Genomic DNA, 141690 nt, shown 5'->3' with positions numbered 1-141690 from the left:
TAGCTCGGTCCTAGCACCCATCAATAAGTGTCTTCCATCATCTGCGTGCAAAGCATACACACTTCCGAGAGTCGAGCTTATGGACTGTCCCTCCCACATCCTGCCTGCAGGTACACTGCGCTCCTAACAGGCCTAGCCCCGATGCGTGCCTGAAGTGTTGTGAAAGGTAAGTGGAAAGTCCCGGCCCACCAGACTAGTGCATCCAAGCTCAATCTAGCGGTTTCCTAGTATTTCCTGTGTGAGCCAGGTGCTACATCCTAAGTGCCATACGAGAGAAGCTAGCTGGACGTCTAGTCCCAAGGCAAACTACTTCTGAGAGTTGAGCTCACCCTCAGTCCCTCACAGTTGCACACTGCCTGCAGAATGAGTTTCGAACAGCAGCACCACAGCCGTTTCTCAGAGGCTTGTGAGACACAAGTGGAATCAGCAGACCTGGAGGGTGTCTCCAGCTGCAGTGGAGTGGTATTCTGGGTACCTCCTGGCTGAGAGTACTGCTACCTTCTCAGTGCCCTAAGAACGCAGCTAGTTGAAAGCGGGGCTGTAGGCATGCTTCCGTGTGCGAGCTGAGGTCAGGGCAGGACCTTCCCGCACCCTGCCTGGAGACATAGGTCCCAGCATCCTTTTGCAAGGCGTCGGAAGAGGTTGTGTGAAAAGCATATGGAAGTGATAGGACTCTGCTCAAGTGAATTTGAGTCCAATACAGACATTGCAAACGTCCTTGTTCAATGAGAGTGTAGCTCGGTCCTAGCACCCATCAATAAGTGTCTTCCATCATCTGCGTGCAAAGCATACACACTTCCGAGAGTCGAGCTTATGGACTGTCCCTCCCACATCCTGCCTGCAGGTACACTGCGCTCCTAACAGGCCTAGCCCCGATGCGTGCCTGAAGTGTTGTGAAAGGTAAGTGGAAAGTCCCGGCCCACCAGACTAGTGCATCCAAGCTCAATCTAGCGGTTTCCTAGTATTTCCTGTGTGAGCCAGGTGCTACATCCTAAGTGCCATACGAGAGAAGCTAGCTGAACGCCTTGTCCAAAAGCAACTTACTTCGGAGAGGTGACCTCACCCTCAGTCCCTCACAGTTGCACACTGCCTGCAGAAAGAGTTTCGAACATCTGCACCAGAGCAGTTTGTCAGAGGCTTGTGAGACGCAAGTGGAATAAGCCGACCTGGAGGGTGTCTCCAGCTGCAGTGGAGTGGTATTCTGGGTACCTCCTGGCTTAGAGTACTGCTACGTTCTCAGTGCCCTAAGAACGCAGCTAGTTGAAAGCGGGGCTGTAGGCATGCTTCCGTGTGCGAGCTGAGGTCAGGGCAGGACCTTCCCGCACCCTGCCTGGAGACATAGGTCCCAGCATCCTTTTGCAAGGCGTCGGAAGAGGTTGTGTGAAAAGCATGTGGAAGTGACAGGATTCTCCTCAAGTGTATCTGATCTCAATACAGACATTGCAAACGTCCTTGTTCAATGAGAGTGTAGCTCGGTCCTAGCACCCACCAATAAGTGTCTTCCAGACATCTGGCTGCAAAGCATACACACTTCCGAGAGTCGAGCTTATGCACTGTCCCTCCCACATCCTGCCTGCAGGTACACCGCGCTCCTACCAGGCCTAGCCCCGATGCGTGACTGAAGTGTTGGGAGAGGTAAGTGGAAAGTCCCGGCCCACAAGACTAGTGCATCCAAGCTCAATCTAGCGGTTTCCTAGTATTTCCTGTGTGAGCCAGGTGCTACATCCTAAGTGCCATACGAGAGAAGGTAGCTGGACGTCTAGTCCCAAGGCAAACTACTTCTGAGAGTTGAGCTCACCCTCAGTCCCTCACAGTTGCACACTGCCTGCAGATTGAGTTTCGAACAGCAGCACCACAGCCGTTTCTCAGAGGCTTGTGAGACACAAGTGGAATCAGCAGACCTGGAGGGTGTCTCCAGCTGCAGTGGAGTGGTATTCTGGGTACCTCCTGGCTGAGAGTACTGCTACGTTCTCAGTGCCCTAAGAACGCAGCTAGTTGAAAGCGGGGCTGTAGGCATGCTTCCGTGTGCGAGCTGAGGTCAGGGCAGGACCTTCCCGCACCCTGCCTGGAGACATAGGTCCCAGCATCCTTTTGCAAGGCGTCGGAAGAGGTTGTGTGAAAAGCATATGGAAGTGATAGGACTCTGCTCAAGTGAATTTGAGTCCAATACAGACATTGCAAACGTCCTTGTTCAATGAGAGTGTAGCTCGGTCCTAGCACCCATCAATAAGTGTCTTCCATCATCTGCGTGCAAAGCATACACACTTCCGAGAGTCGAGCTTATGGACTGTCCCTCCCACATCCTGCCTGCAGGTACACTGCGCTCCTAACAGGCCTAGCCCCGATGCGTGCCTGAAGTGTTGTGAAAGGTAAGTGGAAAGTCCCGGCCCACCAGACTAGTGCATCCAAGCTCAATCTAGCGGTTTCCTAGTATTTCCTGTTTGAGCCAGGTGCTACATCCTAAGTGCCATACGAGAGAAGCTAGCTGAACGCCTTGTCCAAAAGCAACTTACTTCGGAGAGGTGACCTCACCCTCAGTCCCTCACAGTTGCCCACTGCCTGCAGAAAGAGTTTCGAACATCTGCACCAGAGCAGTTTGTCAGAGGCTTGTGAGACGCAAGTGGAATAAGCCGACCTGGAGGGTGTCTCCAGCTGCAGTGGAGTGGTATTCTGGGTACCTCCTGGCTGAGAGTACTGCTACGTTCTCAGTGCCCTAAGAACGCAGCTAGTTGAAAGCGGGGCTGTAGGCATGCTTCCGTGTGCTAGCTGAGGTCAGGGCAGGACCTTCCCGCATCCTGCCTGGAGACATAGGTCCCAGCATCCTTTTGCAAGGCGTCGGAAGAGGTTGTGTGAAAAGCATGTGGAAGTGACAGGATTCTCCTCAAGTGTATCTGATCTCAATACAGACATTGCAAACATCCTTGTTCAATGAGAGTGTAGCTCGGTCCTAGCACCCACCAATAAGTGTCTTCCAGACATCTGGCTGCAAAGCATACACACTTCCGAGAGTCGAGCTTATGCACTGTCCCTCCCACATCCTGCCTGCAGGTACACCGCGCTCCTACCAGGCCTAGCCCCGATGCGTGACTGAAGTGTTGGGAGAGGTAAGTGGAAAGTCCCGGCCCACAAGACTAGGGCATCCAAGCTCAATCTAGCGGTTTCCTAGTATTTCCTGTGTGAGCCAGGTGCTACATCCTAAGTGCCATACGAGAGAAGCTAGCTGGACGTCTAGTCCCAAGGCAAATTACTTCTGAGAGTTGAGCTAACCCTCAGTCCCTCACAGTTGCACACTGCCTGCAGAATGAGTTTCGAACAGCAGCACCACAGCCGTTTCTCAGAGGCTTGTGAGACACAAGTGGAATCAGCAGACCTGGAGGGTGTCTCCAGCTGCAGTGGAGTGGTATTCTGGGTACCTCCTGGCTGAGAGTACTGCTACCTTCTCAGTGCCCTAAGAACGCAGCTAGTTGAAAGCGGGGCTGTAGGCATGCTTCCGTGTGCGAGCTGAGGTCAGGGCAGGACCTTCCCGCACCCTGCCTGGAGACATAGGTCCCAGCATCCTTTTGCAAGGCGTCGGAAGAGGTTGTGTGAAAAGCATATGGAAGTGATAGGACTCTGCTCAAGTGAATTTGAGTCCAATACAGACATTGCAAACGTCCTTGTTCAATGAGAGTGTAGCTCGGTCCTAGCACCCATCAATAAGTGTCTTCCATCATCTGCGTGCAAAGCATACACACTTCCGAGAGTCGAGCTTATGGACTGTCCCTCCCACATCCTGCCTGCAGGTACACTGCGCTCCTAACAGGCCTAGCCCCGATGCGTGCCTGAAGTGTTGTGAAAGGTAAGTGGAAAGTCCCGGCCCACCAGACTAGTGCATCCAAGCTCAATCTAGCGGTTTCCTAGTATTTCCTGTGTGAGCCAGGTGCTACATCCTAAGTGCCATACGAGAGAAGCTAGCTGGACGTCTAGTCCCAAGGCAAACTACTTCTGAGAGTTGAGCTCACCCTCAGTCCCTCACAGTTGCACACTGCCTGCAGAATGAGTTTCGAACAGCAGCACCACAGCCGTTTCTCAGAGGCTTGTGAGACACAAGTGGAATCAGCAGACCTGGAGGGTGTCTCCAGCTGCAGTGGAGTGGTATTCTGGGTACCTCCTGGCTGAGAGTACTGCTACCTTCGCAGTGCCCTAAGAACGCAGATAGTTGAAAGCGGGGCTGTAGGCATGCTTCCGTGTGCGAGCTGAGGTCAGGGCAGGACCTTCCCGCACCCTGCCTGGTGACATAGGTCCCAGCATCCCTTTGCAAGGCGTCGGAAGAGGTTTGTGAAAAGCATATGGAAGTGATAGGACTCTGCTCAAGTGAACTTGAGTCCAATACAGACATTGCAAACGTCCTTGTTCAATGAGAGTGTAGCTCGGTCCTAGCACCCATCAATAAGTGTCTTCCATCATCTGCGTGCAAAGCATACACACTTCCGAGAGTCGAGCTTATGGACTGTCCCTCCCACATCCTGCCTGCAGGTACACTGCGCTCCTAACAGGCCTAGCCCCGATGCGTGCCTGAAGTGTTGTGAAAGGTAAGTGGAAAGTCCCGGCCCACCAGACTAGTGCATCCAAGCTCAATCTAGCGGTTTCCTAGTATTTCCTGTGTGAGCCAGGTGCTACATCCTAAGTGCCATACGAGAGAAGCTAGCTGAACGCCTTGTCCAAAAGCAACTTACTTCGGAGAGGTGACCTCACCCTCAGTCCCTCACAGTTGCACACTGCCTGCAGAAAGAGTTTCGAACATCTGCACCAGAGCAGTTTGTCAGAGGCTTGTGAGACGCAAGTGGAATAAGCCGACCTGGAGGGTGTCTCCAGCTGCAGGGGAGTGGTATTCTGGGTACCTCCTGGCTTAGAGTACTGCTACGTTCTCAGTGCCCTAAGAACGCAGCTAGTTGAAAGCGGGGCTGTAGGCATGCTTCCGTGTGCGAGCTGAGGTCAGGGCAGGACCTTCCCGCACCCTGCCTGGAGACATAGGTCCCAGCATCCTTTTGCAAGGCGTCGGAAGAGGTTGTGTGAAAAGCATGCGGAAGTGACAGGATTCTCCTCAAGTGTATCTGATCTCAATACAGACATTGCAAACGTCCTTGTACAATGAGAGTGTAGCTCGGTCCTAGCACCCACCAATAAGTGTCTTCCAGACATCTGGCTGCAAAGCATACACACTTCCGAGAGTCGAGCTTATGCACTGTCCCTCCCACATCCTGCCTGCAAGTACACCGCGCTCCTAACAGGCCTAGCCCCGATGCGTGACTGAAGTGTTGGGAGAGGTAAGTGGAAAGTCCCGGCCCACAAGACTAGTGCATCCAAGCTCAATCTAGCGGTTTCCTAGTATTTCCTGTGTGAGCCAGGTGCTACATCCTAAGTGCCATACGAGAGAAGCTAGCTGGACGTCTAGTCCCAAGGCAAACTACTTCTGAGAGTTGAGCTCACCCTCAGTCCCTCACAGTTGCACACTGCCTGCAGAAAGAGTTTCGAACATCTGCACCAGAGCAGTTTCTCAGAGGCTTGTGAGACACAAGTGGAATCAGCAGACCTGGAGGGTGTCTCCAGCTGCAGTGGAGTGGTATTCTGGGTACCTCCTGGCTGAGAGTACTGCTACCTTCTCAGTGCCCTAAGAACGCAGCTAGTTGAAAGCGGGGCTGTAGGCATGCTTCCGTGTGCGAGCTGAGGTCAGGGCAGGACCTTCCCGCACCCTGCCTGGAGACATAGGTCCCAGCATCCTTTTGCAAGGCGTCGGAAGAGGTTGTGTGAAAAGCATGCGGAAGTGACAGGATTCTCCTCAAGTGTATCTGATCTCAATACAGACATTGCAAACGTCCTTGTTCAATGAGAGTGTAGCTCGGTCCTAGCACCCACCAATAAGTGTCTTCCAGACATCTGGCTGCAAAGCATACACACTTCCGAGAGTCGAGCTTATGCACTGTCCCTCCCACATCCTGCCTGCAGGTACACTGCGCTCCTAACAGGCCTAGCCCCGATGCGTGACTGAAGTGTTGGGAGAGGTAAGTGGAAAGTCCCGGCCCACAAGACTAGTGCATCCAAGCTCAATCTAGCGGTTTCCTAGTATTTCCTGTGTGAGCCAGGTGCTACATCCTAAGTGCCATACGAGAGAAGCTAGCTGGACGTCTAGTCCCAAGGCAAACTACTTCTGAGAGTTGAGCTCACCCTCAGTCCCTCACAGTTGCACACTGCCTGCAGAATGAGTTTCGAACAGCAGCACCACAGCCGTTTCTCAGAGGCTTGTGAGACACAAGTGGAATCAGCAGACCTGGAGGGTGTCTCCAGCTGCAGTGGAGTGGTATTCTGGGTACCTCCTGGCTGAGAGTACTGCTACCTTCTCAGTGCCCTAAGAACGCAGCTAGTTGAAAGCGGGGCTGTAGGCATGCTTCCGGGTGCGAGCTGAGGTCAGGGCAGGACCTTCCCGCACCCTGCCTGGTGACATAGGTCCCAGCATCCCTTTGCAAGGCGTCGGAAGAGGTTTGTGAAAAGCATATGGAAGTGATAGGACTCTGCTCAAGTGAACTTGAGTCCAATACAGACATTGCAAACGTCCTTGTTCAATGAGAGTGTAGCTCGGTCCTAGCACCCATCAATAAGTGTCTTCCATCATCTGCGTGCAAAGCATACACACTTCCGAGAGTCGAGCTTATGGACTGTCCCTCCCACATCCTGCCTGCAGGTACACTGCGCTCCTAACAGGCCTAGCCCCGATGCGTGCCTGAAGTGTTGTGAAAGGTAAGTGGAAAGTCCCGGCCCACCAGACTAGTGCATCCAAGCTCAATCTAGCGGTTTCCTAGTATTTCCTGTGTGAGCCAGGTGCTACATCCTAAGTGCCATACGAGAGAAGCTAGCTGAACGCCTTGTCCAAAAGCAACTTACTTCGGAGAGGTGACCTCACCCTCAGTCCCTCACAGTTGCACACTGCCTGCAGAAAGAGTTTCGAACATCTGCACCAGAGCAGTTTGTCAGAGGCTTGTGAGACGCAAGTGGAATAAGCCGACCTGGAGGGTGTCTCCAGCTGCAGGGGAGTGGTATTCTGGGTACCTCCTGGCTTAGAGTACTGCTACGTTCTCAGTGCCCTAGGAACGCAGCTAGTTGAAAGCGGGGCTGTAGGCATGCTTCCGTGTGCGAGCTGAGGTCAGGGCAGGACCTTCCCGCACCCTGCCTGGAGACATAGGTCCCAGCATCCTTTTGCAAGGCGTCGGAAGAGGTTGTGTGAAAAGCATGCGGAAGTGACAGGATTCTCCTCAAGTGTATCTGATCTCAATACAGACATTGCAAACGTCCTTGTACAATGAGAGTGTAGCTCAGTCCTAGCACCCACCAATAAGTGTCTTCCAGACATCTGGCTGCAAAGCATACACACTTCCGAGAGTCGAGCTTATGCACTGTCCCTCCCACATCCTGCCTGCAAGTACACCGCGCTCCTAACAGGCCTAGCCCCGATGCGTGACTGAAGTGTTGGGAGAGGTAAGTGGAAAGTCCCGGCCCACAAGACTAGTGCATCCAAGCTCAATCTAGCGGTTTCCTAGTATTTCCTGTGTGAGCCAGGTGCTACATCCTAAGTGCCATACGAGAGAAGCTAGCTGGACGTCTAGTCCCAAGGCAAACTACTTCTGAGAGTTGAGCTCACCCTCAGTCCCTCACAGTTGCACACTGCCTGCAGAATGAGTTTCGAACAGCAGCACCACAGCCGTTTCTCAGAGGCTTGTGAGACACAAGTGGAATCAGCAGACCTGGAGGGTGTCTCCAGCTGCAGTGGAGTGGTATTCTGGGTACCTCCTGGCTGAGAGTACTGCTACCTTCTCAGTGCCCTAAGAACGCAGCTAGTTGAAAGCGGGGCTGTAGGCATGCTTCCCTGTCCGAGCTGAGGTGAGGGCAGGACCCACCCGCATCCTAACTGCTCCTTGCGATAGATCACAGCATCCTTATTTTAGGCGCCGGAAGGGGTTGTGTGAAAAGCATGTGGAAGTGACAGGATTCTCCTCAACTGTATCTCATCTCAATACACACAATGCAGACGTCCTTGTCCAATGAATGTGTAGCTCGGTGCTAGCTTCCATCAATAAGTGTCTGGCAGGCATCTGCCTGCAAAGCCTACACCCTTCTGAGAGTTGAGCTTATGGCCTATCGCTCCCACATCCTGATGCCTGTACGGTTCGCTTGCACAGCATTTCGTTCTACGCGGGACACTAGCAGACAGAGAACCGAGTGACTGGCTTGTCAATTTCGCGCCTAGCACACAGCTGCCTCCAAGGCATGCACACTCCTTTGGGTTGAACTTATGGCTTCAACCTCCCACATGCTGACCGCCTGTACCCTTTGCAGTCAAGGGATTTCGTTGGACACGGGATTCAAGCTTTGTGAGAGGCAAGTGTCAGCTCAATCCAGTGACTTCTGACGACTTCCTCCCTCAGATGGGTGGTACATATTAACTTCCAACCCTGAGTACCTAGTTGCAAGCTCTCTCTCAGGGGAACTTCCTTCTGTGTGATGAGCTGACTTGCTGTCCTTCCCAGTTCCACACTGCCTGCACATGGAGTTACGAACATCCTCACTAGACATGTTTGTCAGAAGCTCATGGGACTCAAGGGGCAAGCTGCAGGCCTCAATGGTGCTGTCACTCGGTGCAGTAGAGCAGTATAAACGCAACGTCCTGACTTCCAGTGCTGCTGCGTTCTCACGGCCATAAGAACGCAGCTAGTGGAAAGCTGCATTCGGGGCATGCTACCTTTGGAGAGTTGAGCTCAACGAAGGATCCTCCCGCCTCGGGTACCCCTGTGGGTGAGCTGCCAAAATCCTCATGTCAGGTGCAGACAGGTGGTGAGAAATGCGTGTGGAAGCGTCAGGCCTGTCCTCACGGCAATGTGAGTTGAATACAGCGATTGCCAACGTCCTTGTTCAATGAGAGTGTAGCTAGGTTCTAACTCCCCTGTATGAGTGCGGAGCAGACATCTGCCCCCTAGCCATACACGCTCCTGAGAGTTGAGCTTATGGCCTGTCCCTCCCACATCCTGCCTGCAGGTACACCGCGCTCCTACCAGGCCTAGCCCCGATGCGTGACTGAAGTGTTGGGAGAGGTAAGTGGAAAGTCCCGGCCCACAAGACTAGTGCATCCAAGCTCAATCTAGCGGTTTCCTAGTATTTCCTGTGTGAGCCAGGTGCTACATCCTAAGTGCCATACGAGAGAAGCTAGCTGGACGTCTAGTCCCAAGGCAAACTACTTCTGAGAGTTGAGCTCACCCTCAGTCCCTCACAGTTGCACACTGCCTGCAGATTGAGTTTCGAACAGCAGCACCACAGCCGTTTCTCAGAGGCTTGTGAGACACAAGTGGAATCAGCAGACCTGGAGGGTGTCTCCAGCTGCAGTGGAGTGGTATTCTGGGTACCTCCTGGCTGAGAGTACTGCTACCTTCTCAGTGCCCTAAGAACGCAGCTAGTTGAAAGCGGGGCTGTAGGCATGCTTCCGTGTGCGAGCTGAGGTCAGGGCAGGACCTTCCCGCACCCTGCCTGGTGACATAGGTCCCAGCATCCTTTTGCAAGGCGTCGGAAGAGGTTTGTGAAAAGCATATGGAAGTGATAGGACTCTGCTCAAGTGAATTTGAGTCCAATACAGACATTGCAAACGTCCTTGTTCAATGAGAGTGTAGCTCGGTCCTAGCACACATCAATAAGTGTCTTCCATCATCTGCGTGCAAAGCATACACACTTCCGAGAGTCGAGCTTATGGACTGTCCCTCCCACATCCTGCCTGCAGGTACACTGCGCTCCTAACAGGCCTAGCCCCGATGCGTGCCTGAAGTGTTTTGAAAGGTAAGTGGAAAGTCCCGGCCCACCAGACTAGTGCATCCAAGCTCAATCTAGCGGTTTCCTAGTATTTCCTGTGTGAGCCAGGTGCTACATCCAAAGTGCCATACGAGAGAAGCTAGCTGAACGCCTTGTCCAAAAGCAACTTACTTCGGAGAGGTGACCTCACCCTCAGTCCCTCACAGTTGCACACTGCCTGCAGAAAGAGTTTCGAACATCTGCACCAGAGCAGTTTGTCAGAGGCTTGTGAGACGCAAGTGGAATAAGCCGACCTGGAGGGTGTCTCCAGCTGCAGTGGAGTGGTATTCTGGGTACCTCCTGGCTGAGAGTACTGCTACGTTCTCAGTGCCCTAAGAACGCAGCTAGTTGAAAGCGGGGCTGTAGGCATGCTTCCGTGTGCGAGCTGAGGTCAGGGCAGGACCTTCCCGCACCCTGCCTGGAGACATAGGTCCCAGCATCCTTTTGCAAGGCGTCGGAAGAGGTTGTGTGAAAAGCATGTGGAGGTGACAGGATTCTCCTCAAGTGTTTCTGATCTCAATACAGACATTGCAAACGTCCTTGTTCAATGAGAGTGTATCTCGGTCCTAGCACCCACCAATAAGTGTCTTCCAGACATCTGGCTGCAAAGCATACACACTTCCGAGAGTCGAGCTTATGCACTGTCCCTCCCACATCCTGCCTGCAGGTACACCGCGCTCCTACCAGGCCTAGCCCCGATGCGTGACTGAAGTGTTGGGAGAGGTAAGTGGAAAGTCCCGGCCCACAAGACTAGTGCATCCAAGCTCAATCTAGCGGTTTCCTAGTATTTCCTGTGTGAGCCAGGTGCTACATCCTAAGTGCCATACGAGAGAAGGTAGCTGGACGTCTAGTCCCAAGGCAAACTACTTCTGAGAGTTGAGCTCACCCTCAGTCCCTCACAGTTGCACACTGCCTGCAGATTGAGTTTCGAACAGCAGCACCACAGCCGTTTCTCAGAGGCTTGTGAGACACAAGTGGAATCAGCAGACCTGGAGGGTGTCTCCAGCTGCAGTGGAGTGGTATTCTGGGTACCTCCTGGCTGAGAGTACTGCTACGTTCTCAGTGCCCTAAGAACGCAGCTAGTTGAAAGCGGGGCTGTAGGCATGCTTCCGTGTGCGAGCTGAGGTCAGGGCAGGACCTTCCCGCACCCTGCCTGGAGACATAGGTCCCAGCATCCTTTTGCAAGGCGTCGGAAGAGGTTGTGTGAAAAGCATGCGGAAGTGACAGGATTCTTCTCAAGTGTATCTGACCTCAATACAGACATTGCAAACGACCTTGTTCAATGAGAGTGTAGCTCGGTCCTAGCACCCACCAATAAGTGTCTTCCAGACATCTGGCTGCAAAGCATACACACTTCCGAGAGTCGAGCTTATGCACTGTCCCTCCCACATCCTGCCTGCAGGTACACCGCGCTCCTACCAGGCCTAGCCCCGATGCGTGACTGAAGTGTTGGGAGAGGTAAGTGGAAAGTCCCGGCCCACAAGACTAGTGCATCCAAGCTCAATCTAGCGGTTTCCTAGTATTTCCTGTGTGAGCCAGGTGCTACATCCTAAGTGCCATACGAGAGAAGCTAGCTGGACGTCTAGTCCCAAGGCAAACTACTTCTGAGAGATGAGCTCACCCTCAGTCCCTCACAGTTGCACACTGCCTGCAGAATGAGTTTCGAACAGCAGCACCACAGCCGTTTCTCAGAGGCTTGTGAGACACAAGTGGAATCAGCAGACCTGGAGGGTGTCTCCAGCTGCAGTGGAGTGGTATTCTGGGTACCTCCTGGCTGAGAGTACTGCTACCTTCTCAGTGCCCTAAGAACGCAGCTAGTTGAAAGCGGGGCTGTAGGCATGCTTCCGTGTGCGAGCTGAGGTCAGGGCAGGACCTTCCCGCACCCTGCCTGGAGACATAGGTCCCAGCATCCTTTTGCAAGGCGTCGGAAGAGGTTGTGTGAAAAGCATGCGGAAGTGACAGGATTCTCCTCAAGTGTATCTGATCTCAATACAGACATTGCAAACGTCCTTGTTCAATGAGAGTGTAGCTCGGTCCTAGCACCCACCAATAAGTGTCTTCCAGACATCTGGCTGCAAAGCATACACACTTCCGAGAGTCGAGCTTATGCACTGTCCCTCCCACATCCTGCCTGCAGGTACACTGCGCTCCTAACAGGCCTAGCCCCGATGCGTGACTGAAGTGTTGGGAGAGGTAAGTGGAAAGTCCCGGCCCACAAGACTAGTGCATCCAAGCTCAATCTAGCGGTTTCCTAGTATTTCCTGTGTGAGCCAGGTGCTACATCCTAAGTGCCATACGAGAGAAGCTAGCTGGACGTCTAGTCCCAAGGCAAACTACTTCTGAGAGTTGAGCTCACCCTCAGTCCCTCACAGTTGCACACTGCCTGCAGATTGAGTTTCGAACAGCAGCACCACAGCCGTTTCTCAGAGGCTTGTGAGACACAAGTGGAATCAGCAGACCTGGAGGGTGTCTCCAGCTGTAGTGTAAGTGGTATTCTGGGTACCTCCTGGCTGAGAGTACTGCTACGTTCTCAGTGCCCTAAGAACGCAGCTAGTTGAAAGCGGGGCTGTAGGCATGCTTCCGTGTGCGAGCTGAGGTCAGGGCAGGACCTTCCCGCACCCTGCCTGGAGACATAGGTCCCAGCATCCTTTTGCAAGGCGTCGGAAGAGGTTGTGTGAAAAGCATATGGAAGTGATAGGACTCTGCTCAAGTGAATTTGAGTCCAATACAGACATTGCAAACGTCCTTGTTCAATGAGAGTGTAGCTCGGTCCTAGCACCCATCAATAAGTGTCTTCCATCATCTGCGTGCAAAGCATACACACTTCCGAGAGTCGAGCTTATGGACTGTCCCTCCCACATCCTGCCTGCAGGTACACTGCGCTCCTAACAGGCCTAGCCCCGATGCGTGCCTGAAGTGTTGTGAAAGGTAAGTGGAAAGTCCCGGCCCACCAGACTAGTGCATCCAAGCTCAATCTAGCGGTTTCCTAGTATTTCCTGTGTGAGCCAGGTGCTACATCCTAAGTGCCATACGAGAGAAGCTAGCTGAACGCCTTGTCCAAAAGCAACTTACTTCGGAGAGGTGACCTCACCCTCAGTCCCTCACAGTTGCCCACTGCCTGCAGAAAGAGTTTCGAACATCTGCACCAGAGCAGTTTGTCAGAGGCTTGTGAGACGCAAGTGGAATAAGCCGACCTGGAGGGTGTCTCCAGCTGCAGTGGAGTGGTATTCTGGGTACCTCCTGGCTTAGAGTACTGCTACGTTCTCAGTGCCCTAAGAACGCAGCTAGTTGAAAGCGGGGCTGTAGGCATGCTTCCGTGTGCGAGCTGAGGTCAGGGCAGGACCTTCCCGCACCCTGCCTGGAGACATAGGTCCCAGCATCCTTTTGCAAGGCGTCGGAAGAGGTTGTGTGAAAACCATGTGGAAGTGACAGGATTCTCCTCAAGTGTATCTGATCTCAATACAGACATTGCAAACGTCCTTGTTCAATGAGAGTGTAGCTCGGTCCTAGCACCCACCAATAAGTGTCTTCCAGACATCTGGCTGCAAAGCATACACACTTCCGAGAGTCGAGCTTATGCACTGTCCCTCCCACATCCTGCCTGCAGGTACACCGCGCTCCTACCAGGCCTAGCCCCGATGCGTGACTGAAGTGTTGGGAGAGGTAAGTGGAAAGTCCCGGCCCACAAGACTAGGGCATCCAAGCTCAATCTAGCGGTTTCCTAGTATTTCCTGTGTGAGCCAGGTGCTACATCCTAAGTGCCATACGAGAGAAGCTAGCTGGACGTCTAGTCCCAAGGCAAATTACTTCTGAGAGTTGAGCTAACCCTCAGTCGCTCACAGTTGCACACTGCCTGCAGAATGAGTTTCGAACAGCAGCACCACAGCCGTTTCTCAGAGGCTTGTGAGACACAAGTGGAATCAGCAGACCTGGAGGGTGTCTCCAGCTGCAGTGGAGTGGTATTCTGGGTACCTCCTGGCTGAGAGTACTGCTACCTTCTCAGTGCCCTAAGAACGCAGCTAGTTGAAAGCGGGGCTGTAGGCATGCTTCCGTGTGCGAGCTGAGGTCAGGGCAGGACCTTCCCGCACCCTGCCTGGAGACATAGGTCCCAGCATCCTTTTGCAAGGCGTCGGAAGAGGTTGTGTGAAAAGCATATGGAAGTGATAGGACTCTGCTCAAGTGAATTTGAGTCCAATACAGACATTGCAAACGTCCTTGTTCAATGAGAGTGTAGCTCGGTCCTAGCACCCGTCAATAAGTGTCTTCCATCATCTGCGTTCAAAGCATACACACTTCCGAGAGTCGAGCTTATGGACTGTCCCTCCCACATCCTGCCTGCAGGTACACTGCGCTCCTAACAGGCCTAGCCCCGATGCGTGCCTGAAGTGTTGTGAAAGGTAAGTGGAAAGTCCCGGCCCACCAGACTAGTGCAGCCAAGCTCAATCTAGCGGTTTCCTAGTATTTCCTGTGTGAGCCAGGTGCTACATCCTAAGTGCCATACGAGAGAAGCTAGCTGAACGCCTTGTCCAAAAGCAACTTACTTCGGAGAGGTGACCTCACCCTCAGTCCCTCACAGTTGCCCACTGCCTGCAGAAAGAGTTTCGAACATCTGCACCAGAGCAGTTTGTCAGAGGCTTGTGAGACGCAAGTGGAATAAGCCGACCTGGAGGGTGTCTCCAGCTGCAGTGGAGTGGTATTCTGGGTACCTCCTGGCTGAGAGTACTGCTACCTTCTCAGTGCCCTAAGAACGCAGCTAGTTGAAAGCGGGGCTGTAGGCATGCTTCCGTGTGCGAGCTGAGGTCAGGGCAGGACCTTCCCGCACCCTGCCTGGAGACATAGGTCCCAGCATCCTTTTGCAAGGCGTCGGAAGAGGTTGTGTGAAAAGCATGTGGAAGTGACAGGATTCTTCTCAAGTGTATCTGATCTCAATACAGACATTGCAAACGACCTTGTTCAATGAGAGTGTAGCTCGGTCCTAGCACCCACCAATAAGTGTCTTCCAGACATCTGGCTGCAAAGCATACACACTTCCGAGAGTCGAGCTTATGCACTGTCCCTCCCACATCCTGCCTGCAGGTACACCGCGCTCCTACCAGGCCTAGCCCCGATGCGTGACTGAAGTGTTGGGAGAGGTAAGTGGAAAGTCCCGGCCCACAAGACTAGTGCATCCAAGCTCAATCTAGCGGTTTCCTAGTATTTCCTGTGTGAGCCAGGTGCTACATCCTAAGTGCCATACGAGAGAAGCTAGCTGGACGTCTAGTCCCAAGGCAAACTACTTCTGAGAGTTGAGCTCACCCTCAGTCCCTCACAGTTGCACACTGCCTGCAGATTGAGTTTCGAACAGCAGCACCACAGCCGTTTCTCAGAGGCTTGTGAGACACAAGTGGAATCAGCAGACCTGGAGGGTGTCTCCAGCTGCAGTGGAGTGGTATTCTGGGTACCTCCTGGCTGAGAGTACTGCTACGTTCTCAGTGCCCTAAGAACGCAGCTAGTTGAAAGCGGGGCTGTAGGCATGCTTCCGTGTGCGAGCTGAGGTCAGGGCAGGACCTTCCCGCACCCTGCCTGGAGACATAGGTCCCAGCATCCTTTTGCAAGGCGTCGGAAGAGGTTGTGTGAAAAGCATATGGAAGTGATAGGACTCTGCTCAAGTGAATTTGAGTCCAATACAGACATTGCAAACGTCCTTGTTCAATGAGAGTGTAGCTCGGTCCTAGCACCCATCAATAAGTGTCTTCCATCATCTGCGTGCAAAGCATACACACTTCCGAGAGTCGAGCTTATGGACTGTCCCTCCCACATCCTGCCTGCAGGTACACTGCGCTCCTAACAGGCCTAGCCCCGATGCGTGCCTGAAGTGTTGTGAAAGGTAAGTGGAAAGTCCCGGCCCACCAGACTAGTGCATCCAAGCTCAATCTAGCGGTTTCCTAGTATTTCCTGTTTGAGCCAGGTGCTACATCCTAAGTGCCATACGAGAGAAGCTAGCTGAACGCCTTGTCCAAAAGCAACTTACTTCGGAGAGGTGACCTCACCCTCAGTCCCTCACAGTTGCCCACTGCCTGCAGAAAGAGTTTCGAACATCTGCACCAGAGCAGTTTGTCAGAGGCTTGTGAGACGCAAGTGGAATAAGCCGACCTGGAGGGTGTCTCCAGCTGCAGTGGAGTGGTATTCTGGGTACCTCCTGGCTGAGAGTACTGCTACGTTCTCAGTGCCCTAAGAACGCAGCTAGTTGAAAGCGGGGCTGTAGGCATGCTTCCGTGTGCGAGCTGAGGTCAGGGCAGGACCTTCCCGCACCCTGCCTGGAGACATAGGTCCCAGCATCCTTTTGCAAGGCGTCGGAAGAGGTTGTGTGAAAAGCATGCGGAAGTGACAGGATTCTCCTCAAGTGTATCTGATCTCAATACAGACATTGCAAACGTCCTTGTTCAATGAGAGTGTAGCTCGGTCCTAGCACCCACCAATAAGTGTCTTCCAGACATCTGGCTGCAAAGCATACACACTTCCGAGAGTCGAGCTTATGCACTGTCCCTACCACATCCTGCCTGCAGGTACACCGCGCTCCTAACAGGCCTAGCCCCGATGCGTGACTGAAGTGTTGGGAGAGGTAAGTGGAAATTCCCGGCCCACAAGACTAGGGCATCCAAGCTCAATCTAGCGGTTTCCTAGTATTTCCTGTGTGAGCCAGGTGCTACATCCTAAGTGCCATACGAGAGAAGCTAGCTGAACGCCTTGTCCAAAAGCAACTTACTTCGGAGAGGTGACTTCACCCTCAGTCCCTCACAGTTGCACACTGCCTGCAGAAAGAGTTTCGAACATCTGCACCAGAGCAGTTTGTCAGAGGCTTGTGAGACGCAAGTGGAATAAGCCGACCTGGAGGGTGTCTCCAGCTGCAGTGGAGTGGTATTCTGGGTACCTCCTGGCTTAGAGTACTGCTACGTTCTCAGTGCCCTAAGAACGCAGCTAGTTGAAAGCGGGGCTGTAGGCATGCTTCCGTGTGCTAGCTGAGGTCAGGGCAGGACCTTCCCGCATCCTGCCTGGAGACATAGGTCCCAGCATCCTTTTGCAAGGCGTCGGAAGAGGTTGTGTGAAAAGCATGTGGAAGTGACAGGATTCTCCTCAAGTGTATCTGATCTCAATACAGACATTGCAAACATCCTTGTTCAATGAGAGTGTAGCTCGGTCCTAGCACCCACCAATAAGTGTCTTCCAGACATCTGGCTGCAAAGCATACACACTTCCGAGAGTCGAGCTTATGCACTGTCCCTCCCACATCCTGCCTGCAGGTACACCGCCCTCCTACCAGGCCTAGCCCCGATGCGTGACTGAAGTGTTGGGAGAGGTAAGTGGAAAGTCCCGGCCCACAAGACTAGGGCATCCAAGCTCAATCTAGCGGTTTCCTAGTATTTCCTGTGTGAGCCAGGTGCTACATCCTAAGTGCCATACGAGAGAAGCTAGCTGGACGTCTAGTTCCAAGGCAAATTACTTCTGAGAGTTGAGCTAACCCTCAGTCCCTCACAGTTGCACACTGCCTGCAGAATGAGTTTCGAACAGCAGCACCACAGCCGTTTCTCAGAGGCTTGTGAGACACAAGTGGAATCAGCAGACCTGGAGGGTGTCTCCAGCTGCAGTGGAGTGGTATTCTGGGTACCTCCCGGCTGAGAGTACTGCTACCTTCTCAGTGCCCTAAGAACGCAGCTAGTTGAAAGCGGGGCTGTAGGCATGCTTCCGTGTGCGAGCTGAGGTCAGGGCAGGACCTTCCCGCACCCTGCCTGGAGACATAGGTCCCAGCATCCTTTTGCAAGGCGTCGGAAGAGGTTGTGTGAAAAGCATATGGAAGTGATAGGACTCTGCTCAAGTGAATTTGAGTCCAATACAGACATTGCAAACGTCCTTGTTCAATGAGAGTGTAGCTCGGTCCTAGCACCCATCAATAAGTGTCTTCCATCATCTGCGTGCAAAGCATACACACTTCCGAGAGTCGAGCTTATGGACTGTCCCTCCCACATCCTGCCTGCAGGTACACTGCGCTCCTAACAGGCCTAGCCCCGATGCGTGCCTGAAGTGTTGTGAAAGGTAAGTGGAAAGTCCCGGCCCACCAGACTAGTGCATCCAAGCTCAATCTAGCGGTTTCCTAGTATTTCCTGTTTGAGCCAGGTGCTACATCCTAAGTGCCATACGAGAGAAGCTAGCTGAACGCCTTGTCCAAAAGCAACTTACTTCGGAGAGGTGACCTCACCCTCAGTCCCTCACAGTTGCCCACTGCCTGCAGAAAGAGTTTCGAACATCTGCACCAGAGCAGTTTGTCAGAGGCTTGTGAGACGCAAGTGGAATAAGCCGACCTGGAGGGTGTCTCCAGCTGCAGTGGAGTGGTATTCTGGGTACCTCCTGGCTGAGAGTACTGCTACGTTCTCAGTGCCCTAAGAACGCAGCTAGTTGAAAGCGGGGCTGTAGGCATGCTTCCGTGTGCGAGCTGAGGTCAGGGCAGGACCTTCCCGCACCCTGCCTGGAGACATAGGTCCCAGCATCCTTTTGCAAGGCGTCGGAAGAGGTTGTGTGAAAAGCATGCGGAAGTGACAGGATTCTCCTCAAGTGTATCTGATCTCAATACAGACATTGCAAACGTCCTTGTTCAATGAGAGTGTAGCTCGGTCCTAGCACCCACCAATAAGTGTCTTCCAGACATCTGGCTGCAAAGCATACACACTTCCGAGAGTCGAGCTTATGCACTGTCCCTACCACATCCTGCCTGCAGGTACACCGCGCTCCTAACAGGCCTAGCCCCGATGCGTGACTGAAGTGTTGGGAGAGGTAAGTGGAAATTCCCGGCCCACAAGACTAGGGCATCCAAGCTCAATCTAGCGGTTTCCTAGTATTTCCTGTGTGAGCCAGGTGCTACATCCTAAGTGCCATACGAGAGAAGCTAGCTGAACGCCTTGTCCAAAAGCAACTTACTTCGGAGAGGTGACTTCACCCTCAGTCCCTCACAGTTGCACACTGCCTGCAGAAAGAGTTTCGAACATCTGCACCAGAGCAGTTTGTCAGAGGCTTGTGAGACGCAAGTGGAATAAGCCGACCTGGAGGGTGTCTCCAGCTGCAGTGGAGTGGTATTCTGGGTACCTCCTGGCTTAGAGTACTGCTACGTTCTCAGTGCCCTAAGAACGCAGCTAGTTGAAAGCGGGGCTGTAGGCATGCTTCCGTGTGCTAGCTGAGGTCAGGGCAGGACCTTCCCGCATCCTGCCTGGAGACATAGGTCCCAGCATCCTTTTGCAAGGCGTCGGAAGAGGTTGTGTGAAAAGCATGTGGAAGTGACAGGATTCTCCTCAAGTGTATCTGATCTCAATACAGACATTGCAAACATCCTTGTTCAATGAGAGTGTAGCTCGGTCCTAGCACCCACCAATAAGTGTCTTCCAGACATCTGGCTGCAAAGCATACACACTTCCGAGAGTCGAGCTTATGCACTGTCCCTCCCACATCCTGCCTGCAGGTACACCGCCCTCCTACCAGGCCTAGCCCCGATGCGTGACTGAAGTGTTGGGAGAGGTAAGTGGAAAGTCCCGGCCCACAAGACTAGGGCATCCAAGCTCAATCTAGCGGTTTCCTAGTATTTCCTGTGTGAGCCAGGTGCTACATCCTAAGTGCCATACGAGAGAAGCTAGCTGGACGTCTAGTTCCAAGGCAAATTACTTCTGAGAGTTGAGCTAACCCTCAGTCCCTCACAGTTGCACACTGCCTGCAGAATGAGTTTCGAACAGCAGCACCACAGCCGTTTCTCAGAGGCTTGTGAGACACAAGTGGAATCAGCAGACCTGGAGGGTGTCTCCAGCTGCAGTGGAGTGGTATTCTGGGTACCTCCCGGCTGAGAGTACTGCTACCTTCTCAGTGCCCTAAGAACGCAGCTAGTTGAAAGCGGGGCTGTAGGCATGCTTCCGTGTGCGAGCTGAGGTCAGGGCAGGACCTTCCCGCACCCTGCCTGGAGACATAGGTCCCAGCATCCTTTTGCAAGGCGTCGGAAGAGGTTGTGTGAAAAGCATATGGAAGTGATAGGACTCTGCTCAAGTGAATTTGAGTCCAATACAGACATTGCAAACGTCCTTGTTCAATGAGAGTGTAGCTCGGTCCTAGCACCCATCAATAAGTGTCTTCCATCATCTGCGTGCAAAGCATACACACTTCCGAGAGTCGAGCTTATGGACTGTCCCTCCCACATCCTGCCTGCAGGTACACTGCGCTCCTAACAGGCCTAGCCCCGATGCGTGCCTGAAGTGTTGTGAAAGGTAAGTGGAAAGTCCCGGCCCACCAGACTAGTGCATCCAAGCTCAATCTAGCGGTTTCCTAGTATTTCCTGTGTGAGCCAGGTGCTACATCCTAAGTGCCATACGAGAGAAGCTAGCTGAACGCCTTGTCCAAAAGCAACTTACTTCGGAGAGGTGACTTCACCCTCAGTCCCTCACAGTTGCACACTGCCTGCAGAAAGAGTTTCGAACATCTGCACCAGAGCAGTTTGTCAGAGGCTTGTGAGACGCAAGTGGAATAAGCCGACCTGGAGGGTGTCTCCAGCTGCAGTGGAGTGGTATTCTGGGTACCTCCTGGCTTAGAGTACTGCTACGTTCTCAGTGCCCTAAGAACGCAGCTAGTTGAAAGCGGGGCTGTAGGCATGCTTCCGTGTGCTAGCTGAGGTCAGGGCAGGACCTTCCCGCATCCTGCCTGGAGACATAGGTCCCAGCATCCTTTTGCAAGGCGTCGGAAGAGGTTGTGTGAAAAGCATGTGGAAGTGACAGGATTCTCCTCAAGTGTATCTGATCTCAATACAGACATTGCAAACATCCTTGTTCAATGAGAGTGTAGCTCGGTCCTAGCACCCACCAATAAGTGTCTTCCAGACATCTGGCTGCAAAGCATACACACTTCCGAGAGTCGAGCTTATGCACTGTCCCTCCCACATCCTGCCTGCAGGTACACCGCCCTCCTACCAGGCCTAGCCCCGATGCGTGACTGAAGTGTTGGGAGAGGTAAGTGGAAAGTCCCGGCCCACAAGACTAGGGCATCCAAGCTCAATCTAGCGGTTTCCTAGTATTTCCTGTGTGAGCCAGGTGCTACATCCTAAGTGCCATACGAGAGAAGCTAGCTGGACGTCTAGTTCCAAGGCAAATTACTTCTGAGAGTTGAGCTAACCCTCAGTCCCTCACAGTTGCACACTGCCTGCAGAATGAGTTTCGAACAGCAGCACCACAGCCGTTTCTCAGAGGCTTGTGAGACACAAGTGGAATCAGCAGACCTGGAGGGTGTCTCCAGCTGCAGTGGAGTGGTATTCTGGGTACCTCCCGGCTGAGAGTACTGCTACCTTCTCAGTGCCCTAAGAACGCAGCTAGTTGAAAGCGGGGCTGTAGGCATGCTTCCGTGTGCGAGCTGAGGTCAGGGCAGGACCTTCCCGCACCCTGCCTGGAGACATAGGTCCCAGCATCCTTTTGCAAGGCGTCGGAAGAGGTTGTGTGAAAAGCATATGGAAGTGATAGGACTCTGCTCAAGTGAATTTGAGTCCAATACAGACATTGCAAACGTCCTTGTTCAATGAGAGTGTAGCTCGGTCCTAGCACCCATCAATAAGTGTCTTCCATCATCTGCGTGCAAAGCATACACACTTCCGAGAGTCGAGCTTATGGACTGTCCCTCCCACATCCTGCCTGCAGGTACACTGCGCTCCTAACAGGCCTAGCCCCGATGCGTGCCTGAAGTGTTGTGAAAGGTAAGTGGAAAGTCCCGGCCCACCAGACTAGTGCATCCAAGCTCAATCTAGCGGTTTCCTAGTATTTCCTGTGTGAGCCAGGTGCTACATCCTAAGTGCCATACGAGAGAAGCTAGCTGAACGCCTTGTCCAAAAGCAACTTACTTCGGAGAGGTGACCTCACCCTCAGTCCCTCACAGTTGCCCACTGCCTGCAGAAAGAGTTTCGAACATCTGCACCAGAGCAGTTTGTCAGAGGCTTGTGAGACGCAAGTGGAATAAGCCGACCTGGAGGGTGTCTCCAGCTGCAGTGGAGTGGTATTCTGGGTACCTCCTGGCTTAGAGTACTGCTACGTTCTCAGTGCCCTAAGAACGCAGCTAGTTGAAAGCGGGGCTGTAGGCATGCTTCCGTGTGCGAGCTGAGGTCAGGGCAGGACCTTCCCGCACCCTGCCTGGAGACATAGGTCCCAGCATCCTTTTGCAAGGCGTCGGAAGAGGTTGTGTGAAAAGCATGTGGAAGTGACAGGATTCTCCTCAAGTGTATCTGATCTCAATACAGACATTGCAATCGTCCTTGTTCAATGAGAGTGTAGCTCGGTCCTAGCACCCACCAATAAGTGTCTTCCAGACATCTGGCTGCAAAGCATACACACTTCCGAGAGTCGAGCTTATGCACTGTCCCTCCCACATCCTGCCTGCAGGTACACCGCGCTCCTACCAGGCCTAGCCCCGATGCGTGACTGAAGTGTTGGGAGAGGTAAGTGGAAAGTCCCGGCCCACAAGACTAGTGCATCCAAGCTCAATCTAGCGGTTTCCTAGTATTTCCTGTGTGAGCCAGGTGCTACATCCTAAGTGCCATACGAGAGAAGCTAGCTGGACGTCTAGTCCCAAGGCAAATTACTTCTGAGAGTTGAGCTAACCCTCAGTCCCTCACAGTTGCACACTGCCTGCAGAATGAGTTTCGAACAGCAGCACCACAGCCGTTTCTCAGAGGCTTGTGAGACACAAGTGGAATCAGCAGACCTGGAGGGTGTCTCCAGCTGCAGTGGAGTGGTATTCTGGGTACCTCCTGGCTGAGAGTACTGCTACCTTCTCAGTGCCCTAAGAACGCAGCTAGTTGAAAGCGGGGCTGTAGGCATGCTTCCGTGTGCGAGCTGAGGTCAGGGCAGGACCTTCCCGCACCCTGCCTGGTGACATAGGTCCCAGCATCCTTTTGCAAGGCGTCGGAAGAGGTTTGTGAAAAGCATATGGAAGTGATAGGACTCTGCTCAAGTGAATTTGAGTCCAATACAGACATTGCAAACGTCCTTGTTCAATGAGAGTGTAGCTCGGTCCTAGCACACATCAATAAGTGTCTTCCATCATCTGCGTGCAAAGCATACACACTTCCGAGAGTCGAGCTTATGGACTGTCCCTCCCACATCCTGCCTGCAGGTACACTGCGCTCCTAACAGGCCTAGCCCCGATGCGTGCCTGAAGTGTTTTGAAAGGTAAGTGGAAAGTCCCGGCCCACCAGACTAGTGCATCCAAGCTCAATCTAGCGGTTTCCTAGTATTTCCTGTGTGAGCCAGGTGCTACATCCAAAGTGCCATACGAGAGAAGCTAGCTGAACGCCTTGTCCAAAAGCAACTTACTTCGGAGAGGTGACCTCACCCTCAGTCCCTCACAGTTGCACACTGCCTGCAGAAAGAGTTTCGAACATCTGCACCAGAGCAGTTTGTCAGAGGCTTGTGAGACGCAAGTGGAATAAGCCGACCTGGAGGGTGTCTCCAGCTGCAGTGGAGTGGTATTCTGGGTACCTCCTGGCTTAGAGTACTGCTACGTTCTCAGTGCCCTAAGAACGCAGCTAGTTGAAAGCGGGGCTGTAGGCATGCTTCCGTGTGCGAGCTGAGGTCAGGGCAGGACCTTCCCGCACCCTGCCTGGAGACATAGGTCCCAGCATCCTTTTGCAAGGCGTCGGAAGAGGTTGTGTGAAAAGCATGTGGAAGTGACAGGATTCTCCTCAAGTGTATCTGATCTCAATACAGACATTGCAAACGTCCTTGTTCAATGAGAGTGTAGCTCGGTCCTAGCACCCACCAATAAGTGTCTTCCAGACATCTGGCTGCAAAGCAAACACACTTCCGAGAGTCGAGCTTATGCACTGTCCCTCCCACATCCTGCCTGCAGGTACACCGCGCTCCTACCAGGCCTAGCCCCGATGCGTGACTGAAGTGTTGGGAGAGGTAAGTGGAAAGTCCCGGCCCACAAGACTAGTGCATCCAAGCTCAATCTAGCGGTTTCCTAGTATTTCCTGTGTGAGCCAGGTGCTACATCCTAAGTGCCATACGAGAGAAGCTAGCTGGACGTCTAGTCCCAAAGCAAACTACTTCTGAGAGTTGAGCTCACCCTCAGTCCCTCACAGTTGCACACTGCCTGCAGAATGAGTTTCGAACAGCAGCACCACAGCCGTTTCTCAGAGGCTTGTGAGACACAAGTGGAATCAGCAGACCTGGAGGGTGTCTCCAGCTGCAGTGGAGTGGTATTCTGGGTACCTCCTGGCTGAGAGTACTGCTACCTTCTCAGTGCCCTAAGAACGCAGCTAGTTGAAAGCGGGGCTGTAGGCATGCTTCCGTGTGCGAGCTGAGGTCAGGGCAGGACCTTCCCGCACCCTGCCTGGAGACATAGGTCCCAGCATCCTTTTGCAAGGCGTCGGAAGAGGTTGTGTGAAAAGCATGCGGAAGTGACAGGATTCTCCTCAAGTGTATCTGATCTCAATACAGACATTGCAAACGTCCTTGTTCAATGAGAGTGTAGCTCGGTCCTAGCACCCACCAATAAGTGTCTTCCAGACATCTGGCTGCAAAGCATACACACTTCCGAGAGTCGAGCTTATGCACTGTCCCACCCACATCCTGCCTGCAGGTACACTGCGCTCCTAACAGGCCTAGCCCCGATGCGTGACTGAAGTGTTGGGAGAGGTAAGTGGAAAGTCCCGGCCCACAAGACTAGTGCATCCAAGCTCAATCTAGCGGTTTCCTAGTATTTCCTGTGTGAGCCAGGTGCTACATCCTAAGTGCCATACGAGAGAAGCTAGCTGGACGTCTAGTCCCAAGGCAAACTACTTCTGAGAGTTGCGCTCACCCTCAGTCCCTCACAGTTGCACACTGCCTGCAGAATGAGTTTCGAACAGCAGCACCACAGCGGTTTCTCAGAGGCTTGTGAGACACAAGTGGAATCAGCAGACCTGGAGGGTGTCTCCAGCTGCAGTGGAGTGGTATTCTGGGTACCTCCTGGCTGAGAGTACTGCTACCTTCTCAGTGCCCTAAGAACGCAGATAGTTGAAAGCGGGGCTGTAGGCATGCTTCCGTGTGCGAGCTGAGGTCAGGGCAGGACCTTCCCGCACCCTGCCTGGTGACATAGGTCCCAGCATCCCTTTGCAAGGCGTCGGAAGAGGTTTGTGAAAAGCATATGGAAGTGATAGGACTCTGCTCAAGTGAACTTGAGTCCAATACAGACATTGCAAACGTCCTTGTTCAATGAGAGTGTAGCTCCGTCCTAGCACCCATCAATAAGTGTCTTCCATCATCTGCGTGCAAAGCATACACACTTCCGAGAGTCGAGCTTATGGACTGTCCCTCCCACATCCTGCCTGCAGGTACACTGCGCTCCTAACAGGCCTAGCCCCGATGCGTGCCTGAAGTGTTGTGAAAGGTAAGTGGAAAGTCCCGGCCCACCAGACTAGTGCATCCAAGCTCAATCTAGCGGTTTCCTAGTATTTCCTGTGTGAGCCAGGTGCTACATCCTAAGTGCCATACGAGAGAAGCTAGCTGAACGCCTTGTCCAAAAGCAACTTACTTCGGAGAGGTGACCTCACCCTCAGTCCCTCACAGTTGCACACTGCCTGCAGAAAGAGTTTCGAACATCTGCACCAGAGCAGTTTGTCAGAGGCTTGTGAGACGCAAGTGGAATAAGCCGACCTGGAGGGTGTCTCCAGCTGCAGGGGAGTGGTATTCTGGGTACCTCCTGGCTTAGAGTACTGCTACGTTCTCAGTGCCCTAAGAACGCAGCTAGTTGAAAGCGGGGCTGTAGGCATGCTTCCGTGTGAGAGCTGAGGTCAGGGCAGGACCTTCCCGCACCCTGCCTGGAGACATAGGTCCCAGCATCCTTTTGCAAGGCGTCGGAAGAGGTTGTGTGAAAAGCATGCGGAAGTGACAGGATTCTCCTCAAGTGTATCTGATCTCAATACAGACATTGCAAACGTCCTTGTACAATGAGAGTGTAGCTCGGTCCTAGCACCCACCAATAAGTGTCTTCCAGACATCTGGCTGCAAAGCATACACACTTCCGAGAGTCGAGCTTATGCACTGTCCCTCCCACATCCTGCCTGCAAGTACACCGCGCTCCTAACAGGCCTAGCCCCGATGCGTGACTGAAGTGTTGGGAGAGGTAAGTGGAAAGTCCCGGCCCACAAGACTAGTGCATCCAAGCTCAATCTAGCGGTTTCCTAGTATTTCCTGTGTGAGCCAGGTGCTACATCCTAAGTGCCATACGAGAGAAGCTAGCTGGACGTCTAGTCCCAAGGCAAACTACTTCTGAGAGTTGAGCTCACCCTCAGTCCCTCACAGTTGCACACTGCCTGCAGAATGAGTTTCGAACAGCAGCACCACAGCCGTTTCTCAGAGGCTTGTGAGACACAAGTGGAATCAGCAGACCTGGAGGGTGTCTCCAGCTGCAGTGGAGTGGTATTCTGGGTACCTCCTGGCTGAGAGTACTGCTACCTTCTCAGTGCCCTAAGAACGCAGCTAGTTGAAAGCGGGGCTGTAGGCATGCTTCCGTGTGCGAGCTGAGGTCAGGGCAGGACCTTCCCGCACCCTGCCTGGAGACATAGGTCCCAGCATCCTTTTGCAAGGCGTCGGAAGAGGTTGTGTGAAAAGCATGCGGAAGTGACAGGATTCTCCTCAAGTGTATCTGATCTCAATACAGACATTGCAAACGTCCTTGTTCAATGAGAGTGTAGCTCGGTCCTAGCACCCACCAATAAGTGTCTTCCAGACATCTGGCTGCAAAGCATACACACTTCCGAGAGTCGAGCTTATGCACTGTCCCTCCCACATCCTGCCTGCAGGTACACTGCGCTCCTAACAGGCCTAGCCCCGATGCGTGACTGAAGTGTTGGGAGAGGTAAGTGGAAAGTCCCGGCCCACAAGACTAGTGCATCCAAGCTCAATCTAGCGGTTTCCTAGTATTTCCTGTGTGAGCCAGGTGCTACATCCTAAGTGCCATACGAGAGAAGCTAGCTGGACGTCTAGTCCCAAGGCAAACTACTTCTGAGAGTTGAGCTCACCCTCAGTCCCTCACAGTTGCACACTGCCTGCAGAATGAGTTTCGAACAGCAGCACCACAGCCGTTTCTCAGAGGCTTGTGAGACACAAGTGGAATCAGCAGACCTGGAGGGTGTCTCCAGCTGCAGTGGAGTGGTATTCTGGGTACCTCCTGGCTGAGAGTACTGCTACCTTCTCAGTGCCCTAAGAACGCAGCTAGTTGAAAGCGGGGCTGTAGGCATGCTTCCGTGTGCGAGCTGAGGTCAGGGCAGGACCTTCCCGCACCCTGCCTGGTGACATAGGTCCCAGCATCCCTTTGCAAGGCGTCGGAAGAGGTTTGTGAAAAGCATATGGAAGTGATAGGACTCTGCTCAAGTGAACTTGAGTCCAATACAGACATTGCAAACGTCCTTGTTCAATGAGAGTGTAGCTCGGTCCTAGCACCCATCAATAAGTGTCTTCCATCATCTGCGTGCAAAGCATACACACTTCCGAGAGTCGAGCTTATGGACTGTCCCTCCCACATCCTGCCTGCAGGTACACTGCGCTCCTAACAGGCCTAGCCCCGATGCGTGCCTGAAGTGTTGTGAAAGGTAAGTGGAAAGTCCCGGCCCACCAGACTAGTGCATCCAAGCTCAATCTAGCGGTTTCCTAGTATTTCCTGTGTGAGCCAGGTGCTACATCCTAAGTGCCATACGAGAGAAGCTAGCTGAACGCCTTGTCCAAAAGCAACTTACTTCGGAGAGGTGACCTCACCCTCAGTCCCTCACAGTTGCACACTGCCTGCAGAAAGAGTTTCGAACATCTGCACCAGAGCAGTTTGTCAGAGGCTTGTGAGACGCAAGTGGAATAAGCCGACCTGGAGGGTGTCTCCAGCTGCAGGGGAGTGGTATTCTGGGTACCTCCTGGCTTAGAGTACTGCTACGTTCTCAGTGCCCTAGGAACGCAGCTAGTTGAAAGCGGGGCTGTAGGCATGCTTCCGTGTGCGAGCTGAGGTCAGGGCAGGACCTTCCCGCACCCTGCCTGGAGACATAGGTCCCAGCATCCTTTTGCAAGGCGTCGGAAGAGGTTGTGTGAAAAGCATGTGGAAGTGACAGGATTCTCCTCAAGTGTATCTGATCTCAATACAGACATTGCAAACGTCCTTGTACAATGAGAGTGTAGCTCGGTCCTAGCACCCACCAATAAGTGTCTTCCAGACATCTGGCTGCAAAGCATACACACTTCCGAGAGTCGAGCTTATGCACTGTCCCTCCCACATCCTGCCTGCAAGTACACCGCGCTCCTAACAGGCCTAGCCCCGATGCGTGACTGAAGTGTTGGGAGAGGTAAGTGGAAAGTCCCGGCCCACAAGACTAGTGCATCCAAGCTCAATCTAGCGGTTTCCTAGTATTTCCTGTGTGAGCCAGGTGCTACATCCTAAGTGCCATACGAGAGAAACTAGCTGGACGTCTAGTCCCAAGGCAAACTACTTCTGAGAGTTGAGCTCACCCTCAGTCCCTCACAGTTGCACACTGCCTGCAGAATGAGTTTCGAACAGCAGCACCACAGCCGTTTCTCAGAGGCTTGTGAGACACAAGTGGAATCAGCAGACCTGGAGGGTGTCTCCAGCTGCAGTGGAGTGGTATTCTGGGTACCTCCTGGCTGAGAGTACTGCTACCTTCTCAGTGCCCTAAGAACGCAGCTAGTTGAAAGCGGGGCTGTAGGCTTGCTTCCCTGTCCGAGCTGAGGTGAGGGCAGGACCCACCCGCATCCTAACTGCTCCTTGCGATAGATCACAGCATCCTTATTTTAGGCGCCGGAAGGGGTTGTGTGAAAAGCATGTGGAAGTGACAGGATTCTCCTCAACTGTATCTCATCTCAATACAGACATTGCAGACGTCCTTGTCCAATGAATGTGTAGCTCGGTGCTAGCTTCCATCAATAAGTGTCTGGCAGGCATCTGCCTGCAAAGCCTACACCCTTCTGAGAGTTGAGCTTATGGCCTATCGCTCCCACATCCTGATGCCTGTACGGTTCGCTTGCACAGCATTTCGTTCTACGCGGGACACTAGCAGACAGAGAACCGAGTGACTGGCTTGTCAATTTCGCGCCTAGCACACAGCTGCCTCCAAGGCATGCACACTCCTTTGGGTTGAACTTATGGCTTCAACCTCCCACATGCTGACCGCCTGTACCCTTTGCAGTCAAGGGATTTCGTTGGACACGGGATTCAAGCTTTGTGAGAGGCAAGTGTCAGCTCAATCCAGTGACTTCTGACGACTTCCTCCCTCAGATGGGTGGTACATATTAACTTCCAACCCTGAGTACCTAGTTGCAAGCTCTCTCTCAGGGGAACTTCCTTCTGTGTGATGAGCTGACTTGCTGTCCTTCCCAGTTCCACACTGCCTGCACATGGAGTTACGAACATCCTCACTAGACATGTTTGTCAGAAGCTCATGGGACTCAAGGGGCAAGCTGCAGGCCTCAATGGTGCTGTCACTCGGTGCAGTAGAGCAGTATAAACGCAACGTCCTGACTTCCAGTGCTGCTGCGTTCTCACGGCCATAAGAACGCAGCTAGTGGAAAGCTGCATTCGGGGCATGCTACCTTTGGAGAGTTGAGCTCAACGAAGGATCCTCCCGCCTCGGGTACCCCTGTGGGTGAGCTGCCAAAATCCTCATGTCAGGTGCAGACAGGTGGTGAGAAATGCGTGTGGAAGCGTCAGGCCTGTCCTCACGGCAATGTGAGTTGAATACAGCGATTGCCAACGTCCTTGTTCAATGAGAGTGTAGCTAGGTTCTAACTCCCCTGTATGAGTGCGGAGCAGACATCTGCCCCCTAGCCATACACGCTCCTGAGAGTTGAGCTTATGGCCTGTCCCTCCCACATCCTGCCTGCAGGTACACCGCGCTCCTACCAGGCCTAGCCCCGATGCGTGACTGAAGTGTTGGGAGAGGTAAGTGGAAAGTCCCGGCCCACAAGACTAGTGCATCCAAGCTCAATCTAGCGGTTTCCTAGTATTTCCTGTGTGAGCCAGGTGCTACATCCTAAGTGCCATACGAGAGAAGCTAGCTGGACGTCTAGTCCCAAGGCAAACTACTTCTGAGAGTTGAGCTCACCCTCAGTCCCTCACAGTTGCACACTGCCTGCAGATTGAGTTTCGAACAGCAGCACCACAGCCGTTTCTCAGAGGCTTGTGAGACACAAGTGGAATCAGCAGACCTGGAGGGTGTCTCCAGCTGCAGTGGAGTGGTATTCTGGGTACCTCCTGGCTGAGAGTACTGCTACCTTCTCAGTGCCCTAAGAACGCAGCTAGTTGAAAGCGGGGCTGTAGGCATGCTTCCGTGTGCGAGCTGAGGTCAGGGCAGGACCTTCCCGCACCCTGCCTGGTGACATAGGTCCCAGCATCCTTTTGCAAGGCGTCGGAAGAGGTTTGTGAAAAGCATATGGAAGTGATAGGACTCTGCTCAAGTGAATTTGAGTCCAATACAGACATTGCAAACGTCCTTGTTCAATGAGAGTGTAGCTCGGTCCTAGCACACATCAATAAGTGTCTTCCATCATCTGCGTGCAAAGCATACACACTTCCGAGAGTCGAGCTTATGGACTGTCCCTCCCACATCCTGCCTGCAGGTACACTGCGCTCCTAACAGGCCTAGCCCCGATGCGTGCCTGAAGTGTTTTGAAAGGTAAGTGGAAAGTCCCGGCCCACCAGACTAGTGCATCCAAGCTCAATCTAGCGGTTTCCTAGTATTTCCTGTGTGAGCCAGGTGCTACATCCAAAGTGCCATACGAGAGAAGCTAGCTGAACGCCTTGTCCAAAAGCAACTTACTTCGGAGAGGTGACCTCACCCTCAGTCCCTCACAGTTGCACACTGCCTGCAGAAAGAGTTTCGAACATCTGCACCAGAGCAGTTTGTCAGAGGCTTGTGAGACGCAAGTGGAATAAGCCGACCTGGAGGGTGTCTCCAGCTGCAGTGGAGTGGTATTCTGGGTACCTCCTGGCTGAGAGTACTGCTACGTTCTCAGTGCCCTAAGAACGCAGCTAGTTGAAAGCGGGGCTGTAGGCATGCTTCCGTGTGCGAGCTGAGGTCAGGGCAGGACCTTCCCGCACCCTGCCTGGAGACATAGGTCCCAGCATCCTTTTGCAAGGCGTCGGAAGAGGTTGTGTGAAAAGCATGTGGAGGTGACAGGATTCTCCTCAAGTGTATCTGATCTCAATACAGACATTGCAAACGTCCTTGTTCAATGAGAGTGTATCTCGGTCCTAGCACCCACCAATAAGTGTCTTCCAGACATCTGGCTGCAAAGCATACACACTTCCGAGAGTCGAGCTTATGCACTGTCCCTCCCACATCCTGCCTGCAGGTACACCGCGCTCCTACCAGGCCTAGCCCCGATGCGTGACTGAAGTGTTGGGAGAGGTAAGTGGAAAGTCCCGGCCCACAAGACTAGTGCATCCAAGCTCAATCTAGCGGTTTCCTAGTATTTCCTGTGTGAGCCAGGTGCTACATCCTAAGTGCCATACGAGAGAAGGTAGCTGGACGTCTAGTCCCAAGGCAAACTACTTCTGAGAGTTGAGCTCACCCTCAGTCCCTCACAGTTGCACACTGCCTGCAGATTGAGTTTCGAACAGCAGCACCACAGCCGTTTCTCAGAGGCTTGTGAGACACAAGTGGAATCAGCAGACCTGGAGGGTGTCTCCAGCTGCAGTGGAGTGGTATTCTGGGTACCTCCTGGCTGAGAGTACTGCTACCTTCTCAGTGCCCTAAGAACGCAGATAGTTGAAAGCGGGGCTGTAGGCATGCTTCCGTGTGCGAGCTGAGGTCAGGGCAGGACCTTCCCGCACCCTGCCTGGAGACATAGGTCCCAGCATCCTTTTGCAAGGCGTCGGAAGAGGTTGTGTGAAAAGCATATGGAAGTGATAGGACTCTGCTCAAGTGAATTTGAGTCCAATACAGACATTGCAAACGTCCTTGTTCAATGAGAGTGTAGCTCGGTCCTAGCACCCATCAATAAGTGTCTTCCATCATCTGCGTGCAAAGCATACACACTTCCGAGAGTCGAGCTTATGGACTGTCCCTCCCACATCCTGCCTGCAGGTACACTGCGCTCCTAACAGGCCTAGCCCCGATGCGTGCCTGAAGTGTTGTGAAAGGTAAGTGGAAAGTCCCGGCCCACCAGACTAGTGCATCCAAGCTCAATCTAGCGGTTTCCTAGTATTTCCTGTTTGAGCCAGGTGCTACATCCTAAGTGCCATACGAGAGAAGCTAGCTGAACGCCTTGTCCAAAAGCAACTTACTTCGGAGAGGGGACCTCACCCTCAGTCTCTCACAGTTGCCCACTGCCTGCAGAAAGAGTTTCGAACATCTGCACCAGAGCAGTTTGTCAGAGGCTTGTGAGACGCAAGTGGAATAAGCCGACCTGGAGGGTGTCTCCAGCTGCAGTGGAGTGGTATTCTGGGTACCTCCTGGCTGAGAGTACTGCTACGTTCTCAGTGCCCTAAGAACGCAGCTAGTTGAAAGCGGGGCTGTAGGCATGCTTCCGTGTGCGAGCTGAGGTCAGGGCAGGACCTTCCCGCACCCTGCCTGGAGACATAGGTCCCAGCATCCTTTTGCAAGGCGTCGGAAGAGGTTGTGTGAAAAGCATGCGGAAGTGACAGGATTCTTCTCAAGTGTATCTGACCTCAATACAGACATTGCAAACGACCTTGTTCAATGAGAGTGTAGCTCGGTCCTAGCACCCACCAATAAGTGTCTTCCAGACATCTGGCTGCAAAGCATACACACTTCCGAGAGTCGAGCTTATGCACTGTCCCTCCCACATCCTGCCTGCAGGTACACCGCGCTCCTACCAGGCCTAGCCCCGATGCGTGACTGAAGTGTTGGGAGAGGTAAGTGGAAAGTCCCGGCCCACAAGACTAGTGCATCCAAGCTCAATCTAGCGGTTTCCTAGTATTTCCTGTGTGAGCCAGGTGCTACATCCTAAGTGCCATACGAGAGAAGCTAGCTGGACGTCTAGTCCCAAGGCAAACTACTTCTGAGAGTTGAGCTCACCCTCAGTCCCTCACAGTTGCACACTGCCTGCAGAATGAGTTTCGAACAGCAGCACCACAGCCGTTTCTCAGAGGCTTGTGAGACACAAGTGGAATCAGCAGACCTGGAGGGTGTCTCCAGCTGCAGTGGAGTGGTATTCTGGGTACCTCCTGGCTGAGAGTACTGCTACCTTCTCAGTGCCCTAAGAACGCAGCTAGTTGAAAGCGGGGCTGTAGGCATGCTTCCGTGTGCGAGCTGAGGTCAGGGCAGGACCTTCCCGCACCCTGCCTGGAGACATAGGTCCCAGCATCCTTTTGCAAGGCGTCGGAAGAGGTTGTGTGAAAAGCATGCGGAAGTGACAGGATTCTCCTCAAGTGTATCTGATCTCAATACAGACATTGCAAACGTCCTTGTTCAATGAGAGTGTAGCTCGGTCCTAGCACCCACCAATAAGTGTCTTCCAGACATCTGGCTGCAAAGCATACACACTTCCGAGAGTCGAGCTTATGCACTGTCCCTCCCACATCCTGCCTGCAGGTACACTGCGCTCCTAACAGGCCTAGCCCCGATGCGTGACTGAAGTGTTGGGAGAGGTAAGTGGAAAGTCCCGGCCCACAAGACTAGTGCATCCAAGCTCAATCTAGCGGTTTCCTAGTATTTCCTGTGTGAGCCAGGTGCTACATCCTAAGTGCCATACGAGAGAAGCTAGCTGGACGTCTAGTCCCAAGGCAAACTACTTCTGAGAGTTGAGCTCACCCTCAGTCCCTCACAGTTGCACACTGCCTGCAGAATGAGTTTCGAACAGCAGCACCACAGCCGTTTCTCAGAGGCTTGTGAGACACAAGTGGAATCAGCAGACCTGGAGGGTGTCTCCAGCTGCAGTGGAGTGGTATTCTGGGTACCTCCTGGCTGAGAGTACTGCTACCTTCTCAGTGCCCTAAGAACGCAGCTAGTTGAAAGCGGGGCTGTAGGCATGCTTCCGTGTGCGAGCTGAGGTCAGGGCAGGACCTTCCCGCACCCTGCCTGGTGACATAGGTCCCAGCATCCCTTTGCAAGGCGTCGGAAGAGGTTTGTGAAAAGCATATGGAAGTGATAGGACTCTGCTCAAGTGAACTTGAGTCCAATACAGACATTGCAAACGTCCTTGTTCAATGAGAGTGTTGCTCGGTCCTAGCACCCATCAATAAGTGTCTTCCATCATCTGCGTGCAAAGCATACACACTTCCGAGAGTCGAGCTTATGGACTGTCCCTCCCACATCCTGCCTGCAGGTACACTGCGCTCCTAACAGGCCTAGCCCCGATGCGTGCCTGAAGTGTTGTGAAAGGTAAGTGGAAAGTCCCGGCCCACCAGACTAGTGCATCCAAGCTCAATCTAGCGGTTTCCTAGTATTTCCTGTGTGAGCCAGGTGCTACATCCTAAGTGCCATACGAGAGAAGCTAGCTGAACGCCTTGTCCAAAAGCAACTTACTTCGGAGAGGTGACCTCACCCTCAGTCCCTCACAGTTGCACACTGCCTGCAGAAAGAGTTTCGAACATCTGCACCAGAGCAGTTTGTCAGAGGCTTGTGAGACGCAAGTGGAATAAGCCGACCTGGAGGGTGTCTCCAGCTGCAGGGGAGTGGTATTCTGGGTACCTCCTGGCTTAGAGTACTGCTACGTTCTCAGTGCCCTAGGAACGCAGCTAGTTGAAAGCGGGGCTGTAGGCATGCTTCCGTGTGCGAGCTGAGGTCAGGGCAGGACCTTCCCGCACCCTGCCTGGAGACATAGGTCCCAGCATCCTTTTGCAAGGCGTCGGAAGAGGTTGTGTGAAAAGCATGTGGAAGTGACAGGATTCTCCTCAAGTGTATCTGATCTCAATACAGACATTGCAAACGTCCTTGTACAATGAGAGTGTAGCTCGGTCCTAGCACCCACCAATAAGTGTCTTCCAGACATCTGGCTGCAAAGCATACACACTTCCGAGAGTCGAGCTTATGCACTGTCCCTCCCACATCCTGCCTGCAAGTACACCGCGCTCCTAACAGGCCTAGCCCCGATGCGTGACTGAAGTGTTGGGAGAGGTAAGTGGAAAGTCCCGGCCCACAAGACTAGTGCATCCAAGCTCAATCTAGCGGTTTCCTAGTATTTCCTGTGTGAGCCAGGTGCTACATCCTAAGTGCCATACGAGAGAAGCTAGCTGGACGTCTAGTCCCAAGGCAAACTACTTCTGAGAGTTGAGCTCACCCTCAGTCCCTCACAGTTGCACACTGCCTGCAGAATGAGTTTCGAACAGCAGCACCACAGCCGTTTCTCAGAGGCTTGTGAGACACAAGTGGAATCAGCAGACCTGGAGGGTGTCTCCAGCTGCAGTGGAGTGGTATTCTGGGTACCTCCTGGCTGAGAGTACTGCTACCTTCTCAGTGCCCTAAGAACGCAGCTAGTTGAAAGCGGGGCTGTAGGCTTGCTTCCCTGTCCGAGCTGAGGTGAGGGCAGGACCCACCCGCATCCTAACTGCTCCTTGCGATAGATCACAGCATCCTTATTTTAGGCGCCGGAAGGGGTTGTGTGAAAAGCATGTGGAAGTGACAGGATTCTCCTCAACTGTATCTCATCTCAATACAGACATTGCAGACGTCCTTGTCCAATGAATGTGTAGCTCGGTGCTAGCTTCCATCAATAAGTGTCTGGCAGGCATCTGCCTGCAAAGCCTACACCCTTCTGAGAGTTGAGCTTATGGCCTATCGCTCCCACATCCTGATGCCTGTACGGTTCGCTTGCACAGCATTTCGTTCTACGCGGGACACTAGCAGACAGAGAACCGAGTGACTGGCTTGTCAATTTCGCGCCTAGCACACAGCTGCCTCCAAGGCATGCACACTCCTTTGGGTTGAACTTATGGCTTCAACCTCCCACATGCTGACCGCCTGTACCCTTTGCAGTCAAGGGATTTCGTTGGACACGGGATTCAAGCTTTGTGAGAGGCAAGTGTCAGCTCAATCCAGTGACTTCTGACGACTTCCTCCCTCAGATGGGTGGTACATATTAACTTCCAACCCTGAGTACCTAGTTGCAAGCTCTCTCTCAGGGGAACTTCCTTCTGTGTGATGAGCTGACTTGCTGTCCTTCCCAGTTCCACACTGCCTGCACATGGAGTTACGAACATCCTCACTAGACATGTTTGTCAGAAGCTCATGGGACTCAAGGGGCAAGCTGCAGGCCTCAATGGTGCTGTCACTCGGTGCAGTAGAGCAGTATAAACGCAACGTCCTGACTTCCAGTGCTGCTGCGTTCTCACGGCCATAAGAACGCAGCTAGTGGAAAGCTGCATTCGGGGCATGCTACCTTTGGAGAGTTGAGCTCAACGAAGGATCCTCCCGCCTCGGGTACCCCTGTGGGTGAGCTGCCAAAATCCTCATGTCAGGTGCAGACAGGTGGTGAGAAATGCGTGTGGAAGCGTCAGGCCTGTCCTCACGGCAATGTGAGTTGAATACAGCGATTGCCAACGTCCTTGTTCAATGAGAGTGTAGCTAGGTTCTAACTCCCCTGTATGAGTGCGGAGCAGACATCTGCCCCCTAGCCATACACGCTCCTGAGAGTTGAGCTTATGGCCTGTCCCTCCCACATCCTGCCTGCAGGTACACCGCGCTCCTACCAGGCCTAGCCCCGATGCGTGACTGAAGTGTTGGGAGAGGTAAGTGGAAAGTCCCGGCCCACAAGACTAGTGCATCCAAGCTCAATCTAGCGGTTTCCTAGTATTTCCTGTGTGAGCCAGGTGCTACATCCTAAGTGCCATACGAGAGAAGCTAGCTGGACGTCTAGTCCCAAGGCAAACTACTTCTGAGAGTTGAGCTCACCCTCAGTCCCTCACAGTTGCACACTGCCTGCAGATTGAGTTTCGAACAGCAGCACCACAGCCGTTTCTCAGAGGCTTGTGAGACACAAGTGGAATCAGCAGACCTGGAGGGTGTCTCCAGCTGCAGTGGAGTGGTATTCTGGGTACCTCCTGGCTGAGAGTACTGCTACCTTCTCAGTGCCCTAAGAACGCAGCTAGTTGAAAGCGGGGCTGTAGGCATGCTTCCGTGTGCGAGCTGAGGTCAGGGCAGGACCTTCCCGCACCCTGCCTGGTGACATAGGTCCCAGCATCCTTTTGCAAGGCGTCGGAAGAGGTTTGTGAAAAGCATATGGAAGTGATAGGACTCTGCTCAAGTGAATTTGAGTCCAATACAGACATTGCAAACGTCCTTGTTCAATGAGAGTGTAGCTCGGTCCTAGCACACATCAATAAGTGTCTTCCATCATCTGCGTGCAAAGCATACACACTTCCGAGAGTCGAGCTTATGGACTGTCCCTCCCACATCCTGCCTGCAGGTACACTGCGCTCCTAACAGGCCTAGCCCCGATGCGTGCCTGAAGTGTTGTGAAAGGTAAGTGGAAAGTCCCGGCCCACCAGACTAGTGCATCCAAGCTCAATCTAGCGGTTTCCTAGTATTTCCTGTGTGAGCCAGGTGCTACATCCAAAGTGCCATTCGAGAGAAGCTAGCTGAACGCCTTGTCCAAAAGCAACTTACTTCGGAGAGGTGACCTCACCCTCAGTCCCTCACAGTTGCACACTGCCTGCAGAAAGAGTTTCGAACATCTGCACCAGAGCAGTTTGTCAGAGGCTTGTGAGACGCAAGTGGAATAAGCCGACCTGGAGGGTGTCTCCAGCTGCAGTGGAGTGGTATTCTGGGTACCTCCTGGCTGAGAGTACTGCTACGTTCTCAGTGCCCTAAGAACGCAGCTAGTTGAAAGCGGGGCTGTAGGCATGCTTCCGTGTGCGAGCTGAGGTCAGGGCAGGACCTTCCCGCACCCTGCCTGGAGACATAGGTCCCAGCATCCTTTTGCAAGGCGTCGGAAGAGGTTGTGTGAAAAGCATGTGGAGGTGACAGGATTCTCCTCAAGTGTATCTGATCTCAATACAGACATTGCAAACGTCCTTGTTCAATGAGAGTGTATCTCGGTCCTAGCACCCACCAATAAGTGTCTTCCAGACATCTGGCTGCAAAGCATACACACTTCCGAGAGTCGAGCTTATGCACTGTCCCTCCCACATCCTGCCTGCAGGTACACCGCGCTCCTACCAGGCCTAGCCCCGATGCGTGACTGAAGTGTTGGGAGAGGTAAGTGGAAAGTCCCGGCCCACAAGACTAGTGCATCCAAGCTCAATCTAGCGGTTTCCTAGTATTTCCTGTGTGAGCCAGGTGCTACATCCTAAGTGCCATACGAGAGAAGGTAGCTGGACGTCTAGTCCCAAGGCAAACTACTTCTGAGAGTTGAGCTCACCCTCAGTCCCTCACAGTTGCACACTGCCTGCAGATTGAGTTTCGAACAGCAGCACCACAGCCGTTTCTCAGAGGCTTGTGAGACACAAGTGGAATCAGCAGACCTGGAGGGTGTCTCCAGCTGCAGTGGAGTGGTATTCTGGGTACCTCCTGGCTGAGAGTACTGCTACGTTCTCAGTGCCCTAAGAACGCAGCTAGTTGAAAGCGGGGCTGTAGGCATGCTTCCGTGTGCGAGCTGAGGTCAGGGCAGGACCTTCCCGCACCCTGCCTGGAGACATAGGTCCCAGCATCCTTTTGCAAGGCGTCGGAAGAGGTTGTGTGAAAAGCATATGGAAGTGATAGGACTCTGCTCAAGTGAATTTGAGTCCAATACAGACATTGCAAACGTCCTTGTTCAATGAGAGTGTAGCTCGGTCCTAGCACCCATCAATAAGTGTCTTCCATCATCTGCGTGCAAAGCATACACACTTCCGAGAGTCGAGCTTATGGACTGTCCCTCCCACATCCTGCCTGCAGGTACACTGCGCTCCTAACAGGCCTAGCCCCGATGCGTGCCTGAAGTGTTGTGAAAGGTAAGTGGAAAGTCCCGGCCCACCAGACTAGTGCATCCAAGCTCAATCTAGCGGTTTCCTAGTATTTCCTGTTTGAGCCAGGTGCTACATCCTAAGTGCCATACGAGAGAAGCTAGCTGAACGCCTTGTCCAAAAGCAACTTATTTCGGAGAGGGGACCTCACCCTCAGTCTCTCACAGTTGCCCACTGCCTGCAGAAAGAGTTTCGAACATCTGCACCAGAGCAGTTTGTCAGAGGCTTGTGAGACGCAAGTGGAATAAGCCGACCTGGAGGGTGTCTCCAGCTGCAGTGGAGTGGTATTCTGGGTACCTCCTGGCTGAGAGTACTGCTACCTTCTCAGTGCCCTAAGAACGCAGCTAGTTGAAAGCGGGGCTGTAGGCATGCTTCCGTGTGCGAGCTGAGGTCAGGGCAGGACCTTCCCGCACCCTGCCTGGAGACATAGGTCCCAGCATCCTTTTGCAAGGCGTCGGAAGAGGTTGTGTGATAAGCATGCGGAAGTGACAGGATTCTTCTCAAGTGTATCTGACCTCAATACAGACATTGCAAACGACCTTGTTCAATGAGAGTGTAGCTCGGTCCTAGCACCCACCAATAAGTGTCTTCCAGACATCTGGCTGCAAAGCATACACACTTCCGAGAGTCGAGCTTATGCACTGTCCCTCCCACATCCTGCCTGCAGGTACACCGCGCTCCTACCAGGCCTAGCCCCGATGCGTGACTGAAGTGTTGGGAGAGGTAAGTGGAAAGTCCCGGCCCACAAGACTAGTGCATCCAAGCTCAATCTAGCGGTTTCCTAGTATTTCCTGTGTGAGCCAGGTGCTACATCCTAAGTGCCATACGAGAGAAGCTAGCTGGACGTCTAGTCCCAAGGCAAACTACTTCTGAGAGTTGAGCTCACCCTCAGTCCCTCACAGTTGCACACTGCCTGCAGAATGAGTTTCGAACAGCAGCACCACAGCCGTTTCTCAGAGGCTTGTGAGACACAAGTGGAATCAGCAGACCTGGAGGGTGTCTCCAGCTGCAGTGGAGTGGTATTCTGGGTACCTCCTGGCTGAGAGTACTGCTACCTTCTCAGTGCCCTAAGAACGCAGCTAGTTGAAAGCGGGGCTGTAGGCATGCTTCCGTGTGCGAGCTGAGGTCAGGGCAGGACCTTCCCGCACCCTGCCTGGAGACATAGGTCCCAGCATCCTTTTGCAAGGCGTCGGAAGAGGTTGTGTGAAAAGCATGCGGAAGTGACAGGATTCTCCTCAAGTGTATCTGATCTCAATACAGAAATTGCAAACGTCCTTGTACAATGAGAGTGTAGCTCGGTCCTAGCACCCACCAATAAGTGTCTTCCAGACATCTGGCTGCAAAGCATACACACTTCCGAGAGTCGAGCTTATGCACTGTCCCTCCCACATCCTGCCTGCAAGTACACCGCGCTCCTAACAGGCCTAGCCCCGATGCGTGACTGAAGTGTTGGGAGAGGTAAGTGGAAAGTCCCGGCCCACCAGACTAGTGCATCCAAGCTCAATCTAGCGGTTTCCTAGTATTTCCTGTGTGAGCCAGGTGCTACATCCTAAGTGCCATACGAGAGAAGCTAGCTGAACGCCTTGTCCGAAAGCAACTTACTTCGGAGAGGTGACCTCACCCTCAGTCCCTCACAGTTGCACACTGCCTGCAGAAAGAGTTTCGAACATCTGCACCAGAGCAGTTTGTCAGAGGCTTGTGAGACGCAAGTGGAATAAGCCGACCTGGAGGGTGTCTCCAGCTGCAGGGGAGTGGTATTCTGGGTACCTCCTGGCTTAGAGTACTGCTACGTTCTCAGTGCCCTAAGAACGCAGCTAGTTGAAAGCGGGGCTGTAGGCATGCTTCCGTGTGCGAGCTGAGGTCAGGGCAGGACCTTCCCGCACCCTGCCTGGAGACATAGGTCCCAGCATCCTTTTGCAAGGCGTCGGAAGAGGTTGTGTGAAAAGCATGCGGAAGTGACAGGATTCTCCTCAAGTGTATCTGATCTCAATACAGACATTGCAAACGTCCTTGTACAATGAGAGTGTAGCTCGGTCCTAGCACCCACCAATAAGTGTCTTCCAGACATCTGGCTGCAAAGCATACACACTTCCGAGAGTCGAGCTTATGCACTGTCCCTCCCACATCCTGCCTGCAAGTACACCGCGCTCCTAACAGGCCTAGCCCCGATGCGTGACTGAAGTGTTGGGAGAGGTAAGTGGAAAGTCCCGGCCCACAAGACTAGTGCATCCAAGCTCAATCTAGCGGTTTCCTAGTATTTCCTGTGTGAGCCAGGTGCTACATCCTAAGTGCCATACGAGAGAAGCTAGCTGGACGTCTAGTCCCAAGGCAAACTACTTCTGAGAGTTGAGCTCACCCTCAGTCCCTCACAGTTGCACACTGCCTGCAGAATGAGTTTCGAACAGCAGCACCACAGCCGTTTCTCAGAGGCTTGTGAGACACAAGTGGAATCAGCAGACCTGGAGGGTGTCTCCAGCTGCAGTGGAGTGGTATTCTGGGTACCTCCTGGCTGAGAGTACTGCTACCTTCTCAGTGCCCTAAGAACGCAGCTAGTTGAAAGCGGGGCTGTAGGCATGCTTCCCTGTCCGAGCTGAGGTGAGGGCAGGACCCACCCGCATCCTAACTGCTCCTTGCGATAGATCACAGCATCCTTATTTTAGGCGCCGGAAGGGGTTGTGTGAAAAGCATGTGGAAGTGACAGGATTCTCCTCAACTGTATCTCATCTCAATACAGACATTGCAGACGTCCTTGTCCAATGAATGTGTAGCTCGGTGCTAGCTTCCATCAATAAGTGTCTGGCAGGCATCTGCCTGCAAAGCCTACACCCTTCTGAGAGTTGAGCTTATGGCCTATCGCTCCCACATCCTGATGCCTGTACGGTTCGCTTGCACAGCATTTCGTTCTACGCGGGACACTAGCAGACAGAGAACCGAGTGACTGGCTTGTCAATTTCGCGCCTAGCACACAGCTGCCTCCAAGGCATGCACACTCCTTTGGGTTGAACTTATGGCTTCAACCTCCCACATGCTGACCGCCTGTACCCTTTGCAGTCAAGGGATTTCGTTGGACACGGGATTCAAGCTTTGTGAGAGGCAAGTGTCAGCTCAATCCAGTGACTTCTGACGACTTCCTCCCTCAGATGGGTGGTACATATTAACTTCCAACCCTGAGTACCTAGTTGCAAGCTCTCTCTCAGGGGAACTTCCTTCTGTGTGATGAGCTGACTTGCTGTCCTTCCCAGTTCCACACTGCCTGCACATGGAGTTACGAACATCCTCACTAGACATGTTTGTCAGAAGCTCATGGGACTCAAGGGGCAAGCTGCAGGCCTCAATGGTGCTGTCACTCGGTGCAGTAGAGCAGTATAAACGCAACGTCCTGACTTCCAGGGCTGCTGCGTTCTCACGGCCATAAGAACGCAGCTAGTGGAAAGCTGCATTCGGGGCATGCTACCTTTGGAGAGTTGAGCTCAACGAAGGATCCTCCCGCCTCGGGTACCCCTGTGGGTGAGCTGCCAAAATCCTCATGTCAGGTGCAGACAGGTGGTGAGAAATGCGTGTGGAAGCGTCAGGCCTGTCCTCACGGCAATGTGAGTTGAATACAGCGATTGCCAACGTCCTTGTTCAATGAGAGTGTAGCTAGGTTCTAACTCCCCTGTATGAGTGCGGAGCAGACATCTGCCCCCTAGCCATACACGCTCCTGAGAGTTGAGCTTATGGCCTGTCCCTCCCACATCCTGCCTGCAGGTACACCGCGCTCCTACCAGGCCTAGCCCCGATGCGTGACTGAAGTGTTGGGAGAGGTAAGTGGAAAGTCCCGGCCCACAAGACTAGTGCATCCAAGCTCAATCTAGCGGTTTCCTAGTATTTCCTGTGTGAGCCAGGTGCTACATCCTAAGTGCCATACGAGAGAAGCTAGCTGGACGTCTAGTCCCAAGGCAAACTACTTCTGAGAGTTGAGCTCACCCTCAGTCCCTCACAGTTGCACACTGCCTGCAGATTGAGTTTCGAACAGCAGCACCACAGCCGTTTCTCAGAGGCTTGTGAGACACAAGTGGAATCAGCAGACCTGGAGGGTGTCTCCAGCTGCAGTGGAGTGGTATTCTGGGTACCTCCTGGCTGAGAGTACTGCTACCTTCTCAGTGCCCTAAGAACGCAGCTAGTTGAAAGCGGGGCTGTAGGCATGCTTCCGTGTGCGAGCTGAGGTCAGGGCAGGACCTTCCCGCACCCTGCCTGGTGACATAGGTCCCAGCATCCTTTTGCAAGGCGTCGGAAGAGGTTTGTGAAAAGCATATGGAAGTGATAGGACTCTGCTCAAGTGAATTTGAGTCCAATACAGACATTGCAAACGTCCTTGTTCAATGAGAGTGTAGCTCGGTCCTAGCACACATCAATAAGTGTCTTCCATCATCTGCGTGCAAAGCATACACACTTCCGAGAGTCGAGCTTATGGACTGTCCCTCCCACATCCTGCCTGCAGGTACACTGCGCTCCTAACAGGCCTAGCCCCGATGCGTGCCTGAAGTGTTTTGAAAGGTAAGTGGAAAGTCCCGGCCCACCAGACTAGTGCATCCAAGCTCAATCTAGCGGTTTCCTAGTATTTCCTGTGTGAGCCAGGTGCTACATCCAAAGTGCCATACGAGAGAAGCTAGCTGAACGCCTTGTCCAAAAGCAACTTACTTCGGAGAGGTGACCTCACCCTCAGTCCCTCACAGTTGCACACTGCCTGCAGAAAGAGTTTCGAACATCTGCACCAGAGCAGTTTGTCAGAGGCTTGTGAGACGCAAGTGGAATAAGCCGACCTGGAGGGTGTCTCCAGCTGCAGTGGAGTGGTATTCTGGGTACCTCCTGGCTGAGAGTACTGCTACGTTCTCAGTGCCCTAAGAACGCAGCTAGTTGAAAGCGGGGCTGTAGGCATGCTTCCGTGTGCGAGCTGAGGTCAGGGCAGGACCTTCCCGCACCCTGCCTGGAGACATAGGTCCCAGCATCCTTTTGCAAGGCGTCGGAAGAGGTTGTGTGAAAAGCATGTGGAGGTGACAGGATTCTCCTCAAGTGTATCTGATCTCAATACAGACATTGCAAACGTCCTTGTTCAATGAGAGTGTATCTCGGTCCTAGCACCCACCAATAAGTGTCTTCCAGACATCTGGCTGCAAAGCATACACACTTCCGAGAGTCGAGCTTATGCACTGTCCCTCCCACATCCTGCCTGCAGGTACACCGCGCTCCTACCAGGCCTAGCCCCGATGCGTGACTGAAGTGTTGGGAGAGGTAAGTGGAAAGTCCCGGCCCACAAGACTAGTGCATCCAAGCTCAATCTAGCGGTTTCCTAGTATTTCCTGTGTGAGCCAGGTGCTACATCCTAAGTGCCATACGAGAGAAGGTAGCTGGACGTCTAGTCCCAAGGCAAACTACTTCTGAGAGTTGAGCTCACCCTCAGTCCCTCACAGTTGCACACTGCCTGCAGATTGAGTTTCGAACAGCAGCACCACAGCCGTTTCTCAGAGGCTTGTGAGACACAAGTGGAATCAGCAGACCTGGAGGGTGTCTCCAGCTGCAGTGGAGTGGTATTCTGGGTACCTCCTGGCTGAGAGTACTGCTACGTTCTCAGTGCCCTAAGAACGCAGCTAGTTGAAAGCGGGGCTGTAGGCATGCTTCCGTGTGCGAGCTGAGGTCAGGGCAGGACCTTCCCGCACCCTGCCTGGAGACATAGGTCCCAGCATCCTTTTGCAAGGCGTCGGAAGAGGTTGTGTGAAAAGCATATGGAAGTGATAGGACTCTGCTCAAGTGAATTTGAGTCCAATACAGACATTGCAAACGTCCTTGTTCAATGAGAGTGTAGCTCGGTCCTAGCACCCATCAATAAGTGTCTTCCATCATCTGCGTGCAAAGCATACACACTTCCGAGAGTCGAGCTTATGGACTGTCCCTCCCACATCCTGCCTGCAGGTACACTGCGCTCCTAACAGGCCTAGCCCCGATGCGTGCCTGAAGTGTTGTGAAAGGTAAGTGGAAAGTCCCGGCCCACCAGACTAGTGCATCCAAGCTCAATCTAGCGGTTTCCTAGTATTTCCTGTTTGAGCCAGGTGCTACATCCTAAGTGCCATACGAGAGAAGCTAGCTGAACGCCTTGTCCAAAAGCAACTTACTTCGGAGAGGGGACCTCACCCTCAGTCTCTCACAGTTGCCCACTGCCTGCAGAAAGAGTTTCGAACATCTGCACCAGAGCAGTTTGTCAGAGGCTTGTGAGACGCAAGTGGAATAAGCCGACCTGGAGGGTGTCTCCAGCTGCAGTGGAGTGGTATTCTGGGTACCTCCTGGCTGAGAGTACTGCTACGTTCTCAGTGCCCTAAGAACGCAGCTAGTTGAAAGCGGGGCTGTAGGCATGCTTCCGTGTGCGAGCTGAGGTCAGGGCAGGACCTTCCCGCACCCTGCCTGGAGACATAGGTCCCAGCATCCTTTTGCAAGGCGTCGGAAGAGGTTGTGTGAAAAGCATGCGGAAGTGACAGGATTCTTCTCAAGTGTATCTGACCTCAATACAGACATTGCAAACGACCTTGTTCAATGAGAGTGTAGCTCGGTCCTAGCACCCACCAATAAGTGTCTTCCAGACATCTGGCTGCAAAGCATACACACTTCCGAGAGTCGAGCTTATGCACTGTCCCTCCCACATCCTGCCTGCAGGTACACCGCGCTCCTACCAGGCCTAGCCCCGATGCGTGACTGAAGTGTTGGGAGAGGTAAGTGGAAAGTCCCGGCCCACAAGACTAGTGCATCCAAGCTCAATCTAGCGGTTTCCTAGTATTTCCTGTGTGAGCCAGGTGCTACATCCTAAGTGCCATACGAGAGAAGCTAGCTGGACGTCTAGTCCCAAGGCAAACTACTTCTGAGAGTTGAGCTCACCCTCAGTCCCTCACAGTTGCACACTGCCTGCAGAATGAGTTTCGAACAGCAGCACCACAGCCGTTTCTCAGAGGCTTGTGAGACACAAGTGGAATCAGCAGACCTGGAGGGTGTCTCCAGCTGCAGTGGAGTGGTATTCTGGGTACCTCCTGGCTGAGAGTACTGCTACCTTCTCAGTGCCCTAAGAACGCAGCTAGTTGAAAGCGGGGCTGTAGGCATGCTTCCGTGTGCGAGCTGAGGTCAGGGCAGGACCTTCCCGCACCCTGCCTGGAGACATAGGTCCCAGCATCCTTTTGCAAGGCGTCGGAAGAGGTTGTGTGAAAAGCATGCGGAAGTGACAGGATTCTCCTCAAGTGTATCTGATCTCAATACAGACATTGCAAACGTCCTTGTTCAATGAGAGTGTAGCTCGGTCCTAGCACCCACCAATAAGTGTCTTCCAGACATCTGGCTGCAAAGCATACACACTTCCGAGAGTCGAGCTTATGCACTGTCCCTCCCACATCCTGCCTGCAGGTACACTGCGCTCCTAACAGGCCTAGCCCCGATGCGTGACTGAAGTGTTGGGAGAGGTAAGTGGAAAGTCCCGGCCCACAAGACTAGTGCATCCAAGCTCAATCTAGCGGTTTCCTAGTATTTCCTGTGTGAGCCAGGTGCTACATCCTAAGTGCCATACGAGAGAAGCTAGCTGGACGTCTAGTCCCAAGGCAAACTACTTCTGAGAGTTGAGCTCACCCTCAGTCCCTCACAGTTGCACACTGCCTGCAGAATGAGTTTCGAACAGCAGCACCACAGCCGTTTCTCAGAGGCTTGTGAGACACAAGTGGAATCAGCAGACCTGGAGGGTGTCTCCAGCTGCAGTGGAGTGGTATTCTGGGTACCTCCTGGCTGAGAGTACTGCTACCTTCTCAGTGCCCTAAGAACGCAGCTAGTTGAAAGCGGGGCTGTAGGCATGCTTCCCTGTCCGAGCTGAGGTGAGGGCAGGACCCACCCGCATCCTAACTGCTCCTTGCGATAGATCACAGCATCCTTATTTTAGGCGCCGGAAGGGGTTGTGTGAAAAGCATGTGGAAGTGACAGGATTCTCCTCAACTGTATCTCATCTCAATACAGACATTGCAGACGTCCTTGTCCAATGAATGTGTAGCTCGGTGCTAGCTTCCATCAATAAGTGTCTGGCAGGCATCTGCCTGCAAAGCCTACACCCTTCTGAGAGTTGAGCTTATGGCCTATCGCTCCCACATCCTGATGCCTGTACGGTTCGCTTGCACAGCATTTCGTTCTACGCGGGACACTAGCAGACAGAGAACCGAGTGACTGGCTTGTCAATTTCGCGCCTAGCACACAGCTGCCTCCAAGGCATGCACACTCCTTTGGGTTGAACTTATGGCTTCAACCTCCCACATGCTGACCGCCTGTACCCTTTGCAGTCAAGGGATTTCGTTGGACACGGGATTCAAGCTTTGTGAGAGGCAAGTGTCAGCTCAATCCAGTGACTTCTGACGACTTCCTCCCTCAGATGGGTGGTACATATTAACTTCCAACCCTGAGTACCTAGTTGCAAGCTCTCTCTCAGGGGAACTTCCTTCTGTGTGATGAGCTGACTTGCTGTCCTTCCCAGTTCCACACTGCCTGCACATGGAGTTACGAACATCCTCACTAGACATGTTTGTCAGAAGCTCATGGGACTCAAGGGGCAAGCTGCAGGCCTCAATGGTGCTGTCACTCGGTGCAGTAGAGCAGATAAACGCAACGTCCTGACTTCCAGGGCTGCTGCGTTCTCACGGCCATAAGAACGCAGCTAGTGGAAAGCTGCATTCGGGGCATGCTACCTTTGGAGAGTTGAGCTCAACGAAGGGTCCTCCCGCCTCGGGTACCCCTGTGGGTGAGCTGCCAAAATCCTCATGTCAGGTGCAGACAGGTGGTGAGAAATGCGTGTGGAAGCGTCAGGCCTGTCCTCACGGCAATGTGAGTTGAATACAGCGATTGCCAACGTCCTTGTTCAATGAGAGTGTAGCTAGGTTCTAACTCCCCTGTATGAGTGCGGAGCAGACATCTGCCCCCTAGCCATACACGCTCCTGAGAGTTGAGCTTATGGCCTGTCCCTCCCACATCCTGCCTGCAGGTACACCGCGCTCCTACCAGGCCTAGCCCCGATGCGTGACTGAAGTGTTGGGAGAGGTAAGTGGAAAGTCCCGGCCCACAAGACTAGTGCATCCAAGCTCAATCTAGCGGTTTCCTAGTATTTCCTGTGTGAGCCAGGTGCTACATCCTAAGTGCCATACGAGAGAAGGTAGCTGGACGTCTAGTCCCAAGGCAAACTACTTCTGAGAGTTGAGCTCACCCTCAGTCCCTCACAGTTGCACACTGCCTGCAGATTGAGTTTCGAACAGCAGCACCACAGCCGTTTCTCAGAGGCTTGTGAGACACAAGTGGAATCAGCAGACCTGGAGGGTGTCTCCAGCTGCAGTGGAGTGGTATTCTGGGTACCTCCTGGCTGAGAGTACTGCTACGTTCTCAGTGCCCTAAGAACGCAGCTAGTTGAAAGCGGGGCTGTAGGCATGCTTCCGTGTGCGAGCTGAGGTCAGGGCAGGACCTTCCCGCACCCTGCCTGGTGACATAGGTCCCAGCATCCTTTTGCAAGGCGTCGGAAGAGGTTTGTGAAAAGCATATGGAAGTGATAGGACTCTGCTCAAGTGAATTTGAGTCCAATACAGACATTGCAAACGTCCTTGTTCAATGAGAGTGTAGCTCGGTCCTAGCACACATCAATAAGTGTCTTCCATCATCTGCGTGCAAAGCATACACACTTCCGAGAGTCGAGCTTATGGACTGTCCCTCCCACATCCTGCCTGCAGGTACACTGCGCTCCTAACAGGCCTAGCCCCGATGCGTGCCTGAAGTGTTTTGAAAGGTAAGTGGAAAGTCCCGGCCCACCAGACTAGTGCATCCAAGCTCAATCTAGCGGTTTCCTAGTATTTCCTGTGTGAGCCAGGTGCTACATCCAAAGTGCCATACGAGAGAAGCTAGCTGAACGCCTTGTCCAAAAGCAACTTACTTCGGAGAGGTGACCTCACCCTCAGTCCCTCACAGTTGCACACTGCCTGCAGAAAGAGTTTCGAACATCTGCACCAGAGCAGTTTGTCAGAGGCTTGTGAGACGCAAGTGGAATAAGCCGACCTGGAGGGTGTCTCCAGCTGCAGTGGAGTGGTATTCTGGGTACCTCCTGGCTGAGAGTACTGCTACGTTCTCAGTGCCCTAAGAACGCAGCTAGTTGAAAGCGGGGCTGTAGGCATGCTTCCGTGTGCGAGCTGAGGTCAGGGCAGGACCTTCCCGCACCCTGCCTGGAGACATAGGTCCCAGCATCCTTTTGCAAGGCGTCGGAAGAGGTTGTGTGAAAAGCATGTGGAGGTGACAGGATTCTCCTCAAGTGTATCTGATCTCAATACAGACATTGCAAACGTCCTTGTTCAATGAGAGTGTATCTCGGTCCTAGCACCCACCAATAAGTGTCTTCCAGACATCTGGCTGCAAAGCATACACACTTCCGAGAGTCGAGCTTATGCACTGTCCCTCCCACATCCTGCCTGCAGGTACACCGCGCTCCTACCAGGCCTAGCCCCGATGCGTGACTGAAGTGTTGGGAGAGGTAAGTGGAAAGTCCCGGCCCACAAGACTAGTGCATCCAAGCTCAATCTAGCGGTTTCCTAGTATTTCCTGTGTGAGCCAGGTGCTACATCCTAAGTGCCATACGAGAGAAGGTAGCTGGACGTCTAGTCCCAAGGCAAACTACTTCTGAGAGTTGAGCTCACCCTCAGTCCCTCACAGTTGCACACTGCCTGCAGATTGAGTTTCGAACAGCAGCACCACAGCCGTTTCTCAGAGGCTTGTGAGACACAAGTGGAATCAGCAGACCTGGAGGGTGTCTCCAGCTGCAGTGGAGTGGTATTCTGGGTACCTCCTGGCTGAGAGTACTGCTACGTTCTCAGTGCCCTAAGAACGCAGCTAGTTGAAAGCGGGGCTGTAGGCATGCTTCCGTGTGCGAGCTGAGGTCAGGGCAGGACCTTCCCGCACCCTGCCTGGAGACATAGGTCCCAGCATCCTTTTGCAAGGCGTCGGAAGAGGTTGTGTGAAAAGCATATGGAAGTGATAGGACTCTGCTCAAGTGAATTTGAGTCCAATACAGACATTGCAAACGTCCTTGTTCAATGAGAGTGTAGCTCGGTCCTAGCACCCATCAATAAGTGTCTTCCATCATCTGCGTGCAAAGCATACACACTTCCGAGAGTCGAGCTTATGGACTGTCCCTCCCACATCCTGCCTGCAGGTACACTGCGCTCCTAACAGGCCTAGCCCCGATGCGTGCCTGAAGTGTTGTGAAAGGTAAGTGGAAAGTCCCGGCCCACCAGACTAGTGCATCCAAGCTCAATCTAGCGGTTTCCTAGTATTTCCTGTTTGAGCCAGGTGCTACATCCTAAGTGCCATACGAGAGAAGCTAGCTGAACGCCTTGTCCAAAAGCAACTTACTTCGGAGAGGGGACCTCACCCTCAGTCCCTCACAGTTGCACACTGCCTGCAGAAAGAGTTTCGAACATCTGCACCAGAGCAGTTTGTCAGAGGCTTGTGAGACGCAAGTGGAATAAGCCGACCTGGAGGGTGTCTCCAGCTGCAGTGGAGTGGTATTCTGGGTACCTCCTGGCTGAGAGTACTGCTACGTTCTCAGTGCCCTAAGAACGCAGCTAGTTGAAAGCGGGGCTGTAGGCATGCTTCCGTGTGCGAGCTGAGGTCAGGGCAGGACCTTCCCGCACCCTGCCTGGAGACATAGGTCCCAGCATCCTTTTGCAAGGCGTCGGAAGAGGTTGTGTGAAAAGCATGTGGAGGTGACAGGATTCTCCTCAAGTGTATCTGATCTCAATACAGACATTGCAAACGTCCTTGTTCAATGAGAGTGTATCTCGGTCCTAGCACCCACCAATAAGTGTCTTCCAGACATCTGGCTGCAAAGCATACACACTTCCGAGAGTCGAGCTTATGCACTGTCCCTCCCACATCCTGCCTGCAGGTACACCGCGCTCCTACCAGGCCTAGCCCCGATGCGTGACTGAAGTGTTGGGAGAGGTAAGTGGAAAGTCCCGGCCCACAAGACTAGTGCATCCAAGCTCAATCTAGCGGTTTCCTAGTATTTCCTGTGTGAGCCAGGTGCTACATCCTAAGTGCCATACGAGAGAAGGTAGCTGGACGTCTAGTCCCAAGGCAAACTACTTCTGAGAGTTGAGCTCACCCTCAGTCCCTCACAGTTGCACACTGCCTGCAGATTGAGTTTCGAACAGCAGCACCACAGCCGTTTCTCAGAGGCTTGTGAGACACAAGTGGAATCAGCAGACCTGGAGGGTGTCTCCAGCTGCAGTGGAGTGGTATTCTGGGTACCTCCTGGCTGAGAGTACTGCTACGTTCTCAGTGCCCTAAGAACGCAGCTAGTTGAAAGCGGGGCTGTAGGCATGCTTCCGTGTGCGAGCTGAGGTCAGGGCAGGACCTTCCCGCACCCTGCCTGGAGACATAGGTCCCAGCATCCTTTTGCAAGGCGTCGGAAGAGGTTGTGTGAAAAGCATGCGGAAGTGACAGGATTCTTCTCAAGTGTATCTGACCTCAATACAGACATTGCAAACGACCTTGTTCAATGAGAGTGTAGCTCGGTCCTAGCACCCACCAATAAGTGTCTTCCAGACATCTGGCTGCAAAGCATACACACTTCCGAGAGTCGAGCTTATGCACTGTCCCTCCCACATCCTGCCTGCAGGTACACCGCGCTCCTACCAGGCCTAGCCCCGATGCGTGACTGAAGTGTTGGGAGAGGTAAGTGGAAAGTCCCGGCCCACAAGACTAGTGCATCCAAGCTCAATCTAGCGGTTTCCTAGTATTTCCTGTGTGAGCCAGGTGCTACATCCTAAGTGCCATACGAGAGAAGCTAGCTGGACGTCTAGTCCCAAGGCAAACTACTTCTGAGAGTTGAGCTCACCCTCAGTCCCTCACAGTTGCACACTGCCTGCAGAATGAGTTTCGAACAGCAGCACCACAGCCGTTTCTCAGAGGCTTGTGAGACACAAGTGGAATCAGCAGACCTGGAGGGTGTCTCCAGCTGCAGTGGAGTGGTATTCTGGGTACCTCCTGGCTGAGAGTACTGCTACCTTCTCAGTGCCCTAAGAACGCAGCTAGTTGAAAGCGGGGCTGTAGGCATGCTTCCGTGTGCGAGCTGAGGTCAGGGCAGGACCTTCCCGCACCCTGCCTGGAGACATAGGTCCCAGCATCCTTTTGCAAGGCGTCGGAAGAGGTTGTGTGAAAAGCATGCGGAAGTGACAGGATTCTCCTCAAGTGTATCTGATCTCAATACAGACATTGCAAACGTCCTTGTTCAATGAGAGTGTAGCTCGGTCCTAGCACCCACCAATAAGTGTCTTCCAGACATCTGGCTGCAAAGCATACACACTTCCGAGAGTCGAGCTTATGCACTGTCCCTCCCACATCCTGCCTGCAGGTACACTGCGCTCCTAACAGGCCTAGCCCCGATGCGTGACTGAAGTGTTGGGAGAGGTAAGTGGAAAGTCCCGGCCCACAAGACTAGTGCATCCAAGCTCAATCTAGCGGTTTCCTAGTATTTCCTGTGTGAGCCAGGTGCTACATCCTAAGTGCCATACGAGAGAAGCTAGCTGGACGTCTAGTCCCAAGGCAAACTACTTCTGAGAGTTGAGCTCACCCTCAGTCCCTCACAGTTGCACACTGCCTGCAGAATGAGTTTCGAACAGCAGCACCACAGCCGTTTCTCAGAGGCTTGTGAGACACAAGTGGAATCAGCAGACCTGGAGGGTGTCTCCAGCTGCAGTGGAGTGGTATTCTGGGTACCTCCTGGCTGAGAGTACTGCTACCTTCTCAGTGCCCTAAGAACGCAGCTAGTTGAAAGCGGGGCTGTAGGCATGCTTCCCTGTCCGAGCTGAGGTGAGGGCAGGACCCACCCGCATCCTAACTGCTCCTTGCGATAGATCACAGCATCCTTATTTTAGGCGCCGGAAGGGGTTGTGTGAAAAGCATGTGGAAGTGACAGGATTCTCCTCAACTGTATCTCATCTCAATACAGACATTGCAGACGTCCTTGTCCAATGAATGTGTAGCTCGGTGCTAGCTTCCATCAATAAGTGTCTGGCAGGCATCTGCCTGCAAAGCCTACACCCTTCTGAGAGTTGAGCTTATGGCCTATCGCTCCCACATCCTGATGCCTGTACGGTTCGCTTGCACAGCATTTCGTTCTACGCGGGACACTAGCAGACAGAGAACCGAGTGACTGGCTTGTCAATTTCGCGCCTAGCACACAGCTGCCTCCAAGGCATGCACACTCCTTTGGGTTGAACTTATGGCTTCAACCTCCCACATGCTGACCGCCTGTACCCTTTGCAGTCAAGGGATTTCGTTGGACACGGGATTCAAGCTTTGTGAGAGGCAAGTGTCAGCTCAATCCAGTGACTTCTGACGACTTCCTCCCTCAGATGGGTGGTACATATTAACTTCCAACCCTGAGTACCTAGTTGCAAGCTCTCTCTCAGGGGAACTTCCTTCTGTGTGATGAGCTGACTTGCTGTCCTTCCCAGTTCCACACTGCCTGCACATGGAGTTACGAACATCCTCACTAGACATGTTTGTCAGAAGCTCATGGGACTCAAGGGGCAAGCTGCAGGCCTCAATGGTGCTGTCACTCGGTGCAGTAGAGCAGTATAAACGCAACGTCCTGACTTCCAGTGCTGCTGCGTTCTCACGGCCATAAGAACGCAGCTAGTGGAAAGCTGCATTCGGGGCATGCTACCTTTGGAGAGTTGAGCTCAACGAAGGATCCTCCCGCCTCGGGTACCCCTGTGGGTGAGCTGCCAAAATCCTCATGTCAGGTGCAGACAGGTGGTGAGAAATGCGTGTGGAAGCGTCAGGCCTGTCCTCACGGCAATGTGAGTTGAATACAGCGATTGCCAACGTCCTTGTTCAATGAGAGTGTAGCTAGGTTCTAACTCCCCTGTATGAGTGCGGAGCAGACATCTGCCCCCTAGCCATACACGCTCCTGAGAGTTGAGCTTATGGCCTGTCCCTCCCACATCCTGCCTGCAGGTACACCGCGCTCCTACCAGGCCTAGCCCCGATGCGTGACTGAAGTGTTGGGAGAGGTAAGTGGAAAGTCCCGGCCCACAAGACTAGTGCATCCAAGCTCAATCTAGCGGTTTCCTAGTATTTCCTGTGTGAGCCAGGTGCTACATCCTAAGTGCCATACGAGAGAAGCTAGCTGGACGTCTAGTCCCAAGGCAAACTACTTCTGAGAGTTGAGCTCACCCTCAGTCCCTCACAGTTGCACACTGCCTGCAGATTGAGTTTCGAACAGCAGCACCACAGCCGTTTCTCAGAGGCTTGTGAGACACAAGTGGAATCAGCAGACCTGGAGGGTGTCTCCAGCTGCAGTGGAGTGGTATTCTGGGTACCTCCTGGCTGAGAGTACTGCTACGTTCTCAGTGCCCTAAGAACGCAGCTAGTTGAAAGCGGGGCTGTAGGCATGCTTCCGTGTGCGAGCTGAGGTCAGGGCAGGACCTTCCCGCACCCTGCCTGGAGACATAGGTCCCAGCATCCTTTTGCAAGGCGTCGGAAGAGGTTGTGTGAAAAGCATATGGAAGTGATAGGACTCTGCTCAAGTGAATTTGAGTCCAATACAGACATTGCAAACGTCCTTGTTCAATGAGAGTGTAGCTCGGTCCTAGCACCCATCAATAAGTGTCTTCCATCATCTGCGTGCAAAGCATACACACTTCCGAGAGTCGAGCTTATGGACTGTCCCTCCCACATCCTGCCTGCAGGTACACTGCGCTCCTAACAGGCCTAGCCCCGATGCGTGCCTGAAGTGTTGTGAAAGGTAAGTGGAAAGTCCCGGCCCACCAGACTAGTGCATCCAAGCTCAATCTAGCGGTTTCCTAGTATTTCCTGTTTGAGCCAGGTGCTACATCCTAAGTGCCATACGAGAGAAGCTAGCTGAACGCCTTGTCCAAAAGCAACTTACTTCGGAGAGGGGACCTCACCCTCAGTCTCTCACAGTTGCCCACTGCCTGCAGAAAGAGTTTCGAACATCTGCACCAGAGCAGTTTGTCAGAGGCTTGTGAGACGCAAGTGGAATAAGCCGACCTGGAGGGTGTCTCCAGCTGCAGTGGAGTGGTATTCTGGGTACCTCCTGGCTGAGAGTACTGCTACCTTCTCAGTGCCCTAAGAACGCAGCTAGTTGAAAGCGGGGCTGTAGGCATGCTTCCGTGTGCGAGCTGAGGTCAGGGCAGGACCTTCCCGCACCCTGCCTGGAGACATAGGTCCCAGCATCCTTTTGCAAGGCGTCGGAAGAGGTTGTGTGAAAAGCATGCGGAAGTGACAGGATTCTTCTCAAGTGTATCTGACCTCAATACAGACATTGCAAACGACCTTGTTCAATGAGAGTGTAGCTCGGTCCTAGCACCCACCAATAAGTGTCTTCCAGACATCTGGCTGCAAAGCATACACACTTCCGAGAGTCGAGCTTATGCACTGTCCCTCCCACATCCTGCCTGCAGGTACACCGCGCTCCTACCAGGCCTAGCCCCGATGCGTGACTGAAGTGTTGGGAGAGGTAAGTGGAAAGTCCCGGCCCACAAGACTAGTGCATCCAAGCTCAATCTAGCGGTTTCCTAGTATTTCCTGTGTGAGCCAGGTGCTACATCCTAAGTGCCATACGAGAGAAGCTAGCTGGACGTCTAGTCCCAAGGCAAACTACTTCTGAGAGTTGAGCTCACCCTCAGTCCCTCACAGTTGCACACTGCCTGCAGAATGAGTTTCGAACAGCAGCACCACAGCCGTTTCTCAGAGGCTTGTGAGACACAAGTGGAATCAGCAGACCTGGAGGGTGTCTCCAGCTGCAGTGGAGTGGTATTCTGGGTACCTCCTGGCTGAGAGTACTGCTACCTTCTCAGTGCCCTAAGAACGCAGCTAGTTGAAAGCGGGGCTGTAGGCATGCTTCCGTGTGCGAGCTGAGGTCAGGGCAGGACCTTCCCGCACCCTGCCTGGAGACATAGGTCCCAGCATCCTTTTGCAAGGCGTCGGAAGAGGTTGTGTGAAAAGCATGCGGAAGTGACAGGATTCTCCTCAAGTGTATCTGATCTCAATACAGACATTGCAAACGTCCTTGTTCAATGAGAGTGTAGCTCGGTCCTAGCACCCACCAATAAGTGTCTTCCAGACATCTGGCTGCAAAGCATACACACTTCCGAGAGTCGAGCTTATGCACTGTCCCTCCCACATCCTGCCTGCAGGTACACTGCGCTCCTAACAGGCCTAGCCCCGATGCGTGACTGAAGTGTTGGGAGAGGTAAGTGGAAAGTCCCGGCCCACAAGACTAGTGCATCCAAGCTCAATCTAGCGGTTTCCTAGTATTTCCTGTGTGAGCCAGGTGCTACATCCTAAGTGCCATACGAGAGAAGCTAGCTGGACGTCTAGTCCCAAGGCAAACTACTTCTGAGAGTTGAGCTCACCCTCAGTCCCTCACAGTTGCACACTGCCTGCAGAATGAGTTTCGAACAGCAGCACCACAGCCGTTTCTCAGAGGCTTGTGAGACACAAGTGGAATCAGCAGACCTGGAGGGTGTCTCCAGCTGCAGTGGAGTGGTATTCTGGGTACCTCCTGGCTGAGAGTACTGCTACCTTCTCAGTGCCCTAAGAACGCAGCTAGTTGAAAGCGGGGCTGTAGGCATGCTTCCCTGTCCGAGCTGAGGTGAGGGCAGGACCCACCCGCATCCTAACTGCTCCTTGCGATAGATCACAGCATCCTTATTTTAGGCGCCGGAAGGGGTTGTGTGAAAAGCATGTGGAAGTGACAGGATTCTCCTCAACTGTATCTCATCTCAATACAGACATTGCAGACGTCCTTGTCCAATGAATGTGTAGCTCGGTGCTAGCTTCCATCAATAAGTGTCTGGCAGGCATCTGCCTGCAAAGCCTACACCCTTCTGAGAGTTGAGCTTATGGCCTATCGCTCCCACATCCTGATGCCTGTACGGTTCGCTTGCACAGCATTTCGTTCTACGCGGGACACTAGCAGACAGAGAACCGAGTGACTGGCTTGTCAATTTCGCGCCTAGCACACAGCTGCCTCCAAGGCATGCACACTCCTTTGGGTTGAACTTATGGCTTCAACCTCCCACATGCTGACCGCCTGTACCCTTTGCAGTCAAGGGATTTCGTTGGACACGGGATTCAAGCTTTGTGAGAGGCAAGTGTCAGCTCAATCCAGTGACTTCTGACGACTTCCTCCCTCAGATGGGTGGTACATATTAACTTCCAACCCTGAGTACCTAGTTGCAAGCTCTCTCTCAGGGGAACTTCCTTCTGTGTGATGAGCTGACTTGCTGTCCTTCCCAGTTCCACACTGCCTGCACATGGAGTTACGAACATCCTCACTAGACATGTTTGTCAGAAGCTCATGGGACTCAAGGGGCAAGCTGCAGGCCTCAATGGTGCTGTCACTCGGTGCAGTAGAGCAGTATAAACGCAACGTCCTGACTTCCAGTGCTGCTGCGTTCTCACGGCCATAAGAACGCAGCTAGTGGAAAGCTGCATTCGGGGCATGCTACCTTTGGAGAGTTGAGCTCAACGAAGGATCCTCCCGCCTCGGGTACCCCTGTGGGTGAGCTGCCAAAATCCTCATGTCAGGTGCAGACAGGTGGTGAGAAATGCGTGTGGAAGCGTCAGGCCTGTCCTCACGGCAATGTGAGTTGAATACAGCGATTGCCAACGTCCTTGTTCAATGAGAGTGTAGCTAGGTTCTAACTCCCCTGTATGAGTGCGGAGCAGACATCTGCCCCCTAGCCATACACGCTCCTGAGAGTTGAGCTTATGGCCTGTCCCTCCCACATCCTGCCTGCAGGTACACCGCGCTCCTACCAGGCCTAGCCCCGATGCGTGACTGAAGTGTTGGGAGAGGTAAGTGGAAAGTCCCGGCCCACAAGACTAGTGCATCCAAGCTCAATCTAGCGGTTTCCTAGTATTTCCTGTGTGAGCCAGGTGCTACATCCTAAGTGCCATACGAGAGAAGCTAGCTGGACGTCTAGTCCCAAGGCAAACTACTTCTGAGAGTTGAGCTCACCCTCAGTCCCTCACAGTTGCACACTGCCTGCAGATTGAGTTTCGAACAGCAGCACCACAGCCGTTTCTCAGAGGCTTGTGAGACACAAGTGGAATCAGCAGACCTGGAGGGTGTCTCCAGCTGCAGTGGAGTGGTATTCTGGGTACCTCCTGGCTGAGAGTACTGCTACCTTCTCAGTGCCCTAAGAACGCAGCTAGTTGAAAGCGGGGCTGTAGGCATGCTTCCGTGTGCGAGCTGAGGTCAGGGCAGGACCTTCCCGCACCCTGCCTGGTGACATAGGTCCCAGCATCCTTTTGCAAGGCGTCGGAAGAGGTTTGTGAAAAGCATATGGAAGTGATAGGACTCTGCTCAAGTGAATTTGAGTCCAATACAGACATTGCAAACGTCCTTGTTCAATGAGAGTGTAGCTCGGTCCTAGCACACATGAATAAGTGTCTTCCATCATCTGCGTGCAAAGCATACACACTTCCGAGAGTCGAGCTTATGGACTGTCCCTCCCACATCCTGCCTGCAGGTACACTGCGCTCCTAACAGGCCTAGCCCCGATGCGTGCCTGAAGTGTTGTGAAAGGTAAGTGGAAAGACCCGTCCCACCAGACTAGTGCATCCAAGCTCAATCTAGCGGTTTCCTAGTATTTCCTGTGTGAGCCAGGTGCTACATCCAAAGTGCCATACGAGAGAAGCTAGCTGAACGCCTTGTCCAAAAGCAACTTACTTCGGAGAGGTGACCTCACCCTCAGTCCCTCACAGTTGCACACTGCCTGCAGAAAGAGTTTCGAACATCTGCACCAGAGCAGTTTGTCAGAGGCTTGTGAGACGCAAGTGGAATAAGCCGACCTGGAGGGTGTCTCCAGCTGCAGTGGAGTGGTATTCTGGGTACCTCCTGGCTGAGAGTACTGCTACGTTCTCAGTGCCCTAAGAACGCAGCTAGTTGAAAGCGGGGCTGTAGGCATGCTTCCGTGTGCGAGCTGAGGTCAGGGCAGGACCTTCCCGCACCCTGCCTGGAGACATAGGTCCCAGCATCCCTTTGCAAGGCGTCGGTAGAGGTTGTGTGAAAAGCATGTGGAAGTGACAGGATTCTCCTCAAGTGTATCTGATCTCAATACAGACATTGCAAACGTCCTTGTTCAATGAGAGTGTATCTCGGTCCTAGCACCCACCAATAAGTGTCTTCCAGACATCTGGCTGCAAAGCATACACACTTCCGAGAGTCGAGCTTATGCACTGTCCCTCCCACATCCTGCCTGCAGGTACACCGCGCTCCTACCAGGCCTAGCCCCGATGCGTGACTGAAGTGTTGGGAGAGGTAAGTGGAAAGTCCCGGCCCACAAGACTAGTGCATCCAAGCTCAATCTAGCGGTTTCCTAGTATTTCCTGTGTGAGCCAGGTGCTACATCCTAAGTGCCATACGAGAGAAGCTAGCTGGACGTCTAGTCCCAAGGCAAACTACTTCTGAGAGTTGAGCTCACCCTCAGTCCCTCACAGTTGCACACTGCCTGCAGATTGAGTTTCGAACAGCAGCACCACAGCCGTTTCTCAGAGGCTTGTGAGACACAAGTGGAATCAGCAGACCTGGAGGGTGTCTCCAGCTGCAGTGGAGTGGTATTCTGGGTACCTCCTGGCTGAGAGTACTGCTACGTTCTCAGTGCCCTAAGAACGCAGCTAGTTGAAAGCGGGGCTGTAGGCATGCTTCCGTGTGCGAGCTGAGGTCAGGGCAGGACCTTCCCGCACCCTGCCTGGAGACATAGGTCCCAGCATCCTTTTGCAAGGCGTCGGAAGAGGTTGTGTGAAAAGCATATGGAAGTGATAGGACTCTGCTCAAGTGAATTTGAGTCCAATACAGACATTGCAAACGTCCTTGTTCAATGAGAGTGTAGCTCGGTCCTAGCACCCATCAATAAGTGTCTTCCATCATCTGCGTGCAAAGCATACACACTTCCGAGAGTCGAGCTTATGGACTGTCCCTCCCACATCCTGCCTGCAGGTACACTGCGCTCCTAACAGGCCTAGCCCCGATGCGTGCCTGAAGTGTTGTGAAAGGTAAGTGGAAAGTCCCGGCCCACCAGACTAGTGCATCCAAGCTCAATCTAGCGGTTTCCTAGTATTTCCTGTGTGAGCCAGGTGCTACATCCTAAGTGCCATACGAGAGAAGCTAGCTGAACGCCTTGTCCAAAAGCAACTTACTTCGGAGAGGTGACCTCACCCTCAGTCCCTCACAGTTGCCCACTGCCTGCAGAAAGAGTTTCGAACATCTGCACCAGAGCAGTTTGTCAGAGGCTTGTGAGACGCAAGTGGAATAAGCCGACCTGGAGGGTGTCTCCAGCTGCAGTGGAGTGGTATTCTGGGTACCTCCTGGCTTAGAGTACTGCTACGTTCTCAGTGCCCTAAGAACGCAGCTAGTTGAAAGCGGGGCTGTAGGCATGCTTCCGTGTGCGAGCTGAGGTCAGGGCAGGACCTTCCCGCACCCTGCCTGGAGACATAGGTCCCAGCATCCTTTTGCAAGGCGTCGGAAGAGGTTGTGTGAAAAGCATGTGGAAGTGACAGGATTCTCCTCAAGTGTATCTGATCTCAATACAGACATTGCAAACGTCCTTGTTCAATGAGAGTGTAGCTCGGTCCTAGCACCCACCAATAAGTGTCTTCCAGACATCTGGCTGCAAAGCATACACACTTCCGAGAGTCGAGCTTATGCACTGTCCCTCCCACATCCTGCCTGCAGGTACACCGCGCTCCTACCAGGCCTAGCCCCGATGCGTGACTGAAGTGTTGGGAGAGGTAAGTGGAAAGTCCCGGCCCACAAGACTAGGGCATCCAAGCTCAATCTAGCGGTTTCCTAGTATTTCCTGTGTGAGCCAGGTGCTACATCCTAAGTGCCATACGAGAGAAGCTAGCTGGACGTCTAGTCCCAAGGCAAATTACTTCTGAGAGTTGAGCTAACCCTCAGTCGCTCACAGTTGCACACTGCCTGCAGAATGAGTTTCGAACAGCAGCACCACAGCCGTTTCTCAGAGGCTTGTGAGACACAAGTGGAATCAGCAGACCTGGAGGGTGTCTCCAGCTGCAGTGGAGTGGTATTCTGGGTACCTCCTGGCTGAGAGTACTGCTACCTTCTCAGTGCCCTAAGAACGCAGCTAGTTGAAAGCGGGGCTGTAGGCATGCTTCCGTGTGCGAGCTGAGGTCAGGGCAGGACCTTCCCGCACCCTGCCTGGAGACATAGGTCCCAGCATCCTTTTGCAAGGCGTCGGAAGAGGTTGTGTGAAAAGCATATGGAAGTGATAGGACTCTGCTCAAGTGAATTTGAGTCCAATACAGACATTGCAAACGTCCTTGTTCAATGAGAGTGTAGCTCGGTCCTAGCACCCGTCAATAAGTGTCTTCCATCATCTGCGTTCAAAGCATACACACTTCCGAGAGTCGAGCTTATGGACTGTCCCTCCCACATCCTGCCTGCAGGTACACTGCGCTCTTAACAGGCCTAGCCCCGATGCGTGCCTGAAGTGTTGTGAAAGGTAAGTGGAAAGTCCCGGCCCACCAGACTAGTGCAGCCAAGCTCAATCTAGCGGTTTCCTAGTATTTCCTGTGTGAGCCAGGTGCTACATCCTAAGTGCCATACGAGAGAAGCTAGCTGAACGCCTTGTCCAAAAGCAACTTACTTCGGAGAGGTGACCTCACCCTCAGTCCCTCACAGTTGCCCACTGCCTGCAGAAAGAGTTTCGAACATCTGCACCAGAGCAGTTTGTCAGAGGCTTGTGAGACGCAAGTGGAATAAGCCGACCTGGAGGGTGTCTCCAGCTGCAGTGGAGTGGTATTCTGGGTACCTCCTGGCTGAGAGTACTGCTACGTTCTCAGTGCCCTAAGAACGCAGCTAGTTGAAAGCGGGGCTGTAGGCATGCTTCCGTGTGCGAGCTGAGGTCAGGGCAGGACCTTCCCGCACCCTGCCTGGAGACATAGGTCCCAGCATCCTTTTGCAAGGCGTCGGAAGAGGTTGTGTGAAAAGCATGTGGAAGTGACAGGATTCTTCTCAAGTGTATCTGATCTCAATACAGACATTGCAAACGACCTTGTTCAATGAGAGTGTAGCTCGGTCCTAGCACCCATCAATAAGTGTCTTCCATCATCTGCGTGCAAAGCATACACACTTCCGAGAGTCGAGCTTATGGACTGTCCCTCCCACATCCTGCCTGCAGGTACACTGCGCTCCTAACAGGCCTAGCCCCGATGCGTGCCTGAAGTGTTGTGAAAGGTAAGTGGAAAGTCCCGGCCCACCAGACTAGTGCATCCAAGCTCAATCTAGCGGTTTCCTAGTATTTCCTGTTTGAGCCAGGTGCTACATCCTAAGTGCCATACGAGAGAAGCTAGCTGAACGCCTTGTCCAAAAGCAACTTACTTCGGAGAGGTGACCTCACCCTCAGTCCCTCACAGTTGCCCACTGCCTGCAGAAAGAGTTTCGAACATCTGCACCAGAGCAGTTTGTCAGAGGCTTGTGAGACGCAAGTGGAATAAGCCGACCTGGAGGGTGTCTCCAGCTGCAGTGGAGTGGTATTCTGGGTACCTCCTGGCTGAGAGTACTGCTACGTTCTCAGTGCCCTAAGAACGCAGCTAGTTGAAAGCGGGGCTGTAGGCATGCTTCCGTGTGCGAGCTGAGGTCAGGGCAGGACCTTCCCGCACCCTGCCTGGAGACATAGGTCCCAGCATCCTTTTGCAAGGCGTCGGAAGAGGTTGTGTGAAAAGCATGCGGAAGTGACAGGATTCTCCTCAAGTGTATCTGATCTCAATACAGACATTGCAAACGTCCTTGTTCAATGAGAGTGTAGCTCGGTCCTAGCACCCACCAATAAGTGTCTTCCAGACATCTGGCTGCAAAGCATACACACTTCCGAGAGTCGAGCTTATGCACTGTCCCTACCACATCCTGCCTGCAGGTACACCGCGCTCCTAACAGGCCTAGCCCCGATGCGTGACTGAAGTGTTGGGAGAGGTAAGTGGAAAGTCCCGGCCCACAAGACTAGGGCATCCAAGCTCAATCTAGCGGTTTCCTAGTATTTCCTGTGTGAGCCAGGTGCTACATCCTAAGTGCCATACGAGAGAAGCTAGCTGAACGCCTTGTCCAAAAGCAACTTACTTCTGAGAGTTGAGCTCACCCTCAGTCCCTCACAGTTGCACACTGCCTGCAGAATGAGTTTCGAACAGCAGCACCACAGCCGTTTCTCAGAGGCTTGTGAGACACAAGTGGAATCAGCAGACCTGGAGGGTGTCTCCAGCTGCAGTGGAGTGGTATTCTGGGTACCTCCTGGCTGAGAGTACTGCTACCTTCTCAGTGCCCTAAGAACGCAGCTAGTTGAAAGCGGGGCTGTAGGCATGCTTCCCTGTCCGAGCTGAGGTGAGGGCAGGACCCACCCGCATCCTAACTGCTCCTTGCGATAGATCACAGCATCCTTATTTTAGGCGCCGGAAGGGGTTGTGTGAAAAGCATGTGGAAGTGACAGGATTCTCCTCAACTGTATCTCATCTCAATACAGACATTGCAGACGTCCTTGTCCAATGAATGTGTAGCTCGGTGCTAGCTTCCATCAATAAGTGTCTGGCAGGCATCTGCCTGCAAAGCCTACACCCTTCTGAGAGTTGAGCTTATGGCCTATCGCTCCCACATCCTGATGCCTGTACGGTTCGCTTGCACAGCATTTCGTTCTACGCGGGACACTAGCAGACAGAGAACCGAGTGACTGGCTTGTCAATTTCGCGCCTAGCACACAGCTGCCTCCAAGGCATGCACACTCCTTTGGGTTGAACTTATGGCTTCAACCTCCCACATGCTGACCGCCTGTACCCTTTGCAGTCAAGGGATTTCGTTGGACACGGGATTCAAGCTTTGTGAGAGGCAAGTGTCAGCTCAATCCAGTGACTTCTGACGACTTCCTCCCTCAGATGGGTGGTACATATTAACTTCCAACCCTGAGTACCTAGTTGCAAGCTCTCTCTCAGGGGAACTTCCTTCTGTGTGATGAGCTGACTTGCTGTCCTTCCCAGTTCCACACTGCCTGCACATGGAGTTACGAACATCCTCACTAGACATGTTTGTCAGAAGCTCATGGGACTCAAGGGGCAAGCTGCAGGCCTCAATGGTGCTGTCACTCGGTGCAGTAGAGCAGTATAAACGCAACGTCCTGACTTCCAGGGCTGCTGCGTTCTCACGGCCATAAGAAGGCAGCTAGTGGAAAGCTGCATTCGGGGCATGCTACCTTTGGAGAGTTGAGCTCAACGAAGGATCCTCCCGCCTCGGGTACCCCTGTGGGTGAGCTGCCAAAATCCTCATGTCAGGTGCAGACAGGTGGTGAGAAATGCGTGTGGAAGCGTCAGGCCTGTCCTCACGGCAATGTGAGTTGAATACAGCGATTGCCAACGTCCTTGTTCAATGAGAGTGTAGCTAGGTTCTAACTCCCCTGTATGAGTGCGGAGCAGACATCTGCCCCCTAGCCATACACGCTCCTGAGAGTTGAGCTTATGGCCTGTCCCTCCCACATCCTGCCTGCAGGTACACCGCGCTCCTACCAGGCCTAGCCCCGATGCGTGACTGAAGTGTTGTGAGAGGTAAGTGGAAAGTCCCGGCCCACAAGACTAGTGCATCCAAGCTCAATCTAGCGGTTTCCTAGTATTTCCTGTGTGAGCCAGGTGCTACATCCTAAGTGCCATACGAGAGAAGCTAGCTGGACGTCTAGTCCCAAGGCAAACTACTTCTGAGAGTTGAGCTCACCCTCAGTCCCTCACAGTTGCACACTGCCTGCAGAATGAGTTTCGAACAGCAGCACCACAGCCGTTTCTCAGAGGCTTGGGAGACACAAGTGGAATCAGCAGACCTGGAGGGTGTCTCCAGCTGCAGTGGAGTGGTATTCTGGGTACCTCCTGGCTGAGAGTACTGCTACCTTCTCAGTGCCCTAAGAACGCAGCTAGTTGAAAGCGGGGCTGTAGGCATGCTTCCGTGTGCGAGCTGAGGTCAGGGCAGGACCTTCCCGCACCCTGCCTGGAGACATAGGTCCCAGCATCCTTTTGCAAGGCGTCGGAAGAGGTTGTGTGAAAAGCATGCGGAAGTGACAGGATTCTCCTCAAGTGTATCTGATCTCAATACAGACATTGCAAACGTCCTTGTTCAATGAGAGTGTAGCTCGGTCCTAGCACCCACCAATAAGTGTCTTCCAGACATCTGGCTGCAAAGCATACACACTTCCGAGAGTCGAGCTTATGCACTGTCCCTCCCACATCCTGCCTGCAGGTACACTGCGCTCCTAACAGGCCTAGCCCCGATGCGTGACTGAAGTGTTGGGAGAGGTAAGTGGAAAGTCCCGGCCCACAAGACTAGTGCATCCAAGCTCAATCTAGCGGTTTCCTAGTATTTCCTGTGTGAGCCAGGTGCTACATCCTAAGTGCCATACGAGAGAAGCTAGCTGGACGTCTAGTCCCAAGGCAAACTACTTCTGAGAGTTGAGCTCACCCTCAGTCCCTCACAGTTGCACACTGCCTGCAGATTGAGTTTCGAACAGCAGCACCACAGCCGTTTCTCAGAGGCTTGTGAGACACAAGTGGAATCAGCAGACCTGGAGGGTGTCTCCAGCTGTAGTGTAAGTGGTATTCTGGGTACCTCCTGGCTGAGAGTACTGCTACGTTCTCAGTGCCCTAAGAACGCAGCTAGTTGAAAGCGGGGCTGTAGGCATGCTTCCGTGTGCGAGCTGAGGTCAGGGCAGGACCTTCCCGCACCCTGCCTGGAGACATAGGTCCCAGCATCCTTTTGCAAGGCGTCGGAAGAGGTTGTGTGAAAAGCATATGGAAGTGATAGGACTCTGCTCAAGTGAATTTGAGTCCAATACAGACATTGCAAACGTCCTTGTTCAATGAGAGTGTAGCTCGGTCCTAGCACCCATCAATAAGTGTCTTCCATCATCTGCGTGCAAAGCATACACACTTCCGAGAGTCGAGCTTATGGACTGTCCCTCCCACATCCTGCCTGCAGGTACACTGCGCTCCTAACAGGCCTAGCCCCGATGCGTGCCTGAAGTGTTGTGAAAGGTAAGTGGAAAGTCCCGGCCCACCAGACTAGTGCATCCAAGCTCAATCTAGCGGTTTCCTAGTATTTCCTGTGTGAGCCAGGTGCTACATCCTAAGTGCCATACGAGAGAAGCTAGCTGAACGCCTTGTCCAAAAGCAACTTACTTCGGAGAGGTGACTTCACCCTCAGTCCCTCACAGTTGCACACTGCCTGCAGAAAGAGTTTCGAACATCTGCACCAGAGCAGTTTGTCAGAGGCTTGTGAGACGCAAGTGGAATAAGCCGACCTGGAGGGTGTCTCCAGCTGCAGTGGAGTGGTATTCTGGGTACCTCCTGGCTTAGAGTACTGCTACGTTCTCAGTGCCCTAAGAACGCAGCTAGTTGAAAGCGGGGCTGTAGGCATGCTTCCGTGTGCGAGCTGAGGTCAGGGCAGGACCTTCCCGCACCCTGCCTGGAGACATAGGTCCCAGCATCCTTTTGCAAGGCGTCGGAAGAGGTTGTGTGAAAAGCATGTGGAAGTGACAGGATTCTCCTCAAGTGTATCTGATCTCAATACAGACATTGCAAACGTCCTTGTTCAATGAGAGTGTAGCTCGGTCCTAGCACCCACCAATAAGTGTCTTCCAGACATCTGGCTGCAAAGCATACACACTTCCGAGAGTCGAGCTTATGCACTGTCCCTCCCACATCCTGCCTGCAGGTACACCGCGCTCCTACCAGGCCTAGCCCCGATGCGTGACTGAAGTGTTGGGAGAGGTAAGTGGAAAGTCCCGGCCCACAAGACTAGGGCATCCAAGCTCAATCTAGCGGTTTCCTAGTATTTCCTGTGTGAGCCAGGTGCTACATCCTAAGTGCCATACGAGAGAAGCTAGCTGGACGTCTAGTCCCAAGGCAAATTACTTCTGAGAGTTGAGCTAACCCTCAGTCCCTCACAGTTGCACACTGCCTGCAGAATGAGTTTCGAACAGCAGCACCACAGCCGTTTCTCAGAGGCTTGTGAGACACAAGTGGAATCAGCAGACCTGGAGGGTGTCTCCAGCTGCAGTGGAGTGGTATTCTGGGTACCTCCTGGCTGAGAGTACTGCTACCTTCTCAGTGCCCTAAGAACGCAGCTAGTTGAAAGCGGGGCTGTAGGCATGCTTCCGTGTGCGAGCTGAGGTCAGGGCAGGACCTTCCCGCACCCTGCCTGGAGACATAGGTCCCAGCATCCTTTTGCAAGGCGTCGGAAGAGGTTGTGTGAAAAGCATATGGAAGTGATAGGACTCTGCTCAAGTGAATTTGAGTCCAATACAGACATTGCAAACGTCCTTGTTCAATGAGAGTGTAGCTCGGTCCTAGCACCCGTCAATAAGTGTCTTCCATCATCTGCGTTCAAAGCATACACACTTCCGAGAGTCGAGCTTATGGACTGTCCCTCCCACATCCTGCCTGCAGGTACACTGCGCTCCTAACAGGCCTAGCCCCGATGCGTGCCTGAAGTGTTGTGAAAGGTAAGTGGAAAGTCCCGGCCCACCAGACTAGTGCAGCCAAGCTCAATCTAGCGGTTTCCTAGTATTTCCTGTGTGAGCCAGGTGCTACATCCTAAGTGCCATACGAGAGAAGCTAGCTGAACGCCTTGTCCAAAAGCAACTTACTTCGGAGAGGTGACCTCACCCTCAGTCCCTCACAGTTGCCCACTGCCTGCAGAAAGAGTTTCGAACATCTGCACCAGAGCAGTTTGTCAGAGGCTTGTGAGACGCAAGTGGAATAAGCCGACCTGGAGGGTGTCTCCAGCTGCAGTGGAGTGGTATTCTGGGTACCTCCTGGCTGAGAGTACTGCTACCTTCTCAGTGCCCTAAGAACGCAGCTAGTTGAAAGCGGGGCTGTAGGCATGCTTCCGTGTGCGAGCTGAGGTCAGGGCAGGACCTTCCCGCACCCTGCCTGGAGACATAGGTCCCAGCATCCTTTTGCAAGGCGTCGGAAGAGGTTGTGTGAAAAGCATGTGGAAGTGACAGGATTCTTCTCAAGTGTATCTGATCTCAATACAGACATTGCAAACGACCTTGTTCAATGAGAGTGTAGCTCGGTCCTAGCACCCACCAATAAGTGTCTTCCAGACATCTGGCTGCAAAGCATACACACTTCCGAGAGTCGAGCTTATGCACTGTCCCTCCCACATCCTGCCTGCAGGTACACCGCGCTCCTACCAGGCCTAGCCCCGATGCGTGACTGAAGTGTTGGGAGAGGTAAGTGGAAAGTCCCGGCCCACAAGACTAGTGCATCCAAGCTCAATCTAGCGGTTTCCTAGTATTTCCTGTGTGAGCCAGGTGCTACATCCTAAGTGCCATACGAGAGAAGCTAGCTGGACGTCTAGTCCCAAGGCAAACTACTTCTGAGAGTTGAGCTCACCCTCAGTCCCTCACAGTTGCACACTGCCTGCAGATTGAGTTTCGAACAGCAGCACCACAGCCGTTTCTCAGAGGCTTGTGAGACACAAGTGGAATCAGCAGACCTGGAGGGTGTCTCCAGCTGCAGTGGAGTGGTATTCTGGGTACCTCCTGGCTGAGAGTACTGCTACGTTCTCAGTGCCCTAAGAACGCAGCTAGTTGAAAGCGGGGCTGTAGGCATGCTTCCGTGTGCGAGCTGAGGTCAGGGCAGGACCTTCCCGCACCCTGCCTGGAGACATAGGTCCCAGCATCCTTTTGCAAGGCGTCGGAAGAGGTTGTGTGAAAAGCATATGGAAGTGATAGGACTCTGCTCAAGTGAATTTGAGTCCAATACAGACATTGCAAACGTCCTTGTTCAATGAGAGTGTAGCTCGGTCCTAGCACCCATCAATAAGTGTCTTCCATCATCTGCGTGCAAAGCATACACACTTCCGAGAGTCGAGCTTATGGACTGTCCCTCCCACATCCTGCCTGCAGGTACACTGCGCTCCTAACAGGCCTAGCCCCGATGCGTGCCTGAAGTGTTGTGAAAGGTAAGTGGAAAGTCCCGGCCCACCAGACTAGTGCATCCAAGCTCAATCTAGCGGTTTCCTAGTATTTCCTGTTTGAGCCAGGTGCTACATCCTAAGTGCCATACGAGAGAAGCTAGCTGAACGCCTTGTCCAAAAGCAACTTACTTCGGAGAGGTGACCTCACCCTCAGTCCCTCACAGTTGCCCACTGCCTGCAGAAAGAGTTTCGAACATCTGCACCAGAGCAGTTTGTCAGAGGCTTGTGAGACGCAAGTGGAATAAGCCGACCTGGAGGGTGTCTCCAGCTGCAGTGGAGTGGTATTCTGGGTACCTCCTGGCTGAGAGTACTGCTACGTTCTCAGTGCCCTAAGAACGCAGCTAGTTGAAAGCGGGGCTGTAGGCATGCTTCCGTGTGCGAGCTGAGGTCAGGGCAGGACCTTCCCGCACCCTGCCTGGAGACATAGGTCCCAGCATCCTTTTGCAAGGCGTCGGAAGAGGTTGTGTGAAAAGCATGCGGAAGTGACAGGATTCTCCTCAAGTGTATCTGATCTCAATACAGACATTGCAAACGTCCTTGTTCAATGAGAGTGTAGCTCGGTCCTAGCACCCACCAATAAGTGTCTTCCAGACATCTGGCTGCAAAGCATACACACTTCCGAGAGTCGAGCTTATGCACTGTCCCTACCACATCCTGCCTGCAGGTACACCGCGCTCCTAACAGGCCTAGCCCCGATGCGTGACTGAAGTGTTGGGAGAGGTAAGTGGAAAGTCCCGGCCCACAAGACTAGGGCATCCAAGCTCAATCTAGCGGTTTCCTAGTATTTCCTGTGTGAGCCAGGTGCTACATCCTAAGTGCCATACGAGAGAAGCTAGCTGAACGCCTTGTCCAAAAGCAACTTACTTCGGAGAGGTGACTTCACCCTCAGTCCCTCACAGTTGCACACTGCCTGCAGAAAGAGTTTCGAACATCTGCACCAGAGCAGTTTGTCAGAGGCTTGTGAGACGCAAGTGGAATAAGCCGACCTGGAGGGTGTCTCCAGCTGCAGTGGAGTGGTATTCTGGGTACCTCCTGGCTTAGAGTACTGCTACGTTCTCAGTGCCCTAAGAACGCAGCTAGTTGAAAGCGGGGCTGTAGGCATGCTTCCGTGTGCTAGCTGAGGTCAGGGCAGGACCTTCCCGCATCCTGCCTGGAGACATAGGTCCCAGCATCCTTTTGCAAGGCGTCGGAAGAGGTTGTGTGAAAAGCATGTGGAAGTGACAGGATTCTCCTCAAGTGTATCTGATCTCAATACAGACATTGCAAACATCCTTGTTCAATGAGAGTGTAGCTCGGTCCTAGCACCCACCAATAAGTGTCTTCCAGACATCTGGCTGCAAAGCATACACACTTCCGAGAGTCGAGCTTATGCACTGTCCCTCCCACATCCTGCCTGCAGGTACACCGCCCTCCTACCAGGCCTAGCCCCGATGCGTGACTGAAGTGTTGGGAGAGGTAAGTGGAAAGTCCCGGCCCACAAGACTAGGGCATCCAAGCTCAATCTAGCGGTTTCCTAGTATTTCCTGTGTGAGCCAGGTGCTACATCCTAAGTGCCATACGAGAGAAGCTAGCTGGACGTCTAGTTCCAAGGCAAATTACTTCTGAGAGTTGAGCTAACCCTCAGTCCCTCACAGTTGCACACTGCCTGCAGAATGAGTTTCGAACAGCAGCACCACAGCCGTTTCTCAGAGGCTTGTGAGACACAAGTGGAATCAGCAGACCTGGAGGGTGTCTCCAGCTGCAGTGGAGTGGTATTCTGGGTACCTCCCGGCTGAGAGTACTGCTACCTTCTCAGTGCCCTAAGAACGCAGCTAGTTGAAAGCGGGGCTGTAGGCATGCTTCCGTGTGCGAGCTGAGGTCAGGGCAGGACCTTCCCGCACCCTGCCTGGAGACATAGGTCCCAGCATCCTTTTGCAAGGCGTCGGAAGAGGTTGTGTGAAAAGCATATGGAAGTGATAGGACTCTGCTCAAGTGAATTTGAGTCCAATACAGACATTGCAAACGTCCTTGTTCAATGAGAGTGTAGCTCGGTCCTAGCACCCATCAATAAGTGTCTTCCATCATCTGCGTGCAAAGCATACACACTTCCGAGAGTCGAGCTTATGGACTGTCCCTCCCACATCCTGCCTGCAGGTACACTGCGCTCCTAACAGGCCTAGCCCCGATGCGTGCCTGAAGTGTTGTGAAAGGTAAGTGGAAAGTCCCGGCCCACCAGACTAGTGCATCCAAGCTCAATCTAGCGGTTTCCTAGTATTTCCTGTGTGAGCCAGGTGCTACATCCTAAGTGCCATACGAGAGAAGCTAGCTGAACGCCTTGTCCAAAAGCAACTTACTTCGGAGAGGTGACCTCACCCTCAGTCCCTCACAGTTGCCCACTGCCTGCAGAAAGAGTTTCGAACATCTGCACCAGAGCAGTTTGTCAGAGGCTTGTGAGACGCAAGTGGAATAAGCCGACCTGGAGGGTGTCTCCAGCTGCAGTGGAGTGGTATTCTGGGTACCTCCTGGCTTAGAGTACTGCTACGTTCTCAGTGCCCTAAGAACGCAGCTAGTTGAAAGCGGGGCTGTAGGCATGCTTCCGTGTGCGAGCTGAGGTCAGGGCAGGACCTTCCCGCACCCTGCCTGGAGACATAGGTCCCAGCATCCTTTTGCAAGGCGTCGGAAGAGGTTGTGTGAAAAGCATGTGGAAGTGACAGGATTCTCCTCAAGTGTATCTGATCTCAATACAGACATTGCAAACGTCCTTGTTCAATGAGAGTGTAGCTCGGTCCTAGCACCCACCAATAAGTGTCTTCCAGACATCTGGCTGCAAAGCATACACACTTCCGAGAGTCGAGCTTATGCACTGTCCCTCCCACATCCTGCCTGCAGGTACACCGCGCTCCTACCAGGCCTAGCCCCGATGCGTGACTGAAGTGTTGGGAGAGGTAAGTGGAAAGTCCCGGCCCACAAGACTAGTGCATCCAAGCTCAATCTAGCGGTTTCCTAGTATTTCCTGTGTGAGCCAGGTGCTACATCCTAAGTGCCATACGAGAGAAGCTAGCTGGACGTCTAGTCCCAAGGCAAATTACTTCTGAGAGTTGAGCTAACCCTCAGTCCCTCACAGTTGCACACTGCCTGCAGAATGAGTTTCGAACAGCAGCACCACAGCCGTTTCTCAGAGGCTTGTGAGACACAAGTGGAATCAGCAGACCTGGAGGGTGTCTCCAGCTGCAGTGGAGTGGTATTCTGGGTACCTCCTGGCTGAGAGTACTGCTACCTTCTCAGTGCCCTAAGAACGCAGCTAGTTGAAAGCGGGGCTGTAGGCATGCTTCCGTGTGCGAGCTGAGGTCAGGGCAGGACCTTCCCGCACCCTGCCTGGTGACATAGGTCCCAGCATCCTTTTGCAAGGCGTCGGAAGAGGTTTGTGAAAAGCATATGGAAGTGATAGGACTCTGCTCAAGTGAATTTGAGTCCAATACAGACATTGCAAACGTCCTTGTTCAATGAGAGTGTAGCTCGGTCCTAGCACACATCAATAAGTGTCTTCCATCATCTGCGTGCAAAGCATACACACTTCCGAGAGTCGAGCTTATGGACTGTCCCTCCCACATCCTGCCTGCAGGTACACTGCGCTCCTAACAGGCCTAGCCCCGATGCGTGCCTGAAGTGTTTTGAAAGGTAAGTGGAAAGTCCCGGCCCACCAGACTAGTGCATCCAAGCTCAATCTAGCGGTTTCCTAGTATTTCCTGTGTGAGCCAGGTGCTACATCCAAAGTGCCATACGAGAGAAGCTAGCTGAACGCCTTGTCCAAAAGCAACTTACTTCGGAGAGGTGACCTCACCCTCAGTCCCTCACAGTTGCACACTGCCTGCAGAATGAGTTTCGAACATCTGCACCAGAGCAGTTTGTCAGAGGCTTGTGAGACGCAAGTGGAATAAGCCGACCTGGAGGGTGTCTCCAGCTGCAGTGGAGTGGTATTCTGGGTACCTCCTGGCTTAGAGTACTGCTACGTTCTCAGTGCCCTAAGAACGCAGCTAGTTGAAAGCGGGGCTGTAGGCATGCTTCCGTGTGCGAGCTGAGGTCAGGGCAGGACCTTCCCGCACCCTGCCTGGAGACATAGGTCCCAGCATCCTTTTGCAAGGCGTCGGAAGAGGTTGTGTGAAAAGCATGTGGAAGTGACAGGATTCTCCTCAAGTGTATCTGATCTCAATACAGACATTGCAAACGTCCTTGTTCAATGAGAGTGTAGCTCGGTCCTAGCACCCACCAATAAGTGTCTTCCAGACATCTGGCTGCAAAGCATACACACTTCCGAGAGTCGAGCTTATGCACTGTCCCTCCCACATCCTGCCTGCAGGTACACCGCGCTCCTACCAGGCCTAGCCCCGATGCGTGACTGAAGTGTTGGGAGAGGTAAGTGGAAAGTCCCGGCCCACAAGACTAGTGCATCCAAGCTCAATCTAGCGGTTTCCTAGTATTTCCTGTGTGAGCCAGGTGCTACATCCTAAGTGCCATACGAGAGAAGCTAGCTGGACGTCTAGTCCCAAGGCAAACTACTTCTGAGAGTTGAGCTCACCCTCAGTCCCTCACAGTTGCACACTGCCTGCAGAATGAGTTTCGAACAGCAGCACCACAGCCGTTTCTCAGAGGCTTGTGAGACACAAGTGGAATCAGCAGACCTGGAGGGTGTCTCCAGCTGCAGTGGAGTGGTATTCTGGGTACCTCCTGGCTGAGAGTACTGCTACCTTCTCAGTGCCCTAAGAACGCAGCTAGTTGAAAGCGGGGCTGTAGGCATGCTTCCGTGTGCGAGCTGAGGTCAGGGCAGGACCTTCCCGCACCCTGCCTGGAGACATAGGTCCCAGCATCCTTTTGCAAGGCGTCGGAAGAGGTTGTGTGAAAAGCATGCGGAAGTGACAGGATTCTCCTCAAGTGTATCTGATCTCAATACAGACATTGCAAACGTCCTTGTTCAATGAGAGTGTAGCTCGGTCCTAGCACCCACCAATAAGTGTCTTCCAGACATCTGGCTGCAAAGCATACACACTTCCGAGAGTCGAGCTTATGCACTGTCCCTCCCACATCCTGCCTGCAGGTACACTGCGCTCCTAACAGGCCTAGCCCCGATGCGTGACTGAAGTGTTGGGAGAGGTAAGTGGAAAGTCCCGGCCCACAAGACTAGTGCATCCAAGCTCAATCTAGCGGTTTCCTAGTATTTCCTGTGTGAGCCAGGTGCTACATCCTAAGTGCCATACGAGAGAAGCTAGCTGGACGTCTAGTCCCAAGGCAAACTACTTCTGAGAGTTGAGCTCACCCTCAGTCCCTCACAGTTGCACACTGCCTGCAGAATGAGTTTCGAACAGCAGCACCACAGCCGTTTCTCAGAGGCTTGTGAGACACAAGTGGAATCAGCAGACCTGGAGGGTGTCTCCAGCTGCAGTGGAGTGGTATTCTGGGTACCTCCTGGCTGAGAGTACTGCTACCTTCTCAGTGCCCTAAGAACGCAGATAGTTGAAAGCGGGGCTGTAGGCATGCTTCCGTGTGCGAGCTGAGGTCAGGGCAGGACCTTCCCGCACCCTGCCTGGTGACATAAGTCCCAGCATCCCTTTGCAAGGCGTCGGAAGAGGTTTGTGAAAAGCATATGGAAGTGATAGGACTCTGCTCAAGTGAACTTGAGTCCAATACAGACATTGCAAACGTCCTTGTTCAATGAGAGTGTAGCTCCGTCCTAGCACCCATCAATAAGTGTCTTCCATCATCTGCGTGCAAAGCATACACACTTCCGAGAGTCGAGCTTATGGACTGTCCCTCCCACATCCTGCCTGCAGGTACACTGCGCTCCTAACAGGCCTAGCCCCGATGCGTGCCTGAAGTGTTGTGAAAGGTAAGTGGAAAGTCCCGGCCCACCAGACTAGTGCATCCAAGCTCAATCTAGCGGTTTCCTAGTATTTCCTGTGTGAGCCAGGTGCTACATCCTAAGTGCCATACGAGAGAAGCTAGCTGAACGCCTTGTCCAAAAGCAACTTACTTCGGAGAGGTGACCTCACCCTCAGTCCCTCACAGTTGCACACTGCCTGCAGAAAGAGTTTCGAACATCTGCACCAGAGCAGTTTGTCAGAGGCTTGTGAGACGCAAGTGGAATAAGCCGACCTGGAGGGTGTCTCCAGCTGCAGTGGAGTGGTATTCTGGGTACCTCCTGGCTGAGAGTACTGCTACGTTCTCAGTGCCCTAAGAACGCAGCTAGTTGAAAGCGGGGCTGTAGGCATGCTTCCGTGTGAGAGCTGAGGTCAGGGCAGGACCTTCCCGCACCCTGCCTGGAGACATAGGTCCCAGCATCCTTTTGCAAGGCGTCGGAAGAGGTTGTGTGAAAAGCATGCGGAAGTGACAGGATTCTCCTCAAGTGTATCTGATCTCAATACAGACATTGCAAACGTCCTTGTTCAATGAGAGTGTAGCTCGGTCCTAGCACCCACCAATAAGTGTCTTCCAGACATCTGGCTGCAAAGCATACACACTTCCGAGAGTCGAGCTTATGCACTGTCCCTACCACATCCTGCCTGCAGGTACACCGCGCTCCTAACAGGCCTAGCCCCGATGCGTGACTGAAGTGTTGGGAGAGGTAAGTGGAAAGTCCCGGCCCACAAGACTAGGGCATCCAAGCTCAATCTAGCGGTTTCCTAGTATTTCCTGTGTGAGCCAGGTGCTACATCCTAAGTGCCATACGAGAGAAGCTAGCTGAACGCCTTGTCCAAAAGCAACTTACTTCGGAGAGGTGACTTCACCCTCAGTCCCTCACAGTTGCACACTGCCTGCAGAAAGAGTTTCGAACATCTGCACCAGAGCAGTTTGTCAGAGGCTTGTGAGACGCAAGTGGAATAAGCCGACCTGGAGGGTGTCTCCAGCTGCAGTGGAGTGGTATTCTGGGTACCTCCTGGCTTAGAGTACTGCTACGTTCTCAGTGCCCTAAGAACGCAGCTAGTTGAAAGCGGGGCTGTAGGCATGCTTCCGTGTGCTAGCTGAGGTCAGGGCAGGACCTTCCCGCATCCTGCCTGGAGACATAGGTCCCAGCATCCTTTTGCAAGGCGTCGGAAGAGGTTGTGTGAAAAGCATGTGGAAGTGACAGGATTCTCCTCAAGTGTATCTGATCTCAATACAGACATTGCAAACATCCTTGTTCAATGAGAGTGTAGCTCGGTCCTAGCACCCACCAATAAGTGTCTTCCAGACATCTGGCTGCAAAGCATACACACTTCCGAGAGTCGAGCTTATGCACTGTCCCTCCCACATCCTGCCTGCAGGTACACCGCCCTCCTACCAGGCCTAGCCCCGATGCGTGACTGAAGTGTTGGGAGAGGTAAGTGGAAAGTCCCGGCCCACAAGACTAGGGCATCCAAGCTCAATCTAGCGGTTTCCTAGTATTTCCTGTGTGAGCCAGGTGCTACATCCTAAGTGCCATACGAGAGAAGCTAGCTGGACGTCTAGTTCCAAGGCAAATTACTTCTGAGAGTTGAGCTAACCCTCAGTCCCTCACAGTTGCACACTGCCTGCAGAATGAGTTTCGAACAGCAGCACCACAGCCGTTTCTCAGAGGCTTGTGAGACACAAGTGGAATCAGCAGACCTGGAGGGTGTCTCCAGCTGCAGTGGAGTGGTATTCTGGGTACCTCCCGGCTGAGAGTACTGCTACCTTCTCAGTGCCCTAAGAACGCAGCTAGTTGAAAGCGGGGCTGTAGGCATGCTTCCGTGTGCGAGCTGAGGTCAGGGCAGGACCTTCCCGCACCCTGCCTGGAGACATAGGTCCCAGCATCCTTTTGCAAGGCGTCGGAAGAGGTTGTGTGAAAAGCATATGGAAGTGATAGGACTCTGCTCAAGTGAATTTGAGTCCAATACAGACATTGCAAACGTCCTTGTTCAATGAGAGTGTAGCTCGGTCCTAGCACCCATCAATAAGTGTCTTCCATCATCTGCGTGCAAAGCATACACACTTCCGAGAGTCGAGCTTATGGACTGTCCCTCCCACATCCTGCCTGCAGGTACACTGCGCTCCTAACAGGCCTAGCCCCGATGCGTGCCTGAAGTGTTGTGAAAGGTAAGTGGAAAGTCCCGGCCCACCAGACTAGTGCATCCAAGCTCAATCTAGCGGTTTCCTAGTATTTCCTGTGTGAGCCAGGTGCTACATCCTAAGTGCCATACGAGAGAAGCTAGCTGAACGCCTTGTCCAAAAGCAACTTACTTCGGAGAGGTGACCTCACCCTCAGTCCCTCACAGTTGCCCACTGCCTGCAGAAAGAGTTTCGAACATCTGCACCAGAGCAGTTTGTCAGAGGCTTGTGAGACGCAAGTGGAATAAGCCGACCTGGAGGGTGTCTCCAGCTGCAGTGGAGTGGTATTCTGGGTACCTCCTGGCTTAGAGTACTGCTACGTTCTCAGTGCCCTAAGAACGCAGCTAGTTGAAAGCGGGGCTGTAGGCATGCTTCCGTGTGCGAGCTGAGGTCAGGGCAGGACCTTCCCGCACCCTGCCTGGAGACATAGGTCCCAGCATCCTTTTGCAAGGCGTCGGAAGAGGTTGTGTGAAAAGCATGTGGAAGTGACAGGATTCTCCTCAAGTGTATCTGATCTCAATACAGACATTGCAAACGTCCTTGTTCAATGAGAGTGTAGCTCGGTCCTAGCACCCACCAATAAGTGTCTTCCAGACATCTGGCTGCAAAGCATACACACTTCCGAGAGTCGAGCTTATGCACTGTCCCTCCCACATCCTGCCTGCAGGTACACCGCGCTCCTACCAGGCCTAGCCCCGATGCGTGACTGAAGTGTTGGGAGAGGTAAGTGGAAAGTCCCGGCCCACAAGACTAGTGCATCCAAGCTCAATCTAGCGGTTTCCTAGTATTTCCTGTGTGAGCCAGGTGCTACATCCTAAGTGCCATACGAGAGAAGCTAGCTGGACGTCTAGTCCCAAGGCAAATTACTTCTGAGAGTTGAGCTAACCCTCAGTCCCTCACAGTTGCACACTGCCTGCAGAATGAGTTTCGAACAGCAGCACCACAGCCGTTTCTCAGAGGCTTGTGAGACACAAGTGGAATCAGCAGACCTGGAGGGTGTCTCCAGCTGCAGTGGAGTGGTATTCTGGGTACCTCCTGGCTGAGAGTACTGCTACCTTCTCAGTGCCCTAAGAACGCAGCTAGTTGAAAGCGGGGCTGTAGGCATGCTTCCGTGTGCGAGCTGAGGTCAGGGCAGGACCTTCCCGCACCCTGCCTGGTGACATAGGTCCCAGCATCCTTTTGCAAGGCGTCGGAAGAGGTTTGTGAAAAGCATATGGAAGTGATAGGACTCTGCTCAAGTGAATTTGAGTCCAATACAGACATTGCAAACGTCCTTGTTCAATGAGAGTGTAGCTCGGTCCTAGCACACATCAATAAGTGTCTTCCATCATCTGCGTGCAAAGCATACACACTTCCGAGAGTCGAGCTTATGGACTGTCCCTCCCACATCCTGCCTGCAGGTACACTGCGCTCCTAACAGGCCTAGCCCCGATGCGTGCCTGAAGTGTTTTGAAAGGTAAGTGGAAAGTCCCGGCCCACCAGACTAGTGCATCCAAGCTCAATCTAGCGGTTTCCTAGTATTTCCTGTGTGAGCCAGGTGCTACATCCAAAGTGCCATACGAGAGAAGCTAGCTGAACGCCTTGTCCAAAAGCAACTTACTTCGGAGAGGTGACCTCACCCTCAGTCCCTCACAGTTGCACACTGCCTGCAGAATGAGTTTCGAACATCTGCACCAGAGCAGTTTGTCAGAGGCTTGTGAGACGCAAGTGGAATAAGCCGACCTGGAGGGTGTCTCCAGCTGCAGTGGAGTGGTATTCTGGGTACCTCCTGGCTTAGAGTACTGCTACGTTCTCAGTGCCCTAAGAACGCAGCTAGTTGAAAGCGGGGCTGTAGGCATGCTTCCGTGTGCGAGCTGAGGTCAGGGCAGGACCTTCCCGCACCCTGCCTGGAGACATAGGTCCCAGCATCCTTTTGCAAGGCGTCGGAAGAGGTTGTGTGAAAAGCATGTGGAAGTGACAGGATTCTCCTCAAGTGTATCTGATCTCAATACAGACATTGCAAACGTCCTTGTTCAATGAGAGTGTAGCTCGGTCCTAGCACCCACCAATAAGTGTCTTCCAGACATCTGGCTGCAAAGCATACACACTTCCGAGAGTCGAGCTTATGCACTGTCCCTCCCACATCCTGCCTGCAGGTACACCGCGCTCCTACCAGGCCTAGCCCCGATGCGTGACTGAAGTGTTGGGAGAGGTAAGTGGAAAGTCCCGGCCCACAAGACTAGTGCATCCAAGCTCAATCTAGCGGTTTCCTAGTATTTCCTGTGTGAGCCAGGTGCTACATCCTAAGTGCCATACGAGAGAAGCTAGCTGGACGTCTAGTCCCAAGGCAAACTACTTCTGAGAGTTGAGCTCACCCTCAGTCCCTCACAGTTGCACACTGCCTGCAGAATGAGTTTCGAACAGCAGCACCACAGCCGTTTCTCAGAGGCTTGTGAGACACAAGTGGAATCAGCAGACCTGGAGGGTGTCTCCAGCTGCAGTGGAGTGGTATTCTGGGTACCTCCTGGCTGAGAGTACTGCTACCTTCTCAGTGCCCTAAGAACGCAGCTAGTTGAAAGCGGGGCTGTAGGCATGCTTCCGTGTGCGAGCTGAGGTCAGGGCAGGACCTTCCCGCACCCTGCCTGGAGACATAGGTCCCAGCATCCTTTTGCAAGGCGTCGGAAGAGGTTGTGTGAAAAGCATGCGGAAGTGACAGGATTCTCCTCAAGTGTATCTGATCTCAATACAGACATTGCAAACGTCCTTGTTCAATGAGAGTGTAGCTCGGTCCTAGCACCCACCAATAAGTGTCTTCCAGACATCTGGCTGCAAAGCATACACACTTCCGAGAGTCGAGCTTATGCACTGTCCCTCCCACATCCTGCCTGCAGGTACACTGCGCTCCTAACAGGCCTAGCCCCGATGCGTGACTGAAGTGTTGGGAGAGGTAAGTGGAAAGTCCCGGCCCACAAGACTAGGGCATCCAAGCTCAATCTAGCGGTTTCCTAGTATTTCCTGTGTGAGCCAGGTGCTACATCCTAAGTGCCATACGAGAGAAGCTAGCTGAACGCCTTGTCCAAAAGCAACTTACTTCGGAGAGGTGACTTCACCCTCAGTCCCTCACAGTTGCACACTGCCTGCAGAAAGAGTTTCGAACATCTGCACCAGAGCAGTTTGTCAGAGGCTTGTGAGACGCAAGTGGAATAAGCCGACCTGGAGGGTGTCTCCAGCTGCAGTGGAGTGGTATTCTGGGTACCTCCTGGCTTAGAGTACTGCTACGTTCTCAGTGCCCTAAGAACGCAGCTAGTTGAAAGCGGGGCTGTAGGCATGCTTCCGTGTGCTAGCTGAGGTCAGGGCAGGACCTTCCCGCATCCTGCCTGGAGACATAGGTCCCAGCATCCTTTTGCAAGGCGTCGGAAGAGGTTGTGTGAAAAGCATGTGGAAGTGACAGGATTCTCCTCAAGTGTATCTGATCTCAATACAGACATTGCAAACATCCTTGTTCAATGAGAGTGTAGCTCGGTCCTAGCACCCACCAATAAGTGTCTTCCAGACATCTGGCTGCAAAGCATACACACTTCCGAGAGTCGAGCTTATGCACTGTCCCTCCCACATCCTGCCTGCAGGTACACCGCCCTCCTACCAGGCCTAGCCCCGATGCGTGACTGAAGTGTTGGGAGAGGTAAGTGGAAAGTCCCGGCCCACAAGACTAGGGCATCCAAGCTCAATCTAGCGGTTTCCTAGTATTTCCTGTGTGAGCCAGGTGCTACATCCTAAGTGCCATACGAGAGAAGCTAGCTGGACGTCTAGTTCCAAGGCAAATTACTTCTGAGAGTTGAGCTAACCCTCAGTCCCTCACAGTTGCACACTGCCTGCAGAATGAGTTTCGAACAGCAGCACCACAGCCGTTTCTCAGAGGCTTGTGAGACACAAGTGGAATCAGCAGACCTGGAGGGTGTCTCCAGCTGCAGTGGAGTGGTATTCTGGGTACCTCCCGGCTGAGAGTACTGCTACCTTCTCAGTGCCCTAAGAACGCAGCTAGTTGAAAGCGGGGCTGTAGGCATGCTTCCGTGTGCGAGCTGAGGTCAGGGCAGGACCTTCCCGCACCCTGCCTGGAGACATAGGTCCCAGCATCCTTTTGCAAGGCGTCGGAAGAGGTTGTGTGAAAAGCATATGGAAGTGATAGGACTCTGCTCAAGTGAATTTGAGTCCAATACAGACATTGCAAACGTCCTTGTTCAATGAGAGTGTAGCTCGGTCCTAGCACCCATCAATAAGTGTCTTCCATCATCTGCGTGCAAAGCATACACACTTCCGAGAGTCGAGCTTATGGACTGTCCCTCCCACATCCTGCCTGCAGGTACACTGCGCTCCTAACAGGCCTAGCCCCGATGCGTGCCTGAAGTGTTGTGAAAGGTAAGTGGAAAGTCCCGGCCCACCAGACTAGTGCATCCAAGCTCAATCTAGCGGTTTCCTAGTATTTCCTGTGTGAGCCAGGTGCTACATCCTAAGTGCCATACGAGAGAAGCTAGCTGAACGCCTTGTCCAAAAGCAACTTACTTCGGAGAGGTGACCTCACCCTCAGTCCCTCACAGTTGCCCACTGCCTGCAGAAAGAGTTTCGAACATCTGCACCAGAGCAGTTTGTCAGAGGCTTGTGAGACGCAAGTGGAATAAGCCGACCTGGAGGGTGTCTCCAGCTGCAGTGGAGTGGTATTCTGGGTACCTCCTGGCTTAGAGTACTGCTACGTTCTCAGTGCCCTAAGAACGCAGCTAGTTGAAAGCGGGGCTGTAGGCATGCTTCCGTGTGCGAGCTGAGGTCAGGGCAGGACCTTCCCGCACCCTGCCTGGAGACATAGGTCCCAGCATCCTTTTGCAAGGCGTCGGAAGAGGTTGTGTGAAAAGCATGTGGAAGTGACAGGATTCTCCTCAAGTGTATCTGATCTCAATACAGACATTGCAAACGTCCTTGTTCAATGAGAGTGTAGCTCGGTCCTAGCACCCACCAATAAGTGTCTTCCAGACATCTGGCTGCAAAGCATACACACTTCCGAGAGTCGAGCTTATGCACTGTCCCTCCCACATCCTGCCTGCAGGTACACCGCGCTCCTACCAGGCCTAGCCCCGATGCGTGACTGAAGTGTTGGGAGAGGTAAGTGGAAAGTCCCGGCCCACAAGACTAGTGCATCCAAGCTCAATCTAGCGGTTTCCTAGTATTTCCTGTGTGAGCCAGGTGCTACATCCTAAGTGCCATACGAGAGAAGCTAGCTGGACGTCTAGTCCCAAGGCAAATTACTTCTGAGAGTTGAGCTAACCCTCAGTCCCTCACAGTTGCACACTGCCTGCAGAATGAGTTTCGAACAGCAGCACCACAGCCGTTTCTCAGAGGCTTGTGAGACACAAGTGGAATCAGCAGACCTGGAGGGTGTCTCCAGCTGCAGTGGAGTGGTATTCTGGGTACCTCCTGGCTGAGAGTACTGCTACCTTCTCAGTGCCCTAAGAACGCAGCTAGTTGAAAGCGGGGCTGTAGGCATGCTTCCGTGTGCGAGCTGAGGTCAGGGCAGGACCTTCCCGCACCCTGCCTGGTGACATAGGTCCCAGCATCCTTTTGCAAGGCGTCGGAAGAGGTTTGTGAAAAGCATATGGAAGTGATAGGACTCTGCTCAAGTGAATTTGAGTCCAATACAGACATTGCAAACGTCCTTGTTCAATGAGAGTGTAGCTCGGTCCTAGCACACATCAATAAGTGTCTTCCATCATCTGCGTGCAAAGCATACACACTTCCGAGAGTCGAGCTTATGGACTGTCCCTCCCACATCCTGCCTGCAGGTACACTGCGCTCCTAACAGGCCTAGCCCCGATGCGTGCCTGAAGTGTTTTGAAAGGTAAGTGGAAAGTCCCGGCCCACCAGACTAGTGCATCCAAGCTCAATCTAGCGGTTTCCTAGTATTTCCTGTGTGAGCCAGGTGCTACATCCAAAGTGCCATACGAGAGAAGCTAGCTGAACGCCTTGTCCAAAAGCAACTTACTTCGGAGAGGTGACCTCACCCTCAGTCCCTCACAGTTGCACACTGCCTGCAGAATGAGTTTCGAACATCTGCACCAGAGCAGTTTGTCAGAGGCTTGTGAGACGCAAGTGGAATAAGCCGACCTGGAGGGTGTCTCCAGCTGCAGTGGAGTGGTATTCTGGGTACCTCCTGGCTTAGAGTACTGCTACGTTCTCAGTGCCCTAAGAACGCAGCTAGTTGAAAGCGGGGCTGTAGGCATGCTTCCGTGTGCGAGCTGAGGTCAGGGCAGGACCTTCCCGCACCCTGCCTGGAGACATAGGTCCCAGCATCCTTTTGCAAGGCGTCGGAAGAGGTTGTGTGAAAAGCATGTGGAAGTGACAGGATTCTCCTCAAGTGTATCTGATCTCAATACAGACATTGCAAACGTCCTTGTTCAATGAGAGTGTAGCTCGGTCCTAGCACCCACCAATAAGTGTCTTCCAGACATCTGGCTGCAAAGCATACACACTTCCGAGAGTCGAGCTTATGCACTGTCCCTCCCACATCCTGCCTGCAGGTACACCGCGCTCCTACCAGGCCTAGCCCCGATGCGTGACTGAAGTGTTGGGAGAGGTAAGTGGAAAGTCCCGGCCCACAAGACTAGTGCATCCAAGCTCAATCTAGCGGTTTCCTAGTATTTCCTGTGTGAGCCAGGTGCTACATCCTAAGTGCCATACGAGAGAAGCTAGCTGGACGTCTAGTCCCAAGGCAAACTACTTCTGAGAGTTGAGCTCACCCTCAGTCCCTCACAGTTGCACACTGCCTGCAGAATGAGTTTCGAACAGCAGCACCACAGCCGTTTCTCAGAGGCTTGTGAGACACAAGTGGAATCAGCAGACCTGGAGGGTGTCTCCAGCTGCAGTGGAGTGGTATTCTGGGTACCTCCTGGCTGAGAGTACTGCTACCTTCTCAGTGCCCTAAGAACGCAGCTAGTTGAAAGCGGGGCTGTAGGCATGCTTCCGTGTGCGAGCTGAGGTCAGGGCAGGACCTTCCCGCACCCTGCCTGGAGACATAGGTCCCAGCATCCTTTTGCAAGGCGTCGGAAGAGGTTGTGTGAAAAGCATGCGGAAGTGACAGGATTCTCCTCAAGTGTATCTGATCTCAATACAGACATTGCAAACGTCCTTGTTCAATGAGAGTGTAGCTCGGTCCTAGCACCCACCAATAAGTGTCTTCCAGACATCTGGCTGCAAAGCATACACACTTCCGAGAGTCGAGCTTATGCACTGTCCCTCCCACATCCTGCCTGCAGGTACACTGCGCTCCTAACAGGCCTAGCCCCGATGCGTGACTGAAGTGTTGGGAGAGGTAAGTGGAAAGTCCCGGCCCACAAGACTAGTGCATCCAAGCTCAATCTAGCGGTTTCCTAGTATTTCCTGTGTGAGCCAGGTGCTACATCCTAAGTGCCATACGAGAGAAGCTAGCTGGACGTCTAGTCCCAAGGCAAACTACTTCTGAGAGTTGAGCTCACCCTCAGTCCCTCACAGTTGCACACTGCCTGCAGAATGAGTTTCGAACAGCAGCACCACAGCCGTTTCTCAGAGGCTTGTGAGACACAAGTGGAATCAGCAGACCTGGAGGGTGTCTCCAGCTGCAGTGGAGTGGTATTCTGGGTACCTCCTGGCTGAGAGTACTGCTACCTTCTCAGTGCCCTAAGAACGCAGATAGTTGAAAGCGGGGCTGTAGGCATGCTTCCGTGTGCGAGCTGAGGTCAGGGCAGGACCTTCCCGCACCCTGCCTGGTGACATAAGTCCCAGCATCCCTTTGCAAGGCGTCGGAAGAGGTTTGTGAAAAGCATATGGAAGTGATAGGACTCTGCTCAAGTGAACTTGAGTCCAATACAGACATTGCAAACGTCCTTGTTCAATGAGAGTGTAGCTCCGTCCTAGCACCCATCAATAAGTGTCTTCCATCATCTGCGTGCAAAGCATACACACTTCCGAGAGTCGAGCTTATGGACTGTCCCTCCCACATCCTGCCTGCAGGTACACTGCGCTCCTAACAGGCCTAGCCCCGATGCGTGCCTGAAGTGTTGTGAAAGGTAAGTGGAAAGTCCCGGCCCACCAGACTAGTGCATCCAAGCTCAATCTAGCGGTTTCCTAGTATTTCCTGTGTGAGCCAGGTGCTACATCCTAAGTGCCATACGAGAGAAGCTAGCTGAACGCCTTGTCCAAAAGCAACTTACTTCGGAGAGGTGACCTCACCCTCAGTCCCTCACAGTTGCACACTGCCTGCAGAAAGAGTTTCGAACATCTGCACCAGAGCAGTTTGTCAGAGGCTTGTGAGACGCAAGTGGAATAAGCCGACCTGGAGGGTGTCTCCAGCTGCAGTGGAGTGGTATTCTGGGTACCTCCTGGCTGAGAGTACTGCTACGTTCTCAGTGCCCTAAGAACGCAGCTAGTTGAAAGCGGGGCTGTAGGCATGCTTCCGTGTGAGAGCTGAGGTCAGGGCAGGACCTTCCCGCACCCTGCCTGGAGACATAGGTCCCAGCATCCTTTTGCAAGGCGTCGGAAGAGGTTGTGTGAAAAGCATGCGGAAGTGACAGGATTCTCCTCAAGTGTATCTGATCTCAATACAGACATTGCAAACGTCCTTGTTCAATGAGAGTGTAGCTCGGTCCTAGCACCCACCAATAAGTGTCTTCCAGACATCTGGCTGCAAAGCATACACACTTCCGAGAGTCGAGCTTATGCACTGTCCCTACCACATCCTGCCTGCAGGTACACCGCGCTCCTAACAGGCCTAGCCCCGATGCGTGACTGAAGTGTTGGGAGAGGTAAGTGGAAAGTCCCGGCCCACAAGACTAGGGCATCCAAGCTCAATCTAGCGGTTTCCTAGTATTTCCTGTGTGAGCCAGGTGCTACATCCTAAGTGCCATACGAGAGAAGCTAGCTGAACGCCTTGTCCAAAAGCAACTTACTTCGGAGAGGTGACTTCACCCTCAGTCCCTCACAGTTGCACACTGCCTGCAGAAAGAGTTTCGAACATCTGCACCAGAGCAGTTTGTCAGAGGCTTGTGAGACGCAAGTGGAATAAGCCGACCTGGAGGGTGTCTCCAGCTGCAGTGGAGTGGTATTCTGGGTACCTCCTGGCTTAGAGTACTGCTACGTTCTCAGTGCCCTAAGAACGCAGCTAGTTGAAAGCGGGGCTGTAGGCATGCTTCCGTGTGCTAGCTGAGGTCAGGGCAGGACCTTCCCGCATCCTGCCTGGAGACATAGGTCCCAGCATCCTTTTGCAAGGCGTCGGAAGAGGTTGTGTGAAAAGCATGTGGAAGTGACAGGATTCTCCTCAAGTGTATCTGATCTCAATACAGACATTGCAAACATCCTTGTTCAATGAGAGTGTAGCTCGGTCCTAGCACCCACCAATAAGTGTCTTCCAGACATCTGGCTGCAAAGCATACACACTTCCGAGAGTCGAGCTTATGCACTGTCCCTCCCACATCCTGCCTGCAGGTACACCGCCCTCCTACCAGGCCTAGCCCCGATGCGTGACTGAAGTGTTGGGAGAGGTAAGTGGAAAGTCCCGGCCCACAAGACTAGGGCATCCAAGCTCAATCTAGCGGTTTCCTAGTATTTCCTGTGTGAGCCAGGTGCTACATCCTAAGTGCCATACGAGAGAAGCTAGCTGGACGTCTAGTTCCAAGGCAAATTACTTCTGAGAGTTGAGCTAACCCTCAGTCCCTCACAGTTGCACACTGCCTGCAGAATGAGTTTCGAACAGCAGCACCACAGCCGTTTCTCAGAGGCTTGTGAGACACAAGTGGAATCAGCAGACCTGGAGGGTGTCTCCAGCTGCAGTGGAGTGGTATTCTGGGTACCTCCCGGCTGAGAGTACTGCTACCTTCTCAGTGCCCTAAGAACGCAGCTAGTTGAAAGCGGGGCTGTAGGCATGCTTCCGTGTGCGAGCTGAGGTCAGGGCAGGACCTTCCCGCACCCTGCCTGGAGACATAGGTCCCAGCATCCTTTTGCAAGGCGTCGGAAGAGGTTGTGTGAAAAGCATATGGAAGTGATAGGACTCTGCTCAAGTGAATTTGAGTCCAATACAGACATTGCAAACGTCCTTGTTCAATGAGAGTGTAGCTCGGTCCTAGCACCCATCAATAAGTGTCTTCCATCATCTGCGTGCAAAGCATACACACTTCCGAGAGTCGAGCTTATGGACTGTCCCTCCCACATCCTGCCTGCAGGTACACTGCGCTCCTAACAGGCCTAGCCCCGATGCGTGCCTGAAGTGTTGTGAAAGGTAAGTGGAAAGTCCCGGCCCACCAGACTAGTGCATCCAAGCTCAATCTAGCGGTTTCCTAGTATTTCCTGTGTGAGCCAGGTGCTACATCCTAAGTGCCATACGAGAGAAGCTAGCTGAACGCCTTGTCCAAAAGCAACTTACTTCGGAGAGGTGACCTCACCCTCAGTCCCTCACAGTTGCCCACTGCCTGCAGAAAGAGTTTCGAACATCTGCACCAGAGCAGTTTGTCAGAGGCTTGTGAGACGCAAGTGGAATAAGCCGACCTGGAGGGTGTCTCCAGCTGCAGTGGAGTGGTATTCTGGGTACCTCCTGGCTTAGAGTACTGCTACGTTCTCAGTGCCCTAAGAACGCAGCTAGTTGAAAGCGGGGCTGTAGGCATGCTTCCGTGTGCGAGCTGAGGTCAGGGCAGGACCTTCCCGCACCCTGCCTGGAGACATAGGTCCCAGCATCCTTTTGCAAGGCGTCGGAAGAGGTTGTGTGAAAAGCATGTGGAAGTGACAGGATTCTCCTCAAGTGTATCTGATCTCAATACAGACATTGCAAACGTCCTTGTTCAATGAGAGTGTAGCTCGGTCCTAGCACCCACCAATAAGTGTCTTCCAGACATCTGGCTGCAAAGCATACACACTTCCGAGAGTCGAGCTTATGCACTGTCCCTCCCACATCCTGCCTGCAGGTACACCGCGCTCCTACCAGGCCTAGCCCCGATGCGTGACTGAAGTGTTGGGAGAGGTAAGTGGAAAGTCCCGGCCCACAAGACTAGTGCATCCAAGCTCAATCTAGCGGTTTCCTAGTATTTCCTGTGTGAGCCAGGTGCTACATCCTAAGTGCCATACGAGAGAAGCTAGCTGGACGTCTAGTCCCAAGGCAAATTACTTCTGAGAGTTGAGCTAACCCTCAGTCCCTCACAGTTGCACACTGCCTGCAGAATGAGTTTCGAACAGCAGCACCACAGCCGTTTCTCAGAGGCTTGTGAGACACAAGTGGAATCAGCAGACCTGGAGGGTGTCTCCAGCTGCAGTGGAGTGGTATTCTGGGTACCTCCTGGCTGAGAGTACTGCTACCTTCTCAGTGCCCTAAGAACGCAGCTAGTTGAAAGCGGGGCTGTAGGCATGCTTCCGTGTGCGAGCTGAGGTCAGGGCAGGACCTTCCCGCACCCTGCCTGGTGACATAGGTCCCAGCATCCTTTTGCAAGGCGTCGGAAGAGGTTTGTGAAAAGCATATGGAAGTGATAGGACTCTGCTCAAGTGAATTTGAGTCCAATACAGACATTGCAAACGTCCTTGTTCAATGAGAGTGTAGCTCGGTCCTAGCACACATCAATAAGTGTCTTCCATCATCTGCGTGCAAAGCATACACACTTCCGAGAGTCGAGCTTATGGACTGTCCCTCCCACATCCTGCCTGCAGGTACACTGCGCTCCTAACAGGCCTAGCCCCGATGCGTGCCTGAAGTGTTTTGAAAGGTAAGTGGAAAGTCCCGGCCCACCAGACTAGTGCATCCAAGCTCAATCTAGCGGTTTCCTAGTATTTCCTGTGTGAGCCAGGTGCTACATCCAAAGTGCCATACGAGAGAAGCTAGCTGAACGCCTTGTCCAAAAGCAACTTACTTCGGAGAGGTGACCTCACCCTCAGTCCCTCACAGTTGCACACTGCCTGCAGAATGAGTTTCGAACATCTGCACCAGAGCAGTTTGTCAGAGGCTTGTGAGACGCAAGTGGAATAAGCCGACCTGGAGGGTGTCTCCAGCTGCAGTGGAGTGGTATTCTGGGTACCTCCTGGCTTAGAGTACTGCTACGTTCTCAGTGCCCTAAGAACGCAGCTAGTTGAAAGCGGGGCTGTAGGCATGCTTCCGTGTGCGAGCTGAGGTCAGGGCAGGACCTTCCCGCACCCTGCCTGGAGACATAGGTCCCAGCATCCTTTTGCAAGGCGTCGGAAGAGGTTGTGTGAAAAGCATGTGGAAGTGACAGGATTCTCCTCAAGTGTATCTGATCTCAATACAGACATTGCAAACGTCCTTGTTCAATGAGAGTGTAGCTCGGTCCTAGCACCCACCAATAAGTGTCTTCCAGACATCTGGCTGCAAAGCATACACACTTCCGAGAGTCGAGCTTATGCACTGTCCCTCCCACATCCTGCCTGCAGGTACACCGCGCTCCTACCAGGCCTAGCCCCGATGCGTGACTGAAGTGTTGGGAGAGGTAAGTGGAAAGTCCCGGCCCACAAGACTAGTGCATCCAAGCTCAATCTAGCGGTTTCCTAGTATTTCCTGTGTGAGCCAGGTGCTACATCCTAAGTGCCATACGAGAGAAGCTAGCTGGACGTCTAGTCCCAAGGCAAACTACTTCTGAGAGTTGAGCTCACCCTCAGTCCCTCACAGTTGCACACTGCCTGCAGAATGAGTTTCGAACAGCAGCACCACAGCCGTTTCTCAGAGGCTTGTGAGACACAAGTGGAATCAGCAGACCTGGAGGGTGTCTCCAGCTGCAGTGGAGTGGTATTCTGGGTACCTCCTGGCTGAGAGTACTGCTACCTTCTCAGTGCCCTAAGAACGCAGCTAGTTGAAAGCGGGGCTGTAGGCATGCTTCCGTGTGCGAGCTGAGGTCAGGGCAGGACCTTCCCGCACCCTGCCTGGAGACATAGGTCCCAGCATCCTTTTGCAAGGCGTCGGAAGAGGTTGTGTGAAAAGCATGCGGAAGTGACAGGATTCTCCTCAAGTGTATCTGATCTCAATACAGACATTGCAAACGTCCTTGTTCAATGAGAGTGTAGCTCGGTCCTAGCACCCACCAATAAGTGTCTTCCAGACATCTGGCTGCAAAGCATACACACTTCCGAGAGTCGAGCTTATGCACTGTCCCTCCCACATCCTGCCTGCAGGTACACTGCGCTCCTAACAGGCCTAGCCCCGATGCGTGACTGAAGTGTTGGGAGAGGTAAGTGGAAAGTCCCGGCCCACAAGACTAGTGCATCCAAGCTCAATCTAGCGGTTTCCTAGTATTTCCTGTGTGAGCCAGGTGCTACATCCTAAGTGCCATACGAGAGAAGCTAGCTGGACGTCTAGTCCCAAGGCAAACTACTTCTGAGAGTTGAGCTCACCCTCAGTCCCTCACAGTTGCACACTGCCTGCAGAATGAGTTTCGAACAGCAGCACCACAGCCGTTTCTCAGAGGCTTGTGAGACACAAGTGGAATCAGCAGACCTGGAGGGTGTCTCCAGCTGCAGTGGAGTGGTATTCTGGGTACCTCCTGGCTGAGAGTACTGCTACCTTCTCAGTGCCCTAAGAACGCAGATAGTTGAAAGCGGGGCTGTAGGCATGCTTCCGTGTGCGAGCTGAGGTCAGGGCAGGACCTTCCCGCACCCTGCCTGGTGACATAAGTCCCAGCATCCCTTTGCAAGGCGTCGGAAGAGGTTTGTGAAAAGCATATGGAAGTGATAGGACTCTGCTCAAGTGAACTTGAGTCCAATACAGACATTGCAAACGTCCTTGTTCAATGAGAGTGTAGCTCCGTCCTAGCACCCATCAATAAGTGTCTTCCATCATCTGCGTGCAAAGCATACACACTTCCGAGAGTCGAGCTTATGGACTGTCCCTCCCACATCCTGCCTGCAGGTACACTGCGCTCCTAACAGGCCTAGCCCCGATGCGTGCCTGAAGTGTTGTGAAAGGTAAGTGGAAAGTCCCGGCCCACCAGACTAGTGCATCCAAGCTCAATCTAGCGGTTTCCTAGTATTTCCTGTGTGAGCCAGGTGCTACATCCTAAGTGCCATACGAGAGAAGCTAGCTGAACGCCTTGTCCAAAAGCAACTTACTTCGGAGAGGTGACCTCACCCTCAGTCCCTCACAGTTGCACACTGCCTGCAGAAAGAGTTTCGAACATCTGCACCAGAGCAGTTTGTCAGAGGCTTGTGAGACGCAAGTGGAATAAGCCGACCTGGAGGGTGTCTCCAGCTGCAGTGGAGTGGTATTCTGGGTACCTCCTGGCTGAGAGTACTGCTACGTTCTCAGTGCCCTAAGAACGCAGCTAGTTGAAAGCGGGGCTGTAGGCATGCTTCCGTGTGAGAGCTGAGGTCAGGGCAGGACCTTCCCGCACCCTGCCTGGAGACATAGGTCCCAGCATCCTTTTGCAAGGCGTCGGAAGAGGTTGTGTGAAAAGCATGCGGAAGTGACAGGATTCTCCTCAAGTGTATCTGATCTCAATACAGACATTGCAAACGTCCTTGTACAATGAGAGTGTAGCTCGGTCCTAGCACCCACCAATAAGTGTCTTCCAGACATCTGGCTGCAAAGCATACACACTTCCGAGAGTCGAGCTTATGCACTGTCCCTCCCACATCCTGCCTGCAAGTACACCGCGCTCCTAACAGGCCTAGCCCCGATGCGTGACTGAAGTGTTGGGAGAGGTAAGTGGAAAGTCCCGGCCCACAAGACTAGTGCATCCAAGCTCAATCTAGCGGTTTCCTAGTATTTCCTGTGTGAGCCAGGTGCTACATCCTAAGTGCCATACGAGAGAAGCTAGCTGGACGTCTAGTCCCAAGGCAAACTACTTCTGAGAGTTGAGCTCACCCTCAGTCCCTCACAGTTGCACACTGCCTGCAGAATGAGTTTCGAACAGCAGCACCACAGCCGTTTCTCAGAGGCTTGTGAGACACAAGTGGAATCAGCAGACCTGGAGGGTGTCTCCAGCTGCAGTGGAGTGGTATTCTGGGTACCTCCTGGCTGAGAGTACTGCTACCTTCTCAGTGCCCTAAGAACGCAGCTAGTTGAAAGCGGGGCTGTAGGCATGCTTCCGTGTGCGAGCTGAGGTCAGGGCAGGACCTTCCCGCACCCTGCCTGGAGACATAGGTCCCAGCATCCTTTTGCAAGGCGTCGGAAGAGGTTGTGTGAAAAGCATGCGGAAGTGACAGGATTCTCCTCAAGTGTATCTGATCTCAATACAGACATTGCAAACGTCCTTGTTCAATGAGAGTGTAGCTCGGTCCTAGCACCCACCAATAAGTGTCTTCCAGACATCTGGCTGCAAAGCATACACACTTCCGAGAGTCGAGCTTATGCACTGTCCCTCCCACATCCTGCCTGCAGGTACACTGCGCTCCTAACAGGCCTAGCCCCGATGCGTGACTGAAGTGTTGGGAGAGGTAAGTGGAAAGTCCCGGCCCACAAGACTAGTGCATCCAAGCTCAATCTAGCGGTTTCCTAGTATTTCCTGTGTGAGCCAGGTGCTACATCCTAAGTGCCATACGAGAGAAGCTAGCTGGACGTCTAGTCCCAAGGCAAACTACTTCTGAGAGTTGAGCTCACCCTCAGTCCCTCACAGTTGCACACTGCCTGCAGAATGAGTTTCGAACAGCAGCACCACAGCCGTTTCTCAGAGGCTTGTGAGACACAAGTGGAATCAGCAGACCTGGAGGGTGTCTCCAGCTGCAGTGGAGTGGTATTCTGGGTACCTCCTGGCTGAGAGTACTGCTACCTTCTCAGTGCCCTAAGAACGCAGCTAGTTGAAAGCGGGGCTGTAGGCATGCTTCCGTGTGCGAGCTGAGGTCAGGGCAGGACCTTCCCGCACCCTGCCTGGTGACATAGGTCCCAGCATCCCTTTGCAAGGCGTCGGAAGAGGTTTGTGAAAAGCATATGGAAGTGATAGGACTCTGCTCAAGTGAACTTGAGTCCAATACAGACATTGCAAACGTCCTTGTTCAATGAGAGTGTAGCTCGGTCCTAGCACCCATCAATAAGTGTCTTCCATCATCTGCGTGCAAAGCATACACACTTCCGAGAGTCGAGCTTATGGACTGTCCCTCCCACATCCTGCCTGCAGGTACACTGCGCTCCTAACAGGCCTAGCCCCGATGCGTGCCTGAAGTGTTGTGAAAGGTAAGTGGAAAGACCCGTCCCACCAGACTAGTGCATCCAAGCTCAATCTAGCGGTTTCCTAGTATTTCCTGTGTGAGCCAGGTGCTACATCCAAAGTGCCATACGAGAGAAGCTAGCTGAACGCCTTGTCCAAAAGCAACTTACTTCGGAGAGGTGACCTCACCCTCAGTCCCTCACAGTTGCACACTGCCTGCAGAAAGAGTTTCGAACATCTGCACCAGAGCAGTTTGTCAGAGGCTTGTGAGACGCAAGTGGAATAAGCCGACCTGGAGGGTGTCTCCAGCTGCAGTGGAGTGGTATTCTGGGTACCTCCTGGCTGAGAGTACTGCTACGTTCTCAGTGCCCTAAGAACGCAGCTAGTTGAAAGCGGGGCTGTAGGCATGCTTCCGTGTGCGAGCTGAGGTCAGGGCAGGACCTTCCCGCACCCTGCCTGGAGACATAGGTCCCAGCATCCCTTTGCAAGGCGTCGGAAGAGGTTGTGTGAAAAGCATGTGGAAGTGACAGGATTCTCCTCAAGTGTATCTGATCTCAATACAGACATTGCAAACGTCCTTGTTCAATGAGAGTGTATCTCGGTCCTAGCACCCACCAATAAGTGTCTTCCAGACATCTGGCTGCAAAGCATACACACTTCCGAGAGTCGAGCTTATGCACTGTCCCTCCCACATCCTGCCTGGAGGTACACCGCGCTCCTACCAGGCCTAGCCCCGATGCGTGACTGAAGTGTTGGGAGAGGTAAGTGGAAAGTCCCGGCCCACAAGACTAGTGCATCCAAGCTCAATCTAGCGGTTTCCTAGTATTTCCTGTGTGAGCCAGGTGCTACATCCTAAGTGCCATACGAGAGAAGCTAGCTGGACGTCTAGTCCCAAGGCAAACTACTTCTGAGAGTTGAGCTCACCCTCAGTCCCTCACAGTTGCACACTGCCTGCAGATTGAGTTTCGAACAGCAGCACCACAGCCGTTTCTCAGAGGCTTGTGAGACACAAGTGGAATCAGCAGACCTGGAGGGTGTCTCCAGCTGCAGTGGAGTGGTATTCTGGGTACCTCCTGGCTTAGAGTACTGCTACGTTCTCAGTGCCCTAAGAACGCAGCTAGTTGAAAGCGGGGCTGTAGGCATGCTTCCGTGTGCGAGCTGAGGTCAGGGCAGGACCTTCCCGCACCCTGCCTGGTGACATAGGTCCCAGCATCCTTTTGCAAGGCGTCGGAAGAGGTTTGTGAAAAGCATATGGAAGTGATAGGACTCTGCTCAAGTGAATTTGAGTCCAATACAGACATTGCAAACGTCCTTGTTCAATGAGAGTGTAGCTCGGTCCTAGCACACATCAATAAGTGTCTTCCATCATCTGCGTGCAAAGCATACACACTTCCGAGAGTCGAGCTTATGGACTGTCCCTCCCACATCCTGCCTGCAGGTACACTGCGCTCCTAACAGGCCTAGCCCCGATGCGTGCCTGAAGTGTTTTGAAAGGTAAGTGGAAAGTCCCGGCCCACCAGACTAGTGCATCCAAGCTCAATCTAGCGGTTTCCTAGTATTTCCTGTGTGAGCCAGGTGCTACATCCAAAGTGCCATACGAGAGAAGCTAGCTGAACGCCTTGTCCAAAAGCAACTTACTTCGGAGAGGTGACCTCACCCTCAGTCCCTCACAGTTGCACACTGCCTGCAGAATGAGTTTCGAACATCTGCACCAGAGCAGTTTGTCAGAGGCTTGTGAGACGCAAGTGGAATAAGCCGACCTGGAGGGTGTCTCCAGCTGCAGTGGAGTGGTATTCTGGGTACCTCCTGGCTTAGAGTACTGCTACGTTCTCAGTGCCCTAAGAACGCAGCTAGTTGAAAGCGGGGCTGTAGGCATGCTTCCGTGTGCGAGCTGAGGTCAGGGCAGGACCTTCCCGCACCCTGCCTGGAGACATAGGTCCCAGCATCCTTTTGCAAGGCGTCGGAAGAGGTTGTGTGAAAAGCATGTGGAAGTGACAGGATTCTCCTCAAGTGTATCTGATCTCAATACAGACATTGCAAACGTCCTTGTTCAATGAGAGTGTAGCTCGGTCCTAGCACCCACCAATAAGTGTCTTCCAGACATCTGGCTGCAAAGCATACACACTTCCGAGAGTCGAGCTTATGCACTGTCCCTCCCACATCCTGCCTGCAGGTACACCGCGCTCCTACCAGGCCTAGCCCCGATGCGTGACTGAAGTGTTGGGAGAGGTAAGTGGAAAGTCCCGGCCCACAAGACTAGTGCATCCAAGCTCAATCTAGCGGTTTCCTAGTATTTCCTGTGTGAGCCAGGTGCTACATCCTAAGTGCCATACGAGAGAAGCTAGCTGGACGTCTAGTCCCAAGGCAAACTACTTCTGAGAGTTGAGCTCACCCTCAGTCCCTCACAGTTGCACACTGCCTGCAGAATGAGTTTCGAACAGCAGCACCACAGCCGTTTCTCAGAGGCTTGTGAGACACAAGTGGAATCAGCAGACCTGGAGGGTGTCTCCAGCTGCAGTGGAGTGGTATTCTGGGTACCTCCTGGCTGAGAGTACTGCTACCTTCTCAGTGCCCTAAGAACGCAGCTAGTTGAAAGCGGGGCTGTAGGCATGCTTCCGTGTGCGAGCTGAGGTCAGGGCAGGACCTTCCCGCACCCTGCCTGGAGACATAGGTCCCAGCATCCTTTTGCAAGGCGTCGGAAGAGGTTGTGTGAAAAGCATGCGGAAGTGACAGGATTCTCCTCAAGTGTATCTGATCTCAATACAGACATTGCAAACGTCCTTGTTCAATGAGAGTGTAGCTCGGTCCTAGCACCCACCAATAAGTGTCTTCCAGACATCTGGCTGCAAAGCATACACACTTCCGAGAGTCGAGCTTATGCACTGTCCCTCCCACATCCTGCCTGCAGGTACACTGCGCTCCTAACAGGCCTAGCCCCGATGCGTGACTGAAGTGTTGGGAGAGGTAAGTGGAAAGTCCCGGCCCACAAGACTAGTGCATCCAAGCTCAATCTAGCGGTTTCCTAGTATTTCCTGTGTGAGCCAGGTGCTACATCCTAAGTGCCATACGAGAGAAGCTAGCTGGACGTCTAGTCCCAAGGCAAACTACTTCTGAGAGTTGAGCTCACCCTCAGTCCCTCACAGTTGCACACTGCCTGCAGAATGAGTTTCGAACAGCAGCACCACAGCCGTTTCTCAGAGGCTTGTGAGACACAAGTGGAATCAGCAGACCTGGAGGGTGTCTCCAGCTGCAGTGGAGTGGTATTCTGGGTACCTCCTGGCTGAGAGTACTGCTACCTTCTCAGTGCCCTAAGAACGCAGATAGTTGAAAGCGGGGCTGTAGGCATGCTTCCGTGTGCGAGCTGAGGTCAGGGCAGGACCTTCCCGCACCCTGCCTGGTGACATAAGTCCCAGCATCCCTTTGCAAGGCGTCGGAAGAGGTTTGTGAAAAGCATATGGAAGTGATAGGACTCTGCTCAAGTGAACTTGAGTCCAATACAGACATTGCAAACGTCCTTGTTCAATGAGAGTGTAGCTCCGTCCTAGCACCCATCAATAAGTGTCTTCCATCATCTGCGTGCAAAGCATACACACTTCCGAGAGTCGAGCTTATGGACTGTCCCTCCCACATCCTGCCTGCAGGTACACTGCGCTCCTAACAGGCCTAGCCCCGATGCGTGCCTGAAGTGTTGTGAAAGGTAAGTGGAAAGTCCCGGCCCACCAGACTAGTGCATCCAAGCTCAATCTAGCGGTTTCCTAGTATTTCCTGTGTGAGCCAGGTGCTACATCCTAAGTGCCATACGAGAGAAGCTAGCTGAACGCCTTGTCCAAAAGCAACTTACTTCGGAGAGGTGACCTCACCCTCAGTCCCTCACAGTTGCACACTGCCTGCAGAAAGAGTTTCGAACATCTGCACCAGAGCAGTTTGTCAGAGGCTTGTGAGACGCAAGTGGAATAAGCCGACCTGGAGGGTGTCTCCAGCTGCAGTGGAGTGGTATTCTGGGTACCTCCTGGCTGAGAGTACTGCTACGTTCTCAGTGCCCTAAGAACGCAGCTAGTTGAAAGCGGGGCTGTAGGCATGCTTCCGTGTGAGAGCTGAGGTCAGGGCAGGACCTTCCCGCACCCTGCCTGGAGACATAGGTCCCAGCATCCTTTTGCAAGGCGTCGGAAGAGGTTGTGTGAAAAGCATGCGGAAGTGACAGGATTCTCCTCAAGTGTATCTGATCTCAATACAGACATTGCAAACGTCCTTGTTCAATGAGAGTGTAGCTCGGTCCTAGCACCCACCAATAAGTGTCTTCCAGACATCTGGCTGCAAAGCATACACACTTCCGAGAGTCGAGCTTATGCACTGTCCCTACCACATCCTGCCTGCAGGTACACCGCGCTCCTAACAGGCCTAGCCCCGATGCGTGACTGAAGTGTTGGGAGAGGTAAGTGGAAAGTCCCGGCCCACAAGACTAGGGCATCCAAGCTCAATCTAGCGGTTTCCTAGTATTTCCTGTGTGAGCCAGGTGCTACATCCTAAGTGCCATACGAGAGAAGCTAGCTGAACGCCTTGTCCAAAAGCAACTTACTTCGGAGAGGTGACTTCACCCTCAGTCCCTCACAGTTGCACACTGCCTGCAGAAAGAGTTTCGAACATCTGCACCAGAGCAGTTTGTCAGAGGCTTGTGAGACGCAAGTGGAATAAGCCGACCTGGAGGGTGTCTCCAGCTGCAGTGGAGTGGTATTCTGGGTACCTCCTGGCTTAGAGTACTGCTACGTTCTCAGTGCCCTAAGAACGCAGCTAGTTGAAAGCGGGGCTGTAGGCATGCTTCCGTGTGCTAGCTGAGGTCAGGGCAGGACCTTCCCGCATCCTGCCTGGAGACATAGGTCCCAGCATCCTTTTGCAAGGCGTCGGAAGAGGTTGTGTGAAAAGCATGTGGAAGTGACAGGATTCTCCTCAAGTGTATCTGATCTCAATACAGACATTGCAAACATCCTTGTTCAATGAGAGTGTAGCTCGGTCCTAGCACCCACCAATAAGTGTCTTCCAGACATCTGGCTGCAAAGCATACACACTTCCGAGAGTCGAGCTTATGCACTGTCCCTCCCACATCCTGCCTGCAGGTACACCGCCCTCCTACCAGGCCTAGCCCCGATGCGTGACTGAAGTGTTGGGAGAGGTAAGTGGAAAGTCCCGGCCCACAAGACTAGGGCATCCAAGCTCAATCTAGCGGTTTCCTAGTATTTCCTGTGTGAGCCAGGTGCTACATCCTAAGTGCCATACGAGAGAAGCTAGCTGGACGTCTAGTTCCAAGGCAAATTACTTCTGAGAGTTGAGCTAACCCTCAGTCCCTCACAGTTGCACACTGCCTGCAGAATGAGTTTCGAACAGCAGCACCACAGCCGTTTCTCAGAGGCTTGTGAGACACAAGTGGAATCAGCAGACCTGGAGGGTGTCTCCAGCTGCAGTGGAGTGGTATTCTGGGTACCTCCCGGCTGAGAGTACTGCTACCTTCTCAGTGCCCTAAGAACGCAGCTAGTTGAAAGCGGGGCTGTAGGCATGCTTCCGTGTGCGAGCTGAGGTCAGGGCAGGACCTTCCCGCACCCTGCCTGGAGACATAGGTCCCAGCATCCTTTTGCAAGGCGTCGGAAGAGGTTGTGTGAAAAGCATATGGAAGTGATAGGACTCTGCTCAAGTGAATTTGAGTCCAATACAGACATTGCAAACGTCCTTGTTCAATGAGAGTGTAGCTCGGTCCTAGCACCCATCAATAAGTGTCTTCCATCATCTGCGTGCAAAGCATACACACTTCCGAGAGTCGAGCTTATGGACTGTCCCTCCCACATCCTGCCTGCAGGTACACTGCGCTCCTAACAGGCCTAGCCCCGATGCGTGCCTGAAGTGTTGTGAAAGGTAAGTGGAAAGTCCCGGCCCACCAGACTAGTGCATCCAAGCTCAATCTAGCGGTTTCCTAGTATTTCCTGTGTGAGCCAGGTGCTACATCCTAAGTGCCATACGAGAGAAGCTAGCTGAACGCCTTGTCCAAAAGCAACTTACTTCGGAGAGGTGACCTCACCCTCAGTCCCTCACAGTTGCCCACTGCCTGCAGAAAGAGTTTCGAACATCTGCACCAGAGCAGTTTGTCAGAGGCTTGTGAGACGCAAGTGGAATAAGCCGACCTGGAGGGTGTCTCCAGCTGCAGTGGAGTGGTATTCTGGGTACCTCCTGGCTTAGAGTACTGCTACGTTCTCAGTGCCCTAAGAACGCAGCTAGTTGAAAGCGGGGCTGTAGGCATGCTTCCGTGTGCGAGCTGAGGTCAGGGCAGGACCTTCCCGCACCCTGCCTGGAGACATAGGTCCCAGCATCCTTTTGCAAGGCGTCGGAAGAGGTTGTGTGAAAAGCATGTGGAAGTGACAGGATTCTCCTCAAGTGTATCTGATCTCAATACAGACATTGCAAACGTCCTTGTTCAATGAGAGTGTAGCTCGGTCCTAGCACCCACCAATAAGTGTCTTCCAGACATCTGGCTGCAAAGCATACACACTTCCGAGAGTCGAGCTTATGCACTGTCCCTCCCACATCCTGCCTGCAGGTACACCGCGCTCCTACCAGGCCTAGCCCCGATGCGTGACTGAAGTGTTGGGAGAGGTAAGTGGAAAGTCCCGGCCCACAAGACTAGTGCATCCAAGCTCAATCTAGCGGTTTCCTAGTATTTCCTGTGTGAGCCAGGTGCTACATCCTAAGTGCCATACGAGAGAAGCTAGCTGGACGTCTAGTCCCAAGGCAAATTACTTCTGAGAGTTGAGCTAACCCTCAGTCCCTCACAGTTGCACACTGCCTGCAGAATGAGTTTCGAACAGCAGCACCACAGCCGTTTCTCAGAGGCTTGTGAGACACAAGTGGAATCAGCAGACCTGGAGGGTGTCTCCAGCTGCAGTGGAGTGGTATTCTGGGTACCTCCTGGCTGAGAGTACTGCTACCTTCTCAGTGCCCTAAGAACGCAGCTAGTTGAAAGCGGGGCTGTAGGCATGCTTCCGTGTGCGAGCTGAGGTCAGGGCAGGACCTTCCCGCACCCTGCCTGGTGACATAGGTCCCAGCATCCTTTTGCAAGGCGTCGGAAGAGGTTTGTGAAAAGCATATGGAAGTGATAGGACTCTGCTCAAGTGAATTTGAGTCCAATACAGACATTGCAAACGTCCTTGTTCAATGAGAGTGTAGCTCGGTCCTAGCACACATCAATAAGTGTCTTCCATCATCTGCGTGCAAAGCATACACACTTCCGAGAGTCGAGCTTATGGACTGTCCCTCCCACATCCTGCCTGCAGGTACACTGCGCTCCTAACAGGCCTAGCCCCGATGCGTGCCTGAAGTGTTTTGAAAGGTAAGTGGAAAGTCCCGGCCCACCAGACTAGTGCATCCAAGCTCAATCTAGCGGTTTCCTAGTATTTCCTGTGTGAGCCAGGTGCTACATCCAAAGTGCCATACGAGAGAAGCTAGCTGAACGCCTTGTCCAAAAGCAACTTACTTCGGAGAGGTGACCTCACCCTCAGTCCCTCACAGTTGCACACTGCCTGCAGAATGAGTTTCGAACATCTGCACCAGAGCAGTTTGTCAGAGGCTTGTGAGACGCAAGTGGAATAAGCCGACCTGGAGGGTGTCTCCAGCTGCAGTGGAGTGGTATTCTGGGTACCTCCTGGCTTAGAGTACTGCTACGTTCTCAGTGCCCTAAGAACGCAGCTAGTTGAAAGCGGGGCTGTAGGCATGCTTCCGTGTGCGAGCTGAGGTCAGGGCAGGACCTTCCCGCACCCTGCCTGGAGACATAGGTCCCAGCATCCTTTTGCAAGGCGTCGGAAGAGGTTGTGTGAAAAGCATGTGGAAGTGACAGGATTCTCCTCAAGTGTATCTGATCTCAATACAGACATTGCAAACGTCCTTGTTCAATGAGAGTGTAGCTCGGTCCTAGCACCCACCAATAAGTGTCTTCCAGACATCTGGCTGCAAAGCATACACACTTCCGAGAGTCGAGCTTATGCACTGTCCCTCCCACATCCTGCCTGCAGGTACACCGCGCTCCTACCAGGCCTAGCCCCGATGCGTGACTGAAGTGTTGGGAGAGGTAAGTGGAAAGTCCCGGCCCACAAGACTAGTGCATCCAAGCTCAATCTAGCGGTTTCCTAGTATTTCCTGTGTGAGCCAGGTGCTACATCCTAAGTGCCATACGAGAGAAGCTAGCTGGACGTCTAGTCCCAAGGCAAACTACTTCTGAGAGTTGAGCTCACCCTCAGTCCCTCACAGTTGCACACTGCCTGCAGAATGAGTTTCGAACAGCAGCACCACAGCCGTTTCTCAGAGGCTTGTGAGACACAAGTGGAATCAGCAGACCTGGAGGGTGTCTCCAGCTGCAGTGGAGTGGTATTCTGGGTACCTCCTGGCTGAGAGTACTGCTACCTTCTCAGTGCCCTAAGAACGCAGCTAGTTGAAAGCGGGGCTGTAGGCATGCTTCCGTGTGCGAGCTGAGGTCAGGGCAGGACCTTCCCGCACCCTGCCTGGAGACATAGGTCCCAGCATCCTTTTGCAAGGCGTCGGAAGAGGTTGTGTGAAAAGCATGCGGAAGTGACAGGATTCTCCTCAAGTGTATCTGATCTCAATACAGACATTGCAAACGTCCTTGTTCAATGAGAGTGTAGCTCGGTCCTAGCACCCACCAATAAGTGTCTTCCAGACATCTGGCTGCAAAGCATACACACTTCCGAGAGTCGAGCTTATGCACTGTCCCTCCCACATCCTGCCTGCAGGTACACTGCGCTCCTAACAGGCCTAGCCCCGATGCGTGACTGAAGTGTTGGGAGAGGTAAGTGGAAAGTCCCGGCCCACAAGACTAGTGCATCCAAGCTCAATCTAGCGGTTTCCTAGTATTTCCTGTGTGAGCCAGGTGCTACATCCTAAGTGCCATACGAGAGAAGCTAGCTGGACGTCTAGTCCCAAGGCAAACTACTTCTGAGAGTTGAGCTCACCCTCAGTCCCTCACAGTTGCACACTGCCTGCAGAATGAGTTTCGAACAGCAGCACCACAGCCGTTTCTCAGAGGCTTGTGAGACACAAGTGGAATCAGCAGACCTGGAGGGTGTCTCCAGCTGCAGTGGAGTGGTATTCTGGGTACCTCCTGGCTGAGAGTACTGCTACCTTCTCAGTGCCCTAAGAACGCAGATAGTTGAAAGCGGGGCTGTAGGCATGCTTCCGTGTGCGAGCTGAGGTCAGGGCAGGACCTTCCCGCACCCTGCCTGGTGACATAAGTCCCAGCATCCCTTTGCAAGGCGTCGGAAGAGGTTTGTGAAAAGCATATGGAAGTGATAGGACTCTGCTCAAGTGAACTTGAGTCCAATACAGACATTGCAAACGTCCTTGTTCAATGAGAGTGTAGCTCCGTCCTAGCACCCATCAATAAGTGTCTTCCATCATCTGCGTGCAAAGCATACACACTTCCGAGAGTCGAGCTTATGGACTGTCCCTCCCACATCCTGCCTGCAGGTACACTGCGCTCCTAACAGGCCTAGCCCCGATGCGTGCCTGAAGTGTTGTGAAAGGTAAGTGGAAAGTCCCGGCCCACCAGACTAGTGCATCCAAGCTCAATCTAGCGGTTTCCTAGTATTTCCTGTGTGAGCCAGGTGCTACATCCTAAGTGCCATACGAGAGAAGCTAGCTGAACGCCTTGTCCAAAAGCAACTTACTTCGGAGAGGTGACCTCACCCTCAGTCCCTCACAGTTGCACACTGCCTGCAGAAAGAGTTTCGAACATCTGCACCAGAGCAGTTTGTCAGAGGCTTGTGAGACGCAAGTGGAATAAGCCGACCTGGAGGGTGTCTCCAGCTGCAGTGGAGTGGTATTCTGGGTACCTCCTGGCTGAGAGTACTGCTACGTTCTCAGTGCCCTAAGAACGCAGCTAGTTGAAAGCGGGGCTGTAGGCATGCTTCCGTGTGAGAGCTGAGGTCAGGGCAGGACCTTCCCGCACCCTGCCTGGAGACATAGGTCCCAGCATCCTTTTGCAAGGCGTCGGAAGAGGTTGTGTGAAAAGCATGCGGAAGTGACAGGATTCTCCTCAAGTGTATCTGATCTCAATACAGACATTGCAAACGTCCTTGTACAATGAGAGTGTAGCTCGGTCCTAGCACCCACCAATAAGTGTCTTCCAGACATCTGGCTGCAAAGCATACACACTTCCGAGAGTCGAGCTTATGCACTGTCCCTCCCACATCCTGCCTGCAAGTACACCGCGCTCCTAACAGGCCTAGCCCCGATGCGTGACTGAAGTGTTGGGAGAGGTAAGTGGAAAGTCCCGGCCCACAAGACTAGTGCATCCAAGCTCAATCTAGCGGTTTCCTAGTATTTCCTGTGTGAGCCAGGTGCTACATCCTAAGTGCCATACGAGAGAAGCTAGCTGGACGTCTAGTCCCAAGGCAAACTACTTCTGAGAGTTGAGCTCACCCTCAGTCCCTCACAGTTGCACACTGCCTGCAGAATGAGTTTCGAACAGCAGCACCACAGCCGTTTCTCAGAGGCTTGTGAGACACAAGTGGAATCAGCAGACCTGGAGGGTGTCTCCAGCTGCAGTGGAGTGGTATTCTGGGTACCTCCTGGCTGAGAGTACTGCTACCTTCTCAGTGCCCTAAGAACGCAGCTAGTTGAAAGCGGGGCTGTAGGCATGCTTCCGTGTGCGAGCTGAGGTCAGGGCAGGACCTTCCCGCACCCTGCCTGGAGACATAGGTCCCAGCATCCTTTTGCAAGGCGTCGGAAGAGGTTGTGTGAAAAGCATGCGGAAGTGACAGGATTCTCCTCAAGTGTATCTGATCTCAATACAGACATTGCAAACGTCCTTGTTCAATGAGAGTGTAGCTCGGTCCTAGCACCCACCAATAAGTGTCTTCCAGACATCTGGCTGCAAAGCATACACACTTCCGAGAGTCGAGCTTATGCACTGTCCCTCCCACATCCTGCCTGCAGGTACACTGCGCTCCTAACAGGCCTAGCCCCGATGCGTGACTGAAGTGTTGGGAGAGGTAAGTGGAAAGTCCCGGCCCACAAGACTAGTGCATCCAAGCTCAATCTAGCGGTTTCCTAGTATTTCCTGTGTGAGCCAGGTGCTACATCCTAAGTGCCATACGAGAGAAGCTAGCTGGACGTCTAGTCCCAAGGCAAACTACTTCTGAGAGTTGAGCTCACCCTCAGTCCCTCACAGTTGCACACTGCCTGCAGAATGAGTTTCGAACAGCAGCACCACAGCCGTTTCTCAGAGGCTTGTGAGACACAAGTGGAATCAGCAGACCTGGAGGGTGTCTCCAGCTGCAGTGGAGTGGTATTCTGGGTACCTCCTGGCTGAGAGTACTGCTACCTTCTCAGTGCCCTAAGAACGCAGCTAGTTGAAAGCGGGGCTGTAGGCATGCTTCCGTGTGCGAGCTGAGGTCAGGGCAGGACCTTCCCGCACCCTGCCTGGTGACATAGGTCCCAGCATCCCTTTGCAAGGCGTCGGAAGAGGTTTGTGAAAAGCATATGGAAGTGATAGGACTCTGCTCAAGTGAACTTGAGTCCAATACAGACATTGCAAACGTCCTTGTTCAATGAGAGTGTAGCTCGGTCCTAGCACCCATCAATAAGTGTCTTCCATCATCTGCGTGCAAAGCATACACACTTCCGAGAGTCGAGCTTATGGACTGTCCCTCCCACATCCTGCCTGCAGGTACACTGCGCTCCTAACAGGCCTAGCCCCGATGCGTGCCTGAAGTGTTGTGAAAGGTAAGTGGAAAGACCCGTCCCACCAGACTAGTGCATCCAAGCTCAATCTAGCGGTTTCCTAGTATTTCCTGTGTGAGCCAGGTGCTACATCCAAAGTGCCATACGAGAGAAGCTAGCTGAACGCCTTGTCCAAAAGCAACTTACTTCGGAGAGGTGACCTCACCCTCAGTCCCTCACAGTTGCACACTGCCTGCAGAAAGAGTTTCGAACATCTGCACCAGAGCAGTTTGTCAGAGGCTTGTGAGACGCAAGTGGAATAAGCCGACCTGGAGGGTGTCTCCAGCTGCAGTGGAGTGGTATTCTGGGTACCTCCTGGCTGAGAGTACTGCTACGTTCTCAGTGCCCTAAGAACGCAGCTAGTTGAAAGCGGGGCTGTAGGCATGCTTCCGTGTGCGAGCTGAGGTCAGGGCAGGACCTTCCCGCACCCTGCCTGGAGACATAGGTCCCAGCATCCCTTTGCAAGGCGTCGGAAGAGGTTGTGTGAAAAGCATGTGGAAGTGACAGGATTCTCCTCAAGTGTATCTGATCTCAATACAGACATTGCAAACGTCCTTGTTCAATGAGAGTGTATCTCGGTCCTAGCACCCACCAATAAGTGTCTTCCAGACATCTGGCTGCAAAGCATACACACTTCCGAGAGTCGAGCTTATGCACTGTCCCTCCCACATCCTGCCTGGAGGTACACCGCGCTCCTACCAGGCCTAGCCCCGATGCGTGACTGAAGTGTTGGGAGAGGTAAGTGGAAAGTCCCGGCCCACAAGACTAGTGCATCCAAGCTCAATCTAGCGGTTTCCTAGTATTTCCTGTGTGAGCCAGGTGCTACATCCTAAGTGCCATACGAGAGAAGCTAGCTGGACGTCTAGTCCCAAGGCAAACTACTTCTGAGAGTTGAGCTCACCCTCAGTCCCTCACAGTTGCACACTGCCTGCAGATTGAGTTTCGAACAGCAGCACCACAGCCGTTTCTCAGAGGCTTGTGAGACACAAGTGGAATCAGCAGACCTGGAGGGTGTCTCCAGCTGCAGTGGAGTGGTATTCTGGGTACCTCCTGGCTGAGAGTACTGCTACGTTCTCAGTGCCCTAAGAACGCAGCTAGTTGAAAGCGGGGCTGTAGGCATGCTTCCGTGTGCGAGCTGAGGTCAGGGCAGGACCTTCCCGCACCCTGCCTGGAGACATAGGTCCCAGCATCCTTTTGCAAGGCGTCGGAAGAGGTTGTGTGAAAAGCATATGGAAGTGATAGGACTCTGCTCAAGTGAATTTGAGTCCAATACAGACATTGCAAACGTCCTTGTTCAATGAGAGTGTAGCTCGGTCCTAGCACCCATCAATAAGTGTCTTCCATCATCTGCGTGCAAAGCATACACACTTCCGAGAGTCGAGCTTATGGACTGTCCCTCCCACATCCTGCCTGCAGGTACACTGCGCTCCTAACAGGCCTAGCCCCGATGCGTGCCTGAAGTGTTGTGAAAGGTAAGTGGAAAGTCCCGGCCCACCAGACTAGTGCATCCAAGCTCAATCTAGCGGTTTCCTAGTATTTCCTGTTTGAGCCAGGTGCTACATCCTAAGTGCCATACGAGAGAAGCTAGCTGAACGCCTTGTCCAAAAGCAACTTACTTCGGAGAGGGGACCTCACCCTCAGTCTCTCACAGTTGCCCACTGCCTGCAGAAAGAGTTTCGAACATCTGCACCAGAGCAGTTTGTCAGAGGCTTGTGAGACGCAAGTGGAATAAGCCGACCTGGAGGGTGTCTCCAGCTGCAGTGGAGTGGTATTCTGGGTACCTCCTGGCTGAGAGTACTGCTACCTTCTCAGTGCCCTAAGAACGCAGCTAGTTGAAAGCGGGGCTGTAGGCATGCTTCCGTGTGCGAGCTGAGGTCAGGGCAGGACCTTCCCGCACCCTGCCTGGTGACATAGGTCCCAGCATCCCTTTGCAAGGCGTCGGAAGAGGTTTGTGAAAAGCATATGGAAGTGATAGGACTCTGCTCAAGTGAACTTGAGTCCAATACAGACATTGCAAACGTCCTTGTTCAATGAGAGTGTAGCTCGGTCCTAGCACCCATCAATAAGTGTCTTCCATCATCTGCGTGCAAAGCATACACACTTCCGAGAGTCGAGCTTATGGACTGTCCCTCCCACATCCTGCCTGCAGGTACACTGCGCTCCTAACAGGCCTAGCCCCGATGCGTGCCTGAAGTGTTGTGAAAGGTAAGTGGAAAGTCCCGGCCCACCAGACTAGTGCATCCAAGCTCAATCTAGCGGTTTCCTAGTATTTCCTGTTTGAGCCAGGTGCTACATCCTAAGTGCCATACGAGAGAAGCTAGCTGAACGCCTTGTCCAAAAGCAACTTACTTCGGAGAGGGGACCTCACCCTCAGTCTCTCACAGTTGCCCACTGCCTGCAGAAAGAGTTTCGAACATCTGCACCAGAGCAGTTTGTCAGAGGCTTGTGAGACGCAAGTGGAATAAGCCGACCTGGAGGGTGTCTCCAGCTGCAGTGGAGTGGTATTCTGGGTACCTCCTGGCTGAGAGTACTGCTACCTTCTCAGTGCCCTAAGAACGCAGCTAGTTGAAAGCGGGGCTGTAGGCATGCTTCCGTGTGCGAGCTGAGGTCAGGGCAGGACCTTCCCGCACCCTGCCTGGTGACATAGGTCCCAGCATCCCTTTGCAAGGCGTCGGAAGAGGTTTGTGAAAAGCATATGGAAGTGATAGGACTCTGCTCAAGTGAACTTGAGTCCAATACAGACATTGCAAACGTCCTTGTTCAATGAGAGTGTAGCTCGGTCCTAGCACCCATCAATAAGTGTCTTCCATCATCTGCGTGCAAAGCATACACACTTCCGAGAGTCGAGCTTATGGACTGTCCCTCCCACATCCTGCCTGCAGGTACACTGCGCTCCTAACAGGCCTAGCCCCGATGCGTGCCTGAAGTGTTGTGAAAGGTAAGTGGAAAGTCCCGGCCCACCAGACTAGTGCATCCAAGCTCAATCTAGCGGTTTCCTAGTATTTCCTGTGTGAGCCAGGTGCTACATCCTAAGTGCCATACGAGAGAAGCTAGCTGAACGCCTTGTCCAAAAGCAACTTACTTCGGAGAGGTGACCTCACCCTCAGTCCCTCACAGTTGCACACTGCCTGCAGAAAGAGTTTCGAACATCTGCACCAGAGCAGTTTGTCAGAGGCTTGTGAGACGCAAGTGGAATAAGCCGACCTGGAGGGTGTCTCCAGCTGCAGGGGAGTGGTATTCTGGGTACCTCCTGGCTTAGAGTACTGCTACGTTCTCAGTGCCCTAAGAACGCAGCTAGTTGAAAGCGGGGCTGTAGGCATGCTTCCGTGTGAGAGCTGAGGTCAGGGCAGGACCTTCCCGCACCCTGCCTGGAGACATAGGTCCCAGCATCCTTTTGCAAGGCGTCGGAAGAGGTTGTGTGAAAAGCATGCGGAAGTGACAGGATTCTCCTCAAGTGTATCTGATCTCAATACAGACATTGCAAACGTCCTTGTACAATGAGAGTGTAGCTCGGTCCTAGCACCCACCAATAAGTGTCTTCCAGACATCTGGCTGCAAAGCATACACACTTCCGAGAGTCGAGCTTATGCACTGTCCCTCCCACATCCTGCCTGCAAGTACACCGCGCTCCTAACAGGCCTAGCCCCGATGCGTGACTGAAGTGTTGGGAGAGGTAAGTGGAAAGTCCCGGCCCAGAAGACTAGTGCATCCAAGCTCAATCTAGCGGTTTCCTAGTATTTCCTGTGTGAGCCAGGTGCTACATCCTAAGTGCCATACGAGAGAAGCTAGCTGGACGTCTAGTCCCAAGGCAAACTACTTCTGAGAGTTGAGCTCACCCTCAGTCCCTCACAGTTGCACACTGCCTGCAGAATGAGTTTCGAACAGCAGCACCACAGCCGTTTCTCAGAGGCTTGTGAGACACAAGTGGAATCAGCAGACCTGGAGGGTGTCTCCAGCTGCAGTGGAGTGGTATTCTGGGTACCTCCTGGCTGAGAGTACTGCTACCTTCTCAGTGCCCTAAGAACGCAGCTAGTTGAAAGCGGGGCTGTAGGCATGCTTCCCTGTCCGAGCTGAGGTGAGGGCAGGACCCACCCGCATCCTAACTGCTCCTTGCGATAGATCACAGCATCCTTATTTTAGGCGCCGGAAGGGGTTGTGTGAAAAGCATGTGGAAGTGACAGGATTCTCCTCAACTGTATCTCATCTCAATACAGACATTGCAGACGTCCTTGTCCAATGAATGTGTAGCTCGGTGCTAGCTTCCATCAATAAGTGTCTGGCAGGCATCTGCCTGCAAAGCCTACACCCTTCTGAGAGTTGAGCTTATGGCCTATCGCTCCCACATCCTGATGCCTGTACGGTTCGCTTGCACAGCATTTCGTTCTACGCGGGACACTAGCAGACAGAGAACCGAGTGACTGGCTTGTCAATTTCGCGCCTAGCACACAGCTGCCTCCAAGGCATGCACACTCCTTTGGGTTGAACTTATGGCTTCAACCTCCCACATGCTGACCGCCTGTACCCTTTGCAGTCAAGGGATTTCGTTGGACACGGGATTCAAGCTTTGTGAGAGGCAAGTGTCAGCTCAATCCAGTGACTTCTGACGACTTCCTCCCTCAGATGGGTGGTACATATTAACTTCCAACCCTGAGTACCTAGTTGCAAGCTCTCTCTCAGGGGAACTTCCTTCTGTGTGATGAGCTGACTTGCTGTCCTTCCCAGTTCCACACTGCCTGCACATGGAGTTACGAACATCCTCACTAGACATGTTTGTCAGAAGCTCATGGGACTCAAGGGGCAAGCTGCAGGCCTCAATGGTGCTGTCACTCGGTGCAGTAGAGCAGTATAAACGCAACGTCCTGACTTCCAGTGCTGCTGCGTTCTCACGGCCATAAGAACGCAGCTAGTGGAAAGCTGCATTCGGGGCATGCTACCTTTGGAGAGTTGAGCTCAACGAAGGATCCTCCCGCCTCGGGTACCCCTGTGGGTGAGCTGCCAAAATCCTCATGTCAGGTGCAGACAGGTGGTGAGAAATGCGTGTGGAAGCGTCAGGCCTGTCCTCACGGCAATGTGAGTTGAATACAGCGATTGCCAACGTCCTTGTTCAATGAGAGTGTAGCTAGGTTCTAACTCCCCTGTATGAGTGCGGAGCAGACATCTGCCCCCTAGCCATACACGCTCCTGAGAGTTGAGCTTATGGCCTGTCCCTCCCACATCCTGCCTGCAGGTACACCGCGCTCCTACCAGGCCTAGCCCCGATGCGTGACTGAAGTGTTGGGAGAGGTAAGTGGAAAGTCCCGGCCCACAAGACTAGTGCATCCAAGCTCAATCTAGCGGTTTCCTAGTATTTCCTGTGTGAGCCAGGTGCTACATCCTAAGTGCCATACGAGAGAAGCTAGCTGGACGTCTAGTCCCAAGGCAAACTACTTCTGAGAGTTGAGCTCACCCTCAGTCCCTCACAGTTGCACACTGCCTGCAGATTGAGTTTCGAACAGCAGCACCACAGCCGTTTCTCAGAGGCTTGTGAGACACAAGTGGAATCAGCAGACCTGGAGGGTGTCTCCAGCTGCAGTGGAGTGGTATTCTGGGTACCTCCTGGCTGAGAGTACTGCTACCTTCTCAGTGCCCTAAGAACGCAGCTAGTTGAAAGCGGGGCTGTAGGCATGCTTCCGTGTGCGAGCTGAGGTCAGGGCAGGACCTTCCCGCACCCTGCCTGGTGACATAGGTCCCAGCATCCTTTTGCAAGGCGTCGGAAGAGGTTTGTGAAAAGCATATGGAAGTGATAGGACTCTGCTCAAGTGAATTTGAGTCCAATACAGACATTGCAAACGTCCTTGTTCAATGAGAGTGTAGCTCGGTCCTAGCACACATGAATAAGTGTCTTCCATCATCTGCGTGCAAAGCATACACACTTCCGAGAGTCGAGCTTATGGACTGTCCCTCCCACATCCTGCCTGCAGGTACACTGCGCTCCTAACAGGCCTAGCCCCGATGCGTGCCTGAAGTGTTTTGAAAGGTAAGTGGAAAGACCCGTCCCACCAGACTAGTGCATCCAAGCTCAATCTAGCGGTTTCCTAGTATTTCCTGTGTGAGCCAGGTGCTACATCCAAAGTGCCATACGAGAGAAGCTAGCTGAACGCCTTGTCCAAAAGCAACTTACTTCGGAGAGGTGACCTCACCCTCAGTCCCTCACAGTTGCACACTGCCTGCAGAAAGAGTTTCGAACATCTGCACCAGAGCAGTTTGTCAGAGGCTTGTGAGACGCAAGTGGAATAAGCCGACCTGGAGGGTGTCTCCAGCTGCAGTGGAGTGGTATTCTGGGTACCTCCTGGCTGAGAGTACTGCTACGTTCTCAGTGCCCTAAGAACGCAGCTAGTTGAAAGCGGGGCTGTAGGCATGCTTCCGTGTGCGAGCTGAGGTCAGGGCAGGACCTTCCCGCACCCTGCCTGGAGACATAGGTCCCAGCATCCCTTTGCAAGGCGTCGGAAGAGGTTGTGTGAAAAGCATGTGGAAGTGACAGGATTCTCCTCAAGTGTATCTGATCTCAATACAGACATTGCAAACGTCCTTGTTCAATGAGAGTGTATCTCGGTCCTAGCACCCACCAATAAGTGTCTTCCAGACATCTGGCTGCAAAGCATACACACTTCCGAGAGTCGAGCTTATGCACTGTCCCTCCCACATCCTGCCTGGAGGTACACCGCGCTCCTACCAGGCCTAGCCCCGATGCGTGACTGAAGTGTTGGGAGAGGTAAGTGGAAAGTCCCGGCCCACAAGACTAGTGCATCCAAGCTCAATCTAGCGGTTTCCTAGTATTTCCTGTGTGAGCCAGGTGCTACATCCTAAGTGCCATACGAGAGAAGCTAGCTGGACGTCTAGTCCCAAGGCAAACTACTTCTGAGAGTTGAGCTCACCCTCAGTCCCTCACAGTTGCACACTGCCTGCAGATTGAGTTTCGAACAGCAGCACCACAGCCGTTTCTCAGAGGCTTGTGAGACACAAGTGGAATCAGCAGACCTGGAGGGTGTCTCCAGCTGCAGTGGAGTGGTATTCTGGGTACCTCCTGGCTGAGAGTACTGCTACGTTCTCAGTGCCCTAAGAACGCAGCTAGTTGAAAGCGGGGCTGTAGGCATGCTTCCGTGTGCGAGCTGAGGTCAGGGCAGGACCTTCCCGCACCCTGCCTGGAGACATAGGTCCCAGCATCCTTTTGCAAGGCGTCGGAAGAGGTTGTGTGAAAAGCATATGGAAGTGATAGGACTCTGCTCAAGTGAATTTGAGTCCAATACAGACATTGCAAACGTCCTTGTTCAATGAGAGTGTAGCTCGGTCCTAGCACCCATCAATAAGTGTCTTCCATCATCTGCGTGCAAAGCATACACACTTCCGAGAGTCGAGCTTATGGACTGTCCCTCCCACATCCTGCCTGCAGGTACACTGCGCTCCTAACAGGCCTAGCCCCGATGCGTGCCTGAAGTGTTGTGAAAGGTAAGTGGAAAGTCCCGGCCCACCAGACTAGTGCATCCAAGCTCAATCTAGCGGTTTCCTAGTATTTCCTGTTTGAGCCAGGTGCTACATCCTAAGTGCCATACGAGAGAAGCTAGCTGAACGCCTTGTCCAAAAGCAACTTACTTCGGAGAGGGGACCTCACCCTCAGTCTCTCACAGTTGCCCACTGCCTGCAGAAAGAGTTTCGAACATCTGCACCAGAGCAGTTTGTCAGAGGCTTGTGAGACGCAAGTGGAATAAGCCGACCTGGAGGGTGTCTCCAGCTGCAGTGGAGTGGTATTCTGGGTACCTCCTGGCTGAGAGTACTGCTACCTTCTCAGTGCCCTAAGAACGCAGCTAGTTGAAAGCGGGGCTGTAGGCATGCTTCCGTGTGCGAGCTGAGGTCAGGGCAGGACCTTCCCGCACCCTGCCTGGTGACATAGGTCCCAGCATCCCTTTGCAAGGCGTCGGAAGAGGTTTGTGAAAAGCATATGGAAGTGATAGGACTCTGCTCAAGTGAACTTGAGTCCAATACAGACATTGCAAACGTCCTTGTTCAATGAGAGTGTAGCTCGGTCCTAGCACCCATCAATAAGTGTCTTCCATCATCTGCGTGCAAAGCATACACACTTCCGAGAGTCGAGCTTATGGACTGTCCCTCCCACATCCTGCCTGCAGGTACACTGCGCTCCTAACAGGCCTAGCCCCGATGCGTGCCTGAAGTGTTGTGAAAGGTAAGTGGAAAGTCCCGGCCCACCAGACTAGTGCATCCAAGCTCAATCTAGCGGTTTCCTAGTATTTCCTGTGTGAGCCAGGTGCTACATCCTAAGTGCCATACGAGAGAAGCTAGCTGAACGCCTTGTCCAAAAGCAACTTACTTCGGAGAGGTGACCTCACCCTCAGTCCCTCACAGTTGCACACTGCCTGCAGAAAGAGTTTCGAACATCTGCACCAGAGCAGTTTGTCAGAGGCTTGTGAGACGCAAGTGGAATAAGCCGACCTGGAGGGTGTCTCCAGCTGCAGGGGAGTGGTATTCTGGGTACCTCCTGGCTTAGAGTACTGCTACGTTCTCAGTGCCCTAAGAACGCAGCTAGTTGAAAGCGGGGCTGTAGGCATGCTTCCGTGTGAGAGCTGAGGTCAGGGCAGGACCTTCCCGCACCCTGCCTGGAGACATAGGTCCCAGCATCCTTTTGCAAGGCGTCGGAAGAGGTTGTGTGAAAAGCATGCGGAAGTGACAGGATTCTCCTCAAGTGTATCTGATCTCAATACAGACATTGCAAACGTCCTTGTACAATGAGAGTGTAGCTCGGTCCTAGCACCCACCAATAAGTGTCTTCCAGACATCTGGCTGCAAAGCATACACACTTCCGAGAGTCGAGCTTATGCACTGTCCCTCCCACATCCTGCCTGCAAGTACACCGCGCTCCTAACAGGCCTAGCCCCGATGCGTGACTGAAGTGTTGGGAGAGGTAAGTGGAAAGTCCCGGCCCACAAGACTAGTGCATCCATGCTCAATCTAGCGGTTTCCTAGTATTTCCTGTGTGAGCCAGGTGCTACATCCTAAGTGCCATACGAGAGAAGCTAGCTGGACGTCTAGTCCCAAGGCAAACTACTTCTGAGAGTTGAGCTCACCCTCAGTCCCTCACAGTTGCACACTGCCTGCAGAATGAGTTTCGAACAGCAGCACCACAGCCGTTTCTCAGAGGCTTGTGAGACACAAGTGGAATCAGCAGACCTGGAGGGTGTCTCCAGCTGCAGTGGAGTGGTATTCTGGGTACCTCCTGGCTGAGAGTACTGCTACCTTCTCAGTGCCCTAAGAACGCAGCTAGTTGAAAGCGGGGCTGTAGGCATGCTTCCCTGTCCGAGCTGAGGTGAGGGCAGGACCCACCCGCATCCTAACTGCTCCTTGCGATAGATCACAGCATCCTTATTTTAGGCGCCGGAAGGGGTTGTGTGAAAAGCATGTGGAAGTGACAGGATTCTCCTCAACTGTATCTCATCTCAATACAGACATTGCAGACGTCCTTGTCCAATGAATGTGTAGCTCGGTGCTAGCTTCCATCAATAAGTGTCTGGCAGGCATCTGCCTGCAAAGCCTACACCCTTCTGAGAGTTGAGCTTATGGCCTATCGCTCCCACATCCTGATGCCTGTACGGTTCGCTTGCACAGCATTTCGTTCTACGCGGGACACTAGCAGACAGAGAACCGAGTGACTGGCTTGTCAATTTCGCGCCTAGCACACAGCTGCCTCCAAGGCATGCACACTCCTTTGGGTTGAACTTATGGCTTCAACCTCCCACATGCTGACCGCCTGTACCCTTTGCAGTCAAGGGATTTCGTTGGACACGGGATTCAAGCTTTGTGAGAGGCAAGTGTCAGCTCAATCCAGTGACTTCTGACGACTTCCTCCCTCAGATGGGTGGTACATATTAACTTCCAACCCTGAGTACCTAGTTGCAAGCTCTCTCTCAGGGGAACTTCCTTCTGTGTGATGAGCTGACTTGCTGTCCTTCCCAGTTCCACACTGCCTGCACATGGAGTTACGAACATCCTCACTAGACATGTTTGTCAGAAGCTCATGGGACTCAAGGGGCAAGCTGCAGGCCTCAATGGTGCTGTCACTCGGTGCAGTAGAGCAGTATAAACGCAACGTCCTGACTTCCAGGGCTGCTGCGTTCTCACGGCCATAAGAACGCAGCTACTGGAAAGCTGCATTCGGGGCATGCTACCTTTGGAGAGTTGAGCTCAACGAAGGATCCTCCCGCCTCGGGTACCCCTGTGGGTGAGCTGCCAAAATCCTCATGTCAGGTGCAGACAGGTGGTGAGAAATGCGTGTGGAAGCGTCAGGCCTGTCCTCACGGCAATGTGAGTTGAATACAGCGATTGCCAACGTCCTTGTTCAATGAGAGTGTAGCTAGGTTCTAACTCCCCTGTATGAGTGCGGAGCAGACATCTGCCCCCTAGCCATACACGCTCCTGAGAGTTGAGCTTATGGCCTGTCCCTCCCACATCCTGCCTGCAGGTACACCGCGCTCCTACCAGGCCTAGCCCCGATGCGTGACTGAAGTGTTGGGAGAGGTAAGTGGAAAGTCCCGGCCCACAAGACTAGTGCATCCAAGCTCAATCTAGCGGTTTCCTAGTATTTCCTGTGTGAGCCAGGTGCTACATCCTAAGTGCCATACGAGAGAAGCTAGCTGGACGTCTAGTCCCAAGGCAAACTACTTCTGAGAGTTGAGCTCACCCTCAGTCCCTCACAGTTGCACACTGCCTGCAGATTGAGTTTCGAACAGCAGCACCACAGCCGTTTCTCAGAGGCTTGTGAGACACAAGTGGAATCAGCAGACCTGGAGGGTGTCTCCAGCTGCAGTGGAGTGGTATTCTGGGTACCTCCTGACTGAGAGTACTGCTACGTTCTCAGTGCCCTAAGAACGCAGCTAGTTGAAAGCGGGGCTGTAGGCATGCTTCCGTGTGCGAGCTGAGGTCAGGGCAGGACCTTCCCGCACCCTGCCTGGAGACATAGGTCCCAGCATCCTTTTGCAAGGCGTCGGAAGAGGTTGTGTGAAAAGCATATGGAAGTGATAGGACTCTGCTCAAGTGAATTTGAGTCCAATACAGACATTGCAAACGTCCTTGTTCAATGAGAGTGTAGCTCGGTCCTAGCACCCATCAATAAGTGTCTTCCATCATCTGCGTGCAAAGCATACACACTTCCGAGAGTCGAGCTTATGGACTGTCCCTCCCACATCCTGCCTGCAGGTACACTGCGCTCCTAACAGGCCTAGCCCCGATGCGTGCCTGAAGTGTTGTGAAAGGTAAGTGGAAAGTCCCGGCCCACCAGACTAGTGCATCCAAGCTCAATCTAGCGGTTTCCTAGTATTTCCTGTGTGAGCCAGGTGCTACATCCTAAGTGCCATACGAGAGAAGCTAGCTGAACGCCTTGTCCAAAAGCAACTTACTTCGGAGAGGGGACCTCACCCTCAGTCTCTCACAGTTGCCCACTGCCTGCAGAAAGAGTTTCGAACATCTGCACCAGAGCAGTTTGTCAGAGGCTTGTGAGACGCAAGTGGAATAAGCCGACCTGGAGGGTGTCTCCAGCTGCAGTGGAGTGGTATTCTGGGTACCTCCTGGCTGAGAGTACTGCTACCTTCTCAGTGCCCTAAGAACGCAGCTAGTTGAAAGCGGGGCTGTAGGCATGCTTCCGTGTGCGAGCTGAGGTCAGGGCAGGACCTTCCCGCACCCTGCCTGGAGACATAGGTCCCAGCATCCTTTTGCAAGGCGTCGGAAGAGGTTGTGTGAAAAGCATGCGGAAGTGACAGGATTCTTCTCAAGTGTATCTGACCTCAATACAGACATTGCAAACGACCTTGTTCAATGAGAGTGTAGCTCGGTCCTAGCACCCACCAATAAGTGTCTTCCAGACATCTGGCTGCAAAGCATACACACTTCCGAGAGTCGAGCTTATGCACTGTCCCTCCCACATCCTGCCTGCAGGTACACCGCGCTCCTACCAGGCCTAGCCCCGATGCGTGACTGAAGTGTTGGGAGAGGTAAGTGGAAAGTCCCGGCCCACAAGACTAGTGCATCCAAGCTCAATCTAGCGGTTTCCTAGTATTTCCTGTGTGAGCCAGGTGCTACATCCTAAGTGCCATACGAGAGAAGCTAGCTGGACGTCTAGTCCCAAGGCAAACTACTTCTGAGAGTTGAGCTCACCCTCAGTCCCTCACAGTTGCACACTGCCTGCAGAATGAGTTTCGAACAGCAGCACCACAGCCGTTTCTCAGAGGCTTGTGAGACACAAGTGGAATCAGCAGACCTGGAGGGTGTCTCCAGCTGCAGTGGAGTGGTATTCTGGGTACCTCCTGGCTGAGAGTACTGCTACCTTCTCAGTGCCCTAAGAACGCAGCTAGTTGAAAGCGGGGCTGTAGGCATGCTTCCGTGTGCGAGCTGAGGTCAGGGCAGGACCTTCCCGCACCCTGCCTGGAGACATAGGTCCCAGCATCCTTTTGCAAGGCGTCGGAAGAGGTTGTGTGAAAAGCATGCGGAAGTGACAGGATTCTCCTCAAGTGTATCTGATCTCAATACAGACATTGCAAACGTCCTTGTTCAATGAGAGTGTATCTCGGTCCTAGCACCCACCAATAAGTGTCTTCCAGACATCTGGCTGCAAAGCATACACACTTCCGAGAGTCGAGCTTATGCACTGTCCCTCCCACATCCTGCCTGCAGGTACACTGCGCTCCTAACAGGCCTAGCCCCGATGCGTGACTGAAGTGTTGGGAGAGGTAAGTGGAAAGTCCCGGCCCACAAGACTAGTGCATCCAAGCTCAATCTAGCGGTTTCCTAGTATTTCCTGTGTGAGCCAGGTGCTACATCCTAAGTGCCATACGAGAGAAGCTAGCTGGACGTCTAGTCCCAAGGCAAACTACTTCTGAGAGTTGAGCTCACCCTCAGTCCCTCACAGTTGCACACTGCCTGCAGAAAGAGTTTCGAACATCTGCACCAGAGCAGTTTGTCAGAGGCTTGTGAGACGCAAGTGGAATAAGCCGACCTGGAGGGTGTCTCCAGCTGCAGGGGAGTGGTATTCTGGGTACCTCCTGGCTTAGAGTACTGCTACGTTCTCAGTGCCCTAAGAACGCAGCTAGTTGAAAGCGGGGCTGTAAGCATGCTTCCGTGTGCGAGCTGAGGTCAGGGCAGGACCTTCCCGCACCCTGCCTGGAGACATAGGTCCCAGCATCCTTTTGCAAGGCGTCGGAAGAGGTTGTGTGAAAAGCATGCGGAAGTGACAGGATTCTCCTCAAGTGTATCTGATCTCAATACAGACATTGCAAACGTCCTTGTACAATGAGAGTGTAGCTCGGTCCTAGCACCCACCAATAAGTGTCTTCCAGACATCTGGCTGCAAAGCATACACACTTCCGAGAGTCGAGCTTATGCACTGTCCCTCCCACATCCTGCCTGCAAGTACACCGCGCTCCTAACAGGCCTAGCCCCGATGCGTGACTGAAGTGTTGGGAGAGGTAAGTGGAAAGTCCCGGCCCACCAGACTAGTGCATCCAAGCTCAATCTAGCGGTTTCCTAGTATTTCCTGTGTGAGCCAGGTGCTACATCCTAAGTGCCATACGAGAGAAGCTAGCTGAACGCCTTGTCCAAAAGCAACTTACTTCGGAGAGGTGACCTCACCCTCAGTCCCTCACAGTTGCACACTGCCTGCAGAAAGAGTTTCGAACATCTGCACCAGAGCAGTTTGTCAGAGGCTTGTGAGACGCAAGTGGAATAAGCCGACCTGGAGGGTGTCTCCAGCTGAAGGGGAGTGGTATTCTGGGTACCTCCTGGCTTAGAGTACTGCTACGTTCTCAGTGCCCTAAGAACGCAGCTAGTTGAAAGCGGGGCTGTAGGCATGCTTCCGTGTGCGAGCTGAGGTCAGGGCAGGACCTTCCCGCACCCTGCCTGGAGACATAGGTCCCAGCATCCTTTTGCAAGGCGTCGGAAGAGGTTGTGTGAAAAGCATGCGGAAGTGACAGGATTCTCCTCAAGTGTATCTGATCTCAATACAGACATTGCAAACGTCCTTGTACAATGAGAGTGTAGCTCGGTCCTAGCACCCACCAATAAGTGTCTTCCAGACATCTGGCTGCAAAGCATACACACTTCCGAGAGTCGAGCTTATGCACTGTCCCTCCCACATCCTGCCTGCAAGTACACCGCGCTCCTAACAGGCCTAGCCCCGATGCGTGACTGAAGTGTTGGGAGAGGTAAGTGGAAAGTCCCGGCCCACAAGACTAGTGCATCCAAGCTCAATCTAGCGGTTTCCTAGTATTTCCTGTGTGAGCCAGGTGCTACATCCTAAGTGCCATACGAGAGAAGCTAGCTGGACGTCTAGTCCCAAGGCAAACTACTTCTGAGAGTTGAGCTCACCCTCAGTCCCTCACAGTTGCACACTGCCTGCAGAATGAGTTTCGAACAGCAGCACCACAGCCGTTTCTCAGAGGCTTGTGAGACACAAGTGGAATCAGCAGACCTGGAGGGTGTCTCCAGCTGCAGTGGAGTGGTATTCTGGGTACCTCCTGGCTGAGAGTACTGCTACCTTCTCAGTGCCCTAAGAACGCAGCTAGTTGAAAGCGGGGCTGTAGGCATGCTTCCCTGTCCGAGCTGAGGTGAGGGCAGGACCCACCCGCATCCTAACTGCTCCTTGCGATAGATCACAGCATCCTTATTTTAGGCGCCGGAAGGGGTTGTGTGAAAAGCATGTGGAAGTTACAGGATTCTCCTCAACTGTATCTCATCTCAATACAGACATTGCAGACGTCCTTGTCCAATGAATGTGTAGCTCGGTGCTAGCTTCCATCAATAAGTGTCTGGCAGGCATCTGCCTGCAAAGCCTACACCCTTCTGAGAGTTGAGCTTATGGCCTATCGCTCCCACATCCTGATGCCTGTACGGTTCGCTTGCACAGCATTTCGTTCTACGCGGGACACTAGCAGACAGAGAACCGAGTGACTGGCTTGTCAATTTCGCGCCTAGCACACAGCTGCCTCCAAGGCATGCACACTCCTTTGGGTTGAACTTATGGCTTCAACCTCCCACATGCTGACCGCCTGTACCCTTTGCAGTCAAGGGATTTCGTTGGACACGGGATTCAAGCTTTGTGAGAGGCAAGTGTCAGCTCAATCCAGTGACTTCTGACGACTTCCTCCCTCAGATGGGTGGTACATATTAACTTCCAACCCTGAGTACCTAGTTGCAAGCTCTCTCTCAGGGGAACTTCCTTCTGTGTGATGAGCTGACTTGCTGTCCTTCCCAGTTCCACACTGCCTGCACATGGAGTTACGAACATCCTCACTAGACATGTTTGTCAGAAGCTCATGGGACTCAAGGGGCAAGCTGCAGGCCTCAATGGTGCTGTCACTCGGTGCAGTAGAGCAGTATAAACGCAACGTCCTGACTTCCAGTGCTGCTGCGTTCTCACGGCCATAAGAACGCAGCTAGTGGAAAGCTGCATTCGGGGCATGCTACCTTTGGAGAGTTGAGCTCAACGAAGGATCCTCCCGCCTCGGGTACCCCTGTGGGTGAGCTGCCAAAATCCTCATGTCAGGTGCAGACAGGTGGTGAGAAATGCGTGTGGAAGCGTCAGGCCTGTCCTCACGGCAATGTGAGTTGAATACAGCGATTGCCAACGTCCTTGTTCAATGAGAGTGTAGCTAGGTTCTAACTCCCCTGTATGAGTGCGGAGCAGACATCTGCCCCCTAGCCATACACGCTCCTGAGAGTTGAGCTTATGGCCTGTCCCTCCCACATCCTGCCTGCAGGTACACCGCGCTCCTACCAGGCCTAGCCCCGATGCGTGACTGAAGTGTTGGGAGAGGTAAGTGGAAAGTCCCGGCCCACAAGACTAGTGCATCCAAGCTCAATCTAGCGGTTTCCTAGTATTTCCTGTGTGAGCCAGGTGCTACATCCTAAGTGCCATACGAGAGAAGCTAGCTGGACGTCTAGTCCCAAGGCAAACTACTTCTGAGAGTTGAGCTCACCCTCAGTCCCTCACAGTTGCACACTGCCTGCAGATTGAGTTTCGAACAGCAGCACCACAGCCGTTTCTCAGAGGCTTGTGAGACACAAGTGGAATCAGCAGACCTGGAGGGTGTCTCCAGCTGCAGTGGAGTGGTATTCTGGGTACCTCCTGGCTGAGAGTACTGCTACCTTCTCAGTGCCCTAAGAACGCAGCTAGTTGAAAGCGGGGCTGTAGGCATGCTTCCGTGTGCGAGCTGAGGTCAGGGCAGGACCTTCCCGCACCCTGCCTGGTGACATAGGTCCCAGCATCCTTTTGCAAGGCGTCGGAAGAGGTTTGTGAAAAGCATATGGAAGTGATAGGACTCTGCTCAAGTGAATTTGAGTCCAATACAGACATTGCAAACGTCCTTGTTCAATGAGAGTGTAGCTCGGTCCTAGCACACATCAATAAGTGTCTTCCATCATCTGCGTGCAAAGCATACACACTTCCGAGAGTCGAGCTTATGGACTGTCCCTCCCACATCCTGCCTGCAGGTACACTGCGCTCCTAACAGGCCTAGCCCCGATGCGTGCCTGAAGTGTTTTGAAAGGTAAGTGGAAAGACCCGTCCCACCAGACTAGTGCATCCAAGCTCAATCTAGCGGTTTCCTAGTATTTCCTGTGTGAGCCAGGTGCTACATCCAAAGTGCCATACGAGAGAAGCTAGCTGAACGCCTTGTCCAAAAGCAACTTACTTCGGAGAGGTGACCTCACCCTCAGTCCCTCACAGTTGCACACTGCCTGCAGAAAGAGTTTCGAACATCTGCACCAGAGCAGTTTGTCAGAGGCTTGTGAGACGCAAGTGGAATAAGCCGACCTGGAGGGTGTCTCCAGCTGCAGTGGAGTGGTATTCTGGGTACCTCCTGGCTGAGAGTACTGCTACGTTCTCAGTGCCCTAAGAACGCAGCTAGTTGAAAGCGGGGCTGTAGGCATGCTTCCGTGTGCGAGCTGAGGTCAGGGCAGGACCTTCCCGCACCCTGCCTGGAGACATAGGTCCCAGCATCCCTTTGCAAGGCGTCGGAAGAGGTTGTGTGAAAAGCATGTGGAAGTGACAGGATTCTCCTCAAGTGTATCTGATCTCAATACAGACATTGCAAACGTCCTTGTTCAATGAGAGTGTATCTCGGTCCTAGCACCCACCAATAAGTGTCTTCCAGACATCTGGCTGCAAAGCATACACACTTCCGAGAGTCGAGCTTATGCACTGTCCCTCCCACATCCTGCCTGCAGGTACACCGCGCTCCTACCAGGCCTAGCCCCGATGCGTGACTGAAGTGTTGGGAGAGGTAAGTGGAAAGTCCCGGCCCACAAGACTAGTGCATCCAAGCTCAATCTAGCGGTTTCCTAGTATTTCCTGTGTGAGCCAGGTGCTACATCCTAAGTGCCATACGAGAGAAGCTAGCTGGACGTCTAGTCCCAAGGCAAACTACTTCTGAGAGTTGAGCTCACCCTCAGTCCCTCACAGTTGCACACTGCCTGCAGATTGAGTTTCGAACAGCAGCACCACAGCCGTTTCTCAGAGGCTTGTGAGACACAAGTGGAATCAGCAGACCTGGAGGGTGTCTCCAGCTGCAGTGGAGTGGTATTCTGGGTACCTCCTGGCTGAGAGTACTGCTACGTTCTCAGTGCCCTAAGAACGCAGCTAGTTGAAAGCGGGGCTGTAGGCATGCTTCCGTGTGCGAGCTGAGGTCAGGGCAGGACCTTCCCGCACCCTGCCTGGAGACATAGGTCCCAGCATCCTTTTGCAAGGCGTCGGAAGAGGTTGTGTGAAAAGCATATGGAAGTGATAGGACTCTGCTCAAGTGAATTTGAGTCCAATACAGACATTGCAAACGTCCTTGTTCAATGAGAGTGTAGCTCGGTCCTAGCACCCATCAATAAGTGTCTTCCATCATCTGCGTGCAAAGCATACACACTTCCGAGAGTCGAGCTTATGGACTGTCCCTCCCACATCCTGCCTGCAGGTACACTGCGCTCCTAACAGGCCTAGCCCCGATGCGTGCCTGAAGTGTTGTGAAAGGTAAGTGGAAAGTCCCGGCCCACCAGACTAGTGCATCCAAGCTCAATCTAGCGGTTTCCTAGTATTTCCTGTTTGAGCCAGGTGCTACATCCTAAGTGCCATACGAGAGAAGCTAGCTGAACGCCTTGTCCAAAAGCAACTTACTTCGGAGAGGGGACCTCACCCTCAGTCTCTCACAGTTGCCCACTGCCTGCAGAAAGAGTTTCGAACATCTGCACCAGAGCAGTTTGTCAGAGGCTTGTGAGACGCAAGTGGAATAAGCCGACCTGGAGGGTGTCTCCAGCTGCAGTGGAGTGGTATTCTGGGTACCTCCTGGCTGAGAGTACTGCTACCTTCTCAGTGCCCTAAGAACGCAGCTAGTTGAAAGCGGGGCTGTAGGCATGCTTCCGTGTGCGAGCTGAGGTCAGGGCAGGACCTTCCCGCACCCTGCCTGGTGACATAGGTCCCAGCATCCCTTTGCAAGGCGTCGGAAGAGGTTTGTGAAAAGCATATGGAAGTGATAGGACTCTGCTCAAGTGAACTTGAGTCCAATACAGACATTGCAAACGTCCTTGTTCAATGAGAGTGTAGCTCGGTCCTAGCACCCATCAATAAGTGTCTTCCATCATCTGCGTGCAAAGCATACACACTTCCGAGAGTCGAGCTTATGGACTGTCCCTCCCACATCCTGCCTGCAGGTACACTGCGCTCCTAACAGGCCTAGCCCCGATGCGTGCCTGAAGTGTTGTGAAAGGTAAGTGGAAAGTCCCGGCCCACCAGACTAGTGCATCCAAGCTCAATCTAGCGGTTTCCTAGTATTTCCTGTGTGAGCCAGGTGCTACATCCTAAGTGCCATACGAGAGAAGCTAGCTGAACGCCTTGTCCAAAAGCAACTTACTTCGGAGAGGTGACCTCACCCTCAGTCCCTCACAGTTGCACACTGCCTGCAGAAAGAGTTTCGAACATCTGCACCAGAGCAGTTTGTCAGAGGCTTGTGAGACGCAAGTGGAATAAGCCGACCTGGAGGGTGTCTCCAGCTGCAGGGGAGTGGTATTCTGGGTACCTCCTGGCTTAGAGTACTGCTACGTTCTCAGTGCCCTAAGAACGCAGCTAGTTGAAAGCGGGGCTGTAGGCATGCTTCCGTGTGAGAGCTGAGGTCAGGGCAGGACCTTCCCGCACCCTGCCTGGAGACATAGGTCCCAGCATCCTTTTGCAAGGCGTCGGAAGAGGTTGTGTGAAAAGCATGCGGAAGTGACAGGATTCTCCTCAAGTGTATCTGATCTCAATACAGACATTGCAAACGTCCTTGTACAATGAGAGTGTAGCTCGGTCCTAGCACCCACCAATAAGTGTCTTCCAGACATCTGGCTGCAAAGCATACACACTTCCGAGAGTCGAGCTTATGCACTGTCCCTCCCACATCCTGCCTGCAAGTACACCGCGCTCCTAACAGGCCTAGCCCCGATGCGTGACTGAAGTGTTGGGAGAGGTAAGTGGAAAGTCCCGGCCCACAAGACTAGTGCATCCAAGCTCAATCTAGCGGTTTCCTAGTATTTCCTGTGTGAGCCAGGTGCTACATCCTAAGTGCCATACGAGAGAAGCTAGCTGGACGTCTAGTCCCAAGGCAAACTACTTCTGAGAGTTGAGCTCACCCTCAGTCCCTCACAGTTGCACACTGCCTGCAGAATGAGTTTCGAACAGCAGCACCACAGCCGTTTCTCAGAGGCTTGTGAGACACAAGTGGAATCAGCAGACCTGGAGGGTGTCTCCAGCTGCAGTGGAGTGGTATTCTGGGTACCTCCTGGCTGAGAGTACTGCTACCTTCTCAGTGCCCTAAGAACGCAGCTAGTTGAAAGCGGGGCTGTAGGCATGCTTCCCTGTCCGAGCTGAGGTGAGGGCAGGACCCACCCGCATCCTAACTGCTCCTTGCGATAGATCACAGCATCCTTATTTTAGGCGCCGGAAGGGGTTGTGTGAAAAGCATGTGGAAGTGACAGGATTCTCCTCAACTGTATCTCATCTCAATACAGACATTGCAGACGTCCTTGTCCAATGAATGTGTAGCTCGGTGCTAGCTTCCATCAATAAGTGTCTGGCAGGCATCTGCCTGCAAAGCCTACACCCTTCTGAGAGTTGAGCTTATGGCCTATCGCTCCCACATCCTGATGCCTGTACGGTTCGCTTGCACAGCATTTCGTTCTACGCGGGACACTAGCAGACAGAGAACCGAGTGACTGGCTTGTCAATTTCGCGCCTAGCACACAGCTGCCTCCAAGGCATGCACACTCCTTTGGGTTGAACTTATGGCTTCAACCTCCCACATGCTGACCGCCTGTACCCTTTGCAGTCAAGGGATTTCGTTGGACACGGGATTCAAGCTTTGTGAGAGGCAAGTGTCAGCTCAATCCAGTGACTTCTGACGACTTCCTCCCTCAGATGGGTGGTACATATTAACTTCCAACCCTGAGTACCTAGTTGCAAGCTCTCTCTCAGGGGAACTTCCTTCTGTGTGATGAGCTGACTTGCTGTCCTTCCCAGTTCCACACTGCCTGCACATGGAGTTACGAACATCCTCACTAGACATGTTTGTCAGAAGCTCATGGGACTCAAGGGGCAAGCTGCAGGCCTCAATGGTGCTGTCACTCGGTGCAGTAGAGCAGTATAAACGCAACGTCCTGACTTCCAGTGCTGCTGCGTTCTCACGGCCATAAGAACGCAGCTAGTGGAAAGCTGCATTCGGGGCATGCTACCTTTGGAGAGTTGAGCTCAACGAAGGATCCTCCCGCCTCGGGTACCCCTGTGGGTGAGCTGCCAAAATCCTCATGTCAGGTGCAGACAGGTGGTGAGAAATGCGTGTGGAAGCGTCAGGCCTGTCCTCACGGCAATGTGAGTTGAATACAGCGATTGCCAACGTCCTTGTTCAATGAGAGTGTAGCTAGGTTCTAACTCCCCTGTATGAGTGCGGAGCAGACATCTGCCCCCTAGCCATACACGCTCCTGAGAGTTGAGCTTATGGCCTGTCCCTCCCACATCCTGCCTGCAGGTACACCGCGCTCCTACCAGGCCTAGCCCCGATGCGTGACTGAAGTGTTGGGAGAGGTAAGTGGAAAGTCCCGGCCCACAAGACTAGTGCATCCAAGCTCAATCTAGCGGTTTCCTAGTATTTCCTGTGTGAGCCAGGTGCTACATCCTAAGTGCCATACGAGAGAAGCTAGCTGGACGTCTAGTCCCAAGGCAAACTACTTCTGAGAGTTGAGCTCACCCTCAGTCCCTCACAGTTGCACACTGCCTGCAGATTGAGTTTCGAACAGCAGCACCACAGCCGTTTCTCAGAGGCTTGTGAGACACAAGTGGAATCAGCAGACCTGGAGGGTGTCTCCAGCTGCAGTGGAGTGGTATTCTGGGTACCTCCTGGCTGAGAGTACTGCTACCTTCTCAGTGCCCTAAGAACGCAGCTAGTTGAAAGCGGGGCTGTAGGCATGCTTCCGTGTGCGAGCTGAGGTCAGGGCAGGACCTTCCCGCACCCTGCCTGGTGACATAGGTCCCAGCATCCTTTTGCAAGGCGTCGGAAGAGGTTTGTGAAAAGCATATGGAAGTGATAGGACTCTGCTCAAGTGAATTTGAGTCCAATACAGACATTGCAAACGTCCTTGTTCAATGAGAGTGTAGCTCGGTCCTAGCACACATGAATAAGTGTCTTCCATCATCTGCGTGCAAAGCATACACACTTCCGAGAGTCGAGCTTATGGACTGTCCCTCCCACATCCTGCCTGCAGGTACACTGCGCTCCTAACAGGCCTAGCCCCGATGCGTGCCTGAAGTGTTTTGAAAGGTAAGTGGAAAGACCCGTCCCACCAGACTAGTGCATCCAAGCTCAATCTAGCGGTTTCCTAGTATTTCCTGTGTGAGCCAGGTGCTACATCCAAAGTGCCATACGAGAGAAGCTAGCTGAACGCCTTGTCCAAAAGCAACTTACTTCGGAGAGGTGACCTCACCCTCAGTCCCTCACAGTTGCACACTGCCTGCAGAAAGAGTTTCGAACATCTGCACCAGAGCAGTTTGTCAGAGGCTTGTGAGACGCAAGTGGAATAAGCCGACCTGGAGGGTGTCTCCAGCTGCAGTGGAGTGGTATTCTGGGTACCTCCTGGCTGAGAGTACTGCTACGTTCTCAGTGCCCTAAGAACGCAGCTAGTTGAAAGCGGGGCTGTAGGCATGCTTCCGTGTGCGAGCTGAGGTCAGGGCAGGACCTTCCCGCACCCTGCCTGGAGACATAGGTCCCAGCATCCCTTTGCAAGGCGTCGGAAGAGGTTGTGTGAAAAGCATGTGGAAGTGACAGGATTCTCCTCAAGTGTATCTGATCTCAATACAGACATTGCAAACGTCCTTGTTCAATGAGAGTGTATCTCGGTCCTAGCACCCACCAATAAGTGTCTTCCAGACATCTGGCTGCAAAGCATACACACTTCCGAGAGTCGAGCTTATGCACTGTCCCTCCCACATCCTGCCTGGAGGTACACCGCGCTCCTACCAGGCCTAGCCCCGATGCGTGACTGAAGTGTTGGGAGAGGTAAGTGGAAAGTCCCGGCCCACAAGACTAGTGCATCCAAGCTCAATCTAGCGGTTTCCTAGTATTTCCTGTGTGAGCCAGGTGCTACATCCTAAGTGCCATACGAGAGAAGCTAGCTGGACGTCTAGTCCCAAGGCAAACTACTTCTGAGAGTTGAGCTCACCCTCAGTCCCTCACAGTTGCACACTGCCTGCAGATTGAGTTTCGAACAGCAGCACCACAGCCGTTTCTCAGAGGCTTGTGAGACACAAGTGGAATCAGCAGACCTGGAGGGTGTCTCCAGCTGCAGTGGAGTGGTATTCTGGGTACCTCCTGGCTGAGAGTACTGCTACCTTCTCAGTGCCCTAAGAACGCAGCTAGTTGAAAGCGGGGCTGTAGGCATGCTTCCGTGTGCGAGCTGAGGTCAGGGCAGGACCTTCCCGCACCCTGCCTGGAGACATAGGTCCCAGCATCCTTTTGCAAGGCGTCGGAAGAGGTTGTGTGAAAAGCATATGGAAGTGATAGGACTCTGCTCAAGTGAATTTGAGTCCAATACAGACATTGCAAACGTCCTTGTTCAATGAGAGTGTAGCTCGGTCCTAGCACCCATCAATAAGTGTCTTCCATCATCTGCGTGCAAAGCATACACACTTCCGAGAGTCGAGCTTATGGACTGTCCCTCCCACATCCTGCCTGCAGGTACACTGCGCTCCTAACAGGCCTAGCCCCGATGCGTGCCTGAAGTGTTGTGAAAGGTAAGTGGAAAGTCCCGGCCCACCAGACTAGTGCATCCAAGCTCAATCTAGCGGTTTCCTAGTATTTCCTGTTTGAGCCAGGTGCTACATCCTAAGTGCCATACGAGAGAAGCTAGCTGAACGCCTTGTCCAAAAGCAACTTACTTCGGAGAGGGGACCTCACCCTCAGTCTCTCACAGTTGCCCACTGCCTGCAGAAAGAGTTTCGAACATCTGCACCAGAGCAGTTTGTCAGAGGCTTGTGAGACGCAAGTGGAATAAGCCGACCTGGAGGGTGTCTCCAGCTGCAGTGGAGTGGTATTCTGGGTACCTCCTGGCTGAGAGTACTGCTACCTTCTCAGTGCCCTAAGAACGCAGCTAGTTGAAAGCGGGGCTGTAGGCATGCTTCCGTGTGCGAGCTGAGGTCAGGGCAGGACCTTCCCGCACCCTGCCTGGTGACATAGGTCCCAGCATCCCTTTGCAAGGCGTCGGAAGAGGTTTGTGAAAAGCATATGGAAGTGATAGGACTCTGCTCAAGTGAACTTGAGTCCAATACAGACATTGCAAACGTCCTTGTTCAATGAGAGTGTAGCTCGGTCCTAGCACCCATCAATAAGTGTCTTCCATCATCTGCGTGCAAAGCATACACACTTCCGAGAGTCGAGCTTATGGACTGTCCCTCCCACATCCTGCCTGCAGGTACACTGCGCTCCTAACAGGCCTAGCCCCGATGCGTGCCTGAAGTGTTGTGAAAGGTAAGTGGAAAGTCCCGGCCCACCAGACTAGTGCATCCAAGCTCAATCTAGCGGTTTCCTAGTATTTCCTGTGTGAGCCAGGTGCTACATCCTAAGTGCCATACGAGAGAAGCTAGCTGAACGCCTTGTCCAAAAGCAACTTACTTCGGAGAGGTGACCTCACCCTCAGTCCCTCACAGTTGCACACTGCCTGCAGAAAGAGTTTCGAACATCTGCACCAGAGCAGTTTGTCAGAGGCTTGTGAGACGCAAGTGGAATAAGCCGACCTGGAGGGTGTCTCCAGCTGCAGGGGAGTGGTATTCTGGGTACCTCCTGGCTTAGAGTACTGCTACGTTCTCAGTGCCCTAAGAACGCAGCTAGTTGAAAGCGGGGCTGTAGGCATGCTTCCGTGTGAGAGCTGAGGTCAGGGCAGGACCTTCCCGCACCCTGCCTGGAGACATAGGTCCCAGCATCCTTTTGCAAGGCGTCGGAAGAGGTTGTGTGAAAAGCATGCGGAAGTGACAGGATTCTCCTCAAGTGTATCTGATCTCAATACAGACATTGCAAACGTCCTTGTACAATGAGAGTGTAGCTCGGTCCTAGCACCCACCAATAAGTGTCTTCCAGACATCTGGCTGCAAAGCATACACACTTCCGAGAGTCGAGCTTATGCACTGTCCCTCCCACATCCTGCCTGCAAGTACACCGCGCTCCTAACAGGCCTAGCCCCGATGCGTGACTGAAGTGTTGGGAGAGGTAAGTGGAAAGTCCCGGCCCACAAGACTAGTGCATCCATGCTCAATCTAGCGGTTTCCTAGTATTTCCTGTGTGAGCCAGGTGCTACATCCTAAGTGCCATACGAGAGAAGCTAGCTGGACGTCTAGTCCCAAGGCAAACTACTTCTGAGAGTTGAGCTCACCCTCAGTCCCTCACAGTTGCACACTGCCTGCAGAATGAGTTTCGAACAGCAGCACCACAGCCGTTTCTCAGAGGCTTGTGAGACACAAGTGGAATCAGCAGACCTGGAGGGTGTCTCCAGCTGCAGTGGAGTGGTATTCTGGGTACCTCCTGGCTGAGAGTACTGCTACCTTCTCAGTGCCCTAAGAACGCAGCTAGTTGAAAGCGGGGCTGTAGGCATGCTTCCCTGTCCGAGCTGAGGTGAGGGCAGGACCCACCCGCATCCTAACTGCTCCTTGCGATAGATCACAGCATCCTTATTTTAGGCGCCGGAAGGGGTTGTGTGAAAAGCATGTGGAAGTGACAGGATTCTCCTCAACTGTATCTCATCTCAATACAGACATTGCAGACGTCCTTGTCCAATGAATGTGTAGCTCGGTGCTAGCTTCCATCAATAAGTGTCTGGCAGGCATCTGCCTGCAAAGCCTACACCCTTCTGAGAGTTGAGCTTATGGCCTATCGCTCCCACATCCTGATGCCTGTACGGTTCGCTTGCACAGCATTTCGTTCTACGCGGGACACTAGCAGACAGAGAACCGAGTGACTGGCTTGTCAATTTCGCGCCTAGCACACAGCTGCCTCCAAGGCATGCACACTCCTTTGGGTTGAACTTATGGCTTCAACCTCCCACATGCTGACCGCCTGTACCCTTTGCAGTCAAGGGATTTCGTTGGACACGGGATTCAAGCTTTGTGAGAGGCAAGTGTCAGCTCAATCCAGTGACTTCTGACGACTTCCTCCCTCAGATGGGTGGTACATATTAACTTCCAACCCTGAGTACCTAGTTGCAAGCTCTCTCTCAGGGGAACTTCCTTCTGTGTGATGAGCTGACTTGCTGTCCTTCCCAGTTCCACACTGCCTGCACATGGAGTTACGAACATCCTCACTAGACATGTTTGTCAGAAGCTCATGGGACTCAAGGGGCAAGCTGCAGGCCTCAATGGTGCTGTCACTCGGTGCAGTAGAGCAGTATAAACGCAACGTCCTGACTTCCAGGGCTGCTGCGTTCTCACGGCCATAAGAACGCAGCTACTGGAAAGCTGCATTCGGGGCATGCTACCTTTGGAGAGTTGAGCTCAACGAAGGATCCTCCCGCCTCGGGTACCCCTGTGGGTGAGCTGCCAAAATCCTCATGTCAGGTGCAGACAGGTGGTGAGAAATGCGTGTGGAAGCGTCAGGCCTGTCCTCACGGCAATGTGAGTTGAATACAGCGATTGCCAACGTCCTTGTTCAATGAGAGTGTAGCTAGGTTCTAACTCCCCTGTATGAGTGCGGAGCAGACATCTGCCCCCTAGCCATACACGCTCCTGAGAGTTGAGCTTATGGCCTGTCCCTCCCACATCCTGCCTGCAGGTACACCGCGCTCCTACCAGGCCTAGCCCCGATGCGTGACTGAAGTGTTGGGAGAGGTAAGTGGAAAGTCCCGGCCCACAAGACTAGTGCATCCAAGCTCAATCTAGCGGTTTCCTAGTATTTCCTGTGTGAGCCAGGTGCTACATCCTAAGTGCCATACGAGAGAAGCTAGCTGGACGTCTAGTCCCAAGGCAAACTACTTCTGAGAGTTGAGCTCACCCTCAGTCCCTCACAGTTGCACACTGCCTGCAGATTGAGTTTCGAACAGCAGCACCACAGCCGTTTCTCAGAGGCTTGTGAGACACAAGTGGAATCAGCAGACCTGGAGGGTGTCTCCAGCTGCAGTGGAGTGGTATTCTGGGTACCTCCTGACTGAGAGTACTGCTACGTTCTCAGTGCCCTAAGAACGCAGCTAGTTGAAAGCGGGGCTGTAGGCATGCTTCCGTGTGCGAGCTGAGGTCAGGGCAGGACCTTCCCGCACCCTGCCTGGAGACATAGGTCCCAGCATCCTTTTGCAAGGCGTCGGAAGAGGTTGTGTGAAAAGCATATGGAAGTGATAGGACTCTGCTCAAGTGAATTTGAGTCCAATACAGACATTGCAAACGTCCTTGTTCAATGAGAGTGTAGCTCGGTCCTAGCACCCATCAATAAGTGTCTTCCATCATCTGCGTGCAAAGCATACACACTTCCGAGAGTCGAGCTTATGGACTGTCCCTCCCACATCCTGCCTGCAGGTACACTGCGCTCCTAACAGGCCTAGCCCCGATGCGTGCCTGAAGTGTTGTGAAAGGTAAGTGGAAAGTCCCGGCCCACCAGACTAGTGCATCCAAGCTCAATCTAGCGGTTTCCTAGTATTTCCTGTTTGAGCCAGGTGCTACATCCTAAGTGCCATACGAGAGAAGCTAGCTGAACGCCTTGTCCAAAAGCAACTTACTTCGGAGAGGTGACCTCACCCTCAGTCCCTCACAGTTGCCCACTGCCTGCAGAAAGAGTTTCGAACATCTGCACCAGAGCAGTTTGTCAGAGGCTTGTGAGACGCAAGTGGAATAAGCCGACCTGGAGGGTGTCTCCAGCTGCAGTGGAGTGGTATTCTGGGTACCTCCTGGCTGAGAGTACTGCTACGTTCTCAGTGCCCTAAGAACGCAGCTAGTTGAAAGCGGGGCTGTAGGCATGCTTCCGTGTGCGAGCTGAGGTCAGGGCAGGACCTTCCCGCACCCTGCCTGGAGACATAGGTCCCAGCATCCTTTTGCAAGGCGTCGGAAGAGGTTGTGTGAAAAGCATGTGGAAGTGACAGGATTCTTCTCAAGTGTATCTGATCTCAATACAGACATTGCAAACGACCTTGTTCAATGAGAGTGTAGCTCGGTCCTAGCACCCACCAATAAGTGTCTTCCAGACATCTGGCTGCAAAGCATACACACTTCCGAGAGTCGAGCTTATGCACTGTCCCTCCCACATACTGCCTGCAGGTACACCGCGCTCCTACCAGGCCTAGCCCCGATGCGTGACTGAAGTGCTGGGAGAGGTAAGTGGAAAGTCCCGGCCCACAAGACTAGTGCATCCAAGCTCAATCCAGCGGTTTCCTAGTATTTCCTGTGTGAGCCAGGTGCTACATCCTAAGTGCCATACGAGAGAAGCTAGCTGGACGTCTAGTCCCAAGGCAAACTACTTCTGAGAGTTGAGCTCACCCTCAGTCCCTCACAGTTGCACACTGCCTGCAGATTGAGTTTCGAACAGCAGCACCACAGCCGTTTCTCAGAGGCTTGTGAGACACAAGTGGAATCAGCAGACCTGGAGGGTGTCTCCAGCTGTAGTGGAGTGGTATTCTGGGTACCTCCTGGCTGAGAGTACTGCTACGTTCTCAGTGCCCTAAGAACGCAGCTAGTTGAAAGCGGGGCTGTAAGCATGCTTCCGTGTGCGAGCTGAGGTCAGGGCAGGACCTTCCCGCACCGTGCCTGGAGACATAGGTCCCAGCATCCTTTTGCAAGGCGTCGGAAGAGGTTGTGTGAAAAGCATGTGGAAGTGACAGGATTCTCCTCAAGTGTATCTGATCTCAATACAGACATTGCAAACATCCTTGTTCAATGAGAGTCTAGCTCGGTCCTAGCACCCACCAATAAGTGTCTTCCAGATATCTGGCTGCAAAGCATACACACTTCCGAGAGTCGAGCTTATGCACTGTCCCTCCCACATCCTGCCTGCAGGTACACCGCGCTCCTACCAGGCCTAGCCCCGATGCGTGACTGAAGTGTTGGGAGAGGTAAGTGGAAAGTCCCGGCCCACAAGACTAGGGCATCCAAGCTCAATCTAGCGGTTTCCTAGTATTTCCTGTGTGAGCCAGGTGCTACATCCTAAGTGCCATACGAGAGAAGCTAGCTGGACGTCTAGTCCCAAGGCAAATTACTTCTGAGAGTTGAGCTCACCCTCAGTCCCTCACAGTTGCACACTGCCTGCAGAATGAGTTTCGAACAGCAGCACCACAGCCGTTTCTCAGAGGCTTGTGAGACACAAGTGGAATCAGCAGACCTGGAGGGTGTCTCCAGCTGCAGTGGAGTGGTATTCTGGGTACCTCCTAGCTGAGAGTACTGCTACGTTCTCAGTGCCCTAAGAACGCAGCTAGTTGAAAGCGGGGCTGTAGGCATGCTTCCGTGTGCGAGCTGAGGTCAGGGCAGGACCTTCCCGCACCCTGCCTGGTTACATAGGTCCCAGCATCCTTTTGCAAGGCGTCAGAAGAGGTTTGTGAAAAGCATATGGAAGTGATAGGACTCTGCTCAAGTGAACTTGAGTCCAATACAGACATTGCAAACGTCCTTGTTCAATGAGAGTGTAGCTCGGTCCTAGCACCCATCAATAAGTGTCTTCCATCATCTGCGTGCAAAGCATACACACTTCCGAGAGTCGAGCTTATGGACTGTCCCTCCCACATCCTGCCTGCAGGTACACCGCGCTCCTACCAGGCCTAGCCCCGATGCGTGACTGAAGTGTTGGGGGAGGTAAGTGGAAAGTCCCGGCCCACCAGAGTAGTGCATCCAAGCTCAATCTAGCGGTTTCCTAGTATTTCCTGTGTGAGCCAGGTGCTACATCCTAAGTGCCATACGAGAGAAGCTAGCTGAACGCCTTGTCCAAAAGCAACTTACTTCGGAGAGTTGAGCTCACCCTCAGTCCCTCACAGTTGCACACTGCCTGCAGAAAGAGTTTCGAACATCTGCACCAGAGCAGTTTGTCAGAGGCTTGTGAGACGCAAGTGAAATAAGCCGACCTGGAGGGTGTCTCCAGCTGCAGTGGAGTGGTATTCTGGGTACCTCCTGGCTTAGAGTACTGCTACGTTCCAGTGCCCTAAGAACGCAGCTAGTTGAAAGCGGGGCTGTTTGCATGCTTCCCTGTCCGAGCTGAGGTGAGGGCAGGACCCACCCGCATCCTAACTGCTCCTTGCGATAGATCACAGCATCCTTATTTTAGGCGCCGGAAGGGGTTGTGTGAAAAGCATGTGGAAGTTACAGGATTCTCCTCAACTGTATCTCATCTCAATACAGACATTGCAGACGTCCTTGTCCAATGAATGTGTAGCTCGGTGCTAGCTTCCATCAATAAGTGTCTGGCAGGCATCTGCCTGCAAAGCCTACACCCTTCTGAGAGTTGAGCTTATGGCCTATCGCTCCCACATCCTGATGCCTGTACGGTTCGCTTGCACAGCATTTCGTTCTACGCGGGACACTAGCAGACAGAGAACCAAGTGACTGGCTTGTCAATTTCGCGCCTAGCACACAGCTGCCTCCAAGGCATGCACACTCCTTTGGGTTGAACTTATGGCTTCAACCTCCCACATGCTGACCGCCTGTACCCTTTGCAGTCAAGGGATTTCGTTGGACACGGGATTCAAGCTTTGTGAGAGGCAAGTGTCAGCTCAATCCAGTGACTTCTGACGACTTCCTCCCTCAGATGGGTGGTACATATTAACTTCCAACCCTGAGTACCTAGTTGCAAGCTCTCTCTCAGGGGAACTTCCTTCTGTGCGATGAGCTGACTTGCTGTCCTTCCCAGTTCCACACTGCCTGCACATGGAGTTACGAACATCCTCACTAGACATGTTTGTCAGAAGCTCATGGGACTCAAGGGGCAAGCTGCAGGCCTCAATGGTGCTGTCACTCGGTGCAGTAGAGCAGTATAAACGCAACGTCCTGACTTCCAGTGCTGCTGCGTTCTCACGGCCATAAGAACGCAGCTAGTGGAAAGCTGCATTCGGGGCATGCTACCTTTGGAGAGTTGAGCTCAACGAAGGATCCTCCCGCCTCGGGTACCCCTGTGGGTGAGCTGCCAAAATCCTCATGTCAGGTGCAGACAGGTGGTGAGAAATGCGTGTGGAAGCGTCAGGCCTGTCCTCACGGCAATGTGAGTTGAATACAGCGATTGCCAACGTCCTTGTTCAATGAGAGTGTAGCTAGGTTCTAACTCCCCTGTATGAGTGCGGAGCAGACATCTGCCCCCTAGGCATACACGCTCCTGAGAGTTGAGCTTATGGCCTGTCCCTCCCACATCCTGCCTGCAGGTACACCTCGCTCATAACAGCCAAGGCTCGCTGCATGACTGAAGTGTTGTGAGAGGTAAGTGGAAAGTCTCGGCCCTCAAGACTAGTGCCTCCAAGCTCAATCCAGCGATTACCTAGTAATTCCTATGTTAGCCAGGTGCTACATCCTAAGTGCCATACGAGAGAAGCTAGCTGGACGTCTAGTCCCAAGGCAAACTACTTCTGAGAGTTGAGCTCACCCTCAGTCCCTCACAGTTGCACACTGCCTGCAGAATGAGTTTCGAACAGCAGCACCACAGCCGTTTCTCAGAGGCCTGTGAGACACAAGTGGAATCAGCAGACCTGGAGGGTGTCTCCAGCTGCAGTGCAGTGGTATTCTGGGTACCTCCTGGCTGAGAGTACTGCTACGTTCTCAGTGCCCTAAGAACGCAGCTAGTGGAAAGCCGGCTTCCAGGCATGCTTCCTTGTGCGAGCTGAGGTCAGGGCAGGACCCTCCCACATCCTGACTGCCCGTAGACCTAGGTCCCAGCATCCTAATGTTAGGCGCCGGAAGAGGTTGTGTGAAAAGCATATGGAAGTGATAGAACTCTGCTCAAGTGAATTTGAGTCCAATACGGACAGTGCAAACGTCCTTGTTCAATGAGAGTGTAGCTCGGTCCTAGCACCCATCAATAAGTGTCTTCCATCATCTGCGTGCAAAGCATACACAATTCCCGAGAGTAGAGCTTATGGACTGTCCCTCCCACATCCTGCCTGCAGGTACACCGCGCTCCTAACAGGCCTAGCCCCGATGCGTCACGGAAGTGTTGGGGGAGGTAAGTGGAAAGTCCCGGCCCACCAGAGTAGTGCATCCAAGCTCAATCTAGCGGTTTCCTAGTATTTCCTGTGTGAGCCAGGTGCTACATCCTAAGTGCCATACGAGAGAAGCTAGCTGAACGCCTTGTACAAAAGCAACTTACTTCGGAGAGATGACCTCACCCTCAGTCCCTCACAGTTGCACACTGCCTGCAGAAAGAGTTTCGAACATCTGCACCAGAGCAGTTTGTCAGAGGCTTGTGAGACGCAAGTGGAATAAGCCGACCTGGAGGGTGTCTCCAGCTGCAGTGGAGTGGTATTCTGGGTACCTCCTGGCTGAGAGTACTTCTACGTTCTCAGTGCCCTAAGAACGCAGCTAGTTGAAAGCGGGGCTGTAGGCATGCTTCCGTGTGCGAGCTGAGGTCAGGGCAGGACCTTCCCGCACCCTGCCTGGAGACATAGGTCCCAGCATCCTTTTGCAAGGCGTCGGAAGAGGTTGTGTGAAAAGCATGTGGAAGTGACAGGATTCTCCTCAAGTGTATCTGATCTCAATACAGACATTGCAAACATCCTTGTTCAATGAGAGTGTAGCTCGGTCCTAGCACCCACCAATAAGTGTCTTCCAGACATCTGGCTGCAAAGCATACACACTTCCGAGAGTCCAGCTTATGCACTGTCCCTCCCACATCCTGCCTGCAGGTACACCGCGCTCCTACCAGGCCTAGCCCCGATGCGTGACTGAAGTGTTGGGGGAGGTAAGTGGAAAGTCCCGGCCCACCAGAGTAGTGCATCCAAGCTCAATCTAGCGGTTTCCTAGTATTTCCTGTGTGAGCCAGGTGCTACATCCTAAGTGCCATACGAGACAAGCTAGCTGAACGCCTTGTCCAAAAGCAACTTACTTCGGAGAGGTGACCTCACCCTCAGTCCCTCACACTTGCACACTGCCTGCAGAAAGAGTTTCGAACATCTGCACCAGAGCAGTTTGTCAGAGGCTTGTGAGACGCAAGTGGAATAAGCCGACCTGGAGGGTGTCTCCAGCTGCAGTGGAGTGGTATTCTGGGTACCTCCTGGCTGAGAGTACTGCTACGTTCTCAGTGCCTTAAGAACGCAGCTAGTTGAAAGCGGGGCTGTAGGCATGCTTCCGTGTGCGAGCTGAGGTCAGGGCAGGACCTTCCCGCACCCTGCCTGGAGACATAGGTCCCAGCATCCTTTTGCAAGGCGTCGGAAGAGGTTGTGTGAAAAGCATGTGGAAGTGACAGGATTCTCCTCAAGTGTATCTGATCTCAATACAGACATTGCAAACATCCTTGTTCAATGAGAGTGTAGCTCGGTCCTAGCACCCACCAATAAGTGTCTTCCAGACATCTGGCTGCAAAGCATACACACTTCCGAGAGTCCAGCTTATGCACTGTCCCTCCCACATCCTGCCTGCAGGTACACCGCGCTCCTACCAGGCCTAGCCCCGATGCGTGACTGAAGTGTTGGGGGAGGTAAGTGGAAAGTCCCGGCCCACCAGAGTAGTGCATCCAAGCTCAATCTAGCGGTTTCCTAGTATTTCCTGTGTGAGCCAGGTGCTACATCCTAAGTGCCATACGAGAGAAGCTAGCTGAACGCCTTGTCCAAAAGCAACTTACTTCGGAGAGTTGAGCTCACCCTCAGTCCCTCACAGTTGCACACTGCCTGCAGAAAGAGTTTCGAACATCTGCACCAGAGCAGTTTGTCAGAGGCTTGTGAGACGCAAGTGAAATAAGCCGACCTGGAGGGTGTCTCCAGCTGCAGTGGAGTGGTATTCTGGGTACCTCCTGGCTTAGAGTACTGCTACGTTCCAGTGCCCTAAGAACGCAGCTAGTTGAAAGCGGGGCTGTTTGCATGCTTCCCTGTCCGAGCTGAGGTGAGGGCAGGACCCACCCGCATCCTAACTGCTCCTTGCGATAGATCACAGCATCCTTATTTTAGGCGCCGGAAGGGGTTGTGTGAAAAGCATGTGGAAGTTACAGGATTCTCCTCAACTGTATCTCATCTCAATACAGACATTGCAGACGTCCTTGTCCAATGAATGTGTAGCTCGGTGCTAGCTTCCATCAATAAGTGTCTGGCAGGCATCTGCCTGCAAAGCCTACACCCTTCTGAGAGTTGAGCTTATGGCCTATCGCTCCCACATCCTGATGCCTGTACGGTTCGCTTGCACAGCATTTCGTTCTACGCGGGACACTAGCAGACAGAGAACCGAGTGACTGGCTTGTCAATTTCGCGCCTAGCACACAGCTGCCTCCAAGGCATGCACACTCCTTTGGGTTGAACTTATGGCTTCAACCTCCCACATGCTGACCGCCTGTACCCTTTGCAGTCAAGGGATTTCGTTGGACACGGGATTCAAGCTTTGTGAGAGGCAAGTGTCAGCTCAATCCAGTGACTTCTGACGACTTCCTCCCTCAGATGGGTGGTACATATTAACTTCCAACCCTGAGTACCTAGTTGCAAGCTCTCTCTCAGGGGAACTTCCTTCTGTGCGATGAGCTGACTTGCTGTCCTTCCCAGTTCCACACTGCCTGCACATGGAGTTACGAACATCCTCACTAGACATGTTTGTCAGAAGCTCATGGGACTCAAGGGGCAAGCTGCAGGCCTCAATGGTGCTGTCACTCGGTGCAGTAGAGCAGTATAAACGCAACGTCCTGACTTCCAGTGCTGCTGCGTTCTCACGGCCATAAGAACGCAGCTAGTGGAAAGCTGCATTCGGGGCATGCTACCTTTGGAGAGTTGAGCTCAACGAAGGATCCTCCCGCCTCGGGTACCCCTGTGGGTGAGCTGCCAAAATCCTCATGTCAGGTGCAGACAGGTGGTGAGAAATGCGTGTGGAAGCGTCAGGCCTGTCCTCACGGCAATGTGAGTTGAATACAGCGATTGCCAACGTCCTTGTTCAATGAGAGTGTAGCTAGGTTCTAACTCCCCTGTATGAGTGCGGAGCAGACATCTGCCCCCTAGCCATACACGCTCCTGAGAGTTGAGCTTATGGCCTGTCCCTCCCACATCCTGCCTGCAGGTACACCGCGCTCCTACCAGGCCTAGCCCCGATGCGTGACTGAAGTGTTGGGAGAGGTAAGTGGAAAGTCCCGGCCCACAAGACTAGTGCATCCAAGCTCAATCTAGCGGTTTCCTAGTATTTCCTGTGTGAGCCAGGTGCTACATCCTAAGTGCCATACGAGAGAAGCTAGCTGGACGTCTAGTCCCAAGGCAAACTACTTCTGAGAGTTGAGCTCACCCTCAGTCCCTCACAGTTGCACACTGCCTGCAGAATGAGTTTCGAACAGCAGCACCACAGCCGTTTCTCAGAGGCTTGTGAGACACAAGTGGAATCAGCAGACCTGGAGGGTGTCTCCAGCTGCAGTGGAGTGGTATTCTGGGTACCTTCTGGCTGAGAGTACTGCTACGTTCTCAGTGCCCTAAGAACGCAGCTAGTTGAAAGCGGGGCTGTAGGCATGCTTCCGTGTGCGAGCTGAGGTCAGGGCAGGACCTTCCCGCATCCTGCCTGGAGACATAGGTCCCAGCATCATTTGCAAGGCGTCGGAAGAGGTTGTGTGAAAAGCATATGGAAGTGAAAGGACTCTGCTCAAGTGAATTTGAGTCCAATACAGACATTGCAAACGTCCTTGTTCAATGAGAGTGTAGCTCGGTCCTAGCACCCATCAATAAGTGTCTTCCATCATCTGCGTGCAAAGCATACACACTTCCGAGAGTAGAGCTTATGCACTGTCCCTCCCACATCCTGCCTGCAGGTACACCGCGCTCCTAACAGGCCTAGCCCCGATGCGTGACTGAAGTGTTGGGGGAGGTAAGTGGAAAGTCCCGGCCCACCAGAGTAGTGCATCCAAGCTCAATCTAGTGGTTTCCTAGTATTTCCTGTGTGAGCCAGGTGCTACATCCTAAGTGCCATACGAGAGAAGCTAGCTGAACGCCTTGTCCAAAAGCAACTTACTTCGGAGAGTTGAGCTCACCCTCAGTCCCTCACAGTTGCACACTGCCTGCAGAAAGAGTTTCGAACATCTGCACCAAAGCAGTTTGTCAGAGGCTTGTGAGACGCAAGTGAAATAAGCCGACCTGGAGGGTGTCTCCAGCTGCAGTGGAGTGGTATTCTGGGTACCTCCTGGCTTAGAGTACTGCTACGTTCTCAGTGCCCTAAGAACGCAGCTAGTTGAAAGCGGGGCTGTTGGCATGCTTCCCTGTCCGAGCTGAGGTGAGGGCAGGACCCACCCGCATCCTAACTGCTCCTTGCGATAGATCACAGCATCCTTATTTTAGGCGCCGGAAGGGGTTGTGTGAAAAGCATGTGGAAGTGAAACGACTCTGCTCAAGTGAATTTGAGTCCAATACAGACATTGCAAACGTCCTTGTTCAATGAGAGTGTAGCTCGGTCCTAGCACACATCAATAAGTGTCTTCCATCATCTGCGTGCAAAGCATACACACTTCCGAGAGTCGAGCTTATGGACTGTCCCTCCCACATCCTGCCTGCAGGTACACTGCGCTCCTAACAGGCGTAGCCCCGATGCGTGCCTGAAGTGTTGTGAAAGGTAAGTGGAAAGTCCCGGCCCACCAGACTAGTGCATCCAAGCTCAATCTAGCGGTTTCCTAGTATTTCCTGTGTGAGCCAGGTGCTACATCCTAAGTGCCATACGAGAGAAGCTAGCTGAACGCCTTGTCCAAAAGCAACTTACTTCGGAGAGGTGACCTCACCCTCAGTCCCTCACAGTTGCCCACTGCCTGCAGAAAGAGTTTCGAACATCTGCACCAGAGCAGTTTGTCAGAGGCTTGTGAGACGCAAGTGGAATAAGCCGACCTGGAGGGTGTCTCCAGCTGCAGTGGAGTGGTATTCTGGGTACCTCCTGGCTTAGAGTACTGCTACGTTCTCAGTGCCCTAAGAACGCAGCTAGTTGAAAGCGGGGCTGTAGGCATGCTTCCGTGTGCGAGCTGAGGTCAGGGCAGGACCTTCCCGCACCCTGCCTGGAGACATAGGTCCCAGCATCCTTTTACAAGGCGTCGGAAGAGGTTGTGTGAAAAGCATGTGGAAGTGACAGGATTCTCCTCAAGTGTATCTGATCTCAATACAGACATTGCAAACATCCTTGTTCAATGAGAGTGTAGCTCGGTCCTAGCACCCACCAATAAGTGTCTTCCA

This window comes from Vulpes vulpes, chromosome 10, assembly GCF_048418805.1.
Source record: "Vulpes vulpes isolate BD-2025 chromosome 10, VulVul3, whole genome shotgun sequence".
Taxonomy (NCBI): Eukaryota; Metazoa; Chordata; class Mammalia; order Carnivora; family Canidae; genus Vulpes; species Vulpes vulpes.
Note: the sequence above shows the minus strand (reverse complement) of the source record.